At 39.3% G+C, this 144,179-nt stretch overlaps 2 protein-coding genes across 4 annotated transcripts; one reads left to right on the top strand and one right to left on the bottom strand.

Annotated features, from left to right (window-relative positions):
- Nucleotides 1-25,141: 25,141 nt before the first annotated feature.
- Nucleotides 25,142-121,917, bottom strand: LOC124777032 (nonsense-mediated mRNA decay factor SMG8). 3 transcript variants are annotated; one of them, XM_047252291.1, is made up of 18 exons: nucleotides 121,656-121,917; nucleotides 113,874-114,036; nucleotides 107,576-107,698; nucleotides 107,345-107,496; nucleotides 99,919-100,203; nucleotides 90,741-90,931; nucleotides 81,924-82,030; nucleotides 81,038-81,277; nucleotides 80,562-80,794; nucleotides 73,879-74,094; nucleotides 73,562-73,683; nucleotides 65,066-65,227; nucleotides 59,249-59,480; nucleotides 31,595-31,713; nucleotides 29,135-29,315; nucleotides 28,860-29,039; nucleotides 25,245-25,439; nucleotides 25,142-25,196 (listed from the first exon to the last, which is right to left on the bottom strand). In XM_047252291.1, the coding sequence occupies exons 1-17, from the start codon at nucleotides 121,697-121,699 to the stop codon at nucleotides 25,319-25,321; spliced, it is 2,871 nt and encodes a 956-aa protein (XP_047108247.1). In that variant the 5' UTR covers nucleotides 121,700-121,917; the 3' UTR covers nucleotides 25,142-25,196; nucleotides 25,245-25,318. The 3 variants fall into 3 exon arrangements, with proteins under 3 accessions (XP_047108247.1, XP_047108249.1, XP_047108248.1); XM_047252293.1 differs by having other exon boundaries at nucleotides 65,066-65,212; XM_047252292.1 differs by having other exon boundaries at nucleotides 73,879-74,091.
- Nucleotides 121,918-122,017: 100 nt separating this feature from the next.
- LOC124775248 (protein CutA homolog) lies at nucleotides 122,018-122,428 on the top strand. The gene has a single exon (XM_047250086.1). It carries the CDS (start codon nucleotides 122,018-122,020, stop codon nucleotides 122,426-122,428), a length of 411 nt encoding a protein of 136 aa, XP_047106042.1.
- The last annotated feature ends 21,751 nt before the right edge of the window (nucleotides 122,429-144,179 follow it).

Raw genomic sequence — 144,179 nt, 5'->3', positions numbered from 1 at the left:
GCCATCAGGGGCATCTCTGGGATTACCAAAAATAACGTATCATGTAGGTCATACTTCAAAGAATTACAGATAATGACAGTCCCTTCTCTTTTTATATACAGCTGCCTTTTGTACATAAAAGAAAACTTTAACAGTTACAACCTTAGGCAGTCATAACACTTGTCAAACATTTAAGATAGACATACCAACAACTCGACTCAAGAAAACACAAGACAGTTATGAATACATGGGAATAAGGCTTTTCAATACATTACCTGTGCAAGCACATTGTGTCTCTCTTAATATGTTTAAAAGTAAGACTAAAAAATGGCTGAAAGACAAAGCTTTTTACAGTGTTAAAGAATTTGAAAACTCTTCAAAAATAGACCTGACGAACGAAACAACTTGCAACTCTGTTTGCACCTCTTCCTAAGCTTTTTTCGTCTCTGTAGTTCCACATTTAACTGTTAAACATGTGGAGAAATCCTTATGTATGAAATGTATTCTTTTATTATGCACATTCTTTAAAATGCACACTTTAGTTATGTGGGATATCTTTATGTATCAAATGTACTCCTTTATTATGTATGTTCTTTTAAAATGTGTACTTTAGCTTTGTGTGATACCTCACAATAGTTATATTTCTTAATATGTAAATTGTACATTACTCATGACGACATCGATTGCAATACCTCACAATAGTTATATTTCTTAATATGTAAATTGTACATTACTCATGACGACATCGATTGCATGTAAATGCTTAAAGATGGATAAATAAATAAAAATCTGGTTTTTGTTTCTTCCAAATAGGTCTCCAAATATTCTTTCGTGTTTTGGTAAATAGTTTCGGCGATAGTTAAGCCTGTTCGGAGCGTAGCAACAGTTGGAATATTAGACAGATCTTTTACTTTGAGTTCATTTATATACAATTGCAGTTTGGCTTCAAATGCAAATATTTTGTTAGTCATTTGCTGTGCTGGTACTGAGAATGGTTGAAAGCAAGAGGAAACTACAGCCGTAATTTTTCTCGAGGGCATACAGCTTTACTGTATGATTAAATGATGATGGCGCCCTCTTGGGTAAAACATTCCAGAGGTAAAATAGTCCCCCATTCGGATCTGTGGGCAGGGACTACTCAAGAGGACGTAGTTATCAGGAGAAAGAAAACTGGCGTTCTACAGAATGGAGTGTGGAATGTCAGATCCCTTAATCAGGCAGGTAGGTTAGAAAATTTAAAAAGAGAAATGGATAGGTTAAAGTTAGATGTAGTGGGAATTAGTGAAGTTTGGTGGTAGGAGGAGCAAACTTTTCGCCAGGTGAATACAGGGCTATACATAAAAAATCAAATAGGGGTAATGCAGGAGTAGGTTTAATAATGAATAAAAAAATAGGAGGGCGGTAAGCTACTACAAACAGCATAGTCAATGCATTATTGTGGACAAGATAGACATGGAGCCCGTGCCTACTACAGTAGTACAAGTTTATATGCCAACTAGCTCTGCAGATGATGAAGAAATTGAATAAATGTATGATGAGATAAAAGAAATTATTCAGATAGTGAACGGAGACGAAAACTTAATAGTCATGGGCGACTGGAATTCAATAGTAGGAAAAGGGAGAGAAGGAAACTTAGTAGCTGAATATGGATTGGGGCTAAGAAATGAAAGAGGATGCTGGCTGGTAGAATTTTGCACAGAGCATAACTTACCTTATTTACTCGAATCTAAGCCGCAATTTTTTCCTGTTTTTGTAATCCAAAAAACCGCCTGCTGCTTAGAATCGAGTGCAAAGCAAGCAGAAGTTCTGAAAAATATTGGTAGGTGCCGCTATAACTAACTTCTGCCGTCGAATATATGTAGCGCTACACAGGCATGCTTTGCAGGCACAAAGATAAATACTGGCGCCAAAACCTCTGCGTCAGTAAGTAAATTTTAAAAAAAAAGTGGAAGACGAGCTTTCTTCTCCGCCCCGAGTTTCGACCACTGCAATTTGCATACATTATCCAAGGAAGTAAATACAAATTCCGTATTGTTCATCTTCGAATTTAGCAGCATTTCAATGTACTACGAAAATCCGACTGGCAAGACTGGGATGTTTGTCAATATGGCCAACTCTACGTTCTGAATTTTTTCCTACCTGTTAGAAGAGATTGTTGCTAAAAGAAACTTTTATGAATTGTGAATCACATGCAGTATTCTCTTGACCATAAAAGTAATATGAATATAAACATTTTGCCATGTATTGTTTCGTGTTTGCTGCTATCTCATTTATATCCTGTCTGCCTAATAAACTGCGAAACTAGAGTGAGACAACAGCAAACGCGGAAGAATATACATATCATGTCATGTTTATATTCGTATTATTCTTATGCCTAATTGTGATAGTCAGAAATGAAGCACGACAATTGACTAGATTTTTAAATCTAAGATGACTCTAATTTCTGTGCAGAATGTAATGTACTAAAGAGGCGCCTGCAAAGATTTTCAAACGGAGAAAAATTTTTGCTAAACTCTCGTTCAGAACATCGTCTATCATACGCGGTCCATTATTTGGTTCTTGTTGATCATTATCAAAGAAAGCAGCAGTGTAAGTAACAACAAATAGCAGTCTCTTGCCATTGTTTCGCTAATGAGACGATTCCTCTGGCCGTAGAGCGCACTAAAGCAAGCCATACGGCGAGCGGCGACAGGCCTTAAACACTCATTATCAGAATGTGACAAACAATGCATTTTCAGCTTAGAGTGACGTAAACACCTATAACAAAGAGAACGGCACTTATCAAATCAAAGAAAAATAAGCAATCAATTCAAACCATACGAAGCACGTGAAAAAGGAAGGGTACCTGCATAAATACGGACGGAGCGCCTGACGCATAGCAATGGCTACCTGGTAAAGCTTAACTGCTAAGCTTACGAATGGAACCAAAGTACTGTAGCTGTATCGTCATTCATTCGACCTAAATTGTGTCTCATATTACAATGGACCAACTTTGTTTCGATTTGGGGGTGCGGCCTAAAACTTTTCTCTCCCCTCGAATTTCAAGTCTCAAATTTAAGGTGCGGCTTAGTTTCGGGAAATTTTTTTTTCCTTGATTTCGAGTCTCATTTTTCAGTTGCGGCTTAGATTCAAGTAAATACGGTACTCATAGCTAACACTTGGCTCAAGAATCCTGAAAGAAGGTTGTATACCTGGAAGAAGCCTGGAGATCTAGAAGGTATCAGATAGATTATAAATGGTAAGACAGAGATTTAGGAACCAGGCTTTAAATTGTAAGACATTTCCAGCGGCAGATGTGGAATCTGACCACAATCTATGTGTTATGTACAGTAGAGTAAAACTGAAGAAACTGCAAAAAGGTGGGAATTTAAGGAGATGGGACCTGGATAAACTGACTAAACCAGAGGTGTACAGAGTTTCAGGGAGAGCATAGGGGAACAATCGATAGGAATGGGGGAAAGAACTACAGCAGAAGAAGAATGGGTAGCTTTGAGGGACGAAGTAGTGAAGCCAGCAGAGGATGAAGTAGGTAAAAAGATGAGGGCTAGTAGAAATCCTTGGGTAACAGAAGAAATATTGAATTTAATTGATGAAAGGAGAAAATATAAAAATGTACTAAATGAAGCAGGCAAATAGGAATACAAAGTCACAAAAATGAGATCGACAGGAAGTGCAAACCGGCTAAGCAGGGATAGCTAGAGGACAAATGTAAGGATGTAGAGGATTATTTCACTGGGGGTAAGATAGATACTGCCTACATGAAGATTAAAGAGACCTTTGGAGAAAAGTGAACGATTTGTATGAATATCAAGAGCTGTGATGGAAAACCAGTTCTAAGCAAAGAAAGGAAAGCAGAAAGTTGGAAGGAGTATATAGAGGGTCTAAACAAGGGCGATGTACTTGAGGACAGTATTATGGAAATGGAACGGGAAGAGGATGTAGATCTAGATGAAATGAGAGATTGATACTGCGTGAAGAATTTGACAGTGCACTGAAAGACCTGAGTCGAAACAAGGCCGCGGGAATAGACAACATTCCATTAGAACTACTGACAGCCTTAGGAGAACCAGTCCTGACAAAACTCTACCATCTGCTGAGCAAGATGTATGACACAGGTGAAATACCCTCAGACTTCAAGAAGAATATAATAATTAAAATCGCAAATAATGTAGGTGTTGACAGATGTGAAAATTACTGAACTATCAGTTTAATAAGTCACAGCTGCAAAATACTAACGCGAATTCTTTACAGACGAATGGAAAAACTGGTAGAAGCCGACCTCAGGGAAGATCAGTTTGGATTCCGCAGAAATGTTGGAACACGTGAGGCAATACTGACCTTACGACTTACCTTAGCAGATAGATTAAGGAAAGGCAAACCTACATTTCTAGCATTTGTAGACTTGGAGAAAGCTTTTGACAATGTTGACTGGAATACTCTCTTTCAAATTCTGAAGGTGGCAGGGGTAAAATACAGGGAGCAAAAGGCTGTTTAAAATTTGTACAGAAACCAGATGGCAGTTATAAGAGTCGAGGGGCATGAAAGGAAAGCAGTGGTTGGGAAGGGAGTGAGACAGGGTTGTAGCCTCTCCCCGATGTTATTCCATCTGTATATTGAGCAAGCAATAAAGGAAACAAAAGACAAATTCCGAGTAGGTATTAAAATCCATGGAGAAGAAATAAAATCGTTGAGGTTCGCCGATGACATTGTAATTCTGTCAGAGACATCAAAGGACTTGGAAGAGCAGTTGAACAGAATGGACAGTGTCTTGAAAGGAAGATATAAGATGAACATCAACAAAAGCAAAACGAGGATAATGGAATGTAGTCGAGTTAACTCGGGTGATGCTGAGGGAATTAGATTAGGAAATGAGACACTTAAAGTAGTAAAGGAGTTTTGCTATTTGGGGGGCAAAATAACTGATGATGGTCGAAGTAGAGAGGATATAAAATGTAGACTGGCAATGGCAAGGAAAGCATTTCTGTAGAAGAGAAATTTGTTAACATCGAGTATAGATTTAAGTGTCAGGAAGTTGTTTCTGAGAGTATTTGTATGGAGTATAGCCACGTATGAAGTGAAACATGAATGATAAATAGTTTGGACAAGAAGAGAATAGAAGCTTTCAAAATGTGGTGCTACAGAAGAATGCTGAAGATTAGATGGGAAGATCACATAACTAATGAGGAGGTACTGAATAGAATTGGGGAGAAGAGGAGTTTGTGGCACAACTTGACTAGAAGAAGGAATCGGTTGGTAGGACATTTCTGAGGCATCAAGGGATCTCCAATTTAGTATTGGAGGGCAGTGTGGAGGGTAAAAATCGTAGAGGGAGACCAAGAGGTGAATACGCTTAGCAGATTCAGAAGGATGTAGGTTGCAGTAGATACTGGGAGATGAAGTAGTTTGCACAGGATAGAGTAGCATAGAGAGCTGCATCAAACCAGTCTTAGGACTGAAGACCACAAAAACAACAACAATAATTATATCACCAAATATGAGCACAAATACACTCAATACCCAATGAACGCTCAGGGGAAACGAAACTTAGTTCACAACTGACACACTGACAAGACAAAGCTAACAATGAGGCAAATGAGCAGTCTTCAGTACGCAGCGCATTTGGTGCATGTCTCATATTGTTGGCTAGCATGCCGCTCATGCCTTTAGTGCTGCGGAACACCGGAAGTGGCGCGTTAAATGAAAGTGGTGGATGGTTTTCAGTTACCTAATTACTTCCCCAACTTATTCACAATTCTACGCAGTTTCCGTAAACAAAACACCACTATGCCAGACAAATACCGAAAACATGATCTGAGCGGCATGCCGTCCGCAGGCCACAGTTTGACGACCACTGTCCTAGAGGGTGGTACTGCTCTTCATACGTTCATACTTCATGTCCTAGTGACCTCTCCTGCCACAGTAATTGGTAATGTTGTGTCCGATTCACTTTTCTTGCTGACTCACCTTGTAGTGGATGTGATACATTGTTGTACACAATGGTTCTGTATTCAAATCGAGATCTTGAAGGAATGGTGTTTACGTGAGGAAAGGCAAATGGCAACGGGCGGCGAGAAGCAAGGTCGTATCAGGAGACCTATCCTCATTGACAATAACCACAGCTTTCAATGTTTGCAACAGTGTTTCACTATTTGTCTGAGATAGGGTCATTTCAGTAAGCAGAATATCATGAAGGACACACCCGAAATGTTCAGACACCAGACTTGGAGGAAAATATGATTAACACTGTGGAAGGTGACCACTGTGTCAGTACCAGGCAGTTGGTCTGCCAGTGGAACTCTCTCCATGAGAATTGTTACTACCCGTATCACTTACAGTTTGTACTAGGCTTACTAGCAACAGACTTTCCACATCAGGAGCAGTTTGTCACTGGTTTCTTCACCAGGCACCAACAATTCTGGGATTTGTCTCATCCATCCTATTCACAGATGAGGCCACCTTTATGCGGAATAGTACCTTCAACTTTCATAACAGTCATCTGTGGGATAGCATGCAGAACCACCTTGGTATGGTGACAGTGAAGCATCAGCATCTGTGCAGCCAGAATGTGTGGGCTGAGATAATTGGTGGCCGTATTTTGGGACCAGTCTTCCTTTTATGTCACCTAACATGCCAGAACTATTGGTGTTTCTTGCAAGTGACTTTGCCTCTCCTGCTGGAAGAAGTGACATTGATGATTCGAAGGGTTATGTGGTTTCTACATGAAGCTGCTCCAGCCCACTTAACCGTTACTGTCCAAACACATCTCAATCGTGTCTTCCCTGGTCAATGGATCAGACGAGAGGGTCCAGTTGCATGTCCTCCTTGTTCACTGGATCTCAACACGTGATTTTTGGATATGGGGGCCATCTCAAAAGTGTCATGTATCCAAAGCCCATTCCAGTTATGGCGACACTGGAGGAGCATATCCATGCTGCCTTTGACACATGCAGCCTCGCTGATGTGAACATGTGAGACAGAACATGCTACGGCATGTACACGCATGCGTTGAGGCCTATGTAAACCATTTTGAACACTTGCAGTAACTGTGGCTGCATGGTTCAGCACATATTAGACTGCAGTCTCTGTAAAATATATGAATGAATAAATGATCTCTAACATGGAAACCATGCATTTCTGCACATAAGTTCATTAGACCTTTTTTTGTTCCGTATCCTCTCATCAAACAATACCTAGAGTTTGTACACAATGGAAAAAATGACCCTGTATATGTGCTGATTAACCTTCTGGAATCTGATTAAATTGTAGTACCGGTAATGTAGTTGCAGTGGTGCCAGTGTGGCTGCAAACAGGCCGCATCATGATTTTATTTATTTATTTATTTATTTTTGTGCTAGGAATGCAATATTTTGTTAATATTTGGTTATAGGAAAGTATAATGATGATTGAAGAATAATCTAATGTAGACAAGATTATATATTGAACAAACATTAATATATTACCTTAAGATTTGAACCAGGTGCAAAAATAATTCAACAATGGGTTTAGTATACAAATTAAGAAAGTACCTCATAAAGAAATAACTGAGATAATGCATATATCTCAGACACTCTAAAGAAAACTTGAAAGGAACATCATTAATCATAAGTAAAAACTGGAATTGATGCTCTTAAATTAAAAATTTGGTATCTAGAGAAAAGTTTCTCATTCACCTTGAACTTAGTTTTTTTGTAAATGACAAAACATAATCTTAGGTGGTCGTTTTCTTTTAAAAAGCACAAAACTGCAAGACATCATCCCGTAGAATACACCCCATTGCATATTCTCTTCTCTGTCTTCAGCTGTTTCATCTCCTTGGCATCTGCTGCAAATCACTGATAGTGTGGTATGTTTTTTACAAGCTTTGTGGAGCATTTCTCGCAAGCAAGGCTTGTTCTGTTATTTTTATGGGACCCATATAAGTAACAAATTCTCCTACAAAGAGCTGAGATGGCATTGGGAAGCCCCACTGAGGGTTCATTGTACTTAGAATTAGGAAAAGTTGTATATCCTTCGGAAGCCTCCAGTTTGGTGCTCATTTTCTCAGGATTGGTTCCATCAACATTTGAGCAGATTCACTGAGATAAAGTCTTCTTCTGTAATTATTTTCTCTGGGAACATTGGTTTTGGTATTAATTTTCAGAGAGCAGAGACCATCCATCCAATTTAAATGACTCTTTAGTGGAAACCAGAAAGAGGAGGAAGCCCACCTAAGGTAAGTGGTTCTCCAGGAATGAATAAAAGCAATAGCAAGAGCAAATAAAATAAAATCAACCCTCCTCCTTTTAATATACTGTATCACAATGTTCAGTCCTTAATAAACAAGTTACAAGGATTTGAAGTAATATTGGGATCTGACCTAAATGTTGATGTCATCTGTATAACTGAACACTGGCTAGAAAAGCAGCAAATAAGTACTGCAAATATTCCTGGTTTCCTCAAGACAATCCATTCTGCAGATCTTTTCACAAACAAGGAGGAACAATCATATTTGTAAGGCAGGATTTAAGGTATAGAGCAATCCAAAAACAACCTGTAAGAAAAGGTTCTTGAAATAGCAATCAGTGAACTTTCTGTCATGTCACTCTATACAGATCCATCAACAGAAATTTTGAAAGACTTCTTATGTAACCTAGAAATGCTCTTTATTCTAGAACCATCCAAAAATAAGATCATATAGGGTGACTTCAACACTGATTTTTGTAACAATCAAATCATAGAGATAAACTACTGTACATGACAAAGAGTTTCAATCTAATCCCTCTGTAAATACACCAACAAGAATCTCTTTAAACAATGAACCTGCCCTTTTAGAGCAAATGTTCATCCAAGAAACCTACTACCCATATAACACTGTAGTAATAAATATGGGCTACAGTGATCTTGAAGTTCTGAAGGCCACCTATGAAAATAAGTGAGCATAGAGCCCTCAGTGACAGTGAGATTATGCACTTCTGCTACTTACTACGCCGAGAAACACAGGATGAAGTGAACAGCGAGCCTGATACAAATAAAAAGTTCAATAACTTTCATGGTATATATAAGCATTATTTTGATTTAGTCTTTCCAGTTAAGAAGTATAGATAAAAACAATCTGGTGATAATAGCTAGGTTACAACTGGCATAAAAACCTCCAGTGTGATGAAAAGATTCCTGCACTCATATAAAAAATAGAACCATGTATCATTAGAAATAAAAAATTGTATAAAAATGTGCAATATCTACCACAAAGTTATTATATATGCAAAAAAAGTGTGTGTGACAGAGAAAGAAAGAAACGTGCAAGGGTCATTACAGAAGTCATGGCAATTTTTTTTTTTTTTTTTTTTGTCTTACAAATGGTAACAAATTAAAAAGTTCTGAAATATGCAAGCAGAAAGTTAGTTCATATGTACATGTTACATGTAGGGAGACGGATGAACACACACACCACCATAATAAAGATATAGCATTAGAAGAAAGATGTAAAATTGTTCGTTGTCGCAAACTTGTATTACTGTCAGTTGCAACAACACAGGGCATGAAGAGAGACCTGTGAAATCTTAAGAGTGCCTCAGAATAGTCTCCCAATGCCCTGAAAGACACCCTATATGTTTGGCCTCACCATGAGTGTATCATTGCATCTCATGCATTACTATTATGATAATGTCTTCATGTGTTCGAAAGCGTGCTCCACGCAATGGCTCTTTCAGGTTTGCTCACATCACGTTACTGCGGATTCTTGGGGAGACTCCTGGAATGTGAGTAGTTTGTGATGTACTACTGTGTACTGCTGCAACTGACAATAAAACACATTTGCAACAACAAACTATTTTTTTATTTTTTTTCAAGCTAAAACTTTATGGCGATGTGTGTGTTCACCCACCTCCCTACATGTAATGTTTGCATATGAACTAAACTTTCATTTGGATATTTCAGGATTTTTTATTTTGTTACAGCCTTGGGAGAGCCAGTCCTGAAAAAACTCTACCATCTGGTGAGCAAGATGTATGAGATAGGTGAAATACCCTCAGACTTCAAGAAGAATATAATAATTCCAATCCCAAAGAATGTAGGTGTTGACAGATGTGAAAAATACCGAACTATCAGTTTAATAAGTCACAGCTGCAAAATACTAATGCGAATTCTTTACAGACGAATGGTAAAACTGGTAGAAGCCGACCTTGGTGAAGATCAGTTTGGATTCCGTAGAAATATTGGAACACGTGAGGCAATACTGACCTTACGACTTATCTTAGCAGATAGATTAAGGAAAGGCAAACCTACATTTCTAGCATTTGTAGACTTGGAGAAAGCTTTTGACAATGTTGACTGGAATACTCTCTTTCAAATTCTGAAGGTAGCAGCGGTAAAATACAGGGAGCAAAAGGCTGTTTAAAATTTGTACAGAAACCAGATGGCAGTTATAAGAGTTGAGGGGCATGAAGGGGAAGCAGTGGTTAGGAAGGGAGTGAGACAGGGTTGTAGCCTCTCCCTGATGTTATTCCATCTGTATATCAAGCAAGCAATAAAGGAAACAAAAGACAAATTCAGAATAGGTGTTAAAATCCATGGAGAAGAAATAAAATCGTTGAGGTTCGCCGATGACATTGTAATTCTGTCAGAGACAGCAAAGGACTTGGAAGAGCAGTTGAACAGAATGGACAGTGTCTTGAAAGGAAGATATAAGATGAACATCAACAAAAGCAAAACGAAGATAATGGAATGTAGTCGAGTTAACTCAGGTGATGCTGAGGGAATTAGATTAGGAAATGAGACACTTAAAGTAGTAAAGGAGTTTTGCTATTTGGGGGGCAAAATAACTGATGACGGTCGAAGTAGAGAGGATATAAAATGTAGACTGGCAATGGCAAGGAAAGCATTTCTGTAGAAGAGAAATTTGTTAACATCGAGTATAGATTTAAGTGTCAGGAAGTTGTTTCTGAGAGTATTTGTATGGAGTATAGCCACGTATGAAGTGAAACATGAATGATAAATAGTTTGGACAAGAAGAGAATAGAAGCTTTCAAAATGTGGTGCTACAGAAGAATGCTGAAGATTAGATGGGAAGATCACATAACTAATGAGGAGGTACTGAATAGAATTGGGGAGAAGAGGAGTTTGTGGCACAACTTGACTAGAAGAAGGAATCGGTTGGTAGGACATTTCTGAGGCATCAAGGGATCTCCAATTTAGTATTGGAGGGCAGTGTGGAGGGTAAAAATCGTAGAGGGAGACCAAGAGGTGAATACGCTTAGCAGATTCAGAAGGATGTAGGTTGCAGTAGATACTGGGAGATGAAGTAGTTTGCACAGGATAGAGTAGCATGGAGAGCCGCATCAAACCAGTCTGAGGACTGAAGACCACAACAACAACAACAGCCATTTTTGAGACAAAAAATAGTTGCCATGACTTTTGCAGTGACCCTCATATATCCAAATCAAAAACCAAGACACGGGTCACATTGAACATTATCAGGTCTGAAACAAATGCCATGCCAGTTGTAAAAGTATTAACCTAAATCTGGAAAGTGGACAAGTATCTGAATACACACTGCTTTGAGAATGGAAGATCTCCAAAAGCATCAATGTTTCTCAAACAGGTCACAAAAGATGTGATCATATTGACAATGAGCTCACAAATGCAACTTTCATATGGTATTGATGATATTCTACAGTGCATTACAAAACAAACAGGGAAGTATATTGTTGATACTCTGACATTTGTTATTAATCACTACTTTTCAACCAGCACATTTTCCAATCTTCTGAAGGTCACTAAGGTCACACTGTTGGACAAAAAGGGAGTCACAGACAATATTACTATTATAGGCCTGTATCACAGCTTAGTGGCTTCTCAAAGGCCTTCAAGAAACTCTTTTACAATAGACTACTAAAAGTTACAAACAAATACAAATTACTATTGAACCATCAGCATGGCTCCCAGAAATCTAGATCCACAGCTGCAGCTGTCTATAAGTATGTAAATGAAATGCTGAGAGCCACAGACCAAAAGGAAATAGCTATTGGAATATTTCTGGACTTACCTAAGCATTCGACATTATAGATCATGCTCTCATACCACATAAAACAGAAAGTAAGGGTATTAGACGTAACCCAAATGAATTTTATTCTTAAACATGACATACAAACTGGTAACATCACAAGAACAACAACATACTCATTAGGGAAAACTTTCATCAAATATGGTGTGACAGAAGCATCTATATTACGTCCAATCCTCTTCCTTCTGTATATAGATGATCTGAATGACTCTGTTCATCCAAAAGAGAAAACACTGTTTGCAGATAACATTAGCATTTTGATAACAGGATCAAATAAAAATGGCCTTTAGTAATCAGCAGATAGGAAACTGATGCAACTGTCAGTGAGGTTTAATAGAAATAAGCTCATTATAAACACTGAAAAAATCATAGCCATGAACTTTCATATATCCCATAAAAAGGAACAGAATAACCACCACTTGAAAATAAACAATGAAAGATTAAAACCAATTATTTGAAATTTTTGGAAATACATCTTCAGGATGATCTCAAATGGAATATTCAGTCTCTGAAAGGCAAACTATCATCTATTTGGTGTATGCTGTGGATATTGAACTCGAGCTGCAACAGGGAAACAGTAGTGCAGGTATATCATGCACATTTCCAATCAACATTCAGAAATGGAATCATATTCTGGAGGAATTCACCATGTAGCCAAACTATATTCAAAACACAAAAATGAGCTATTAGAATCATCTGCAACCAAAAGAGACAAGATTCATGTCATTCTCTTTTCCACACATGTGAAGCAATGTCTTCGTAAGAGAATATAAATTCCCAGTGTGTATAAGAAACCAGCTCTGTACATAACCATGAAACAAAAAATTTCAATAATATTCATACTCTCATGTCAGAACATCTGCCTACCAGAAAAGTGTCTTACAGAGTGTAACACCATTGTATAAGAACCTTCTGGCAAGCTTGTTCAAATAAAGACCTAAACCTATTTCTGATGAACCACAATTTTTACTCTGTTAGTGAATTTCTCAGCTAATGACATGTAACACAGTGTCCCACTTCGATGCAAAAATACTTATCACAGCAAATTCCTCTATCTGAAAAACATAAAATATCAAACATGTATAGTAAACTGTATTTATGTGATCATATGTCTGACCATAATGTTTATAGGAATCATTTGTCAGATGTCAACTACATATGTAGTAAACATTACTAAGACTGAATGTGTAATTTCTATTGTCTTTATGTATACATGTTTTCAGACATCAGTTATATATGTGGTAAATGTTACTTATATTGAATGTGAAATTGTGTATAATTTCTGTGTTGTCCTTATGTGAAAAATTTGTAATGATTATCTCTGCATTATATTTTGACTTGTCCTGTATCTACACAACATGTCACAAGACTAAATAAAAATAAATAAATTTTGTATGAGCTAATTCTGGCAATACTGAGTTCCCTGAATAAAACCACCATAGGACATCATCTTGTTTTCCTAGCTGTGGTCAGTGTAGAACACACCTGATCCACTGAGTCCACACATCCTTTTGTTCTGTTATAATGAAGTACTGTATTAGAGGCTTACATGATTCTGGGTCAATTTCAGCAGTATCGTTCCAAGTCGACAAGAGAATTACAGCTTTTTTTCCTTTCAGTTACAAAAGTTATCAAGGACATGTCATACTGAAAACCAACTAGTGACAATTCTTCTTTATGAGTAGGATCATTTACAAATTCTGGAGGTATCTCTTTTCTATTTGTTTTAAGTGTTCCTAGTATTTTAGTATTTTCTGTAGTCATGTTATGGTTAGACATTTTTATTGGTTCAATCAATCATGTCACTATGTCTATGAGCTTATTCACATAGGAACCCTCAGACTGAAACTTCCTGGCAGATTAAAACTGTGTGCCAGACTGAGACTCAAACTCGGTACTTTTGCCTTTCGCGGGCAAGTGCTCTACCAACTGAGCTACCCAAGCATGACTCACTCCCTGTCCTCACAGCTTTAATTCTGCCAGTACCTTGTCTCCTACCTTCCAAACTTTACAGAAGCTCTCTTGCGAATCTTGCAGAATTAGTACTCTTGAAAGAAAGGATATTGCGGAGACACGGCTTAGCCACAGCCTGGGGGATGTTTCCAGAATGAGATTTTCACTCTGGAGTGGAGTGTGTGCTGATATGAAACTTCCTGGCAGATTAGAACTGTGTGCCGGACCGAGACTTGAACTCAGGACCTTTGCCTTTCACAGGCAAGTGCTCTACCAACTGAGCTATCCAAGCACGACTCACGCCCCGTCCTCAGTTGGTAGAGCACTTGCCCAGCGAAAGGCAAAGGTCCCGAGTTCGAGTCCCAGCCCGGCACACAGTTTTAATCTGCCAAGAAGTTTCATATCAGCGCACACTCCGCTGCAGAGTGAAAATCTCATTCTGGAAACATCCCCCAGGCTGTGGCTAAGCCATGTTTCCGCAATATCCTATCTTTCAGGAGTGCTAGTTCTGCAAGGTTCGCAGGAGAGCTTCTGTAAAGTTTGGAAGGTAGGAGACGAGGTACTGGCAGATGTAAAGCTGTGAGGACAGGGTGTGAGTCGTGCTTGGGTAGCTCAGTTGGTAGAGCACTTGCCCGCAAAAGGCAAAGGTCCTGAGTTCGAGCCTCGGCCCGGCACAGAGTTTTAATCTGCCAGGAAGTTTCATATAAGCGCACACTCCGCTGCAGAGTGAAAATCTCATTCTGGAGTTTAAACTATCATGCTGAGAACTGAAACAGGTTCAGATCATTGGTAAACTAAAGTCAAAATAAGAATCGGATGGTAGTGTTCTACAAAGGATTGGAAAAAAAGTAGAGCAGGTATGTTAAGAACAAATATACAAGTAAGATGAAAGTCAATCAACGTACTGGTGCCATGAAGGGCCTTGAACATGCCTATATACAAAATGGGAGCACTGGTGTATATATAATATATATATAAACTGTAATAAAGCCTACAACAGCTGAAGCACAAGTATTAATTAAACCTTAGAAAACCACATAGAATGACTGACGACAGCATTTAAATGGACATTATCCATGGACCAAGGTTAGGCAAAAGACATATAAAAGATAACATCATTGCTAGGTAAAGGGAGCTAAACAAAGGAAGATAAACTGTTCAAATTTTCTTATTCTTAACAATAAATATGACCTCAGTGTGGCATTTACCATGAATAATGTCATTAAGCATCTTCTTATATTTAACAAGACAAATATCTCACATCTGGGAAGCATAAAAATCAGTGCAATGTGTGCCTGAGCTTTTATATAGGACTAACAGGGAGGGCTTTTAAAACTCACTTACTCAACAAAGGTGATGAGAATTTTTATACAGCAACTTTTACTGAACATTTTAAAACTGAAAAATGGACTACCCCCTCTATATGGAAATTTTACATATAGTCAACAAAGGGTTCAAAATGAACCTTCTAGAAGATGTTGAAAGTAATAAACATTCCCACTTTCACGCCAAGAATTTGCTGAGTGATCAGCTCACACTGAAAAACTGTTTTGTGATTGTATAGATCTTCTGTTAAATGATTTACAGTGACCTTGTAACAACAACAACTGTACACACAATAATTTTTTCTTCTGATTTTCGATAAATTAGTGTAAGCGATGTTCTGATTTCTTTTTTCTTTTCATGTCATTATGTTAAAGAAACTGTAAACAATTTTCGATGTGAATATTAATGTTAATGTCAAATTTCAAGCAATATTATAACAAAATGGAAACGTAAGAAATGTTGAAACTTTTGTAAGATGTTAAAGTTGTACTTGTGCGTCTGGTCCATACGTAGGCAATGTATTAGGATATGTCGAATGCAAAACCTTTGGTGAATACCCCGTCTGTAGGGGAGCGGAAAAAGGTGGATGGCAGGCGAGCGCGGGAAAATGCACACGGGCGCTGGACGGAATAACGGGCTCAGTAGTAGTAGTCGGAGTTCGGCTTTGATCTGAGCAACATGTTCTGGATCGAGGAGGCTCTCCTGGAAAATGTGATTTCATTGAGCCTCGGATGTGCCGTTCCCGATGACTATACAGCATGGCTATATTCCATAGGCACTAAATGGAAAAGTATTGCGACGCTAAGAAGAAGTAAAGTGCCGATACATCAAGAGCCATAGCTGTGATTGTATGTGTGCTCTGCGCCTCGCCATCTTGTCGCCCGCCAACCGCCGCATTGATACGAACAGGTTGAAACTTTTAGTACTGTATTCGTGTGGACCAGTGTTACTTTTGTTCCTGACTGTTCAATAACAACTTAACTTTTACCAGAACTGTCCTATCATTTACTTATCCTCATCACTGACCTAGACAGGATCCTTTCCACATGTTGTGCAATCCGAGTGTCCCGAGATGAAGATTTAAAGTTTATGTTAATAATACTTACCTGCAGACCTATCTATGTCAGAATGATGTTTAAAGAACTTTGTTGTTAATGAATAATATATGTCTGACAAAGTTGGAAGATAATGTTGAAAGTGGTTTAGTAATGAAGTTTAATTAATTTGAGACAAAAATAATGGTAGTTAAATGAGCAAGAAATAAGACAAAAAGAGTAGTAAATCATATATTGGAAATCTTGAGTGCTTAATGATTTAAATAACCAAAATTTCAGTACAGTGATAATAACAGTTTCAGCCCCCCCCCCCCCCCCAACCTTTTCTTTTCTATTCATTTAAATTCTGAAGTGTAATGAACTGATTTGACCAGCAAAGTTAAAGTCAATACAAAATCAAAATTTATTAATGTTTTACCTTTTTCAAAAGTGACATTGTATGTGTGTATCGAAATGTGCCCAATTTTAATCAGATCAATAGACAGTACGAAGTTTGTAGTAAACATTATAGTGTATTGTTGTGTATTTTTGGCTTGTCCATATTAGTACAGAAAGTGAAATTATTAGTTCAATAGATTTTTCTGGTTCCAAAATTTACCATATTATTCAGTGTTATTACGTGTTGTTTAGTATGAACGTACATCAACTTGTACTGGGAAGAAACTCAGTTAATGTCTAATTAGGCTGGCGACCATATTATTAACAATTTGGTAGCATCTGCGGTGTTATTTCTTGTCCGTCCTAATGTGTAGTTGCATTTCAGACTTGCTTGACGTATTATTGTTGTTACTGAGTGGGTGAAAGTCTGATTTTGCCTCCATTCAGGTACACGCGGTCAACATATGTACCAAAATCCTTTCTTATAAGGTGAAGCCCGTCAACTTACCATAGTACAGGCTTTAATAAGTATCGTGTGCCAGTAGCGTAGTGTTACAACCTACTTCATGTTCAACTATTGTTTTATCGGATTACACATTCGAAGCTGGCTTGCTCACAGATTTTAAAGTAATTTTATTTTATCATTTCTATCCAATAAGTATTAATGTCTTTTATGAAGCACAGATTTTTTTTTTTTTTTTTACTTTCTGACATTGTTTTCTTGTTACAGCCATGAACTACTACTTATATTTAATGTGTAGCTGTCGCATGCTGACTTGTTAAAACACCTACCAAGATGTATTAGCTCTCACGCAGTAGCTTTTACTCAGCGTCTAGATAAGCTACAGGCATGTTTCCACATCCCAAGTCAACTTCTAGACATGTGCTGAGGTTGGTGGCATCTCTGCTATTGAAGCTCGATTGCAGCTCCCTTACTTGTATTTCCTGCTAACACACATCTAGTGTGCCCAGTGGCCAGCCTCGTCTCCAGGATACTGAACTATTCAATGTGTCATTGCTGTTCCAGTGGCCCAAGGCATCACCATAAACTGATAATAAAATTTGAACAGTTTACCTTCCTTTGTTTAGCTCCCTTCACATAGTAATGATGTTATATTTTTGTATGTCTGTTTGCTTAACTTTTGGTCCTTGGTTTATTGTCTTTCTAAATGAATTTGTTAATAATTTTATGTGACTGAATAGGGTTTAATGTATACTTGTGTCAACTGTTGCAGGCTCTATTACAGTTTATATGTACATTAGTGCTCCAACTTTGTATACAGCCATGTCCAGTGCCATTCATGTCACCAGTATTTTAGTTGACTTTTGTTGCACATATTATGTACAAATTGTTTTGACAGCTCACTGTTTCACTGTTTGCCTCTCACTATGCGTATCATACATTCTAGTGATGTCACACTGTTTTATTGATTCTGTAGCAAAGGTAAATTGTGTCTCTCAGGTTTAGCTATTTTATATTTGTTTTAACAAGCCTATTTTACTTCTGCTGTTCAATCTTTGTACATTTCTTTTTAACATACTTGCTTTACGTGTATATATTTTTAGCCAATCATTTATAGGGTACTACCGTCTGATTCTTATTTTGACATCAGCTTACCAATGATTTGAGCCTATTTCACTTCTTCTAAAGATGAGAGTTTAAGTTGTTGAGACTCATAAAGTGAATCAAATAAAAATTGTCTTGTGCAGCTGATGACTGGCTTTTTAGCTTTGTTGAAATATTCTGTAGCTGCTGAACCTACAGCTATGAACAAAATCATGAATTTATTGTTCCTGTAAGCTTGGATAACTTTGGCATGGACACAGTCTGTCAAAGGGCTCAATGATTGTCACATTAGAGATACTAGATACAGAAGATATCAACAGGTCATATGATGACCAGAGCCACAAGCAAACTGTTAATGCAGCAGCATTACATGAAGAAGTGGGTCCCTTGCGAGATAGTGATTGGCGGGCAATGGAAGCTTTCCTACTATGTTTTACACACAACACTGGTTACCCACTACTGTATAACTACAGCTAATAATGCACCAGTTTACATAAAGCTATACTACATAGCAAAGCGTCATCAACGCGTATAATGCACCAGTTTACAGAAAGCCATACTGCATAGCGAAGCATCATCAACCCATTATGGAGGAGTTTGGAGATCAATAATTAGCAGAAGGTATAATAGAGTACAATGATAACCCGTGGGGTGCAGATATTGTTATCATTCCAAAAAAGTCATCACTGGTACTAAGAAGTATAGATCCTGTTATGATTACTGCTACCTGAATGTAAAGAACATGATGGGTGCATATCCAATCCCCAATTTTATGGAAACTTTACATAATCTAGGAGAGGGACATTGTTTTTCAACAACAGATCTAAGAAGCGGGTTATACCACAGAGCTAGTCCCAGAAGATAGACCAAAACCCGGCTTCACAGTCCATTGGGACATTACCAGTATAAAAGGATGAAGTTCGGCCTGAAAAGCACACCAACCACATTCTAGAAGTTATTGGATGGGATCTTACATGGTTTAAAACCAAAAACTGATGCTTAACAGACTAGTGCCAGTTTGTGCAAATCCAGGTAAACTAAATAAAAGCTTCTAGTTTTTCTCACTGACATACGACACTACCACTTTTTTTTTTTTTTTTTACCTAGTTTACTAAACACACAAATCTTTCTACTTATTTCAGTTGCCTTTTTACTTGGGTAATCATTGTTGCTACAATTGTCTCTTGGTCACTGATACCTGTGTCAATGATAACATCCTCAAAGAGATCAGGGCTATTTGTTGCCATTACTTCTAATATATTTCATCGTGAGTGGGGTTCAGAACCATCTGTTCTAACAAGGGAAACTCCTCTTCACACCTCTTCATATTTAGTGTAAAATGGCTCAATGGATAGCCCATCAAAAGGCGAACACAGATCAAGCATGAAAACAGGATGAATGTGTACTAAACTGTGAAAAAAGAAGCAAAATCAAAACAGTGAACGGTTCAAGCTGAAGATGTGCAAAACTGAGTGAATCTGAATAGCCACAGCATAGTGGTTATGTGGTCATGGTGTTCGACTGCAAAGGAGGAGATCCATGTTCAAATCTCCCTCGTGCCTAATTTTTTTAAAACTTTTTTCACAAAATTATGAACTGTCCATCTGGTCATTGATGTGTCTGTTCACTGTATTCAAATTTGTGTTTGTGTCATGGTGTAACGCACATTTTGCAAAAGCATGGTTAAGGAAGGGACCTCCGAATGTATGTACTTCTTATTTGTTCTAGACAAATACCACATGTTATTACTCTTGTATTATGTAATGGAAGATTTGACTCTTCAATTCCTTTGTGTAACATAGTTCACACCTGTATATTTGTTGTTTTCATTTCAGTGAGAGGTCTACGCAACATCTCACCTGCTCTCACTATTTACTTGCAACAGTAATATATTCTTACCATATGACTCATATTCTACAACCAATGTATAGTACGACAATTGCCAAGGCTACTGAAGAAGAACAGACATGTCAATGACTGGAGAGAAAGAGAGTGTGTGTGTGTGTTTGGGGTGGGGATGGCACAGTGGAGAGTTGAACACAGATCTCCCACTCTGCAGTCCAGCACCGTGACCACACAACCATGACGTCATGATTCTTGCAACTCGCTCAATGTTGCACACCTTGAGCTTCAATCATTCACTGTCTATTTTGCTTCTTTTTTCACAGTTCAGTACACCTTCTTCCTGTTTTCATGCTTCAGTTTTTGACAGACTATCCACTGGGCCATTTTACCACTAAATGTGAGGGGGGGGGGGGGGGGGGTGCAATGGGGAGTTTCCTTTGTAAGTAGTTTCCATCACAGAGGATATTAATTACGTTTCACAGGATGTCTTGGCACACCCACCACTAACAAAACTGTAAATTTTCCAGTTGATTGTTAGGTGAATAAAGTCCCCATCAATGATTACTGTATGACTGGGAAGCTTATGTACAAGCAAACTGAGGTTCTCTCTCACATTTTAGATTACATCAGGAGATGAGTCTGGTGGTTCATAGATTGAACTCCGGTCAATTACTATGAAAAGTGGTCTTTCTAACCATAAATCACAGATCCAGTCATACAACTGAGATGATACTTTACAAACATGTAATTTTATTAGAAGCTGCTTGGGAGGAACAATGTCAAAAGCCTTCTGTAAATCTAGAAATATAGAATCAAGTTGAGATCCCTTATCAATAGCACTCATTACTTCATGTGAATAAAGACCCAGCCGAGTATTTCAAGAATAATAACTGTGAACACAGTTATATACCAGTTACAATTTAATTTTTGGACAGCCTTTTACATAGGCATTACCTCACACCAGCTATCCATCTAAATGATTGATCAGTGCCAAACTGTGGCCAAGAACAGAGTTGACCAACTGGTAGCAGAACATCCCTCTGAGCACAATAGGCTTGACTTAAATAACTGCTTCATAATGACTGAAACCTCCTGGCAGATTAAAACTATGTGCCAGACCTACTCGAACTCGAGACCTTTGCCTTTCGCAGGCAAGTGCTCTACCATCTGAGCTACCCACGCACGACTCATGCCCTGTCCTCACAGCTTCACTTCTGCCAGTACCTTGTCTCCTACCTTCCAAACTTCACAGAAGTTCTCTTGCTTGGGTAGCTCAGATGGCTGAGCACTTGCCCACGAAAGGCAAAAAGGTCCCAAGTTTGAGTCTCAGTTCGGAACACAGTCTTAATCTGCCAGGAAGTTTCATTTCAGTGCACACTCTGCTGCAGAGTGAAAATCTCATTCCACAATCATTCTGATCTGAGCTGCCAGAGTTGGTGGTCATGTGTGTGTGAAGTGTGCCTGCTTGTGTGACTGAATGGTGTGTGTTTCACTTTCTGATGAAGTCTGTGGCCGAAATATTATGTGTAAGTGCCTTTTAATTGTGACCATCTGCAACGTACAAGTGATCAGTTCAAGACATGCAATCAGCCTAATGAACTTAGATGGAAAACCAACTTGTGTTCTTTGACTCTAAGTGGGCTTTTAATGGGCTGTGCATAAATAATCCACATAGTTGCCCAATACTCAGATATTTTTTATCATTGTTTCGAAGTCTTTATAAAGCTTTTTAGATTTATTTAAACATTAAGTATACCAAACACAAACTTGAATTTTAGAAAGTTTTATTTTCCTCTTTGTCCAGAGTCAAACCATTAGTACCTTCATGTAAGTGAAGATGTGTCACAATGTGCACATATACACACAAGAGGAAAATTAGTACCTTCATGTAAGTGAAGATGTGTCACAATGTGCACATATACACACAAGAGGAAAAGCATAATTTTTATAAAATAATGGAAAATCTGGGATACAATAAAAACAATATGGAATAGAATAGACCAATAACTCCCACCTCCAATTCTTTACGGAATCAGTCTGTCATGTATAAAACAGCTAGTTTCAAATGCATCTCAATGTTTATGGTGTCATACCTTCTGAACGGTGTGCCATACAATGACAAAATTTTGCAGCTACATTCAGTGATATACCTGGATACTGTTTGCAAAATGTGTTGCCAATAGCATTAATATTAAAGTAGTAATAAACTGAAACATCATGCCTGATGCTGAAGTGAAAATGTAGTATGTGGTAAACTTTTTTTCCTTCCATTATTCCACGGAGGGGAGAGGGGGTTGTATTAGCAATAAAAAGTTTTTAAAAAGTTTGAAATTATGTGCAAAGTTTGCTGTAAGTCAGTAATTGCTCCCATTATCAAATACTGGATAAATACAGTATGCGTAAGTTGTGCACCATGATTTATGGTGCCTGAAGACACTTACATACTTTCTAACTTTTATACTTGACTTAACAGTGATAAATCTTTAATGTAAGATAGTAGCTCTTAATGAGAAGATTATAACAATATTTTAAATGTGACCAACAATTATATGACATAACAAAAATCTAATTTTTATTGCCCCTGGAAGCCATTAGCTACGCAATTTGCAACTGGCCTGGATGACCGTTATACTATTTAGTAATACAGATTGTTACTCACCACATGGAGAAGGCTCTGAACAGCAGACTGGCGCACTGAAAGAGGACTGTTAGATATTACAAGCAACTCGATAGAGTTCAAAGACCTTCTCAGATGCCGACAAATGCACACACAACCCAATTCAGACCTCAGTGCATGGAGACAACAGTAGCATGTTTGTGTGTGTGTGTGTGTGTGTGTGTGTGTGTGTGATTAACTGCTGCAGCACAGCCTCATCCAACAGGAATCATCAACCCTTCAAGGACCTTTTTAAGGGACTGAAGGTATGATAATTGCTTGGGGAGAGGGCAGGACTAATCACATCATCAACTACTCACTTGATGTTGTCTGTAATGGATGAGGCTGGCCTCCCAGACTGACCAGCACCTTCTGTTGAATCACGACCAGCACTTCAACTTCATGCACCATTCCACAATGGCAGTTTTTATCAGACATGCTGTCCCACACACATTCTTCTTTGTCTGATGGATGTCTACTGGTGTTTGTCCTCGGAAACCAAGAAAAGAACAACAGCATGTTGGCACTGTTTGGACGCATTTGGTAAAAATGTGCCACAGTCCACGTTCCCACATTTAGCACACATATGTCAGAAAGACATGACTTCCACACTAATTCCTTGTCTACATGATGGTGCTTTTATATCCACAACAGAGGCACATTATGTTGCATATAAGCTGCGGCAACACCCTCAAACAGAAACTTTCTAGTTGCACCTTATATGTAAGAACTTCAGAAGGTAAGTTACACATCTTGCCTCATTAAGACCATTGCGTGACAGTAGTGGCACACTGTCAGAGGAGAATAAATGTTCCAGATTTTCCGCAGACACAATTCTGATGTGGTATGGATAACAGACGTGTCACAGTGTGGAAGAAAAATAGCACAGAAATTTGAAACATACTTCAAAGTTGAAGTATGCGGGACAGTATGATTCTTGCAGCTAAAATGTCTAAATTGCACACAGATACACCGTGAAATTCTTGTGATCAAATACTACGTCAGGTCCAGTCATAGTGAAATGGTGCCAACAATTTGACCAGGGCCAGACAGATGTGAGTGAAGCTGATGCGAAAGGTCAGATCTTGTGCTATGCGATTTCCATCTTTTTGGCAAGCTGGAAGAACATCTGGGGTGAAAGAGATTTTCCTATGATGACAGTGTCCACACAGTGCTTCTTGAACTGCTCTGTGACCTAGGAATAAATTTCTATTTTCAACGAACTGAACAACTGCTAGAACATTCCGACCTTGTTTGCAGACTTGGTGACTATGCTGAAATATAGTGTGATGCATTTGTGTCAGTTTGAAATGTAGTGCAGGATTCAGTAAAGAGGTACTTTTCCTAGCTTAATAATGTGTAATGTGCTTTTTAAAGTCCCCTCATCTTCAACAGTCTTCTTTCACTAACCCAGTCTGCTGCTCAAAGCCTCCTCTATGTAGTGAGTAGGAATCTGTCCTATTTCATATTGTTAATACTTTTCATAATTTTGGTTTCCATCTGCTCTGACTATAAACACAATACTTATGTGCAATACACTTTGAATCTCAGCTGTTAGTAAATTATTACTTATAATCCTTGCTTCAGCTGTTCCTATTGATAAATTTATAGTCTTCTTCTGGCTGAAATACTGACATCATCCAAAACAAGTTTACATCCTGTATTTTCTAACCACATCCACATACATCACTATATGTGTACTGGCTATACAGGATGTGGTAAAATTTGCTCTGCAAGGACAACAGTGTACATATGAAAATTAAAATCAAACAATGGAAAATTGTGGATGGAACGTAACAATATTGTGAAAAGGGAAGTTGCGACTCACCATATAGTGGAGATCCTGAGTCGCAAATAGGCCCAACAAAAAGACTGTCACAAATATACTTTTTGGCCAGTACAGCCTTCATCGAAATTAGACAACATACACACATACACGCAAATGCAACTCACACACACCTGAGTTTATAATTTTGGTTTCCATCTGCTCTGACTATAAACACAGTAATAATGCGCAATATACTTTGAATCTCAACTGTTAGTCAATTCTTACTCATAATCCTTGCTTCAGTTGTTCCTGTTGATAAATTGATGGTCTTCTTCTGACCAAAATACTGACATCATCATGAACATTTGTGTGTGTGTGAGTTGTGTTTGTGTGAGTGTTGTCTAATTTGATATTTGTGACAGTCTTTTTGTTGGGCCTATTTGCGACTCAGCATCTCCGCTGTATGGTGAGTAACAACTTTCCTTTTCACAATATTGTTATGAAAATTAAAACTTATTTAACTGTGAAGGGTGCACTGAAATAAAGAGCAAATACATTTCACCATTCATTTTTGACAAAATACTGTATATTTTTATTTTGTATGTTCAGTCTGTTGAAAAGTGATCACAATTTCCAACGCGCGCGCGCGCGCGCGCCCACACACACACACACACACACACACACACACACACACACACACACACACACACACACAGTGATCTCAACAATGATCACAATACTAGCTGTAGAATCATTTTTCTTCAGGGGTGACTTCTGTGATTCCATAAACATCAGTGAGGAGGCGCCCATAGTTAAGTGGAACTGGTTCCTTTGGTGCAAGGTATGGCCCCTGGTCACCAACATACACATATCTGGCAGTAGTCAAGAAGCAATACATTATTAACAACAGCAGTCTGCAGAAAACATGGTAGTGTTTAATGCAAAGTTTTACAGTCTTAGAGCTTTGGGTCTAAACTGCAAAATATAAAACACTTTGGTTAAAAATATTAAAAATGAATGTTAGCCAATCCACATTAATTTCCATTTTCACATTATGAAGAAATTTCAGGCACATAAATAAAGATTTTATTGCTTTGGAATACACAATGGTAAAGTTAGTTATTTGTTATTATCCAGGCAATGACATCTACATCTCAATAACTAAACTAATTTACAGGGTAATGGAAAGCCCTGGTGGAACATAAATAATTTTAGAAGTACTGCTGAAAACTCAATGAATAGTAGAGGTGCTGAGTCGTCGTCAAGAAGCACTTATAAAAGACTGAAAACTTCGCTTGCTTCCAGATGAACCTCATTCAGAGTAACACAAATGCGCACACATACATGTGTGAAACACACACACACACACACACACACACACACACACAAAGGCTACAATGTCCCAGCATTAGAGCTGCAAAAATGTAGCCATACAGGTGTGTGTTGGTGGGTGTACATTAATACTCTGAAAAAAAAATTCCTCTAAAAGCTAGCAGAGTTCTCAGTCTTTTTTTATGTGCTAAACCATTTATGTTAATATTTCCAGTTTTAAATTAATCAAATTTCGCTGCAGCTATTCAGTTAGATATAGCTGCTGTTTCAAGAGTGTGCACTTCTGTCAAATTCCGCTGCAGCTATTCAGTTAGATATAGCTGCTGTTTCAAGAGTGTGCACTTCTGTCAAATTGCCTATTGAAGTAATTTGGTATAAATGATGGATAACATCACACATTGTACTGGACATTGATGACAGTTGGGCAACACGTGCATTATCATTGGATTAGATCATGACCAGATCTTGAGTGCTCATTGCAGGTGACACTCCCTTACCGAAGTACATACTGGGCTCTGCATCTATGGCCCAATCAAGAATGTACCTCAAGTACCCAAATTAGGTGAGACCCACCACTGCCACAATCAATCTTCAATTTATTTTATAGGCTTCCTCTTTCAGTGATATTATACATCATCATCAGGCCCTTCAATGATGCATTTCCTGTTGTATTCAATGGCTGCCATTGTCTTCATAAGATGTATTTTGTCACGAATAAAGGTTCAGGTTTGTCTAATTACCTGGTACAACATGTCAAACATAGGTTCATCCATCCTTGTTCAATGTTCAATGTACAGACTGAGTAACAATGGTAAGTTACAACCCTGTCTCACTCCCTTCTCAACCTCTGCTTCTCTTTCATGCCCCTCAACTCTTATAATGGTTTATGACAAGTTGTAAATGGCCTTTCGCTCCCTGTATTTTATGCCTGCTACCTTCAGAATTTTAAAGAGAGTATTCCAGTCAACACTGTTAAAAGCTTTCTCTACGTCTACAAATGTTATGAATGTAAGTTTGGCTGTCCTTAACTTATCTTCTAAGACAAATTGTAGGGTCCATACTGCCTCGTGTGTTCGTACCTTTCTCCGGAATCCAAACTGATCTTCCCCAAGGGCAGCTACTACCAGTTTTTCCATTCTTTTGTAAATAATTTGTGTTAGTACTTTGCAACCATAACTTATTAAACTGACTGTTCAGTATTTTTCACACCTGTTGGAAACTGCTTTATTTGGAATTGGAATTATTACATTCTTCTTGTAGTGTGTCTCATACACCTTGCACACCATATGGAAGAGTTTTGTCATGGCTGGCTCTCCCAAGGTTATTAGTAGTTCTGACAGAATGTTGTCTACCCAGGGTTCTTGTTTCGAATAGGTCTTTCAGTGCTCTGTCAAATTCTTTTTGCAGTATTGTACCCCCCCTCTCATTTTCATCTATGTCTTCTTCCACGTTACTGTAAGTTTATCTCCCTTGTATATACCTTCTATATACTTCTTCCACCTCTCAGCTTTTCCTTCGTTCCTTAAGATTGGTTTTCCATATGAGCTTTTGATATTCATACAGCTGCTTCTCTTTTCTCCAAACACCTCTTTAATTTTCCTGTAGGCAGTATTATCTTTCCCCTAGTGAAATATGCTTCTACATACTTTCATCTGGCCTCCAGCCATCCTGCTTAGCCATTTTGCACTTCCTGTCAATCTTATTTTTAGGCATTTGTATTCCCTTTTGCTGCTTCATTCGCTGCATTTTTCATATTTTCTCCTTTCATCGATTAAATTCAATATCTCTTATGTTATCCAGTGATTTCTACTATCTCTGCATTTCACGAAATATTTGTCTATCATTTATAAGCCTAACTGAAAATGATTTTGTGTTTCAGCTGTCATTGTTTTTAATGAAAACTGATTGTTAAATGATTTAATACATTTTATGCATATTTTCCCAGGCAGAGCAAGCATTTTTCTCTGTAAATTCAGTCTGTTTCCAGTCTGGCATCCAATATTTTAAGGTTTGTGTCATATTAAAATTGATATTTATTTCATCACAAATGAAACAAAATGAAAATGTATCACCATTGCACCTCTCTCTATCATCTTGACTTTCCAAGACTGCTTGTAAAAGGTGTTACCAACATGCATTTCGAAATAAAGGTTTGGGCACACCCTTGTAAAATTTTACCCAGTAACTTAGAATACTGAACTGGATTTTTCACCCTTATTTTTTACCACTTTAGGTGACTGTTGTAGTGAGGTTATTGTGACAGTCCATTTTAAGTGATGGTTGGCAATTAGTCATAACAGTCTGTTGACAATGGCATTCTTGTTGGATTTCTGTGAAATAAGAGTTTCTTTTTTCAAATTCTTACATCCTCCACCATCTCTTCTGAATTACACACTTGAAAACACCGTTATGAGATGAAAGAGAGGTTCCCCACTGCACATTACATATATAAAATAGCATGATTATAATTAAATAGTTTTCTTTAAATACTTAAAGGAATCAGACATAATATTTCCTTGCTCCACGTTAGATATCTTATTACAAAAATGTCCTCCGTTTGTGACAGGATAAAAAATGAAACTAGAAAAACCAACAAATAACTAAAATGTGTATACAGAAAAGTATCTCCTGATAGAAACTACAGTCAAGACAGGAAAGATGTACCATGTAACAGGTAACTGCAGGTGCAGACAAAAACATGTGATGACAAAAATCCTAGCTTCCAGAACCAAATATTCTCACCTAGACCTGCTGCCACCCTTTGGCCACTTGACTTCCCATGCAATACCTGAAAACTGCAGTTTCTGTCAACTTTTTCTCTATTTTTGGCAGACAAAGCAGCCTATATATTCTACTAATAGTGTCCACACCTGATGTCTCTGCCAGTTAAAAACTACTTCCTTTAAAATACTGCATCATTAACAGAAATATGACCACATGAGATATTTATTAAAGGATACGGTAATCGGAGAACCCAATATGCACTTTGCGAAAGCCTCAGTGGTTGATCACAACCAGTTACAAATATAGGACATGGAGGTGGTGCTGGCTGGACACGTGGATTCAGAGTGACATGTACTGGTGCCTTTGGTGTCACTACATGCACTCGCATCAGTTGTGCTACTAAAGGTTTCGTTGTTCTGAAATAAACACACAGTATGTTGAAAGCTGATTATAATGACATCACACACTAAAGGGCATATATCAACGTGTAAACAAAACATTTTTAACATACCTGCATGGACAAGGAAAATACAGTGGCATATCACTGCCTGTCACTTTGTTGCCATTATCTTTGACTAGACCAGAACCTGTAGTCTTTAAAACTTTATCTGGAGCTGCACACATAAAACGGTGACCCCTTGGGCATTCGTACTCCACTCCCACAAAGATTTTTACAACAAATTCAGAAAGATCTGCAAATTCATAATATATTATAAATCCATATCTAGTTTTAAGATTTTAAAAATATGATGGGAAGCAATAAATAAGTCCTGTTGATTATGTCACACTATTGCTATTTTTCACTACATGAAGCCAGAGAGAAACAGACAATGATAATGTTCTATATACGAGCAAAAGTGAGCGCGGTTTCTCAGAAATACCGAAGAAGTTATTCTGAGAACATAACTTTTCAATTTGAATGGAAATGAACTGGAAATTAACAGTTCTTATTAATTTGGAGACAAGACTCCTGCCCTTCTATGACCTTCTGCAGAGTGTGCAAGAATATCACATAATTTTCAGTGTGTGAAGGTCTGCAGCTGTGGTAAATTTTTTTAATGATTTTCTGATACCTTCAGCTGCCATTCTCTTTATTTTATGTATGATTGTACAATTTTGGCATAGACCATTTTCAGGTATCTAAAACAGAAGCATTATATGGCTCTGAGCACTATGGGACTTAACATCTGTGGTCATCAGTCCAAAGCATTATACATTGGATACATTAGTGTCACTTGTGATTTTACCATAGGAACATATCAAATCGCTAGATATACTAGGCACTTTATAACTTACTTTATGGACAGTGCCTTAGTGGTATATTATGCCATATACATTCTTGCTCACTTAACTGCATGTAATTGTCACAACATAAATTAGAGAAGGTTGTTTAAGTATGTTAAACCACTGACCTTATACATGAGAGCTTTGCAACAAAGCCTCAAAAGTAACGTACTTCTAAAATAGCAAAATACCTTTTCTAATTTATTTTATGTAAATTACCTGCAGTCATAGGAGCAAGGACATACACAGCTTAATATACCATTAAAGAATTGTCCGTAAAATAAGTTATAGCGTGCATAGTATACCTAAGAGATATGAGTTGTTCCTATGTTAATATACAAGTGACACTAATATATCTAGTGTATAATGCTTCTGTCTTAGGTACTTGAAAATGGCCGAAAGCTGAAACTGTACAATTGTACATAAAGAGGAAGGCTGCTGGAGACATCATGGAACTGAGGAATCATGAAAGCATTAAAAAATCACATAATGTAACTGCATGCAACTTATAATGGTGACATTGTGTGGTTTTTCACAGTTTGTACAATTTATTGTTCATTTACACACAAAGCAGAAAATGAGGAAAATGAGAAAAAATGCAAAGTTATAACACGTTACTGTGTCAAAAACAAATACAATAATTCTTAATGAGAAGAAAGGGGGGAGGGGTAGGGTCAAGGGGGGGGGGGGGGTCTACTGAGGAAAAATTAGAACAACACGTGCTATTCCAACAAAAGGGATTATGACTGCAGAAACATAAAGCAAAATAATACAGACCAGTGTTATTTTATTCCTTGAGGAAATACTACTGAGTGGTGCATAAATATGCTTCTGTATCTATAAACACTGTAAACATTCATCATTACTAAGTATACACTGTGTGAGTGTGATTTGGCCCTCAGTACTTTGTACCATCGCCATGCTTCCATTTTACGAAAATGGTCTTATTCTATGCTACTAAAAATGATGACTCATGTCTCATGAAGTACTCTGATTGATGATGCCCTATTGGGTGAAACATGTCATTTTTTTAACCAATCAAGACCATTACGCAACTGTTTTTTATGTTAAGATGCAGTACAGTCACCAAGGATCCATGCTCCTTTTTCTGCTCTCCGTTTTTAATACTTTGTGCTCTACAGTCTACGAGACTATGGTTACTTATCAGCAATGTCTGCACAGGTGGCTGTTGGAAGGGCATGACATTCACCTTATTCCTTCTAATGTAATACAAATTTGAAAAACCTGTATTTCCCCTGGCCTTCCCAGGGTACCATAAGGACAAAAATATGTAAGTATCACTTCAACTGATGTATAAACTCTATGGTGTACATTCTGTACTACCACCATCAAGTATGGAAGTAATCCCAATTTACTTTGTCTTTCATTTGCACTATACGCTACATAGAATTTATGTTCAGATCACCTATTACAAGAAAAAATTATATTCTAACTAGACAATATTTTAGAAAGGCTAAAATAATTTTTCCTTGGGGCCATTCTAATAAAATAAAAGATTAATCAGGGTTTTGAAGCCAACAGTTTGATGAGGTGCTCCTGAAATTAAGCCCACAGATAACACTGAGGCACATGCAGTACAACTGAAGCAGTTCACTTTTTTTTAACTATAATGAAATGTCTTAACAACATAATCCAAACTAGTGAAGGTAGGAAAAATTAAAATCACCTTTGTTTCCTCCTTTTGATTTGCGTCCACGTAGAAGGTTGCTGGACATATGAGGACTGGAACATGGATGCTTCCCTCTGTATGAGTCACCAACAGCTGGCCAACCACTGTTGCGATCTCTGAAGGAAAAAATTGGAACAGAATTCCTCTGATACTGCTATATTGCTACTTAAAACTACTAAATGTGTAAAATTTCTTTTGCTTTTTTAATGCCTCAGACACAAACTTTTTCTTACTTACACTTTTATAATTTACACTGATGCAAAATCTATGCTTCAAGACAACTAGATATATGAGGATAGATCACTACTCACCAAATTAAAAGGTGTCAACAACAGGAAGGCAGACGGTACTAACAAAATTATTATTTTTTTTTTTTATAAGCAGTAACAGTAGTAGTAGTAGTAGTAGTAGTAGGATCATTACTTGCTAAATTTTTAGACAAAAAACACAACACACACACACACACACACACACGCAGAACTGTTTTCATCCAGTAATGCAGCTCAACTTTGACAAACAGAATGATACTCTTTAAAAGAGTTGTATTTCACACAGTTTAAAGTTAGTAAGTTTTTTCCATATAATTGTTAATATTTCCACTGATATATTTTACTTGTGTTATCTTTCAAATTTGTGCACCAGAAAACAAGAAAACAGACATTTGTTACATTTTCTTTACTACAGTTATGTCATGTTTGACTATCAAGGAAAAAAAAAAAAAGGTTTGAGACTATTTCAGTACAAAATTCTTGATGCTTTTTTCATGGCAATTTGTTGCCATATTGTCTGTTAGCTTCTGTCTTGAGTTCTTCAGCTGATATTTAACAATTTCCCTGATGTTTCATCAGCAATGGAGGGTGAACTGTTGTAATGCCAGCCACTTCTGCTGGCAAAATGTCAGGAAAATCATGAAACAAATGTCATCCATGTAGACAGAAGTCAACAAACAATACTATTTTAGTCATTTGCATGTCACTATGATTAATGCAGCTCACCTCAAAATGCTGAATGGATATTGCTTAACTATTCCAGATAATTCAGTATTATCACTAGAGATTGAATGTTTTATAAATCTGCCGTGCTAACTGCTAAGATCACTTTCCCTCTTCCCTCACATATTCCTTATGGCATCTTCACATTTGGTAGTCTATCTTTTTAAATATTTTAACGTCATTCTAAAGCACCAAATTCAAATGCTTTCAGTTCCTTTCCCAAATTTCCATTTTTCATGTTTATTCCATACAGTGCATGGCTGAAGATGTAGATTTCTAGAAACTTGTTTCTCAGTTCTAAATCAGTATTTGAAATCAGCAGAATTCTGTTGCTGGAAAAATCTTGGTATCTTCCTTTCTTCAACCATCTTATATAATTTTGCCCTCTACCTATCAGAATGCAACTAAAAATATAAATTACTATAATCCATCACAATCATGATAATAATTTGTATTTTCAATTGATGTTCATTATGGTCATGGTCAAGCCCACTCTACCAATTAAAGTATGTAAGAATTGTTTTCTTTCTTCTACCACTCTCTCTTCTCTAGTTTAATAAGTCTACATGCTTTATTCTATTCATCGTCACTTTAGTATTCTCTTTGTTTAGCCTTAACTCAAATTTTGCGCTAAGTAATATGTCCCCCTCAATCAACAGATGCCTTACTTTCAACCAAAAGAGCCATCATATGGAAACCTTAGCACTGGAGCTATTCCTCCTGCATTTTGATTCCTCTTGTGAAATACTTGGTTCACACACTTATGAGCTTATTTTACACACAAGTTACAAAGCAGTGGCAATTACTATAAGCCTAACTTAATCCACTTCTTATTATGTCAACTGTCAGATATGGTATACAGCCCTATACAAAGACAGCGCCACATGCAGTGCCAGTTTCCAGTGTGGTGCCATGTAGTTATGGTCAGCCATCAGAGAGGACACACCTAACAGGGACCATATTACGCCTCCGCCGTAAATAATACAAATACTCTGACACATCCACCATAGTTATGCTCTGATGCCACAGAGGGCACTGATAGCTGGGACTACATCCTGCCTCACCTGATGTCAGACAAATACTGAGCACACGAACATCCATCCACCAATCATGGATAAAAGTGAACATACAACTCCATTTGGCCAGCTGTCGCAGTTGCCATCAGTTGCCAGCAGCCACTGGACAGTTACCAGTTGCCTTCAGTGCTATTGCATCACCACTTGCTGCAGTCATCGCAAAGTGTTGAAACATCTGCCGAGTATCACAGTATGCATTATTAACAGAGCCTGAACTTAGTTACTGTCATTGACATAATAGCTGGACTGGAACTACTCTTAGTCAGTAAGTTCATTGAGTTAAGTTTAGACCAGACATTGTTGTACCAATATTATTTTTGTTGTCGTTTATTTTTTTCCCTGTCACAACATTAACTGCAATGTGTAAGCACACCACCTCAATACAGCAATTACTTCAGAGAGAGAGAGAGAGAGAGAGAGAGAGAGAGAGAGAGAGAGAGAGATATTGGAGAGTGGGGAGGGGAGATGGTGAGACAGTTGAAAATGTGCTGCACTTTGTATGTTGAGAGAGGAGCTCTGACAGCTGGCATCGTAGTTGCCAGTATTCAATGTGGACGGGCAGCGAGCCAGTAGCAGGCGTCCAGCACTAGGCAACAATGGGGCATTGCCACGGTGACATAAACAAAAGCTCATGATCTGACTGGCCGTCATGGATGTGCGAAGCATGTGCACTAGGGCTGCGTCAACTATCAGAGCACCGAGCGAGGTGGCGCAGTGGTTAGACACTGGACTCGCATTCGGGAGGACGACGGTTCAATCCCACGTCCGGCCATCCTGATTTAGGTTTTCCGTGATTTCCCTAAATCATTCCAGGCAAATGCCGGGATGGTTCCTCTGAAAGGGCACGGCCGACTTCCTTCCCCATCCTTCCCTAATCCGATGAGACCGATGACCACGCTGTCTGGTCTCCTTCCCCAAACAACCAACCAACCAACTATCAGAGCTCTTCTCTCACCGTATGTACTGTGAAAGAATTATGTCCAAGAGATGCAGTGTTTACTGTCTGATTCAACATATGTAAAGTCAAAGCTGACCCCACAAAAAGTGTTGAGAGAAAGACTAACAGCATCGTGAAGAAAAGTTTATTGTCACAGGAGGCTATCGGGAGCCTTAATTCTTACTGTGCTGGCCCCCCTCAGGTTATGTGCCCTTGAAGATCCATGAGGAAGGAGTTCCTCTTAGACCAATTTTGAATAACATTGGTTCTCCAACACACTATGTAGCAATACACCTTGCTACTCTCTTGCCCCCAATAGTAGGTCAGTATGAGCATCACATTAAGAACTTGGTGGATTTCTTATGTCGATTAGAGGGAATGTATTTGAATGATTCTGACATTTCGGTAAGTTTCAATTTGGTCTCCTTCTTCACCCATGTTCCTCTGTCTGATTCATTACTTTTAATTGAAGTCAGGTTTGGTGTTGAATTTATGAACCTATTTCGACATGTGTTGACTTCCACTTACTTTTTACTCAATGACCAGTGCTATATGTAGAGAGATGGAGTTGCAATGAGAAGCCCATTGTCACCTATTATTGACAATTCATTTAGGGAAGACTTCAAGTAACGTGCCTTGGAGTCAGTGGCTTTCAAACCTGCATGTTTCTTCAGATAAGTAGATGATACTTTTATTTTTTGATCTCATGGCAATGAGCATTTGAATGAGTTTTTAGAACATCTGAATTCAATCCATCCGAATAACTGTTTCAGGATGGTGGTGGAAAAGAATGACTCACCCCTTCCTTGATGTGTTGGTCTGGAGAAAGGCTGATCGTATGTTGGGAAATGCCATTTATAGAAAGCCTGCACATGCTGACTTGTTATCTGTAGGCTGAACTTACCACCATCTGGGTCAGCATGAAGGGGTAATTCATACTTGGTTCATAGGGCTCACGTCATATCAGAACCTGAGAGTTTTTCAGTTGAGTTAGCCCACCTTGAGGTCACCTTTTATCAGAATGGTTATATTGAAAGAGAGATAAGACATGTGTTGCACTGTCAGTCAAACATGCACCACGTATGTAATGATAATACCAAGGTGGCACCAAAGTTTATGGCCTTTTTGTATTAAGCAGAGAGCATTTCCAACAGGAATGTTCATATTTTGTGGAAATATTATGTGAAATGTATTTTTCGACCACCGTCTTAAGATTAGGGTACTTTTAGGTTCCATAAAGGATTATCTTGGTTTGCATGCAGTGGGTGTCTACCATATTCCCTGAGGTTGTAGCATATCATACCTTGGTCACATTATCAGGACAGTGTACTGAGCATAAAAATCATACATGTGTACAACAGCTGAGCAACTCTGCTATTGCAGAACACTATCTTGGCACCAGTCATCGTACAGAATATAACAACATGGAGATTCTGGTATGCACTTCCAGCGATGGGGATAGTGTTATTAAGAAAGCAGTTAAAATGAAATTAGCAAGTGACCTTATAGGTAGAGATGAAAGTTTTTGCCAAAATTCTTCATGGAATCCTGGTTCTCCCCATTAATTTTCACTATGAGTAGCTTCTGATGCTGGTCATCTTTATTGTGTAATGATGTGCTAGTGTTTACAGTGAGTGTGTGAATATATATATATATATATATATATATATATATATATATATATATACACAAAATTCCAGCTTTCGCAACCAATGGTTGCTTCATCAGGAAAGAGAGAAGGAGAGGGAAAGACGAAAGGATGTGGGTTTTAAGGGAGAGGGTAAGGAGTCATTCCAATCCCGGGAGCGGAAAGACTTACCTTAGGGGGAAAAAAGGACAGGTATACACTCGAACACACACACATATCCATCCACACATATACAGACACAAGCAGACATACTTAAAGACAAAGAGTTTGGGCAGAGATGTCAGTCGAGGCGGAAGTGCAGAGGCAAAGATGATGTTGAATGACAGGTGAGGTATGAGTGGCGGCAACTTGAAATTAGCGGAGATTGAGCCCTGGTGGGTAACGGGAAGAGAGGATATATAGAAGAGCAAGTTCCCATCTCCGGAGTTCGGATAGGTTGGTGTTGGTGGGAAGTATCCAGATAACCCGGACGGTGTAACACTGTGCCAAGATGTGCTGGCCATGCACCAAGGCATGTTTAGCCACAGGGTGATCCTCATTACCAACAAACACTGTCTGCCTGTGTCCATTCATGCGAATGGACAGTTTGTTGCTGGTCATTCCCACAGAGAATGCATCACGGTGTAGGCAGGTCAGTTGGTAAATCACGTGGGTGCTTTCACATGTGGCTCTGCCTTTGATCGTGTACACCTTCCAGGTTACAGGACTGGAGTAGGTGGTGGTGGGAGGGTGCATGGGACACGTTTTACACCGGGGGCGGTTACAAGGATAGGAGCCAGAGGGTAGGGAAGGTGGTTTGGGGATTTCATAGGGATGAACTAACAGGTTACGAAGGTTAGGTGGACGGCGGAAAGACACTCTTGGTGGAGTGGGGAGGATTTCATGAAGGATGGATCTCATTTCAGGGCAGGATTTGAGGAAGTCGTATCCCTGCTGGAGAGCCACATTCAGAGTCTGGTCTAGTCCCGGAAAGTATCCTGTCACAAGTGGGGCACTTTTGTGGTTCTTCTGTGGGGGATTCTGGGTTTGAGGGGGTGAGGAAGTGGCTCTGGTTATTTGCTTCTGTACCAGGTCGGGAGGGTAGTTGCGGGATGCGAAAGCTGTTGTCAGGTTGTTGGTGTAATGGTTCAGGGATTCCGGATTGGAGGAGATTTGTTTGCCACGAAGACCTAGGCTGTAGGGAAGGGACCGTTTGATGTGGAATGGGTGGCAGCTGTCATAATGGAGGTACTGTTGCTTGTTGTTGGGTTTGATGTGGACGGATGTGTGAAGCTGGCCATTGGACAGGTGGAGGTCAACGTCAAGGAAAGTGGCATGGGATTTGGAGTAGGGCCAGGTGAATCTGATGGAACCAAAGGAGTTGAAGTTGGAGAGGAAATTCTGGAGTTCTTCTTCACTGTGAGTCCAGATCATGAAGATGTCATCAATAAATCTGTACCAAACTTTGGGTTGGCAGGCCTGGGTAACCAAGAAGGCTTCCTCTGAGCGACCCATGAATAGGTTGGCGTACGAGGGTGCCATCCTGGTACCCATGGCTGTTCCCTTTAATTGTTGGTATGTCTGGCCTTCAAAAGTGAAGAAGTTGTGGGTCAGGATGAAGCTGGCTGAGGTGATGAGGAAAGAGGTTTTGGGTAGGGTGGCAGGTGATCGGCATGAAAGGAAATGCTCCATCGCAGCGAGGCCCTGGACGTGTGGAATATTTGTGTATAAGGAAGTGGCATCAATGGTTACAAGGATGGTTTCCGGGGGTAACACATTGGGTAAGGATTCCAGGCGTTCGAGAAAGTGGTTGGTGTCTTTGATGAAGGATGGGAGACTGCATGTAATGGGTTGAAGGTGTTGATCTACGTAGGCAGAGATACGTTCTGTGGGGGCTTGGTAACCAGCTACAATGTGGCGGCCGGGATGATTGGGTTTGTGGATTTTAGGAAGAAGGTAGAAGGTAGGGGTGCGGGGTGTCGGTGGGGTCAGGAGGTTGATGGAGTCAGGTGAAAGGTTTTGCAGGGGGCCTAAGGTTCTGAGGATTCCTTGAAGCTCCGCCTGGACATCGGGAATGGGGTTACCTTGGCAAACTTTGTATGTGGTGTTGTCTGGAAGCTGACGCAGTCCCTCGGCCACATACTCCCGACGACCAAGTACCACGGTCGTGGAACCCTTGTCCGCCGGAAGAATGACGATGGATCGGTCAGCCTTCAGATCACGGATAGCTTGGGCTTCAGCAGTGGTGATGTTGGGAGTAGGATTAAGGTTTTTAAAGAAGGATTGAGATGCAAGGCTGGAAGTCAGAAATTCCTGGAAGGTTTGGAGAGGGTGATTCTGAGGAAGAGGAGGTAGGTCCCGCTGTGACAGAGGACGGGACTGTTCCAGGCAGGGTTCAATTTGGATGGTGTCTTGGGGAGTTGGATCATTAGGAGTAGGATTAGGATCATTTTTCTTCGTGGCAAAGTGATATTTCCAGCAGAGAGTACGAGTGTAGGACAGTAAATCTTTGACCCACATCACTGATTATTTTTAGCCGCTTCCCATAGGTTTTAATGTCATTATTTCTTCGTCAGACAATTGTTAGCTTCTTTGTCATAATCTGCCACCACAAAACCACTCCTTTTAATATATTACACGCAGTTTTTTCGAAATTTTCCCGTATTTCTCCGTCCTCTAACGTGTTTTGGCGGCAGCACAACCACCTAACCTTTGTGCACATCGTTGTCTACCAACCCAAGTCCAACATAGCCCAGCTGTAACCAACACCTTTTCGCCTTTTTTCACACCAGATCTCCAGTTACTTTCCAGTCCACCTTTATCCCTCCCCATATATTTTCATTTTCATTTTCATTTCCTCATGTTACACTTTCCACCTTCTAATACCATGTCACCCTCACAACACCCCCACAACGACCCCATTAAGTTTTATTTACATTCCCTCCGCAAACATGCCTTCGCCCTAGCCAGATTACGCTTCCATATTCTATTTTCTCAGGCTTGTCTGACATTTGGCATTACCCCCAAAGGCCTCACACTTAAAGTTCCCATCTCTGGCTGCAACCCCTCTTTCCATCAGTCCCTATACCAGTTCCAACTGAACAATCCATTGCCCTCACCCACCTAATCCTTCACCTACACATCAACTCAGCCAATGAACACACCCGTCAACTTCTATCCTTAATAAAAGTCCTTAATCTTTCCTCTCCCATATCCACACCGGCTGTTCAGAGCATCCTCCTACTGGCCAACCGTAAATTAGAACAGCATGCCACCCTCCACCTCAAAAAACTATCCAATCTCCTGGTTTCCCACCTCCGGAAAGGCAACTCACTCACCCTTCACAACCTTTCCAGCAAACCTCAACCTCCTCTCATTGCACACAAACCCAGTCTCTCCCATCTACTCAATCTCCCACTTCCAGCTCCACTCCCTCCAAAACCTCCAAATTCCAATCTGGAACTGCAACACCCTAATTCAGTAGTTAACCTTTCCTCCAAACCTCTCTCCCAATCCGAAACCTCTGTCCTATCCAAAGGCCTCACCTTCAGCCCCACTCCCAGATTCAACCAAACAGCCCTCGTCAAAGATTTACTGTCCTACACTCATACTCTCTGCTGGAAATATCACTTTGCCACGAAGAAAAATGATCCTAATCCTACTCCTAATGATCCAACTCCCCAAGACACCATCCAAATTGAACCCTGCCTGGAACAGTTCCGACCTCTGTCGCAGCGGGACCCACCTCCTCTTCCTCAGAATCACCCTCTCCAAACCTTCCAGGAATTTCTGACTTCCAGCCTTGCATCTCAGTCCTTCTTAAAAAACTTTAATCCTACTCCTAACATCACCACTGCTGAAGCCCAAGCTATCCGTGATCTGAAGGCTGACCGATCCATCGTCATTCTTCCGGCGGACAAGGGTTCCACGACCGTGGTACTTGATCGTCGGGAGTATGTGGCTGAGGGACTGCGTCAGCTTTCAGACAACACCACATACAAAGTTTGCCAAGGTAACCCCATTCCCGATGTCCAGGCGGAGCTTCAAGGAATCCTCAGAACCTTAGGCCCCCTGCAAAACCTTTCACCTGACTCCATCAACCTCCTGACCCCACCGACACCCCGCACCCCTACCTTCTACCTTCTTCCTAAAATCCACAAACCCAATCATCCCGGCCGCCACATTGTAGCTGGTTACCAAGCCCCCACAGAACGTATCTCTGCCTACGTAGATCAACACCTTCAACCCATTACATGCAGTCTCCCATCCTTCATCAAAGACACCAACCACTTTCTCGAACGCCTGGAATCCTTACCCAATGTGTTACCCCCGGAAACCATCCTTGTAACCATTGATGCCACTTCCTTATACACAAATATTCCGCACGTCCAGGGCCTCGCTGCAATGGAGCATTTCCTTTCACGCCGATCACCTGCCACCCTACCCAAAACCTCTTTCCTCATCACCTCAGCCAGCTTCATCCTGACCCACAACTTCTTCACTTTTGAAGGCCAGACATACCAACAATTAAAGGGAACAGCCATGGGTACCAGGATGGCCCCCTCGTACGCCAACCTATTCATGGGTCGCTTAGAGGAAGCCTTCTTGGTTACCCAGGCCTGCCAACCCAAAGTTTGGTACAGATTTATTGATGACATCTTCATGATCTGGACTCACAGTGAAGAAGAACTCCAGAATTTCCTCTCCAACTTCAACTCCTTATGACAGCTGCCACCCATTCCACATCAAACGGTCCCTTCCCTACAGACTAGGTCTTCGTGGCAAACGAATCTGCTCCAGTCCGGAATCTCTGAACCATAACACCAACAACAACTTTCGCATCCCGCAACTACCCTCCCGACCTGGTACAGAAGCAAATAACCAGAGCCACTTCCTCATCCCCTCAGACCCAGAATCCCCCACAGAAGAACCACAAAAGTGCCCCACTTGTGACAGGATACTTTCCGGGACTAGACCAGACTCTGAATGTGGCTCTCCAGCAGGGATACGACTTCCTCAAATCCTGCCCTGAAATGAGATCCATCCTTCATGAAATCCTCCCCACTCCACCAAGAGTGTCTTTCCGCCGTCCACCTAACCTTCGTAACCTGTTAGTTCATCCCTATGAAATCCCCAAACCACCTTCCCTACCCTCTGGCTCCTATCCTTGTAACCGCCCCCGGTGTAAAACGTGTCCCATGCACCCTCCCACCACCACCTACTCCAGTCCTGTAACCCGGAAGGTGTACACGATCAAAGGCAGAGCCACATGTGAAAGCACCCACGTGATTTACCAACTGACCTACCTACACTGTGATGCATTCTATGTGGGAATGACCAGCAACAAACTGTCCATTCGCATGAATGGACACAGGCAGACAGTGTTTGTTGGTAATGAGGATCACCCTGTGGCTAAACATGCCTTGGTGCATGGCCAGCACATCTTGGCACAGTGTTACACCGTCCGGGTTATCTGGATACTTCCCACCAACACCAACCTATCCGAACTCCGGAGATGGGAACTTGCTCTTCTATATATCCTCTCTTCCCGTTACCCACCAGGGCTCAATCTCCGCTAATTTCAAGTTGCCGCCACTCATACCTCACCTGTCATTCAACATCATCTTTGCCTCTGCACTTCCGCCTCGACTGACATCTCTGCCCAAACTCTTTGTCTTTAAGTATGTCTGCTTGTGTCTGTATATGTGTGGATGGATATGTGTGTGTGTTCGAGTGTATACCCGTCCTTTTTCCCCCTAAGGTAAGTCTTTCCGCTCCCGGGATTGGAATGACTCCTTACCCTCTCCCTTAAAACCCACTTCCTTTCGTCTTTCCCTCTCCTTCCCTCTTTCCTGATGAGGCAACAGTTTGTTGCGAAAGCTTGAATTTTGTGTGTATGTATGTGTTTGTTTGTGTGTCTATCAACCTGCCAGCGCTTTTGATTGGTAAGTCACATCATCTTTGTTTTTAGATATATTTTTCCCACGTGGAATGTTTCCCTCTATTATTGAATTTTATGTGTATGTTTGCGTTTGTTTGAGTGTCTATCAACCTGCCAGCGCTTTCGTTTGGTAGGTCACATCATCTTTGTAATGATTTAAGCTTGGAAACAATAAATAGTTATAGGATTCCTTGCAAATGCGGCCTTACTTGTTGTTGTTGTTGTGGTCTTCAGTCCTGAGACTGGATTGATGCAGCTCTTCATACTACTCTATCCTGTGCAAGCTTCTACATCTCCCAGTACTTACTGCAACCTACATCCTACTGAATCTCCTTAGTGTATTCATCTCTTGGTCTCCCTCTACGATTTTTACCCTCCATACTGCCCTCCAATACTAAATCGGTGATCCCTTCATGTCTCAGAACATGTCGTACCAACCGGTCCCTTCTTCTTGTCAAGTTGTGCCACAAACTCCTCCCCAATTCTATTCAATACCTCCTCATTAGTTATATCATCTACCCACCTAATCTTCAGCATTCTTCTGTAGCACCACATTTCGAAAGCTTCTATTCTCTTCTTGTCCAAACTATTTATCATTCATGTTTCACTTCATACATGGCTACACTCCATACAAATACTCTCAGAAACGACTTCCTGACACTTAAATCTACACTCGATGTTAACAAATTTCTCTTCTTCAGAGACACTTTCCTTGCCATTGCCATTCTACATTTTATATCCTCTCTGCTTCGGCTGTCATCAGTTTTTTGCTCCCCAAATAACAAAACTCCTTTACTCCGTTAAGTGTCTCAATTCCTAATCTAATTCCCTCAGCATCACCTGACTCAATTCGACTACATTCCATTATCCTCGTTTTGCTTTTGTTGATGATCATCTTATATCCTCCTTTCAAGACACTGTCCATTCCATTCAACTGATCTTCCAAGTCCTTTGCTGTCTCTGACAGAATTAAAATGTCATCGGCGAACCTCAAAGTTTTTATTTCTTCTCAATGGATTTTAATACCCACTCCGAATTTTTCTTTTGTTTCCTTTACTGCTTGCTCAGTATACAGATTGAATAGCATCGGGGAGAGGCTACAACCCTGTCTCACTCCCTTCCCAACCACTGCTTCCCTTTCATGCCCCTCGACTCTTTATAAATGCCATCTGGTTTCTGTACAAATTGTAAATAGCCTTTCGCTCCTTGTATTTTACCCCTGCCACCATCAGAATTTGAAGGAGAGTATTCCAGTCAACATTGTCAAAAGCTTTCTCTAAGTCTACAAATGCTAGAAACGTAGGTTTGCCTTTCCTTAATCTTTCTTCTAAGATAAGTCGTAAGGTCAGTATTGCCTCACGTGCTCCAACATTTCTGCGGAATCCAAACTGATCTTCCCTGAGGTCGGCTTCTACCAGTTTTTCCATTCGTCTGTAAAGAATTTGCGTTAGTATTTTGCAGCTGTGGCTTATTAAACTGATTGTTCGGTAATTTTCACATCTGTCAACACCTGCTTTCTTTGGGATTGGAATTATTATATTCTTCTTGAAGTCTGAGGGTATTTCGCCTGTCTCATACATCTTGCTCACCAGATGGTAGAGTTTTGTCAGGACTGGCTCTCCCGAGGCTGTCAGTAGTTCTAATGGAATGTTGTCTACTCCTGGGGCCTTGTTTCAACTCAGGTTTTTCAGTGCTCTGTCAAACTCTTCACGCAGTATTGTATCTCCCATTTCATCTTCACCTACATCCTCTTCCATTTCCATAATATTGTCCTCAAGTACATAGCCCTTGTATAGACCCTCTATATACTACTTCCACCTTTCTGCTTCCCTTCTTTGCTTAGAATTGGGTTTCCATCTGAGCTCTTGATATTCAAGCAAGTGGCTCTCTTTTCTCCAAAGGTCTCTTTAATTTTCCTGTAGGCAGTATAGCCGGCCTCGGTGGCCGTGCGGTTCTAGGCGCTGCAGTCCGGAACCGCGGGACTGCTACGGTCGCAGGTTCGAATCCTGCCTCGGGCATGGATGTGTGTGATGTCCTTAGGTTAGTTAGGTTTAAGTAGTTCTAAGTTCTAGGGGACTGATGACCTAAGATGTTAAGTCCCATAGTGCTCAGAGCCATTTGAACCATTCTGTAGGCAGTATCTATCTTACCCCTAGTGAGATAAGCCTCTACATCCTTACATTTGTCCTCTAGCCATCCCTGCTTAGCCATTTGCACTTCCTGTCGATCTCATTTTTGAGATGTTTGTATTCCTTTTTGCCTGCTTCATTTACTGCATTTTTATATTTTCTCCTTTCATCAATGAAATTCAATATTTCTTCTGTTACCCAAGGATTTCTACTAGCCCTCGTCTTTTTACCTACTTGATCCTCTGCTGCCTTCACTACTTCATCCCTCAGAGCTACCCATTCTTCTTCTACTGTATTTCATTCCCCCATTCCTGTCAATTGCCCACTTCTCAAGTTTTAATCTATGGTTCATAACCAATAGATTGTGGTCAGAATCCACATCGACCCCTGGAAATGTCTTACAATTTAAAACTTGGTTCCTAAATGTCTGTCTTACCATTATATAATCTATCTGATACCTTCTAGTATCTTCAGGATTCTTCGATGTATACAACCTTCTTTTATGATTCTTGAACCTAGTGTCAGCCATGATTAAGTTATGCTCTGTGCAAAATTCTACCAGACGGCTTCGTCTTTCATTTCTTACCCCCAATCCATATTCACCTACTATTTTTGCGGCCTTACTTAAATAATGCAAATAATGTGTTAACTATTAAGGACGACTATTTTATATAGACACCTTTTGTAGACAAGCATATCCTTAAGTGTCAATCCATAAACCTATTTACAGCATAAAATGGATTGCCATAACGATGTGGTGTTTTGAACCTCATGCCTCAAAAACACAATCATGAAATTTGTCAGCCCTGAAATTCAGTTGCCATCAATACAATCATCATAAAAACTAATTTCACTACATTAAGTTAGTATATACATCTCTTAATAGTATGGAGACAATGTCAGTTTCAGCATGAAGACTATCTACATTTTGTGTTAGATGCTGTGAAGGAACTGGTTGGGCTGGAGTTGTGGTTCCCTATGTTTGTTGTTGTTGTGGTCTTCAGTCCTGAGACTGGATTGATGCAGCTCTTCATGCTACTCTATCCTGTGCAATCTTCATCTCCCAGTACTTACTGCAACCTACGTCCTTCTGAATCTGCTTCGTGTATTCATCTCTTGGTCTCCATCTACGATTTTTACCCTCCACACTGCCATCCAATGCTAAATTTGTGATCCCTTGATGCCTCAGAACATGTCCTACCAACTGGTCCCTTCTTCTTGTCAAGTTGTGCCACAAACTCCTCTTCTCCCCCATTCTATTCAACACCTCCTCATTAGTTATGTGACCTACCCATCTAATCTTCAGCATTCTTCTGTAGCACCACATTTTGAAAGCTTCTATTCTCTTCTTGTCCAAACTATTCATCGTCTATGTTTCACTTCCATACATGGCTACACTCCATACAAATACTCTCAAAAACGACTTCCTGACACTTAAATCTATACTCGATGTTAACAAATTTCTCTTCTTCAGAAACCCTTTCCTTGCCATTGCCAGTCTACATTTTATATCCTCTCTACTTCGACCATCATCAGTTTTTTACTCCCCAAATAGCAAAACTCCTTTACTACGTTAAAAGTGTCTCATTTCCTAATCTAATTCCCTCAGCATCATCCGACTTAATTCAACTACATTCCATTATCCTCGTTTTGCTTTTGTTAATGTTCATCTTATATCCTCCTTTCACGACACTGTCCATTCCATTCAACTGCTCTTAAAAGTCCTTTGCTGTCTCTGACAGAATTACAATGTCATCGGCGAACCTCAAAGTTTTTATTTCTTCTCCATGGATTTTAATACCCACTCACTCCCTTCCCAACCGCTGGTTCCCTTTCATGTCCCTCGACTCTTTATAAATGCCATCTGGTTTCTGTACAAATTGTAAATAGACTTTGGCTCCCTGTATTTTACCCCTGCCACCATCAGAATTTGGAGAGTATTCCAGTCAACATTGTCAAAAGCTTTCTCTAAGTCTACAAATGCTAGAAACGTAAGTTTGCCTTTCCTTAATCTTTCTTCTAAGATAAGTCGTAAGGTCAGTATTGCCTCACGTGTTCCAACATTTCTACGGAATCCAAACTGATCTTCCCTGACGTCGGCTTCTACCAGTTTTTCCATTCGTCTGTAAAGAATTCGCGTTAGTATTTTGCAGCTGTGGCTTATTAAACTGATTGTTCGGTAATTTTCACACCTGTCAACACCCGTTTTCTTTGGGATTGGAATTATTATATTCTTCTTGAAGTCTGAGGGTATTTCGCCTGTCTCATACATCTTGCTCACCAGATGGTAGAGTTTTGTCAGGACTGGCTCTCCTGAGGCCGTCAGTAGTTCTAATGGAATGTTGTCTACTCTCAGGGCCTTGTTTCAACTCAGGTTTTTCAGTGCTCTGTCAAACTCTTCACGCAGTATTGTATCTCCCATTTCATCTTCATATACATTCTCTTCCATTTCCAGAATATTGTCCTCAAGTATGTCGCCCTTGTATAGACCCTCTATACACTCCTTCCACCTTTCTGCTTTCCCTTCTTTGCTTAGAACTGGGTTTCCATCTGAGCTCTTGATATTCATACAAGTGGTTCTCTTTTCTCCAAAGGTCTCTTTAATTTTCCTGTAGGCAGTATCTATCTTACCCCTAGCGAGATAAGCCTCTACATTCTTACATTTGTCTTCTAGCCATCCCTGCTTAGCCATTTTGCACTTCCTGTCGATCTAATTTTTTAGACGTTTGTATTCCTTTTTGCCTGCTTCATTTACTGCATTTTTATATTTTCTCCTTTCATCAATTAAATTCAATATTTCTTCTGTTACCCAAGGATTTCTACTATCCCTCGTCTTTTTACCTACTTGATCCTCTGCTGCTATCACTACTTCATCCCTCAGAGCTACCCATTCTTCTTCTACTGTATTTCTTTCCCCCATTTGTGACAATTGTTCCCTTATGCTCTCCCTGAAACTCTGTACAACCTCTGGTTTAATCAGTTTGTCCAGATCCCATCTCCTTAAATTCCCACCTTTTTGCAGTGTCATCAGTTTTAATCTACAGCTCATAACCAATATATTGTGGTCAGAGTCCACATCTGCCCATGGAAATGTGTTACAATTTTATACCTGATTCCTAAGTCTCTGTCTTACCATTATATAATCTATCTGATACCTTCTAGTATATCCAGGATTCTACCACGTGTACAACCTTCCTTTACGATTCTTGAACCAAGTGTTAGCTATGATTAAGTTATGCACTGTGCAAAATTCTACCAGATGGCTTCCTCTTTCATTTCTTTCCCCCAATCCATATTCATCTACTATGTTTCCTTCTCTCCCTTTTCCTACTCTTGAATTCCAGTCACCCATGACTATTAAATTTTCGTCTCCCTTCACTACCTGAATAATTTCTTTTATCTCATCACACATTTCATCAATTTCTTCATCATCTGCGGAGCTAGTTGGCATATAAACTTGTACTATTGTAGTAAGTGTGGGCTTCATGTCTACCTTGGCCACAATAATGCGTTCACTATGCTGTTTGTAGTAGCTTACCCGCACTCCTATTTTTTTTATTCATTATTAAACCTACTCCTGCATTACCCCTATTTGATTTTGTATTTATAACCCTGTATTTAACTGACCAAAACTCTTGTTCCTCCTGCCACCGAACTTCACTAATTCCCACTATATCTAACTTCAACCTATCCATTTCACTTTTTAAATTTTCTAGCCTACCTGCCCGATTAAGGGACCTGACATTCCACGCTCCGATCCGCAGAACGCCAGTTTTCTTTCTCCTGATAACGACGTCCTCTTGAGTAGTCCCCGCCCGGGGATCCGAATGGGGGACTATTTTACCTCCGGAATATTTTACCCAAGAGGACGCCATCATCATTTAACTATACAGTAAAGCTGCATGCCCTCGGGAAAAATTACGGCTGTAGTTTCCCCTTGCTTTTAGCTGTTCGCAGTACCACCACAGCAAGGCTGTTTTGGTTAGTGTTACAAGGCCAGATCAGTCAATCATCCAGACTGTTGCCCCTGGGGGGGAGGGGGGGGGGGGGGGTTCCTAGGTAATTAATATTATGTAACTAACATAAAATGTATATCAAAAGGATAGGCAAATGAGAAATGGAGATGGCATATTTGTCACAGCAGACAAACTCAAATCCATCAAGATAGAAACTGAAGCTGTATGTACGACTTTTTGGGCAAGACTCAGTATCAGGGGTGGGCATAGAATGATAACAATTGGACCCTTCTATCACCCAGCAAACTCATCTCTTGATGTAACCAAAAACTTCAGAGAAATCTCAGTTCACTTGAATAAAAAATTCTTGGGTTTCCAACTGTGTCAAATAATTAAAATTACGCAGGCTTTCGGCCAAGCATTCCTTGGCCACTGTCAAGGGATATGACTACCAGTGGGCTGCTGGTACACCCCTTACATACACTACTTGAAGGACTGTAACGTCACTGGTGCCTGCAGCATTGCCATACGTGGGCAAATGTTGATGCATCATTCAAAACACCTGCTTCAACCGTGTGATCACAGCATCCCACATCATGCTGCACCATCTCTATTTAGGGTTTTATTGGTGGTTTTTATTTCAATGCCTTCTTTAGTTACACAATCCCAGAAGCCACCTGTGTAAGCCATGATGGATGTTTCGTCAAACTTTATCCGGTGTCCATTTTCTAACACGTACTCAGCTAAAGCAGGTTTCTCAGGATAGCATAGGCGATAAAACCGCTCATGCTTCTTCCTGCATTGTTCCAGTGCTTACTGTTTGTCCAATATAAGACTGGCCACATTCACAAAGTATCTTGTAGACCCAAGGCATTCTGAGACCTGTTGTGTCTTTAACTTGTCTTAGTAACTGACTGGTTTTGGTCGGAGGCCTGAAGATTGATTTGACCTTGTGTTGTTTCAGCAGTCAGCTTATCTTACCTGACACAGAGCCACTGATAGGTAATACAGCAAGTTTCTTCTCCTGGTCCTTGTCAGTGGCCTTATGAGTCTTGCTTGAAATCACTTCATTTATTTGATTGACATTATAGCCACTGTTCCTGAAGACCTTGTGTAGGTGGCTCAGTTCATGTGGCAGGTCATCAGCATCTGATATCATTCTTGCACAATGCACCAACGTTTGTAATGCAGTGTGGTTCTGTGCCAGGTGATGAAGGCTGATGGTAAACAAGTAAAGATCAGTGTGGGTGGGCTTTCTGTAGACACTGTGGCCAAGGCATCTATTTCGTTTGCGGCAAGTGAGAACGTAGAGAAGACGGTGGTGCACTGCGTTTCCTTGATGCTCTGAGTATTACATTTATCCCTATGTAGGCAGGCATCAACAAAATATTTTCATATTCAGAGGAAAAAAGGTAGTGACTGAAACTTCATAAGAAGGTCCTGTGGCAATGACAACATCTTTATTTTAATGATTGCCACCCAACTCGCATATCACACCTGTGACAGTCTCTCCCCTATTTTGTGATAACACAAAATGAGCTTCCCTTCTTTGCACTTTTTTGATGTCCTCTGTCAATCCTATCTGATGTGCAGCAATACCCCACAAGAGGAAGGACAAGCACAGTGTAGGCAGTCTCTTCAGTAGACGTGTTGCATCTTTTAAGTGTTCTGCCAATAAAACACAGTCTTTGGTTTGCTTTCCTTACAACATTATCTTTGTGATGGTTCCAATGTAAGTTATCAGTAACTGTAATCCCTAAGTATTTAGTTGAATTCACAGCCTTTAGATTTGAGTGATTTATCATATAACTGAAATTTTGCAGATTTCTTTTAGTACTCATTTGGATGACTTTTCATTATTCAGAGTCAACTGCAGCTTTTCACACTTTACATATATCTTGTCTAAATTATACTGCAGTTGGTTTTGATCAGTAGATGATTTTTAAAAGATTGTAAATGACAGCATCATCTGCAAACAATCTGTGAGGGCTACTTGGATTTCATCCTTAATCATTTATATAGATTAGGAACAGCAGACAGCCTCCAACACTTCCTTGGAGAACACCAGATATCACTTCTGTCTTACTCAATGACTTTTCATCAGTTTCTATGAACTGTGAACATTATGGCAGAAAATTGTGAATCCAGTTGGACAACTAGGGTGATATTCCATGGGCGTGCAATTTAATTAGCAGTCAGTTGTGGTGAATGGTGTCCAGAAATATGGAATCAACTTGAGATCCCCTGTTAATCACACTCATTACTTTGTGTGTGTGAAGAGCTAGTTGTGTTTCACAAGAATGATATTTGGTGAATCTATGGTGACCTTTTCTCAATAAATAATTTTCTTTGAGATTATTTGTAATGTTTTGTATGTATTTGTACATTTTAGTACCAGTAAACATTTCAGTACTAAAACGTTGAAAATGCTTTCCTTGGATTATGTGGTAAGTTTACAGTGTTCATTTTCCACTATTTGGCACATGTTTTCCGCATTCGACTTATGAAATTCATAACCTAACATTAAACCTTTTCGTGACAGGAATATGCATTTCACCTCGTTCAGGAGAAGAAATAAAACATGTATTAAAACAAAGTACACCTGACAATGGACCCACAGGGTCCGAAATGCATCGTGTAGTTAATAAAACACGAAAAAGTTGTGACTGAAGGCGTTGTTTAATTCATACCTCTAATGTTGTGAATGCAGTCACATTTTAAGCTGCAAAATATAGATAAAATTAAACTGTCCATTTTGTTCAACTGCTCTTCCAATTCCTTTGTTGTCCCTGACAGAATTATAATGTCATCAGCAAACCTCAAAGTTTTTATTTCTTCTCTCTGGACTTTAATTCCTATTCCAAATTTTTCTTTCCTTTCCTTTACTGCTTGGTCAATATACAGATTGAATAACATCAGGGATAGGCTACAACCCTGTCTCACTCCCTTCTCAACCACTACTACCTTTTCGTGCCCCTCGACTCTTACAACTGCCATCTTGTTTCTGTACAAATCGTAAATAGCCTTCTGCTCACTGCATTTTAGCCCTGCCACCTTTAGAATGTGAAACAAAGCATTCCAGTCAACATTGTCAAAAGCTTTCTCTAAGTCTACAAATGCTATAAACATAGGTTTGCTGTTCCTTAAACCATCTTCTATGAGGAGGCATAGGGTCAGTATTGCTTCCTGTTTTTCTACACTTCTCCTGAATCCAAACTGATCTTCCTGGAGGTTGGCTTCTACCAGTTTTTCCATTCTTCTGTAAAGAATTTGTGATAGTATTTTGTAACCATGATTTATTAAACAGATAATTTGGTAATTTTCACATCTATTAGCACTTGCTTTCTTTGGAATTGGAATTCTTATATTCTTCTTGAAGTCTGAAGGTATTTAACCTGCCTCATACATCTTGCTCATCAGACGGAAGAGTTTTGTCATAGTTGGCTCTTCCAAGACTATCATTAGCTCTAATGGAATGTTGTCTACTCCCAGGGCTTTGATTTTACTTAAGTCTTTCAGTGTTTTGTCAAACTCTTCATGCAGTATCATACTCCCTTCTCATCATGATCTACATACTCTTCCATTTCCATAATACTGCCCTGAAGTACATATCCCTTGTATAGACCCTCTATATACTCTGCCCACCTTTCTGCTTTCCCTGCTTTGCTTAGGACTGGTTTTTTATCTGAGCTCTTGGTATTCATACTGGTGGTTCTGTTCTCTCTAAAGGTCTCTTTAATTTTCCTGTAGGCACCATCTGTCTTACCCTTAGTGATATATGCTTTCACATCCTTACATTTGTCCTACATCCATTCCTGTTTAGCCGTTTTGCATTTCCTGTTGATTTCATTTTTTAGATGTATATATTCCCTTTTGCCTGCTTCATTCATTGCATTTTTATATTTTTTCCCTTCATCGATTAAATTCAATACATCTTGTGTTACCCAAGGATTTCTGCTAGCCCTCGTCTTTTTACCTAGTTGATCCTCTGCGTCCATCACTATTTCATCTCTCAAAGCTATCCATTCTTTTTCTATTGTATTCCTTCCTCCTGTTTTTATCAATAATTCCCTAATGCTCCCTCTGAAACTCTCTACAACCTCTGGTTCGAAAATCTGTCTAACCATTATATAATCAATCTGAAACTTCCAGTGTCTCCAGGTCTCTTCCATGTACACAAACTCCTTTCACAATTCTTAAACCAAGTGTTAGCTATGATTAAATTATGCTCCATGTAAAATTCTACCAGTCAGCTTCCTCTTTCATTCCTTCCCACCAGTCCATATACACCTACTACTTTTCCTTCTCTTCCTTCTCCTACTATCTAATTTCAGTCCCCCATGACTATTAAATTTTCATCTCACTTAACTATCTGAATAATTTGTTTTATCTCAACATACATTTCCTCAATCTCCAACTTGTCCACAGAGCTAGTTGACATATAAACTTGTACTACTGTGATGTATATGGGCTTCGTGTCTACCTTGGCTACAATAATGCATTCACTATGCTGTTCATAGTACCTTATCTGCATTCCTATTTTTTTATTCATTATTAAACCTACTCCTGCTTTACCCCTACTTGATTTTGTATTTACAACCCTGCATTCACCTGACCAGGAGCCCTGTTCCTCCTGCCAACAAACTTCACTAATTCCCACTATATCTAACTTTAGCCTGATTAAGGGATCTGAAATTCCAAGCTCTGTTCTGCAGAATGCCAGTTTTGTTTCTCCTGATAACGATGATCTCCTGGGTAGTCCCTACCCGGAGATCCAAATGGGGGACTATTTTACCTCTGGAATATTTTACCCAAGAGGATGCCATCATCACTTAACCATACAGTAGAGCTGAATTCCCTCGGGAAAAATTATGGCTACAGCTTCCCTTGCTTACAGCTGTTCACTGTACCAGCACAGCAAGGCTGTTTTGGTTGATGTTACAAGGTCAGATCAGTCAATCAGCCAGATTATTGCCCCTTCAACCATTGAAAAGGCTACTGCCCCCATTCAGGAACCACACATTTGTCCACCTCTCAACAGATACCCCTCCATTGTGGTTGCACCTACAGTACGGCTATCGGTATTGCTTAGGCATGCAAGCCTCCCCAATAATGGAAAGATCCATGGTTCATGGTTCAGACCCTATCACAAAAGAAAAACTATTCAGTTGAACCAAAAACTGGGGGGATGAAAAAGACAAATTCCAAGCATGTGAAGGTTGGCTTTACTGGTGGAAAAATTGTCACAGAGTTAGCCAAGTAGCTACTTCATTTGAAAAACTTACCATTGCGGGTGTGGAGTTTGTTCACAAATTTTAATAAAACAGTCTCAAAAAATTAACTGGTAGCTGATCAATTATACAACATTGACAAGACTGGGCTAAACTAAAAAATACTCCCTCAAAAAACTCTTGCCTGAAAGAATGAAACAGTCACAGACATGAAACTAGCAAAGGACAGGCTGACCACTGCAACATACAGCAACACAAGTGTTGACCATAAATTGCTGTTGTTTGAAATTGGCAAATCTAAGAAACTATAAGCCTTCAAAAACATAAACAAATCAGCACTTCTCATTAATTACCAAGCTAAAAAAAGTGCTTAGAAGAAATGTAATTCGTTTAAAGAGTGTTTTTTTGGTGGATTTGGTCCAGCTTTTAAAAACACTTGAAACAAAGAAACCTACTATCCCATGCAACTGTAATGCTAGACAATGCCCCTAGCCACCACACTAAGTCTGATTTTCAACAAGGTTACAAAAAAGCTACATTACTGCCCCCCTTCCCTGACCCCCCCCCCCCCTCCTGCCCCCAAAGTGACTCCAATAATGCAACTAATGGAACAGACTTTTACTGAGTGGTTAAAATGACATTGCAGGAGGAATTACGTCAGCCCTTTATTGGAGAAAACACAAGAGGGCTGAGATCTTTTTGGAGCAATGAAAAGCCTTGACATAAAAGACAGAATTCACACAGTTGCTCATGCTTGGGAAGAACTCAAAAAAACCACTCTACAAAAAGCATGGAAGAAAGTTTGTAATATCCTAAACCAAAAGTAAGAACTTCCAGAACTAATGAGTCAGACACTGCTGGTTTAGTCACTGATTTTCAAACTCTTCAGAATTATATCCAGTATGCTGATGTGGAGGAAAGGCTGGAAAGGGTGGCAACATTGGTGCTGTTTGAACAATCTGAAGATGATCAGATCATCGATTTTGTTTTGCAACAGAAAAATGTTGGAGACAATCCACTCTGCAGCAGAGGATGCATTTGAAACTGACCTCAAATATTTGGAACAACAGCCAACCACTACAGCTATGGACTTATTGTGGGTAAAAAAAGTGGCATGATGCAGCCCCCCCCCCCCCCCAAAAACCCCCCCCCCCCCCCCCCCCCACACACACACACACACACACACACACACACACTTTTTAAAATAGATTTTCAGTGTCTAAAATTTTCTGTTTACATTTCTCTTTATTAGGGATGTAATTTTTTACTTTGATTTATTACATAATTTCGAGCTCTACTTTCATTCTCCTCTGAATATCCGACCTTTTTAGCATTCCAACTACCACCTGTTCCCAAAAGCGACCATTAATCTTGGTTCTACTGCAGTTTATTTGTTGAATACTATGGAAATGCAGTCAATCTACATGGAAGATTGGTTGTAAATGACATACAGTCCGCCCCAGAATGTGGCTCATGTGTGTGGGACCTGTACCAAACAGAACTAACAGTGATATTGAACATACAAAGAGGAAAGCAGCAATAATAGTCACAGGTTTGTTTAAGCCATGGGAGAATGTCGTAGAGATGCTGAAGAAACTGAACTGGCATGCTTGAAGGTAGACAAAATCTATCACGAGATGGCTACTTAAAGTTTCAATAACCAGCTTTAAATTATGACTCTAGGGATCTACTACCGTCCCCTACAAAACACTCCCATAGGAGCGGTGATGACAAGGTTAGATTAATTACGCCACACACAAAGGCATTTCATTCTTCCCATGTTCCACACGTGAATGGAATGTGAAAAAAGCCCTAATAACTGGTACAATGGGACATATCATCTGCCATGCACTTCATAGTGTTTTGCAGAGTGTAGATGTATGTGCACAAAATGAAATCTTAATTTACACATAGATCCCTTGCAGTGTTCAGACATTCACACAACTTTTCTGTTGGTTTAAACACTGTATCAATACACAGATAGATACCCATGCAGAAATTCCAATCACCATCTAAAGCAGACAAGAGGAGTTATCAAAAGATCTGTTCCATTTTCTGCTCCCAGGAATAACTAAAATGTTTTCACTTTTTCATTCTATATCTAATACAGAATGGAATCTATATCTAATTTAGATGGAAATAAAAGAAAGGTTCACGAATGGGATTACAATTCAAGGCGAAGGGATATCAATGATAAGATTTGCTGATGACATTGCTGTCCTCATTGAAAATGAAGAATAATTACAGGAACCACTGAATGGAATGGACAGTGTAATGAGTACAGAATATGGATTGAGAGTAAATTGAAGAAAGATGAAACTAATGAGAAGTAGCAGAAACAAGATCAGAGAGAAACTTTACATCAGAATTGCAGGTCGCAGAGTAGACGAAGATAAGAAATTTTGCCTCCTACGCAAGGATGGATGGAACAAGGAGACATAAAAAGCAGACTAGCACTGGCAAGAGGTGCATTCTTGGCCAAGAGAAGTCTACTAATATCAAACACAGCCCTTAATTTGAAGAAGAAATTTCTAAGAAGGTGCATCATTGTATGGCAATGAAAATTCAAAATTTCATTTAACCTTATATTTCAACTGTTTAATCCTGATTACAATAATGCAGCTTGTTTTGCTAGAGTCCAGAGCAATTAAAACTTACAGCTAATTGAAGTTATGACATCATCATACAATTAAAAACATTTTGAGCTAATTGGTAGCATAGGAGGACTGTTACCATACATCCAAAAGCAGACAATCCCAACTTTCTGAGAACATAGCTTAAATTATCAGATATAACTTAACTTGCATTATAACATACATTAACAGTCTAGATCCTCAAAATTTCAATTGCCTACTTCATTTTAATGCACACAAGATTCAGAACTTCGATGACATATTTTTGTTGCTATATTTTTTCTGAATCAGACAACTCCTTTCACTAATGAATTCTGTCATTAACTAAGATTTTGAATAATTTGGGATCATAAAAGATTTATTTCAAATGGAAGCCATACTCATAAATAGGTGGTTTCAGGTGACAAAAGAATAATAATGTTCTATATACTTTTACAATTTACGAAGTTAATCTGATACATTTGTTCATAAACCAAATAATAATGAATTCTTAGAGTCCATACAGAAGAGTAAAATCTAACCTAACTGATTTTCAAAGCATTAAGTAGTTTCAGAAATCACATCATACTCTTACATCTGTCTTTAAATAGCAAACCTTTCCCAAAAATAGTCAATCTGCGACTGGTGAGTAGCTGGGTGTCACATCCATGATGGATCACATTACAATCTGGCAAGCAATGATGTAAGATCTCTCTATTAAGTTCGTGAGAGTCTGCAGCCAGGAAATAACTGGAAAACATTTCTGTACCTTAGAGTCTGTGGCCAGCCAGCACACAGACATCAAATCAAGTTTGTGATAGGTAATCACATGAGTGATATCTATGTACAAAAGGTCCACCACCAGTATTCTTATTTGCCACAAATATGTCAATTAATGTAAAGAGTCTACAGCCATGAAAGTTCTTTTATCTGTAGCATCTTGTGGGAAATAATAGACTTGTAACTTCAAAGTGCTAACATTCCACAAACACTATTTACTGGGCAGTGTTATTATTTCTGGTAGACACACTGCAAACTATATTGTTTGCACCATTAATTTCATATTCCTGTCACTTTATATTACACTGCTGTGAAATTCAACAAGTACCTTGGATCTGATTAATGAGTGGGAGAGTTCTCTTCCAGAGGTGTGTGTGAAGGAAGAGATGTGTGTCTCTTTACCTGTATAAACTGTTATTTGTAAAACCATACCTGGCCACCAACAATGTTATGGTGCAGATAAAGTGGAATGAACCACTTTTAAAATTCATCTATCATGTGCTGTACATCATTTGGCACTATCCTTCAGTTTCCAGAATACCTTTTCAGTACATCAAGACACGAGACTTCAAGATACGAAAAACTGAGTGCATCGTCAACTACAGGCAAGGGGAGTGTCGCAACCAGGTGAAAGATGAGCCTGTTCATTTAAGAAATGCCTTCAGAAGAAATGCCTACTCTGAGAAAGAGATAAATAAAGCACTACATCCTATAAGGTCTCTACTGAAAAGGAACCAATTAAAGAGAAAATTTTCCTTCCATTGGTAAAAACTGTAACTGACCGCATCAGCAGAGTACTCCAAAAACACAGATTTGATGCAATGTTTAAATGAACAAGAAAGGTGTGCGAATATTTGAACATTGCAATGGATCTATGTCTCCTGCTTGCCACAGCAGAAGTATATAAAATCCCTTCGACTTACAGTCAGGTGTACATAGAAAATACAAAAAGAAGCATTAGAACCTGCTTAACGAACAGAAAAGTAATTCTTGCTTGGACCATATGGGTATATCAGTAGTATCAGATCATGCATTGGGATGAGGGAACCACCAAATTTGTTTCTCTGATACTGTGATTTTAGCAAGCTCTAATCAGTACTGCACTATGATGTACACAGAGGTCATATATTGTAAATTCGAAAACCCAAAAACGGCTTTAACAAAAAAAGAATGATTGAAATTTGAAAATTTGTGGGCATTGTTGCAAAATAAAACAAACAGCAGTAACTCCTGCCCATTACAAGCTCAATAACTTATGTCGGCATGACTAAGTGATCTTAGGCAGCAGTCTGATGACATCACAATCCAACCATTGCATGGATACATATAAAACGTTCAGCTTGCTCAGTTTGTCTGAGACTGTAACTACTTTCCAAGTCATTAAAGATTGTGATAATGTCTCTAGCACTGGAAGTTGAAATGTAAGGCAAAGAATCATGCCTTGAACCACAGTCTAATGGCCATCACATAAAAATCAGCAATAAAAGCATTTCTTCAAAGATAGCACACAACATAGGTATTATCTCATATTATCCATCTTGCAATGGACACAAAAACTGATGATAAAATTTCTTCTAACAGTAATTTCCATAGAAAGTAGTAATATATTATATGAGCTTTCTGTATACTGGGTCAACCAGAACTCTATCAACAAACATTCTGAGCTTGTACAGGGTTACTTTGTGAGCCTTTTGGTGTAAGAAACCCAAAGCATCTGGCGGCTCTTTACAGAATAGTAATGTAGTTTGTTACCACTGTTACCATTGTTTCTGACAAGAAACCTTCACAACAGTGAAAAAGCATGTAATATGTAATCACCACAATACACAACACAAAAATCAGGATTTGGTTTCACATAGCTATGTATAGCTGATGTGACTGGTGTTGCTGTTGTGACAGCTCAGTATAATGTCACCATATTGCTCTTCCAATGCATTCAGTGAACCCATACGCTTCATAGGAAACATGTCCATAGTACTGCTGTGTATCACTGCTAATGCACAGTTAACACTGATGGAAAACAAAACCCTAGACAGAAAAAGTAGTACTGAACGCAAACTTGGGTACAATGAGGTAAAGGGGGCATTAATACTGTCAACAGCAGGTGCCGCCAGTGAATGGAAACAAGACACACAGTGCATATCATCGACATTTGCACTGTCGTGGGCTATTTTCAGTGCAATGCAGTTATTTAGCTAAGTGGGTCAAGGAACCAAACAAAATGAAATAATTCTATAACAAGCTGCCAGAAACCATGGGTCCCTTACAGCAAAATACTCAGAAGATATCCCTGAACAACCTCTGAAAGTTTTTTTGGTGGAATTCCAGTTCACCCTGTATATAATCAATAATCCATATTGGTGGCAATACCTATGATGCTCCAGGCGCACAGTAACATCCCATGGAAGTAGATACGCAGAACCTCCGAGAAGCCCAGCTTGCTGTTGATCTTGCAGACCTAGGTTGTGAGAGTACAAGCTGCTTGGTCCCAAGCATGTCAGGGCCCAAGATGGGAACTGTGGCAACAAACCAGCTGGTGACTCAGTATGTAACATGCCCGGCAGGTATTCTGTTGTTGAAGGCTGCCGTACCAGAGATTTATCTGCAGACATGAATCATTGTATCAATGCATCAGCTTAATTTATGATCACAGTTTTCATTGTTTCACACCAGTGTATCACATATCAAATTTGGAAGGTAAGAAGAAAGAGTGAAAACCATGATGACCCACTTCTTCATTGACAGCTACAAAGGAACAAAACATTACATACACAAAACAAAAAATAAATTGACAGAAAAATAAGACTGTCTCAAAAAAAAATTTTTTTTTTGTAAATAAACTGGACCCTTTGTTTTCTTTAGAGCAAAGAATAGAATACTACAAGACATTTTTAACAACTTCTGTCAGAGTAAAACCTCGTAATATAAGTATGTTACTTCAGTATTTAAAATTGTTAAGGGTGATGTGAGAGATTTTCAGTGAAGAGAATTTTTTTATTGTTAAATTAAATCATCTTATAGATAGTTTAAAAATTTGTGTGGATAACTAGACACACCTGTGAAATATTTACAGAAAAGCACTTTTATTTGCCATCAACTGTATAATTAGATTTATTCTTGAATGGTTTTGATTATTTCAACTGTCATAAACTGGAAGAAAAATGATAACGCCCGTTGGTTTAAAAATGGATATTTCCCAAAGAAGAAACTTTAATATACACTTTGGTACACATATGTGCCTTCTAAGAGAAATATGCATTTTTAAACCAGCAGATGTTATAATTTTGAGAAATATGTGTTTCTAAACCCACAGATGTTATAATTTTTCTTCCAGTTGATGATGGATGAAGTAAACAAAATTAGTCAAGAATAAATGTAACATACACAGTTTATAGCAAATAAAAATGCTTTTCTACATTATAAACAATTATTTGGCTAACTGAATATATTTTTGAGAGATTGTGTTTAAAGATGTAGTGTTATTTCGCATATCAAGAAAATGTAAGTTCATTTTTAGCTTACGGTAGTGGCCAATCCAAAGCCATATTTCTACCATATCATTTATCATAAAAAAACTCTAACAGCATTGTTAAAATGTAAGAACATTTATTCCACTCTGTACAAATATGCACCAATGTTATCTTAGCACTGTGCTCATATGCTGAAATACAAACAACTTCAGCTTCCATATCAACATACTTGGACTCCCACTTAAGAACTAAAGATCTCTATTCCAAAGCGAAAACACTGCCCTGTTTAATTCTCATTCTTGACGAACCTAACCAGAACTCATTTCAAGGTACTCGATATATACTTGGATGCACATTGCTACCTATGAATTTTTTCCTGCTTTCCAGCCAAACATGTAATCACTCCTTCATTTACCAGTTATTACTTATCTAATGAACCATCTCCAGCCATTAGTGACATTTTCCATACACTGCTGTGTATCCCTGTATAATGGTTCTCTAGGTTCTAGGTCTGGAGTACAGTAATTTTGCTGATACTTCCTAGTTTCTGGTTAAATTTGTGCATTCCAAATTATATGCTCTCAATTTTGTACATTTAGAAATTCTTGTAAAACCTGCAACTTTTTAGAGTTGGCATTCAACTGTTTAAACTTTAGCATGCATTATTCAGTGATAATATTATGGAGTGATAAGCTAATACTTATATGAAAGAGCAGGCCTAATAATGAACAATAACATGAAAATGCAGGCAAAGTACTACGAACAGCAAGTGAATGGGTTACCACATCTAAGGCAAACACAAAGCAATGTCCCATGACAGTAGCAACAGTATGCAAGTCTACTTGTGTCATGGAAGAAGAAGATGTTAGAAAAAATATATACATAGAGATAAAACAAAGTATTCTTCAAATTGAAAGGGATAAAAATTTAATACTGGGGGACTGGAATTTCATAGATACAACATAAGAGAAGGAAAATTAGTAGAAAATGTGGACTTGGGGGAGGGGGAAACAAAATAGGAAGCTGTTCAGCGGAATCTTGAATGGAAAACTATATAATCACTGCAAGCCATGAAGGCTAAACTGTATTTATAGCCCTTGTAGACATTTAAAAAAACTAGGGAAAATATTGAGTGGAATACATTCTTTGTTATCAGGGATAAAATATAGGGAATGAAAGCTTACCTACAATGTATACAGGAATCAGACTGAATTTCTAAGAGTGGAGGGACACAAAAGGAAGCAATAACTGAGAAGAAAGTGAGAAAGGGCTTTAGCTCAAACACCTTTTTATTCAGTTGAGTAAGCAGTAAAAAAAAACTTAAGCGGTACACGAAAAACAAATTCAGAGAGAAGAAATAAAAGCTTTAAGGATTGCCCTGAGATTGTAATTCTATCAAAGGCAGTAAAAAACTTGGATGATTATTTAAACAGAATGGATAGAACCTTGAAAAGACATTATCATGAGAACTATAAATAAAAATGAATCATGGCTAATACAGCATAATCAAATTACGTCAGGTGATGCTGAGCAAATAAGTTTAGCAACTGAGACACTAAAAACAGCAGAGGAGTTTTGTTACGCAAGCAATAAATTAACCGATGCAAGTATGAGTAATAAATGAATAAAAAACCAGATTGGCAACAGCAACAAAATATGTTCTGAAAAAGAGAAATACTTTAACACTGAATATAAATTTAAGTGTTAGGAAGTATTTTTCTGGACATTGTTTTAATAAATTTAAATGCCTTTTACTTGCTTTAATCTATATTTAGTTATGTATGAGGCTTGTTTTGCTTTTTACTTTAAGGTGTCTTCAGTGTATTTAATAGTTCTTCATTGGCCTGGCTGAAATCCTTGTTTTCGCTCAACTGGTCAGAGGTTAGAGGTCACACCACAACTTCACTTATAAAACAGCAACACATTTTCATGTCACAACCTTTTGTTTTGTAATTTTTATATTTCATAAGCTAATTGCTATGAAACACCACTACTGATATGGTGATAACTGTGCAACTCTTTTACGACAGAAGCTGCTCACAGTTCTTTTAACAAAAATCTTCTGCTCTTGCTAGATCAGTAGTGGTATTCCATAGAAATTTTCTGAAGAAATATTAAAATTACAAAACAAAAATATTTTGACATGAAAATGTGTCAATGTTTTATAAGTGAAGTGACAGTGTGATATCTACCTTTGACCAGATGAGAAGAAACACAGATTTCAGCTGGATAAACTGTAGCGCACCTAGGGCTGGACCACTGTATATTCAGCCACCACACTCACAGATATGCTTTGTGAGCAGGGTATGGCCCCTGCTTCACCATGGGAGGTTGTTTGTCAACAGAAGATTTGATGGGCTGTTTATCACCAACCCTCCTGCAGGCTGCCATAACATCTGGGGGCACAAGTCACACTTATATAGGACACTCAGGTCGCAGGAATCTATTTGTGTCTGTGTGGTCACATGTTGCGTGCCTATTATTCCTCTGCTGATGGATACTTAGGTCGCCACTCAGCCCCTTGACAGTGAGTTCCACTCGGTTCCATACCGACCGTCAGCCACCCCGAGTCTATGCTTTCGACCACAATGCCTGCTGCTGCTGCTACCAATCAGACAGTGCGATTTCATGCATTTACCAAGGTCATCAGCCACTGAACCTTTTATCAGTTGCGGCTGAAGATCGAATCTGCATCTTGACAGTCCATGAGCACACAGCCACATAGTACATGCCAGTCATCATCCTCACAAGGGAACCTCCCCATCGCACCCCCCTCAGATTTAGTTATAAGTTGGCACAGTGGATAGGCCTTGAAAAACTGAACACAGATCGATCGAGAAAACAGGAAGAAGTTGTGTGGAACTATGAAAAAATAAGCAAAATATACAAACTGGGTCGTCCATGTGTAATATAGGCAATATTAAGGGCAGTGTGAGATGAGGAGCGCCGTGGTCCTGTGGTTTGCGTGAACAGCTGCGGAACGAGAGGTCTTTAGTTCAAATCTTCCCTCGACCGAAAATTTTAACTTTTTATTTTCCGTTTATGTGACAAACTCTTATGCTTTCATCACTTTTTTTGGAGTGATTATTACATCCACAAGCAAACCTAAATCGGGCAAGGTAGAAGAATCTTTTTACCCATTCGCCAAGTGTACTAGTTAGGTGGGTCGACAACATATTCCTGTCATGTGACGCATATGCTGTCACCAGTGTCATATAGAATATATCAGACGTGTTTTCCTGTGGAGGAATCGGTTGACCTAGGACCTTGCGATCAAATGTTTTCGGTTCCCATTGGAGAGGCACGTCCTTTCGTCAACTAATCGGACGGTTTTGCGGTGCGGTCGCAAAACACAGACACTAAACTTATTACAGTGAACAGAGACGTCAATGAACGAACGGACAGATCATAACTTTGCGAAAATAAAGAAAGCAAAATTTTCAGTCGAGGGCAAATTTGAACTAAAGATTTTTCGTTCCGCAGCTGTTCACACTAACCACGGGACCACGGCGCTCCTCATCTCACATTGCCCTTAATATTGCCTATCTTACGCATGGACGACCCAGTTTGTACATTTTGCTTATTTTTTCATAGTTCCACACAACTTCTTCCTGTTTTCTCGATTGATCTGTGTTCAGTTTTTCAAGGCCTATCCACTGTGCCAACTTATAACTAAATCTGAGGGGGATGCAATGGGGATGTTCCCTTGTCAGCATCTCCTGGCTGATCACCATAACTGACAATTACAGACTTCGTCACTGTAGGCACCCACTACACATCTTCAAGCTGGACTTTTCAGTTGTGCTTGAGTGTGGATTGTTGTCCTCTAAAGCTGTCCTGAGTTGAGTCCATGATTAATAAACAAAGAGTAGTTGTTTCAACATATAAATTCCATCACTGCCTGTTACACCACTTGACCAAGGTTACACCACAAATGAAGAATCATTCACTCCACTGAAGATACCTTAATTTAAAAGGTGAAACATATCTGAAATATAAATAAATACAGATTGTAGCAAAAAGTGCATTTATATTCATAAAATAAATATTTACATACCTGCTGTGGAAGATAGTCACACAAACAAACTTGTCATTCTTTTGGAATGTAGCCATACATGGAAGAGAAATGCGGATGCTAAATGGTACAGACAAGAAGAGAATTGAAGCTTTTGAAATATCCTTTCACCACAGAAGAATGCTGAAATTACATGGATAGATCAAGTAACTAATGAAAAGTTACAGACCTAAACTGGAGAAAAAAAGCTTTATGGAATGAGGGGAGGAGGGCAGAGAGTCTTTAGTTGAAAACTGAATATAGTAAGCAGGTTCAAATGGGAAAAAACAGTAGTTACGTAGATATGAAAAGATTTGCACAAGATAGACCAGTATGGAGAGCTGCACCAAAGCAGTCTTCAGACAGGTGGCAGCAACACCAAGACCAAGAACAAGAACAACTACAACATCAACAACAACACATGCAGCAGCAAGAAAAATTGTAGTTTTCATGCATGAAATCGACAAATGGAGGTTGCATATCCAAACATAAAAACTGGAACTGGAATACTTTTACACAACGAATTGGTGTTTCTGGGCAAATAGAAAAATAAATGTCTTCTTATCACTTTTCGGATGCATCTTTTAGGCCAACTAGAATTTTCTCAGCTGATGAACATGCATGTTTTCTTTAGTTTAGATATGAATACAGCAAATAAATTACCTTTATTAGGATCATTATCAGCATCTGAGACTTGTATTACAATCTCGTGTCCATCACTAGGGCTCTGCTCACGTGGTGGATTTGGATGAGGACTAAGACGGCTGCTGACAATCTCTTCCTGGATCAAATCACTGCCTGCGGACTGACCTGATACAAATCCGGCTGCATGCACAATCAAATTGCCTATACTGGAACAGCTTCTCTAACACTTAGCACACCCAAAATGTGAAAAACAAATTTAATGATTCGAGTGGAAACACAATCGTATCTTATTCTAATCCACTTGATTATTGGTTATAGTTTATTTTTATAAGTTACAGACTGAAATTACATCACTGATGAATCTTGAAAAGACCACTGACATAAAGAGTAAGTTTCCATTCAAACTAAATTAACATTACCTCTCAAATAACAAATCAAAAGACACTAAACAATGCAATGCATCATAAACCTATCCAAAGTGTTAAATTCTAAATCCTTGAGAATTACATATTAGAAGACAATTATCTTAATTATAATCTCCTTCAACTCCGTTTCCCAAATGTGTGCATATCATTCTGCCATATATCAGTTTCTTCTTCAATCCCCTCTCTATTTCTTTCTTCAAAGACTCCATGCATCATTTTCTGTATCGAAATGTTGCCCTTGCCCCTTTAATATCTGCACACAGGCATTTTATAGCTGTTCTAGCATTTTTCACTTTGATTATGTCACCAATTAACAAAAGGCTACAGAATCAACAAGTATTTTATGGTTAAAGCAATTAATAATAAGAAGAAATTACCTCCAGTCACTGTTGACTGACTGATTTTTCAATATCCAATGAATTTCACGCAAAAAACTGCGTTCTCATAAACAAAATTCCCTTTTTTAGTATTATACCTGCTTATGCATTTCATTTTCTTTCAGTCAGCGAATACTTCCAACGTCCAACAATAAAAAAACCTCAGTACTTACACTTACACTTTTTGTACATAGAGGATTTGACTGATGAAAATGACCATTACACAATGGCTCCAAACAGTGACACAGAAAACAGATTAACCACTAACAGAAAATAATCAACATCAAAACTGATAACAATATTCACATAATGAGGAGGAACTGTAAGATTTTTTGAGTGTAAGACCTATTTCATTCCTGGAGTACACAGTAATCCATTTAATTTCCTTGGACCACTTTTTTTCCTCCTGTATTTCTTAATTTAAAGCAACATTTAAGAATGTACGTGCAAAAGGCTAGAAACAGATCTTCTTTGAGATTATCATTTGATTCTTCACTATGATGAATAGAAATGTGAAATGCTTATGTGATTTTCTTTTTCTCATGCCACCCTGACTCAAGTCCCAATCTGGATTCTACTGTAAATCATTAGTAAATCACCTTTGCTTTAAAGACTACTCAAATTCTTTCAGGTTAATGGTCTCCAAGAATTCACTTTCTTTCTTATGAGGCTGTTGCAGGCCTCTTTTACTTCACCTGGTTGAAATGCATGTCAACTACTTTTCTTATGACAAATGAGGAAACACACAGGACCATTACCATCTTTCCTCTTCTCTTCATGTAGAATCAGTTGAAAAACTGTCCCTCTAATATTTATAAATACTTTGACACAATATATTAACAAGGTGATACCTAATAGGTCTCTGCTCTTCTGATTGTTTCCATTCTTTGAGACAAGAAAAGCATTTGGCAGACTTGTTAACTGAGAGTACTTTGAAAAGGTGTGGTTTACACACAAAATAAATAACCTGAATGTGTGGTTGACATACAAAATAAATAACCTTAGAGACATTTGTGCAGTCCATCCTCCAATAGTGCTCAATTGCTCTGGATCCATATAATGTCAGAATGAGTGATGTAATTGAAAATGTTTGGAGAAAAATTGTCTAATTTGTGACTTATTTATATTATGAGCACTAAAGTATTATAGAGAAGCTCAACAGACTTATACGGGATACTTTATAAGAAAGGATTCTAAAAACGCTATTATTCAAATGCTATGAATATGTTTTTACAGAAAATACCATTGTAATACCACCCCCATTGTTCATTAAAGAGGTCCATCCAAAAACTTCCAGAACTTTCAAAAATTCACCCACAAAATTTTTCTATGCTTACCTTTTACTGGTTTTGCATGGTATCCTAGGAAATATTCTCCTCCACAATTGATACACTTCTCCCAATGCTGTTTCCACTTCCAGAAGCAGTCTCAATACGGCTCTTGATGGATTGCACGAAGTGCCATCTGCAAATTTTCTTTTATCTCATCTATCGTAGCCAATCTTCTTCCTTTCAATGGGGTTCTCATCTTTGGAAAAAAAAAAAGTCTGCAGGGGCCATGTCTGGAGAGTATGGAGGATGAGGCAGCACAGTGCTTTTGTTTTTTGTGCAATAGTCATGCACCACCATGGATGGAGGTGCGGGTGGGTTATTGTGTTGCGCGAGAGCTATGAATTGTCATGTCACATTTCATGCCGTTTCCTTCTCACATTTTCTAGCAGGTGTCGGCGTCGCAACATGACCTGATAATACCATCAATTAACAGTTTGTCCCTGAGGCATGAATTCACGATGAACTAATGCCACAAAGTCAAAGAAAACTATCAGCACAGCTTTGACATTTGACCTGACCTTATGAGTTTTTTTTTGTCTTTGAGAACCTTTCCTGATCCACTGTGAAGACTAAACCTTCATCTAAACATCATAACTGTAGATGCATGTCTCATCACTGAGTATGATTCTCTTAAGGAACATCTCATTCTCATTTGCATGATTCAAAAGCTCTTCACAGATTGTGAGGTGAAGGTCTTTCTGGTCCTGACTCATGAGCCATGGGACAAACTTCGCAGCAACACAATGCACTCCAAAATATTGTATCAAGATTTCATGACATGATCCAACTGAAATGTTACATTCTTCTGCAATCTCTCGGACAGTCACTCTTCAATTGGTATGCTCAATTTCGTTGACATTCCTGACATGAGTGTCATTGGTAGACATCGAAGGGCATCCTAAACGAGGGTCATCTTTCGATGAGGTTTTGGGATTGCAGCTGGATCATATTGTTTTACCTCAATATTTTGGCTGGCAACCGTCCAGTGGAAGACACTCACCTGGAGAGGGCTGGACAATAGCCAGCTGAAATATTGTGGCAAGAAGTCAACATGGTCTGGCTGCAATCCCAAAACTTCATAGAATATTCAGTATGTTGGGAAAACTTCAAGAATCATGAGGGTCATCTTTTACTTCTGTCTGGTCATTTTTAAACCATGTGAACCATTTGTAACACTGAGTACAGCTTAAGCATTCATCACCATAGGCTTCTTGCATCATTTGGTGTGTCTCTGTAAAGGTTTTCTTGAGTTTCACGCAAAATTTAATGCAGATACTTTGCTCCTCTAACTCTGCCATCTCGAAATTCACAAACTGTGTGACACAATGTTCTACTCAATATGGCACTGAACAATATCTAACAGACAAACAATGATAAAGCTTCTGGTAGTTATACATTAAACACAGGCTTGTGCAGGGATGCCAACCTCATTTCACTCCAACATACCATTCGCGGGAAATTCCGAATGTTCCGGATTTTTTGAACAGACCTCGTACAAAGCATGTGAGAACACCATTCATAAAATTAAGGAGATTCTTGCACATACAGAAAAGTAGAGGGTCTCTTCCTAAGTGCACTGCACCTGCATCTGCAAATCGGACAGAAAACAGACAACTACTAGTACTAAAACATACACTCCCCATCCATACATAGGTGGGTACATAATTCAATATGTTCAGTCACCTGGAACCTACTTTGATTCCTGATACAAAGAATAATCCCAGTAAACACTCCAATTGCTTTAATGATGACTGATGTTTTTCGTTTCCTATACTCTGTAGTTTCCTCTGTACCTCCAACAACGCATTTCTGACATTATTCATGACCTGTGTCAATGTTACTGGTAGTTCTGCAGTTGATGTTGCAAGTATTCCCAAATAGCTAATGGCTGAAATTGTTTCCTATTTCTTTACTGATTTCTTCCTAGGTTCTCATCAATTTTCTACTGTTTATCAGAAATTCAGGGGTGTTTCCATATTCAGTCATTCCATCTGTTATTTCGTTATTATTTAATTATTTACAACAGTTATTTTTTATACTTTAGTTTGATAGCATAGCACCCCAACATTTACTCTATATTGCCATAACTTTAACATATGTCCTTATTCTTCACTTCTTGTAGCAACAATGGTTTTGCAGATCTAGTCTTTTTAACATTTCATACATTCTTCTTCCCTTAAAAATTTGAAAACACCTTATTTCATAGTGGAACTTTTTTGTCTATGTAAAGATACATCTTTTGATTTAATTTATTATGGTTTTTTCCCCTCCTGACAATACAAAAATTTCTCAGAATTATTCAACACTATACTTAACAATAAGTTTGAGACAGAGCTGCTGGCGAGGAGGCAAAATGTGTAGTACTGCCAAAACATACATAGAAAAGTAAATGCGACACACTACCTAGCTTTCAGAACTAATAATGCCTTCCATGCAGAGAAGAGGGAGATATCTGGGGAAGGTTAAAAATGAAGGACAGGTCATCCAGGTTGCAGGATGAGGGGGACTCACCTATGGAAGGAATCATTAGTTCCAAAATCTGAATAACAATAACACTAAGAATATTAATAACTTTTACTTTTACATGTGTCTGTCAGCAGTAACACACATTTCACCTCCTACTGGCAAGCAATTCTAAATCAAATTTATTAATTTCCTCCATTGAATTTTCCTTTATATGTTGAACACTGTATTTTCCATTCTGTGGCAGTAAGTAGTTCTTTTTTCCATAATATGTATAATAAAGTGATCTCTTTTATTATTTAATTTTTACATGAAAGCTTATTCCATTTTTGCAGACACTTGACTGATTACCAGACACCTCTAACAACAACCAACCATTTTCTTTAAACACCCTATTTTAATACAAGGAAGGAAAAGATGATGTTCCCCAAATGAATTTATCACTTTGAGGCCATGTGTGCATTGTTGTGGAACTTCCTGACAGAACAAAACTGTGTGGCACACCAAGACTCAAAACTAAAACCATGTCTTTTGTGTGCAACGCCTGTACTAACTGAGTAATCCAAGCTTAAAACTGTGAAGGCAAGTTGTTGGAGAGTCATTCAGTAAGAGCAATGGCCACATAAATCAAGGGTTTGGCTTTTTAAGTTGACAGAGACTCAGTTTTCTTCTGTCAGAAAGTGCCACAGCAATATACAGGGTGAGTCACCTAACGTTACCGCTGGATATATTTCGTAAACCACATCAAATACTGATGAACCGATTCCACAGACCGAACGTGAGGAGAGGGGCTAGCGTAATTGTTTAATATAAACCACACAAAAATGCACGGCAGTATGTTTTTTAACACAAACCTACGTTTTTTTAAATGGAACCACGTTAGTTTTGTTAGCACATCTGAACATATAAACAAATACGTAATCAGTGCCGTTTGTTGCATTGTAAAATGTTAATTACATCCGGAGATATTGTAACCTAAAGTTGATGCTTGAAACCTCCAACGTTCAGTTGCGTGTTGTAACAAACACGGGCCACGGTCGGCGAGCAGCATCTGCAGGGACATGTTTACAATGACGACCGTGTTTACGAGTGTGGCTGTAGTGCACTGTTGTGGTTAGGTCTAGCTGTCGCAGTGTCCGCATGTAGCGCTTGCTGCTATTGTTATTCTGCATTCGTCTCCGCACGCAGACCAACTGTAGTACACCGTGTTACCAGACGTCTGTGATAGTGTAGTGTTGTAGGAACTGTGACCATGGTGTATTCGAACTCTGAAAAGCCAGAGATGATACTCATCTATGGCGAGTGTCGACGAAATGCAGCTGAAGCCTGCAGGGTGTATGCAGAACGGTACCTGGACAGAGAGCATCCAACGTGCCGCACATTGCAAAACATCTACCGCAAACTGTATGCAACAGGTATGGTCGTAGCACGCAAACGGGTCCGTAACAGGCCCGTCACAGGAGAAGTGGGTGCAGTTGGTGTGTTAGCTGCTGTTACCATGAACCCACACATGAGTACATGGGACATTGCGAGAGCCAGTGGACTGAGTCAAAGTAGTGTCATGCGCACAATGCATCGTCACCGCTTTCACCCGTTTCATGTGTCGCTACATCAGCAATTAAATGGTGATGACTTTAATCATCGAGTGCAATTCAGTCAATGGGCATTAACAGACAATGTGTTGCAGTTCTACCTGTTTACCCATGAAGTGGGTTTCACAAACCACGGGGCAGTGAATCTACGGAACATGCATTACTGGTCCGTGGACAATCCTTGCTGGGTCAGACAGGTAGAGCGACAGCGACTGTGGACTGTAAATGTATGGTGCGGAATCATTGGCGACCACCTCATTGGTCCTCACTTCATTGCAGGGGCCCAAACAGCTGCAACATACATCGCATTTCTACAGAATGATCTACCAACGTTGCTCGAAAATGTCCCACTAGAAACGCATCAACGTATGTGGTATCAGCATGATGGTGCACCTGCACATTCCACAATTAACACTAGGCTGACCCTTGACAGGATGTTCAACGGGCGTTTCATAGGACGTGGAGGACGCATAAATTGGCCAGCCCGTTCTCCTGATCTTATACCTCTGGACTACTTTCTGTGGGGTACGTTAAAGGAGAATGTGTACCGTGATGTGCCTACAACCCCAGAGGATATGAAACAACGTATTGTGGCAGCCTGCGGCGACATTACACCAGATGTACTGCGGCGTGTATGACATTCATTACGCCAGAGATTGCAGTTGTGTGCAGAAAATGATGGCCACTACATTGAACATCTATTGGCTTGACATGTCGGGACACACTCTATTCCACTCCTTAATTGAAAACGGAAACCACGTGTGTACGTGTACCTCACCCCTCATGGTAATGTACATGTGCGTCAGTGAAAAAGACCAATAAAAAGATGTTAGCATGTGGACGTAATGTGCTGTTCCAGTCTCTTCTGTAACTAAGGTCCATCACCGTTCCCTTTGAATCCCTACGTAATTCGGTGCTCTCCGATACACACGATCGAACAGTGGAGGAGTGGTACTCAAGCCTCAACTTTAGGTTACAATATCTCCGGATGTAATTAACATTTTACAATGCAACAAATGGCACTGATTACGTATTTGTTTATATGTTCAGATGTGCTAACACAACTAATGGGGTTCCATTTAAAAAAACGTCGGTTTGTGTTAAAAAACATACTTCTGTGCATTTTTTTATGGTTTGTATGAACCAATTACACTAGCCCCTCTCCTCACGTTTGGTCTGTGGAATCGATTCGTCAGTATTTGATGTGGTTTACGAAATATATCCAGCGGTAATGTTAGGTGACTCACCCTGTATACTCTGTCCTGTATTGCAGATTGTGGAAACCACCCTTACACTGTGAAAAAGCATTTTTATCCATGCCTTTTTTTAAAAAAAAAAACCAGGAATGCTAGTGTAGCAAGGTGGCAGGAGAGATACTATGAAGTTTGGAAAGTACAAATAAGGTACTGACAGAATTGAAGTTATGAAGATAGGTCATAGTCAAAGATAGGCCAGAGTCCATGTTCTGGGCACAATCGCAGACACACTTTTTATCTGCCAGGAAGCCTCATGGAAACAAAAATTAAAACACAAGCAGCATTTACTTGTGGACAAGAAAATATGCAGAAATTTCTTTGATTCATTCTCGTAATAATTTGCCTCTAAGCCAGATTTCATTATCTTTTACTTCTCTGAACATTATTCTTCCATCAAAATTGTGATTGTCCCCATCATCTCTGTCTTCACACACACACACACACACACACACACACACACACACACACACACACACACACACACACACACAAAAAAAAAAAAGAAAGAAAATGAGATGTGCTTGCCCCCCTTGTGTGTGTGTGTGTGTGTGTGTGTGTGTGTGTGTGTTTCTTTATTGACAAAGGATATAGCTGAAAGCTACATGTAAGTAGCAATCTATCCCATCCCATTGTTTAATCATGTATGCCAGTCATTTGTTTCCCTTTGTCCAAACAATCTCATCTATTCTTTCTCTGTTTTATGATGTAACCTTCTCACTTTGATTTTCTTCCTTTCACTTTCATTTCCTACTTTGTTTCCTCATTTTCTTTTTCTGCAAAACTCATAACCTCATACACTTTCACTCCCACAAGAAACAAATTAACTTATCTTCTCAGTGTATCCATGTCTGAATTATCAAAACTGTCAGAAAAAAAAGCAAGTTAAAATGTTCAATACACAACAGAGACGTCATTTAGATTACAGGCAATTATAATGTCATTTCTAACATCATAATAATATCTTGTTGTAATATGAGTTTTAGTAGCTAAGAGGAATACTACAGCAGCCAAATTTTATGATAATATGAGTAATTGTTCCCTTCTGATTTGGATTTCTTAAATTAGCTTACCTAAGCTGAAAACTTGGGTATTTCCTTGGGGTGTATTAACCGTAAGTTCCTTGCCCTCCACACATTTTGCTGAACTATCTTTCCTTTTGCTGTTAGCACCATTTGAGAACAGTTGTGCAGCCCTGATGACATAAAGATAAATAAATAACTAAATAAATAAATAAACCAAATAAAAGAACATCAAACACTTTCTTACAATATCGTTTAACAAATGTGAGGCATTATTACAAAATTCAATTCTGAAATATGCATTGTGTATCTTTCAAATAGGATGCACACATAACAATGCCAACAAAAAATTACAATATTAAGTTCACCTGTAATTTTGAGTGCTTGGCTGAAATACTGGAAAACGAAAACTCTCTAGTTTGTTGCACCCACACTCTTCTCCCAGCAACCTGTAGAAGTCATAGTTGGCAGTTCGTACAGTGAAAGGATCTTCTCTTGGTCCTTGCTTACGGCCACAATTGCAGGCAGACACATAACGTACTCCACTTGAGTGTTCCATCAGAGGTAACTGTGATGGATCTCTTCTGGAGATAAGAAACACTATTTTAAGAACCTTAACATTTATCATGATCATTCACTTTCTTAAGTGTATCAAATACATATCATTTTGAGAATATCTGCAATGTATTTGTCCTCTTCATTTAGTTTTAAAATAAACATTAAATTCACATGGGAGAAAAATTTGTGTGAATATTATACACATGAGTTTATGAACAAAAATCATGAACTATTAATAAACGCTTGTTGTACAATTTTCTTAATTTTTTTTTTGAATCAAACAGAAAAACTAGCTTACATCTAACAAATGAAAAAGTGTAAGTTGTATAATAAAAATTTATGGAAATTTATTTGCAGAACAGTTAGCCCATCAAAAATGATTCACAAAAGAAGGTAAAATATAGCAGTTTCCTCAATGACAAGAGAAGGTCACTGATGAATACTGCAAACTGAAGGTGCTGCCAGTGTGATGATACCTATGTTCCAAGAACAATGTCTGCATTATGTTTTAAGATTTGGAAAACTATTGGTCTTACAGACCTATTGTGGCACCTTCGTATCCCTACAGCAACAGTCTCTAGTAACAACTTCAGTTCACTAGAGTGACTGTCAGATACAGGAAAATCCCACAAACATTCCAAGCTTTGATAGTCAGTAGGACAAGAACATCATGAATTGCTGTCATCATTCCTGCATCATTGTTAAGTCATTGCAGGTGTTAGTAGAGGCCTTCAACAGCAATTAAACAGTTAAGCAATCTAAGTTGGCCACAGTCTAATGTGATGGATGCAAATGACACTTTGATGCCATTTCATATTGTCTTCCAAGTAACTGGCCTCTTCTGTCTATCTAGATCTATAAAAGCCCAGGAAGTATAACTACAGCAGTTTACATTACCATTCAGCTTAGCCTGCATTTTATCATACCATCTAATTCAGGTTCATTATCCTCAAACTATGACTTCAAATTATTCCATCTTGTCTGACGCCAAGGAAGAATCAAACGGATTATCAGAGATGCTCTGTGTGTGTGTGTGTGTGTGTGTGTGTGTGTGTGTGTGTGTGCACTACTGCTAAGACCAAAATTGCCATATAACACTACTGCACCACATGACTGGCCTGGTGAGACCACGTGATCGATAGCATAGTGTCATATTTTTAAAAAATGCAATGTCTGAAGGACAAAAGAACAGCAGCCAGAATGAATAAGTTATCTAGACAGCTATCGGAGTGCAAAGGGCATGGCACATGAAGGCCGTTGGTTTGAGAGTGGGCTAGAAATGTTACATAGACTCTCAAGGTATGATGTGAGCACACATGGAGAGCTGCTAGGCATGGCAGTGCATTGACAGTGACCATGGTCACACAAGGCCCCGCTGGGCGGGGTCCAGAAGTGCCAATGTGGAAGAGGCGATGCAGCCTGCCGCACAGACGAAAGGCAGAGTGGCGTAGCCTGGGAGGGAGTTCAGTACAGACAGTGGTCCAGGAGGGATGTCTATGTAGGTCAGGCCTGGGGCCTAGACTTGTAGTATTCACTTTGGCTGTGCTCATGCTCATACTTAGGCACGTACATTCCTCCATGGGATTTTGCAATCAGTAGTAGTGTACTTTCACTCAAGTCATTATCCAATTCTTGCTCAAACATACAATTAAAGATTGTAGTTATTTGAGTCTTGTCTTTGTCCATTTATTTCCTAAGTGAGTTCCATAACTCTTTCAAACTTGCAGTTAGCTATCTTGACATTAACTGATGGGTGGACCTTCTCCAGTCTCCAATGACCTTGAGTATCTAGATCGCTCACTGGATGTGACAACACCACAAAGGTGTGTCAGCACCAGCAACTGGTCTCATTTGTGCAGGATCATAATTTTAATAAAATTTTCTTTGAGCACCATGCCTTGAAGCCAGCAAATTTGCTTGAATGTCATCATCTTCACAAACACTACGAATTTAAATCAAAATTTTGTACACCACCACCTGGACATGTTTCAGGATGAACCCATAATCAACTGTCAGACTACCTGCAGAATCATAACAGGTTGCTTGAAATCTACTCCATTTGAATGGCTTTGCCACCTCACAGGAATAGCATCACTTCCTGTTACAAGATAAATAGCTGCATATGGGGAAAGAATGACAGTGGAGTATGATAAACTCTTCGTCTGTATAGGCATGATCAACAGCCACAAGACTAAACTCAGGGAGTAGTTTCCTTAAAACATCAAATGTACTCAGAACCACAGCTGAAAAAGCTAGGCTGCAACTATGGGGTAGCTAGGCTGCAACTATGGAGGGCTATGACCTGTCTTCCCACTGGCTGGAAGAGTTTCTGAGACTTTACATTCTGGTTACAATGAGAAATGGATGACTTGGAAGTCCCTGTATAGACTAAGATCTGGAGATGGCATAGCAGAGGTAATGTTGCAGGATGGGGTTCCACTGATAAAGATGATATTCAGTGTGACTGATGAGAAAACCAGGCTATTCATCATATACTTCAATGCTAACTGTGTCCAGCCGTCTAGACAGAAGATGAACTTCATCAAGGAACAGAAAATCCATTATAAAAGGTCAAGTTTTGGGCAAAAGTAATACAGACATAACCGTGTATAATATGTAACATTTACAAGTACTTCTTGTGTGTCATGAAAGAAAAATTTCTGTAATTCTTACTGCAGGAGATGTTAACTAAAATCAGGTGCAGACATACTGCACTTACATGCCAGTCAGCACACTTCAGTATAGAGTAACATATAAACGTTGATAATTTTCCACATTTGCATGTTTGACTGTTATTAGGTATTGGTAAACATTTATTTTAACATTGTACTGTGCACTCTATGTGCAGCAACTGCAATTTCTGACTTTGGACTTTTAGGGAATTACCTGGACTATCTGTTTACTTATACATTTTTTATTGTTGTGGTGTTCAGTCCTAAGACTGACTTGGTGCACCTCTCCTCCAAGCTACTATATCCTGTGCTAGTTTCTTCATCTCTGTAAAACTACTGCAACCTACATCCATTTGAACACGCTTATTATAGTCAAGCCTTGGTCTCCCCATTCAATTTTTTCTATGAACATTTCCTTCCATTGCCAAACTGATGATTCCTTGGTGTCTCAGAAGTGTCGTGTCCATGTATCCATCTTTTAGTCAAATTGTATGATAAATTTCCTTCCTACCTAATGTGAGTCAGTACTTCTTCATTAGTTATCCAACTTCCCGCCTAATCTTCAGCACCAAATTTCAAAAGCTTCTATTCTATTCTCTTCTTGGTTGTACACTTAATCATCCACATTTCCTCTTTACTCAAGGCTACACTTCAAAAAAAACACTTTCAGAAAAAAACTACCTAATTCAGTTCTCAACCTTCAGATTCGCCTTTAACTTACAAAGGGAAGGCCTGAGATACCGTCACCCAATTCATCTCATATTTGGCACATTCCGTACAACATAAACTGAAAGACTGTAAGATATTTTGGCTCAATACCATATTTACTCGAATCTAAGCCGCACTCGAATCTAAGCTGCACCTGAAAAATGAGACTCGAAATCAAGGAAAAAAAAAATTTATCGAATTTAAGCCGCACCTGAAATATGAGACTCGAAATTCAAGGGGCGAGAAAAGTTTTAGGCCGCACCTCCAAATCGAAGCAAAGTTGGTCCAGTGTAATATGAGAGACAATTTAGGTCGAATGAATGACGATACAGCTACAGTAGTTTGGTTCGAGTTGTGAGCTTAGCAGTTAAGCTATACCAGGTAGCCATTGCTGTGCGTCAGGCGCTCCGTCCGTATTTGTACAGGTACCCTTCCTGTTTCACGTGCTTCATCTGGTTTGAATTGATTGCTTATTTTTCTTTGATCTGCCGTTCTCTTTGTTATAGGTGTTTACGTCACTCTAAGCTGAAAATGCATTACTGTACTGTGCCATGCGTTGTTTGTTGGATTCTGATAATGAGTGTTTACGACCTGTCGCCGCTCGCCGCATGGCTTGCTTTTGTGCGCGCTGCCGCCGCTTACAATTTTTTTTTAAAAAAGAGAGGAATCTTCTCATTAGCGGAACACTGGCAAAAGATTGCTATTTGTTGTTACTTACACTGCTGCTTTCTTTGATAATGATCAACAAGAACCAAATAATAGACTGGCGTATGATAGAAGATGTTCTGTACGAGAGTTAAGCGAAAATTTTTCTCCATTTGAAAATCTTTGCAGGCGCCTCTTTAGTACATTACATTCTGCACAGAACTTAGAGTCATCTTAGATTTAAAAATCTAGTCAATTGTCGTGCTTCATTTCTGACTGTATCACTATTAGGCATATGAATAATACGAATATAAACATGACATGATATGTATATTCTTTCGCGTTTGCTGTTGTCTCACTCTAGTTTTGCAGTTTATTAGGCAGACAGGATATATTCGTATTATTATTATGGTGAAGAGAATACTGCATGTGATTCACAATTCATAAAAGTTCCTATTAGCAACCATCTTTTCTCACAGGTAGGAAAAAATTCAGAACGTAGAGTTGGCCATATTGACAAACAGTCTTGCCAGTCGGATTTTCGTAGTACATTGAAATGCTGCTACATTCGAAAATGAACAATATGGAATTGATATTTACTTCTTCGGAAAATGTATGAAAATGCAGTGGTCGAAACTCGGGGCAGAGAAAATTGCTGGTCTTCCACCCTTCTTTTAAATTTATTTACTGACACAGAGGTTTTGGCGCCAGTATTTATCTTTGTGCCCGCAAAGCATACCTGTGTAGCACTACATACATATAAGTTAGTTGCGGCGGCACTACCAACATTTTTCAGAACTTCCGCTTACTTTGCACTCGATTCTAAGCCGCAGGCGGTTTTTTGGATTACAAAAACCCGAAAAAAAGTGCGGCTTAGATTCAAGTAAATACGGTAACCCCGATATTTTGGCTCAATACACCCCTGTTTTTAAGGAAACCACCGTTAAAGTTCACGATGAGCAATCAACTCAATATTTATGGAATCAATGGATAATTGGAAACAGAGCATTTTTATGGGTCTACAAATGCACATTTTCCTAGAAAATGTGGAAAAAACTTTGACAACTGTCATTTATGTTCCGAAAAGGTAAATTCTGATCTTCGAAAGCACTGGGAGCATAATGACCGTGCAATCAGCTGGAGAGCAGAGAACCTGTGTTCAATTCATAAATGCATTCCATAGTTTCTTTTCATTTGTATTTTTTTCTGTAACAAAATTGGTAGGAATAGGAGTGTTAATCTGATAGCTCTACAATAGATGTACAATACTGTACATCCTCAAACTTCAGAACGTGTCCAAGATGGATAATATGTGTGACAGTCTCATGCATTGTTGTTAATTATTGGAATGACTTTGTATATTAATAATTGCTTCACAACCTGTTTATTCCCTTACAGAGTCCAACATTCGCAATAAGTCACAATTCTGATAGTCATTATTTTCGAAAAAAATTGAAATCTAGTTAAGATTCTTCTGTTACCAGATATTGAAAAGTTTTCTCAGTTGATGGTGAAGATAACATGAGTTACATGGATACTGTGAGCAGAAGACAGTGGATCAAGTAGTACAGGAAATACAAAAACAATAAAGAGGCACAATGAGAGCCTCCATCATGACAGACATTGCTTTTATTGGGGACAAGCTGCAAGCTGATTGTACTATTGATAAAGTGTTTTAGTCATGTGTAGTAGCAAAGATGTGGTAATCTATGTGCAAATGAAAGTGGTGTACATTAACTAATGAGGGGAGGGCCTCAGACAGAGCCAACTGATTTGGGTCATATTTGACAGTAACTTGTGTAAAATCTAAAATGAAAGACGCTTAAGATATTTTGGGTCAATACCTCAGTTTTTGAGAAAACAGGCCCTGAAATTCATGATGCGCAGTTGTCTTAAAATTAAAATGGACAGGATCAATAGACAATTGAAAACTAATCATTTTTCATCATTATTTTTGCTGTACATATATTATGCAATTAATGCTTTTCTCATAAGTGCAGAATGCAACTGGAATATTATTTCATATGATATATATGAACAAAACTCACAAAAATAAGATATTTTCCTCATCAACGTAAGCAAGGAGCTACACAGCAGAAGTTATTCAATGTAATCCTTCTGTAATATGTATTTGAAATTCTCAATGCAATATACAATTAAAAATTTTCAACATTCTTTACAATGAAGCTGCTGTGATGCTAAGAGAATGTATCCCAACTCACTAAGTTCTACTCCCAGAAGTGAAGTCTACTTACTGAAAGTTTGAGTTTCATATATCATCCTTATACACTTGCTTTAGTAAAACAATGTGAAGAATAAAATCATTCATATTTTCACTGATAAATAAGTGAAGAACAATGGATAAACTAAGGAATAGTAAAAACAGATACCACCTTTCTATTCATATAAGCCTGCCTTGTAGCCAGGGATATGATACAGTTATAATTTTTGTGCTGAAAATCTCTTACGTGTCAGTTACTTCTGAATCTGCTGCTTCTGTGTTAAGTTCTCCACCACCTGCACCTTCCCCACCACCTCTGTGTAGTGGGTTTGTGCAAGGATGGCCTGTCAGGCTTAAAACTTCACACATTTGCCGTCCAGATCTCCAGTGACGTTCACACTCTCTTTCTAACTGGGTTGTGTATTCTTCCACTAGGGGGCCACGTGCTTGGGCCATAAACAATGAGAGAGCATGGCCAAGCTGAACCACAAGAGAAAGAAAAATCATGTGAAGGTAATAAAACACCAAAATATTAATAATCAAACAAATTGTGAGTTTCACATTTGAATAAATAGCTCATGATAAACCGTAAAGTGCAACATTACGAAATAATGCTTGTGCACTACACTGAACAATAAATAATGTAAGTTTCAAAAATATAGCTAGAAGTAAAAGAGCAACTAGAAAAGTAACAACTGCTATTTCATTTCTGAATATTCTCACCCGTTCTTCATGGTAGTCACGAGTATAATGAGGTGGCAGATTCTCCTGGTATGCTGCTATAGCCAATGGTAGAACTTTGCCACAACGCCCCTCACTGAAACGTACATCAGTGTCAAGCATTGTGCGCAATGTTGTGAATACTTGTTGTCTTGAAGACTTATCAGGTACAGCATCTGACCCAGGCAAAAACAATGCTATCAATTTGTTTGCTAGTTCAAACCATACACTTGCAGTTGCTACCTGAAAACAATGGAATAATTAGACTCACTAGAAGCAAATATACACAAACTTATTATTCCACTTTATAATGGAGCTATTGATACCAGTTTCTCTTGTCAAAAAAAGACTACAAAAATTTTGTTACTAACAGAATCTTTTAGTTATTTTCTTTCTGGAAAATTAAGAAAAATTAAATCCAACTAAATTTTATGTTGATTGTATTTGTATTTCAAAAGAATCCACTGTTATGATGTCACATTTATCTATTAAACAGCATAATTCAGAAATAATGAATGAGACTGGGAATGAAATGGCATCATATTGGCGTATTTTAAACAACAATGGACACAAAATTTCAAACAGTCTAGGAACATTCTTCAACAGACTATAATTCAGATGTGAAGTTATGTAACGGTTGTTAAGTTGAGTAGTTTACAGTTTTTTGTCTTATATCCACTAAAATGTTAGAAATTAAAAAATTTCGGTGTAAGACTAGGAAAACCACTCATATATTTATTTGGTATAGTGATGTGTGATGTATACCACACAACATTTTTATACAGTATTAAAATAAAACCGTGTATGTACTTAGCTGTTATGATAAATCTGTTTACTAGATATGTGTGTAACATTCTGCTGTAACACAAGAAAGACACCAAGCTCTTACCTCAAAGTAACTTGGTAATGCATGTTTTCCAACATTGTCATCAAAACCTTTTCCAAGGGCAAGGTCAATATGCTGATGCAGGAAGCTTTTAAAGGAGTGACGTGAACCTACAATACAGAAACAAATGTTGCAAAAAACTCAGTTGCAGTGTATGCACATATGCATATGTGCATTCAATTTCTCAATTAGAGGAAGAAAAATGAAACAATACCAATAGTAAATAGATGAATAATTTAAGCATTAAATACAGCATGGTGTTTAGTTAACACATAAGTATAGCACTGCTTAGTAATAACAATCTTCTGGTTGCATAAATACAATGTTAATGATGATAATCACAACTGCAAGCTACAAGCATGATAAATTAAAACTGAAGTTTGTCAGTCATGATGGAAATATTAGTGTTTGAAATAAGGAGTCATGTTTTCTCTGTTTATGTAACATGATAATGGAATCATGTCTTCCTAAAACATGTTAAAAAAAATAAATAAATTATAAATTTGAACAACTCTTGCATCCTAATCTCCATACTGATAGTAGAGGAAATATTGGCAGCAGCCTTAATGAGTATGCCATTTCGGTATGTATTTGGTATTTCGAGAGGTTGAGGAGGAGGAGGAGGGGGGGGGGGGGGGATATTGTAAAATTGTATATTTGAAAAAACTTAATGTGTTATGACTACAGTGTCAATGGTCACAATGTAATCAGGCAAATCATATCAATACATGAGCATAACAACTGGTTGGGAGATGAAATTGAATTATCACATATGCTCCATTGTCAGTACAGAAAGTGATCAAATTTTATTCAAGGGCAGGATTGTCGGTAAATGCAATCAGTATTCAAAGGAGACTGTCCACAAAACAATCTTAAGACTCAGCTTAATATACTGTTCAAATTTGTGGGACCCACACCAAATAGAATTAACAAACAATACTGAATGATACATGGAAGGATAGCATGAATGGTCACAGGTTGTTCTGACTGAGACAGCATCATGGAAATGCTCAAAAACCTAAACTGGTAGATGCTTGAAGATAAACAGCAACTATCATGCAAATGACTATTTACATAATGTCAAGAACCAGTAATAAGTGGAGAATTTAGGAATACTGTACAGCCTCTTATGGATTGCTCCCACAAGCACAAAATCAAGCTTCATCAAATTACCGTGTGTGTAGAGTCATTCTTTCTAAACTCCATTCGTGGTTGGAATGGGAAGAAACCTTAATATGTGGTACAACGGGAAGTACTCTCAGCCATTGCCTTCATGGTTGTAGACATTGATCTTTATTATTTCTCCATTTTGTTTCTTTACCTCCTTTACATCCATAAGCCAACAAATTATATCTAAACTTCTGACAAAAAAAATGCCTTGGCAGTACCAGGCCATTTTTGCACAGAAATCCTGGAAAGTTCACCTCAGATGACCGCACATCCAAAACACAGCTAGCTATAATATATATTCTACTGTACTGTGTATTTCTTATTTCTCCACAAAAGGCAACATTAGAACACACTGCATATTGGTAATCAATTATCTTCTCAAAGGATGAACATGCTGAACCAGAGGTTGGTGCTAAAGTAAAGCAATAATATTAACACTAACTGTCCTTTTTGTATTGTTTGAACCATCATCCATATTTCCCTCAATTTTCATTTTTCAAATTTTCATTTCAGTATATGACTTAAATTCACTGCCACAATTGCTTAAATGCATCTAGTCTAATCTTGTCATCATGATCTATTTGGGATTGTAATGTATGGGTTTGTAGTATGTTTTTAGATTGCCTGGTTCCTGGAACTTTGTAATTAGGCTTTCCTATGATAGATAATAAGTGTCTATCTTCAAAACTCTGCCAATTCAGAATTTTCAGCATTTCCAACCTGTGGCCAATCATGTTGCCCTTCTCTGCATATGTTCAATATCCCCCGTTAGTACTCTTGGGTACGAATCCTAAACACTTAAGCGATATTTTAGGATGGGTTGTACACAATGTACTTTGTAAACTGCCTGCATTTTCCCAGCACCCTGCCAATGAACTGAAGTCTACCATTTTCAGCTATTGTACTAAGGTGACAAAAGTCATAGGATAGCGAGATACACATATACAGATGGCGGTATTATCGTGTACACAAGGTATGATGGGCAGTGGGTTGGTGGAGCAGGCATTTGTACTCAGGTGATTTATTTTAAAAGGTTTCCAACACGATTATGGCCATATGACAGGATTTAACAGGCTTTGAACATGGAATGGTAGTTAGTCTGGCCTCAGCAGCCAAAAACAGCAGTCATGTGTGTTACAGTTGCAATTGTGTGAATGTGCATGCATGTGTTGTCTACTTCAGAACAAGGCTTTTTTGCCAAAAGCTTACTTGTTTGGCAGTGATCTCGTGTGTCTGTCTGCGACTGAACATTTTCACTATATGGTGAGATCAATCTATCCTTTTCGTAATATTGTTTTGAATGGTAGTTGGACTTGGACACATGGGGCATTCCATTTTGGAAACCATTAGAGAATTCAATATTCTGAGATCTACAGTGTCAAGAGTCCGCTGAGAATACCAAATTTCAGGCATTACCACTCACCACGGATAACGCTGTGGTCAGTGGCCTTCGTTTCATAATCAAATGCAGCTGCGTTTGAGCATAGTTGTCACTGCTAACACACAAGCAACACTGCATGCAATAATACAGAAATCACTGTGGGACATACGCTGGACATATCTGTTAGGACAGTGCTGTGAAATTTGATGTTAATGGGCTATGACAACAGACTGATGCGAGTGCCTTTCCTAACAGCGCACTATTGCCAGCAGTGCTTCTCCTGAGCTTGTGGCCATATCAGTTGGATCCTAGACAACTGGAAAACCATGGCCTGGTCCAGATTTCAGTTAGTAACAGCTGACGATATGGTTCAAGTGTGGTGCAGAGCCCACAAGGCCATGGACCCAAGTTGTCAACAAGGCACTGTGCAAGCTGCTGGTGGCTCCACAATGGTGTGGGCTGTGCTTACACTGAATGGACTGGATCCTCTTGTCCAACTGAACTGATCATTGACTGCAAATGGTTATGTTCAACTACTTGGAGACCATTTGCAGCCATTTATGGACTTCAATTTTTATGGATGAAAATGCGTCATGTCACTGGGCCACAATTGTTCATGATTGATTTGAATAACATTCTGGACAATTAAAATGAGTGATTTGGTCACCCAGACTGTCCAACATGAACCCCAGTGAACATTCATGGGATATAATCGAGAGGTCAGTTCATGCGCAAAATCCTACAATGACAACACTTTTGCAATTATGGACAGCTGTAGAGGCAGCATGACTCGTTATTTCTGCAGGGGCCTTCCAAAAAATTGTTGAGTCTATGCTACACTGAGCTGCTGCACTGCACAGGGCAAAAGGAGGTCTGACACAATGTTAGGAGATATCCCACGACTTTTGTCACCTCAGTGTAGTGAGCATATGTTATTTTCCATTTCACATTCTCACAAATTTTTACACCTAGGTTACACCAACTGCAAATCACTTACATGAAGTGAACAATTTTATATTCCTGAACATCTGAAGCAAATCCCCAGTTTTTGCACAACTTTTAAATTGTATAAATATTTAACATGATATCTGTGCAGTTTTTTTATCAGTAGTACATCACTGTAGGTAACTGCATCATCTATGAAAAACCTGAGGTTACCATTAATATTACCTCCTGAGTGATACATACATAACATGACAAGCATGGGTCACAATACATTTTGCTGGTGGCACACTTGAAGTACTTCTGTTGATGGCTCTCCATCCAAGATGTATCCTCACCACCAAGAAATACTTAGTCCAGTCACAAATTTCGTTTGCTACTCCTTATGGGCTTACATTTGTTAAAATGCTGGTGTGATACTGAGACAGGTGCTTTTTGTAAATAAAAAAATAGGGTATCCACCAAATTGCCTTGTTTCATGGCTATTGGGATGTCGTGTGAAAAGCATGAGGTGAGTTCTACATGTCCTGAGTTCTAGAAATCCACGGTAGTTGGTATGGAGGAGGTCATTCTGTTCAAAGAAGCTAATTAAATTTTTTTAAGAGTTTAAGTTAAGTAAATGGATGATAGCCACTTGATCTGTTCTGTTTTAGCAACTGGATTATCTTTGACAGTCCTGTTGTACAAAATGACAATGAAGAATCAAAAAAAATTTGTTCTGCCCAAAAAGAATAATTAGTTTCTCTACTTTAATGTTATATACTGTTTTTCTTTCTATAAATATTAATGTGTGCAATATACCGTTTATTCTATTCCAACAATGGTTATGGACCCAGGTGTGCTAGCAAAAAATAGCAAACTGCATTAGTGTCAATTAGCCAATGTAAAACTCATATAGTGGCAAAGATGAAATATTAGCCAATACCAAACGAGTATTTTTCTGCTAGGCATTTTGACAACATAAATTTATGCCAAGATGTGTTCATGAGTTTCATGGGAAATATAATGTGTTCTTTTAACAACATGATTTGTGAAATATACGAAGGTAACAGAGAACAGACACAGCAGTGAGAAACCGAGTGGAGTGCATCATGCTTACTGGGTTGTACTAAATGAAAATAAATCTAACAGATTCTGATTTGTGTCTATAACTGAGTATGGTGAGACTGAATCTGGTGAAGATGCATCAGTTGCCAATAAAAAGGCAAATATATCATGTCAAGGTAAGGTCTAGCAAAAATGCAATGAACAGAAAATGCACAATGTAGTTTGGCAAATCCAAAAACAGTGTAGAAAGATCTTTAAAAATTATTTTCCCCAAATGATAGCAAATTCTGCAGTGATGCAAATAAGATCGAAATAAAATTTTCTGTAAAAGAAGAATTGCAAATCTATGAAACATTACCTAGGACTGATAAACAAAATTGTAGAAGATCTCATGAACATTAGTGATGAAATTGAAGATGGAGATCTAGCAACAATTGTTCTACATGGAATTCCAGATGAATGAGATACAGTAATTACAGCTTTGAGTGATTTGTTAGATTATGATTAGAAGCACGCTACTATTAAAAGACAGCCACTCACTGAAGATATAGATGTCTTGAATGTAATGAAGATAAACATTCTGCAATGTCCTTGAAAGCTAATACCAGTAATCAAAGATACAAAAATGCTATTTACACAACAACAGGACAAAGAATAGGAATAAACAAAGAAAGAAGCAACACAATAAGGTAATTTTACTTTTTACAACAGTCACAAAGTCGATCACCTATCCAGAAACTGCCCTGAAATGGAAGAATTTAAATGAGAGCAAAAGAAGTAACAAGGTGGTGTCAGTAAGAGGGCTTCCTGTGACAAAGTTACTTTGATTAGTGACAACTGCACAGTGTATTCCAGGACAACTTATCTCACATTTCCAAATGGAAAATTATTTCCTAGTTGTTGATAAAAATATTTTATTTGAAAACATAACTTTAGCTGATGGCAGAAAAAGAGAAGCCAAGGGTAAAGGTACAATAAGGGTGAAGATAATTAAAAATTAGAAGATAATTAAAAATTAAGGTTTGACTACAGTATTTGTAGATAAAAATACACTACTTGTTCCTGAGATCGACCATGCAATCTTATCAATGAATCAGCTCACTGAAAATGACAGAAACGTCATTTCTGATAAGAAAGTTTGCAAAATACACTCCTGGAAATGGAAAAAAGAACACATTGACACCGGTGTGTCAGACCCACCATACTTGCTCCGGACACTGCGAGAGGGCTGTACAAGCAATGATCACACGCACGGCACAGCGGACACACCAGGAACCGTGGTGTTGGCCGTCGAATGGCGCTAGCTGCGCAGCATTTGTGCACCGACGCCGTCAGTGTCAGCCAGTTTGCCGTGGCATACGGAGCTCCATCGCAGTCTTTAACACTGGTAGCATGCCGCGACAGCGTGGACGTGAACCGTATGTGCAGTTGACGGACTTTGAGCGAGGGCGTATAGTGGGCATGCGGGAGGCCGGGTGGACGTACCGCCGAATTGCTCAACACGTGGGGCGTGAGGTCTCCACAGTACATCGATGTTGTCGCCAGTGGTCGGCGGAAGGTGCACGTGCCCATCGACCTGGGACTGGACCGCAGCGATGCACGGATGCACGCCAAGACCGTAGGATCCTACGCAGTGCCGTAGGGGACCGCACCGCCACTTCCCAGCAAATTAGGGACACTGTTGCTCCTGGGGTATCTGCGAGGACCATTCGCAACCGTCTCCATGAAGCTGGGCTACGGTCCCGCACACCGTTAGGCCGTCTTCCGCTCACGCCCCAACATCGTGCAGCCCGCCTCCAGTGGTGTCGCGACAGGGGTGAATGGAGGGACGAATGGAGACGTGTCGTCTTCAGCGATGAGAGTCGCTTCTGCCTTGGTGCCAATGATGGTCGTATGCGTGTTCGGCGCCGTGCAGGTGAGCGCCACAATCAGGACTGCATACGACCGAGGCACACAGGGCCAACACCCGGCATCATGGTGTGGGGAGCGATCTCCTACACTGGCCGTACACCACTGGTGATCGTCGAGGGGACACTGAATAGTGCACGGTACATCCAAACCGTCATCGAACCCATCGTTCTACCATTCCTAGACCGGCAAGGGAACTTGCTGTTCCAACAGGACAATGCACATCCGCATGTATCCCGTGCCACCCAACGTGCTCTAGAAGGTGTAAGTCAACTACCCTGGCCAGCAAGATCTCCGGATCTGTCCCCCATTGAGCATGTTTGGGACTGGATGAAGCGTCGTCTCACGCGGTCTGCACGTCTAGCACGAACGCTGGTCCAACTGAGGTGCCAGGTGGAAATGGCATGGCAAGCCGTTCCACAGGACTACATCCAGCATCTCTACGATCGTCTCCATGGGAGAATAGCAGCCTGCATTGCTGCGAAAGGTGGATATACACTGTACTAGTGCCGACATTGTGCATGCTCTGTTGCCTGTGTGTATGTGTCTGTGGTTCTGTCAGTGTGATCATGTGATGTATCTGACCCCAGGAATGTGTCAATAAAGTTTCCCCTTCCTGGGACAATGAATTCACGGTGTTCTTATTTCAATTTCCAGGAGTGTATATGATGAATTTGGAAGACTACTCAGTAATACTCAACAGGAAGGTTGTTTTACCATATCCAGTTTTGTTTTAGGAATCCTTGACTGTTCCAGTTTTGAGTTGACTGCAGCTGATTTTACCATCTGATTTTAGGATGTCCAACATTTATTTTTTCTTGAGGTGTATGTTTGTACACTAATTTAGGTATTCACTCATCTGACATTCACTTAATGTGTTCACGTCTTTTCCTTCTGTATTCCTCTATTTTCTGACCTGTGCCTATGGTGCCCAGTTCATTCTTAATTCCACTAATCTTTATACACTCTATGAGTTTGTAACCAGCTAGTGGTCTTAGGAGTCTCAAGATGCAAAGCTGTGTGTAGATGATAGAAGATCAATAAGATACTGAGAAATAATAAATTTAACACCAAATCGCTAGACTTGTAGCACGTCAAATTGTACACATCAGTAAGAGTGCAGTCAACAACATGATACGACAAGAAGCCGCCCTGAGATTAAACTGCAAAAAAGGCAAAATACTGTGATGATGGTGGGTAAATTGACATACAAATCCTTTCCAAAAACTGTACCACACAATTCAAAGGAATAAAAAGCCATATTAGAACTTGTTCGTAGTGACTTCATGGGACCTACTGCTGTTCCAAGGTTGGGAGCCAATGGATATTTAATACCATCATGGATGATGCAAGCAGATACAAAAAACAGTAAATACTTGAATACTTAAAGAGAATCTGCACTGATGATGGCCTAGAATTCTATTCAAGCCCATGGTTGCAGTTCTTGGAATATGAAGGTCTTCAGCAAGAAGTAACTATGACTTGTACATGCCAGCAACATGTTGTAGATGAATGCCTGAATAGAACATTAATAGATATGGGTAAGTTCACAGTTGCTAGGGAGCAACTTTCCATGAGTTTTTTAAGCTGAACTGATGTTCACTGTGGCATACATAAGAAATCATATTACAAACAGCCACAACAATTAAAAGTAACCTTATGAAGCGCAGACAGGTAGAAAGCCTAGTGTATGACATATACGTGTGATAGGATGCAAAGTTTTAATTCACATACCCAAAGATGTCATACAGATTTATCGACAAGGGGAGGAAAATGCTTTATTATTGGATAGTATTTCGATAGCCATAGATACAGAATCTGAATGCCAGAAATGAAACAGGAAGTGGAATCTAGGAACTATATTCAAAGAATTTTTTAATGACTAATGATCAACTGAAAATAGAGAACAGAATGAGTTTATTAAATTGTACAATGAAGGAGCAAGACCTAATTATAAGATCCAAAACAAATCAATATGCTTGATGTAGCATATGGATTTGCCACTGGGTGGGCAGTAGTGGCATACCAGATTACCACAAAGAGGCTGGGTACGGGGCTGGCTTTGCAGATCCATACATAAGCAGGGCTGCTTTAAAACCTTATGAAACTGGAGTATACAAGCTTTGTACACTCTCCAGGACCTGTCATTAGTATTAGTAGTGTCTTACAGGTCCTTGATTTTAAGCCAGTTTACTATCAAACACAAGGCTCCAGAACCTCATTGATGCCATCACAACCAAAACAACATCCGTAAACTTATTTCCTTCACTATGCACTCTGCTGCAATTACTCATGAAACAAACAAACTGAAACAAAATCTACATATCTCTTTGAATAGAAGATAGTATTCTCAAAAACAGCTTTATACAGACCTGCAGCCTCATCTTGCTTGCTGACAGTAACATTTTTCATTCCCTCAGATAAACGGTCAACAGATACTGGATTCTGGCAGAAGTTGATAAGGGATTTTATCATATGGCTCATGAAGTCCTTTGTAGGGTCCGGTTTCGTCCGCACATACACAAATTCTTGATTTGCCGGTATAGCAAAAAGTGAATTGGTGCTGGAATTACAATTACCACTTAATAGAGATGTAATGCTGCTGAAAATTCATAGTAGATCTTAACATGAGAGATGTTGGCTAATTTAATGCTGTGGACTAATTCTAAGATATAAATAACATCTGCCATTAGTAATGACTCACAAACATAGTCAAACTAAGTTAATTATAGTCAACTACTACTGTCAGGTAACAATAATCTGTAGGTGGTTAACAAAGTTTTCTTTTGATAGAAACTGTATATTTTTCTTTTTGGGAAGAGCTAAAACAAATAAATATTGTACACAACCCTATTCCAACTAAAGAATGGTCATAAAAATTCCATGTTAACAATGAAATAATATGATAAGATTTTAGGTGAACTTAAAAACAGAACTATTATAAACTGCAAACCTCCTACATCAGATCTTGGACACTAAATATTTCCCACATTTATACATATATCTATGCTGCAAAAGCAATCGTCTAGTTTATGAGAGTCTTTGACTTCTAAAATCCAGAGTCTTGATTTCTGCTTTCTCTTTAGAGCACCAGAATGTAAGCACACACCATAGAATTAGAAATACGAGGGTTGTAACTTCAATAGTGGCAACTCTAAGCTGGTCATAGACTGTGTTCCAAAAATGAACAGCACAGAGACAGAAGTGATGACACTTTCTGCTGGACCTGACCATCATTTTGCAGGACAATGCTCAAGCATGTACAGTGCAAGCTGTTACTGATTTGTTTGACTGATGGGGCTGCTTAAGTGCTATACCACCTACTGCACTCCCCTGACTTAAGCCCTTGTGAGTTCAGCTCTATTTCTAAACTGAAGGAAACACTTCACGGCATTTGCTTCAGAACTACTACAAATTCATCAGGCAATACACCGCGCCACTTGAACTGTCAACACAACTGGGACTGCTAAGGGTATCTTACGACTTCCACTTCGCTGGCAATGGGTTATACACAATGCTGCGGACTACTTTGAAGGTCAGTAAAACTCTGAAACATGTATCTATTTTGTACGAGCTGTAAATAAATAGTTGCCACTATTAAAGTTACAACCCTCGTATTAACCATTTCTTCCTTCTTATTGTTGAGTTCTGTTAATAACTATCACATATTCTATCAGTTGCACAATGATGTATCAAATGAATGACTCTCCTTTCATTTTTGAAAATTATCTTTGTTCCCTGATGTTGATACTAAAATAAGCATTTCAGTATAATATTATTTTTGGTGATGGGCTTTCTAAAAATGTTTGTCATGTTAGACTGTCTACAGGAGAGGTAGTAAACCTAATGTCTGTGGACACCCATGAGGATCTGTATGGTGTTTGCAATTACACCTAGAAATAACAACACATTGTTCTTAAGCTCATATTTACTGACAAATTTTTGAACAAATATATTAACATGATTGATTTCTACTTAGATCAGCTAACTGTTAGTGCTGCTTGTAATGCTCGACGAAGGGAAGTTTTCAAACATTCAAGTCAGTATTTGGAGGGTTTTGTTTGTATACCAGTTCTTCCAATAGCACTCTCCAGATAAAATGTTGGAGTATGAAACAAAAGCTGTGTTGGGTTTTTTGAGTCCTAAGGGTTGCAGCTAATCCTGTGAGATATGGATTCTGAGAGGAAAACTCTCTGTATGATGGAGCCCTGTAATTTCGATAGGCCTGGGACTGGATACAACCTCATAGGTTCACCCCAGTTTGTTGGAATGGACATACACATGCATTTTTTGGAAATCAATAGATTTTCTGCAAGAGGGAAGGGAAGGTCAGTTGGCTGGTTTAAGAGCTTTAAAAGGCAAGATGGTGAGAAAACCAAAATTCATACATTTTTACCAGTTTTGAAAGTGGGTTGTAATCATGGAGATGTTTGACTGTTTTCTGAAGCACCAGCCAAGGGCTTGTGGTTTAGCAATTTTGTAATTGGCTGATGTAAAGTACAATTAGTATTTCAAGTAAAATAATCCATGATCAATATACAGAAGCATTTCCTTTTTTAACAGCTGCTAACTCATTCTCCTTGTCCCCTTCAACCAGGAATTAGAGTCCAGAGGTTATAGTGGCAGAGCTCGCAAATGGAACCATGTTATCAGTTTAAAAAGTACAGCAAAAGTGCTGTGGACAAATTTTATCCTTGGGCAGTGCTAATGATCACTGCTGCTGAGACCTGGAACCAATGTAAAAAGTGTCATAATGCTGAGATGTTGCAAATAAGGGCACATAATGTAATCCATTAGATAATCATGAATACAAACATGAACTTTGACAATATCAGAATTTAACACACCATCATTTGGAATTAGGTTACGAAATGTGCTAAAGCACTTCAAAAACCTTTGCTTGCTGAAATTAATAGTAGACTGTACTGGACATCACACTCCTTTTAGACATCTGGTGAAAATGTTGTCATTTTATAAATTCAATGTGACTGTGGTGCTAACAAAAGGGGGGAAATGGCTGTGTATTGTAATGTCACAAACTCAACTATGACATACTTTTTCCGCAGTAGCCAACCAAATGTACGTACTATGAGTTTTAACAAGAGTTATAAAGTTTTAAAATAGTCATATGTTTCTTTTGTAACAACAACAACTCATGTTGTTTCTTTTTCATCACCAGGACAATATATCATTCCTCCAAAGACTGAGCCGTGTTGAGTGCCTGCTCACAAGCTACAAATGTGCCAAAAACCATTGCTGTTTGAGGAAGCATGTGAATATTATCTTCAGAAATTGTACTTGTTATAAAAACTTGAATCATTAGTTTCCAGTGATAAGGTTATACATAATTGATTGTTCTTGGAGGTAGAGAAGTTATGCACTTATTACTGTGATCAAGAAGAGTTACAATCAGACTTACTTGAAGGATAATATAAAGTATATGTTGACCACAACTTGGTGATACTTACATCTGTGCAGTTAGAGGATATCTGAGAGAAACAGACAGATTCACCAACATTACTACGGATATTTGCAAGTGAGGAAAGAATTTTATTATGGAGACTTCATAGCAGTTTTTATATATATACATTCTTCACCAATCTGAGGCACATATTTGAGTTAACTGACTGTAGCATATGTTGAAGAATATATTGTGTAAATTGAAGGTGGAGAGGCAGGAAGAAAGGAAAGGAAAGGAAAGGAACTACTGATGTCAGCTACATCGAGACTTTATGCAGAATCAGAAGTGATGAGTGGAAATGTGTGCCGGACCAGGATTCGAACCCGGGACCTCCCAGTTACTAGGCAGTTGTGTTAACCACTGCGTCACCTGGACATGGTGTGTATCTCAACTGCATGGACTATCCGGGTACGCCTTCCAGCCTTAATTGTGCATCTGCACTGAAGGTGGTGGATTCCTTGTTCATTGATGCAAATCAAATATATGAATGTGTGATGTCTGTTCTTTCAGACATGTCTCCCTTCTCCACCTTCAATTTACACAACATGTATCACAGCTGTGGATTCTGCAAGGTGTCTGTTCCTCTGGACATGACCAAAAGAAAAGACACCACACATCCATACAATTTAAGAACTTAAGCAATGGCAAAAGAACCTCTCTATCATGTTGGTAAAAGAACACACCTGCAACAACATTTTTTAAAAAATTAATTTAGAAGCAAACTTGGATAGATGCACAGTGAGAGTATATATAATAAAATTATTGAGTTTCCTTGAAGGATGGAGATGATTTTTATAAGGGTTACAAAAACACAATAATTAAATAATGTGTACCACCACAGAATGTATCTCTGTGTGATTAAATTTTCTGCTCTGATGAAAGAGAGTTCACGAGTTCACAAGTCTGTACACAAAGTCATTTCTGCTACTCAGAATCTCACATTAAAGGTGACTGGCGTCTGTTCATTAAATCATTGTTCCCATTATCATAACAATGTAGTTGTATTTAATGGTGCAGACATGTAACTCTGTGCAATTGGCCTCTAACTTTTCTTTAAAAATAGTGGACTAGCATTCACTGTCTTTCACATACAAATGTCATTAGTGCCCCTGTAATTACTGGTGAAGTGCTGACAGAAAATTGCCAGTTTTTTGCACGTGATTTCAAACAGAATAGCGATTCAAACAGGCTCAATTGCTTTTGTTTTCATTAAACGATTCTAACTCCTTTTGAAGTCTATAATTTCTACATAAAATATTTTTTTGCACCTTCAAGATGATCAAAGGAAGGGTTTGTAAACTATTTTGTGAGAGACTTCTGAAATTGGAATTATGAATGTTGGGTCTTGTTTTGTCATTCATATATCATTTCATTATTGCAATAAGTTGTTGTTTCTGAGTCATTATCTAAAATTATAGAGGGCGAAAATTTCTGACCTTGACATTCAATTAATGAGAATTTTCTCTCAAAAATTTTGATGGCTTCTTTAAGAGACATCCTGACAATGACTTTGATTTAGTTCAAGGCTTATTTTTCAGTAAGGCTCTAGTTTCTGAAGTCAACTGTTTAAAGGACATAACTTTCCACTCATAAGTGTAAATGTTTCAAGTAACTGTCATTCAGCGTCCATGTGGGAAAAATGACAAAAGAAGCGGGTCAGTAGGGAGATGCGTAATCCTTTAGGTTGGTGCATAAGTTCATAACATTTTTGTTTTGCATGTTGGTATTCTGGTTGCTATGGGCTCATCTAATCAACTGTCATTTGTCATTTGTAGTTCACTGTTGCTATTTGAGTTTACATATTGTCATTTACAGGTAGTGAGTGGAGCTGTGGATGGTAGAAAATGGAGTGCCAAGTGGAGAAATAAGAATATTTCAGACATATTCCTTTGTTTGAGTTCAACAGTTGGGTGACAGCAGTAGTGGCAATCAGAAAATTTTGCACCGCATGTTGGGATAATGCCATTGGAGGGATAATGCCCTTGGACAGAGCACAGCAAGAGAAGGATTTTCACGTTTCAAGAAGGACTGTTTTGACATTAGTGACTGTCCATGTTCAGGAAGAGCATCGGGGTTTGATGAAGATCGTTTGAACGCATTAATCCACAATGATCCACATCAGTGTGCTTGAGAACTGCCAAGTGTGATGAACTGTGATCATTCCACCATCATGCGACATTTGCATGCAAAGAGAAAGGTTCAAAAGTCAGGTGTATGGATACCACATGCTCTAAGCCAAAATCATTAAAACCAGTGGGTGGACATACACTCCTGGAAATGGAAAAAAGAACACATTGACACCGGTGTGTCAGACCCACCATACTTGCTCTGGACACTGCGAGAGGGCTGTACAAGCAATGATCACACGCACGGCACAGCGGACACACCAGGAACCGCGGTGTTGGCCGTCGAATGGTGCTAGCTGCGCAGCATTTGTGCACCGCCGCCGTCAGTGTCAGCCAGTTTGCCGTGGCATACGGAGCTCCATCGCAGTCTTTAACACTGGCAGCATGCCGCGACAGCGTGGACGTGAACCGTATGTGCAGTTGACGGACTTTGAGCGAGGGCGTATAGTGGGCATGCGGGAGGCCGGGTGGACGTACCGCCGAATTGCTCAACACGTGGGGCGTGAGGTCTCCACAGTACATCGATGTTGTCGCCAGTGGTCGGCGGAAGGTGCACGTGCCCGTCGACCTGGGACCGGACCGCAGCGACGCACGGATGCACGCCAAGACCGTAGGATCCTACGCAGTGCCGTAGGGGACCGCACCGCCACTTCCCAGCAAATTAGGGACACTGTTGCTCCTGGGGTATTGGCGAGGACCATTCGCAACCGTCTCCATGAAGGTGGGCTACGGTCCCGCACACCGTTAGGCCGTCTTCCGCTCACGCCCCAACATCGTGCAGCCCGCCTCCAGTGGTGTCGCGACAGGCGTGAATGGAGGGACGAATGGAGACGTGTCGTCTTCAGCGATGAGAGTCGCTTCTGCCTTGGTGCCAATGATGGTCGTATGCGTGTTTGGCGCCGTGCAGGTGAGCGCCACAATCAGGACTGCATACGACCGAGGCACACAGGGCCAACACCCGGCATCATGGTGTGGGGAGCGATCTCCTACACTGGCCGTACACCACTGGTGATCGTCGAGGGGACACTGAGTAGTGCACGGTACATCCAAACCGTCATCGAACCCATCGTTCTACCATTCCTAGACCGGCAAGGGAACTTGCTGTTCCAACAGGACAATGCACGTCCGCATGTATCCCGTGCCACCCAACGTGCTCTAGAAGGTGTAAGTCAACTACCCTGGCCAGCAAGATCTCCGGATCTGTCCCCCATTGAGCATGTTTGGGACTGGATGAAGCGTCGTCTCACGCGGTCTGCACGTCCAGCACGAACGCTGGTCCAACTGAGGCGCCAGGTGGAAATGGCATGGCAAGCCGTTCCACAGGACTACATCCAGCATCTCTACGATCGTCTCCATGGGAGAATAGCAGCCTGCATTGCTGCGAAAGGTGGATATACACTGTACTAGTGCCGACATTGTGCATGCTCTGTTGCCTGTGTCTATGTGCCCGTGGTTCTGTCAGTGTGATCATGTGATGTATCTGACCCCAGAAATGTGTCAATAAAGTTTCCCCTTCCTGGGACAATGAATTCACGGTGTTCTTATTTCAATTTCCAGGAGTGTATGTGCATCTCTGCTTGCTCATCTTCAATTGACTCATGAACAACACTGACCATTCCTATCCTGTATCATTAATGGGGATGACAAATTGTGTCTTTATGCTAATATAAAGAAAATAAAGGAATGGTTGAGTCCCAACAAAGTAGCAACTCCCTGTATACAGACCTGCACTTATCCACAAAAGATAATGTTGTGTACCTGGTGGAACAGCGATGCATGGTAAATAATGAACTGTTTCCTGAGTTGTAACCACTGCTGCTGACATTTATTGCCAATGACTGAGATATCTTGCAAACATAGTCCAAGAACAGTGACCAGGAAGACTGCTTGAAGTGATGCTACTCCATGATAATGCCAGCCTACATTCTGCTAGACTCACAAAAAGCACTATACCTAGTGCCTCAGATTTTCACCTTTTTCACTTTCTAGTGAACAACCTCCAAGGGACTTCCTTTCCAGATGAAAATGCATTCTGACCATGGCTCAATGAGTTCTTTGCTTCGAAACATCATGATTTCTACAGATGAAGAATTGAAAAGTTAAACCTGTTTCAACACATGACTATTATATTTTAAAGGTATAGTGTGTTATTCTACAGAACAACCTTTAACAAATAACACAACTTTCCTAACTTCGAAATTGAACACTAGAGTGTACAACCACAAGCAAACCACCTGGTATGAAGCACTTCTTGTCACACGCTATATTTTAAATACATAGCTCAAATAAACATGATGTCACACACCACAACAGCATTATGTTACAGATCAAAGCAGATGCCCAGTACCAATCAGTTTCATTTCTCTGTACAAGACAATACATCAATATATGACTTTAAATCAAATATAAACAGGATTTTTGTTCCTGAGCATATATGACTGAGGACAGGGCCTGCACTTCTAGTATGCTTGGGAGGGTGTCATTAGGAATGTGGAGAGTTGGCCACTCCACACTCCCAACCAATTTGTCAGAACTGCTCTTGATGGTGGTCCAAAAGGTGATCCTTCTATTGCACAACTCATAATTATAAATTTTCTTGCTCATAAATGAGCTCAAGCTACTGAAATTTGTCATTATGGATGAAAACATTTGCATGGTGAAAAACATTCTTGAAGATGATTGATGGGTGAATGTATCTGAAGCTCCAGAACAGCCTGGAATATGTTATGGAGGCTGTCAAGTGGTCATCACAAACAACCTAAAGTACCATAAAGTATGGGCCAGACGAGTCTCTCACCTTTTGACTGTAGATCAGAAGTTGAGACAACTGGAGATCTGTGAGACACTTACATCAAGATCTGCGAAAGAAGGTGATGCATTTTTGAGTCTGATCATCACCTGCAATAAAACATGGATCCACCACCACAGTCCCAAGTTGAAAAAGTGGGTTTGGAGTGCCAGAGGAAGGAGAAGGCAGCCCCAGTGTCAGTTGACAAGGTTCTTCAACCACTTTCTTCAATGTGTAAGGCATTTTGCTCAATGGTTCTTTGCATGAGTGATGCACAAACAATATAGCTTACTACAGAGAGATATTGAATGAGATAAAGGCTACATATTGCCCCAAAAAATGAGATCAACAGATTTGAGAGGCCATCCTCCTCCACGATAATGCCAGGCCCCATACTGAATATCTATCGGTCTCAGAACCTAAAGAACTGCACTGGACTCAACTTGATCATTGTCCCTATGGCCTGGACATTTTGCTCTCAATTTTCATTTGTGTTGACCATTTACAGAAGTTTTAGGAGGGCAACATTCTACAGATGTCAACTTTGATTCCATATAGACCTATTGCGCACAGCTAACGAACATTATTATAAGAAAGAATAGAAACACAGTAATCAGTCACAAAGCCACTGGTATTCTTGCACATTCAATCTTGCCATCTTCAGTACAATTGAGCGAGTTACAATCAAATGAACTCCCAGCAGTACTTGTCACCATATGTGTACCAGTAAAGTCATAAGGTGACATGTACTGCTGGAAGTTTGTTGGATCATAACTCACTCAAAGGCAGTGAGGATGGTTGTCTATAGCTGAAATCTGGATTTTAAAAAAGGTATTGAGACTGACTGCTGTGCTCCTATCCTTCCTTATAGTTTGAAGATGACAAGGGTGTGGAGGGACTTATGTGTAACTGGTTCTTGACACAACCAGCTTCAGTCTAATATGCTGGGATTAAAATACCTCCCTTCTCACTGGGAGAATTTACTACTAAAGCAGGAAACTATTTAGAAAAAATACATTACATATGTCTTTTATTTTTCAATAATTTTTTTATATAAAATCCTATTTACATTTGATTTACCCTCACATTATGAATGTTTTCATTTCAGAATATGTGAAACAGTAGTGCTGTAGTCACTTGGTGTCATATTAATGAGCAGCTGTGATGTGACCTACCTCACATTTGTGATGACACGGCTCTTCCTCAGAATATGGTAGATCTGGTCTTCAAGAGCATGTTCCAGCTTCTTTATACTGAGTTTCGCACTCTTGCTTTGTTCTCCAGCTCCTGCACTGGGCCCCATTCCTGCACCAGCTGTTCCATCCACTTTGAAAATAGATGGGCAAGAGTTGAAAAGAAATAACACACGTGGGGAGCATGGCCGTGCATTGTTAATCCACTCCTTAGGCACACCAGTCACTGATCGTAATATTTCACTCACTGTGCCTTGCATTTTCTGTCTGAGTAAAAAGACATTGTGTAAATTGAACTCCTTGTAAGTCTTACACACAGAAATAAACAATATATGAACTAAATACAAAACCAAATCAGCTGCACGAGAGTTAATATATTCAGACCACAGAATAATTAGTAACCTTTGTAAAACTGTGTAGAAGTAATAAATATCTTTTGAGAATGACAGTTTTACATCCTCCCCATCCCCCTCCAGCCCCTGCTGGAAATTGGTTAGATATTTGTCCATGTTCCATGGATCATAATTACGACCCCTCTTGCTATGATACGGAACAAATCAGTTTCACAGTCATAGTTCGTCTCCTCAGTGGAAAATATGGCAACATGCTGATTGTTTATAGGATTTCTTAAGTATTTTTCCACATACATACATTGTTTTATACCTAACTATGTTCAATAAATCATTATATCCATCTCCTGTGTGTGTGTGTGTGTGTGTGTGTGTGTGTGTGTGTGTGTGTGTACACGCAAGTATGCAAGCACATGCTTACGCACACACATGCACCCCCCCCCCCCCCCCCCCCCACACACACACACACACACACACACACACACACAAATTCTTATATGGAGTAGAAAACCAGAATTATTGTTTTAAGACAAGGGTGTTGTCTTTATTTACGAGATTTACACCTCCTGAGAGTACATCATATGCCCAATTATCCATGTGGAACTATCTGGCTTACAGATTATTCATGCACTTTAAAAAAAAAAAAAAAAAAAAGGCAGCACAAGCATCATGAACGCAGGGACTGACAGTGAAGGTTGCCAGATGCTAGGGGTAGCAGCGGATGCTAAGACAGACCAGCAATGGAAGACAACTGTGTCGAGCCATGCCTGAGCACATGCAGGCATCAGCAGCTGATGCTGCTGCTACTACCCATCCATTAGACATTGTCTAAACTACACGTTTAAAAAAATATCTCAGCTATTCATATTTTTCGATTATGCACATATCTTCTCTCCCACATTACCCTGCATAATCAGGAGTATACTGTATATCCTGATCATTCAATCTGTCTCTTTGCAAATTCAATGAAGTTTTGACTGCATATTTATTTTTATATTATGAAGAACATAGTCAATTAGAACATCTGTATTTAATTATACAATAAATGTTGTAGGAAAGCTCTTGTAGAATGTTAACATTTTTGGATTAAAGAGACCACTCACCAATAAGCAGACACATTCAGTAGTCAATAGGCACACGCAAAAGAAAGAAAACTTGCTACTTTTCAGAGTTATCCTTAAACGAGCTATAATAAAATAAATACTTCTTCAGGGACCCACATCTACTGAGTATGTGACTGGCGACCACAGGGTCCCAAGCTCAGCCTGGTATGGCTCCCACTTACTTATACCAGGCTCCTCTCTTTTTATCTTTTCTATCTGGACGTCCTCAGCCTCCACTTGTTCTTTCCTGACCCCGATGCCCTTAGGTCTCAAAGGCTAGGGTGTCTTTCATGTTCCTACCTCTACTTCTCAGACTGGATGGTTAATGACTTGGAAGATGGAAGGGCATAATCTGTAATGCCTCAACAATGGAAAGGGCAGATGAACTATCTTTTCACCAAAATAGAAGTTCTACATGGCAACTACAGCAGAGATGGAGATCACTGGTATCGTGCAGTTGCAAGATAACTAAAATTTCAAAAAGAAGGTAGCATCTGTTCTCCAGTGGAGTGGCTGCAAAAGGCATCCATTCTACACGTCAGGAGTGGCTTCATGCTGGCGGCAGCTTCTAAAATGCTTGGCAACAGGTTTTGTGACAAGCTGGCTGTAAAACCACTATCACATCTTTATGGAAATGCTGGCCCAAGGATTTGGTACCATGGTTAGGGTGTCCCTCAAAAGCAACACCTGTTGGCAGGGCCCAGTTAGCATGGTAAGTACGTGAGGGTTACCGTCACATGGGCAGTGACAGCTAGACAAGAGAGGCCACACATTCTCTCTCACATCACTGAATGTTGTGACAATGACTGGCCAATGCAACAAACTAGCTAAGGCACTGGAAAAGAGGCATATCGATATTTGTGCAGTTCAAGAAACAAAGTGGAGTGGGCAAAATTCATATGAGACTGGTTGTGGTTACAAACTGATATACAACGAACACACAGAACAACCAAGACGTTAGCATTTTCATATCAGCAAAATTCAGTGGTTCTGTCTCTGAGTTGTGGTGTTATGATGATCACCTTATGAAAATTGTCTACATTGCAGACAGATGAAAAGTCCACTTCTTCAGTGCCTATGTCCCAAAACCGGCCTGAATGCAGAAACCGAAGATGTCTTTGGGACAGTACTTTATGAGAAGCTGGCTGAAGTCCTAGCACAAGACTACCTCATCATTGCTGAAGACCTGAATGGATATGTCAGGCAAAGGAAAGAAGATGATGATGATGATGCCCATGCTGAACATGGATATGGAGAGAAGAATGATGGTGGACAGCAAATCCTTGATTGTCCAGAAACTCATGACCTGGTCACCATGAACACTTGGTTCAAAAAACACGAAACTCACCTAATCAAGTACTACAGTGGATCAAATGCAAGTCAGACTGACTATGCCGGTGTAAGATGTCAGTATCTCAAAGTTGTTCCATATGAAACTGTTGCAATGTAACACTGCCAGTCATCCGTAAGCTTGGAATAAAACCACCAAGACCTGGGTACTCTGCCAGAAATGGACCATTAAGAATCACATGGTGGCACTTCAGGGAGAAAGAGGCTGACATTATGACAGAAATTACAGTGCCACCAATTACCACAGCAGAAGATAGCTGGACTAAATTGAAGATTTCTGTTCATCAAGCTGCATGCTTTATTCTCAGAAAAACGAAACCGGGATGATGAAGGGATCACAAAGACATGTGGCCTTGGAATAATGATGTTAAGGATGCAATACACAAGAAGAAAAAGTTGTACCATGAGTTTCTAGCAGACAAAACACTATCCTGTTGGAATACTTTCAAATAAACCCATAGAGAGGTGAAGATCACTGCAATCGCAAAAGCAAATGAGTACTCAGATCTCTACACAAAACTAGATACACACAAAGGAGAATGCCACATTTATTTACTTTAGTGGCATCAAAAATGAAACGGGTGAGCTCTTGGTCAACAGGAAGAAAGCAAACGAATGCTGGCGGGACTACTTTGAGAGAATTTATACCAAGGAATTTCCCCATCCACCAACACCAACCATGTCACCTGTTGAAGGACCAATTAAGGAAATTACCGTAACATTGCTGAAGTTGAGGCTGTTGCAAAGGAGATGAACAGAGGGAAAGCCACTGGCCTCGATAACTTCGCAGGATAGTTATGGTGTTCTTAACAGTCAAATGTGGCACGCTGACTAATGGATCTTTTCAACCATATTGTCAAAGAAGCTAGGATAACAATAGACTGGCTGCAGAGCATCTTCATAAGGAAAGGAAGTCCTGCTGAGTGTTCTAATTACCACCCAATCAGATTACTGAGCCACGCAGTGAAGATCTTTGAACATATTTTTGACAAAAGGACATGTGAAATAGCTCAAATCAGTAGGAACCAAGCTGGAATTGTGAAAAATTGTGGCGCAACTGACACAATGCATGCTACATGGGTGCTTATTGAAAAATATCACAAAAAGAACAAGGTATTGCACCTTGTATTTCGAGATCTTGAGAAGGCTTTCGATAAGGTACCACATCATCTAATTTGATTAGCACTTTGAGACCACAGTGTTTCGAAGTACCTTGCTGACTGGGCACGGGTATGTCCAAGTGGCAGCAGGGGCATCAAACAACTTTTGCATCACAGTACGAGTCCACCAAGGCTTGGTCTTATCACCATTCTAGTGATGGATACTGTCACTTCAGACCTACACATGTCACTCCCATGAACACTTCTCTGTGCTGAAGATGTCATGTTAGCTGCAGAGAATAAGTTTTATCTCCAACACCAAACACAAGAGTGGAATGACCAACTCGTGCGATATAGTCTGCAACTCAACACAAAGAAAACTGATTACATGACATCAGATCGATGAGAAATTCGGCACTGATGGAGAAAACCTATCAAGAGAAGAAAAATTTAAGTATCTCGGTTCTACAATCTCCAGCAATGGCCACCTTACAGATGATATCAGCACAAGTTCACCGGCAGTCTGGATAAAGCAGTGAACGACATCAGGCATCACCTGTGATCATTGGGTTAAGGATCATCTGAAGTCGAAGATCTACTGGACTCTCACCCATCCTGTTGCTCTCAGTAGCACCATGTGTTGGTCAGCTGCAAAAGAGGTAGAACGACGATTGGGGGTCATGGAGACTATGATGATCATATGGACAGGTGGCATCACTCAGCTGGATCACTTCCCAAGTGACACTATCAAGGAACATTTTGGGGTTACACCAATCCAGAAGAAGATGTGAGAAAGCAATCAGCAGTTGTTTGGATGTGCTGCATGCAAAGCATGATACCGTTGAAAAGGCAGCATACACAGTGGAAGTCAGGGGTAAGAGACCCGAGGGATGACCTAGACAATGATGGGCCAACACCCTGCATAATGACCTGAGGGCTGTAAATTTTCATCCCGATATAGGCCACAATCAAACAAAATGGAGACAGCGAGTCCACTCAGCACACCCTATTGCCAGGTGGGACAAATGTTAAAGAAGAAGAAGAAGAAGAAGAGCTAGAACACACACACACACACACACACACACACACACACACAGTGCCCCTACATGTTGCAGCTGAATTAAAGGTGTCAATGCTATTTTTTGGCAGGCTGACTGGTAGTGTGGGTAGGGGGAGACAGAGATGGAGGGGAATGGGGAATGGGAGCATGAGGGTTAAGGGGAGAGGTGGGAGGAGGGGGAGGGGAATGGGGAGAAGAGGGGGAGGGGAGGAGAGGGGACAGCAAGGGAGAAGAGAGGAAGAGGGAGAACAGGGGAAGAGGGGTGAGGGTGAGGGAGAGGGAAGATGGGGAGGGGAGAGGGGAGGGGACAGGGGAGAGGGAGATGGAGGGGGAGGAGGGGAGAGGGATAGGGTGTGGGTGGCCAGTGGCTTGGAGAGAAGTACCTGATTTGCTGACCAGGAATGCAGGAGGGAGGGTGACAGGTATAGGAAATGAAATGTGTGTGTGGCTAGGGCCTCCCTTTGAGTACACCATTACTCTAGTGCAAGTCTTTTTAGTTGGCACCACTTCGGCCACTTGTGTGTCAATGAGGATAAAATGATAATGAAGACAATGCAACACCCAGTCCCCCTGCAGAAAAAAATCTCCGACCCTGCCACACCCACTCCCCTCTGTGGCATTTTGTCGCATGGACCACTTAGCTATGGAGATGTATAGTAGGTATCTGGGCTGGTAAGATTGTTGTGGGCAGTGGGAAATGGCACACACTGAAGGGTGATGAGGGGAAGTGAAATGGGAGGTGGTGACAGGATGGATGAAGGGGAAGTCACTGGGTGAAGGATGCAGGTTACCTGAGATAGAGGCCAGGACAGTTATGGGAACAGAGTGTGTGATGTAAAGATAACTCCCAACTTCATAGTTCAGAGAAGCTGGTGGGGGAGAGAAGGATCCATATGGCTCTGGTTGTGAAGGAGACACTGTCATTGAGCATGCTGTGCCCAGCTGCATGTTGTGCCCCCAGATGGTCAACTTTGTTCTTGAGAATGGTTTGGCAGTGGCCATTCATCTTGGCGGACAGCTGGTTGTTAGTCGTACTAACATAAAAAGCTGTGCAGTGTTTGCAGCAAAATTGGTATAGGCCATGGTTGCTTTCACAGGTGGCCCAGCCTCTAAAGGGGTCAGATAAGTCTGTGACGGGATCCCCCCCCCCCCCAAAAAACACCACCACCACCACCTTCTCTGAGCTACGGAGATGGGAGTTATCCTTACAAGACACATTCCATTCCAGTTATTATTCTGGCCTAAATCTCAGGTAAAGTACTGTCCGCACACCCTCTACTCAACAGTTTACCTTTCTTCCATCCTGTCATCCCCTCCCAACTCACGTTACCATGTTTCCTTCAGCATATGCCGCTTCCCACCAGTTGCTACAGTCCTCCCAATCCATATACCTGACACCCCTCCCTCCTGCTTTTCTGACCAGCAAACCAGCCACTACCCTCCGAGCTGCTAGCCACCCACCTCCAGTCCCTCTCCCTGCCTCCCTCTCCCTCGCTACCCACCCCACTGACACTACCATCACCCCAAACAGTCTAACTGATAAAAAATAGCTTTGACACTTTTAGTTCATCTAGTGCCGTGTGTGTGTGTGTGTGTGTGTGTGTGTGTGTGTGTGTGTGTGTGTGTGTGTGTGTGTGTGTGTGTTTTATTCTAGCTCATCAAAGGATAACTCCAAAAGTTAACAAGTTTTCCTTCTTTGGTGTGTGCCTATTGACAACTCAACACTTCTGCTTTAACCATACTACAAAATTTAAATTCTTCCTCATAGTTTTAACAACATGCTCATAAACTACAACAACACTGCCTCTGTGAATACTTCTGTCCTTTTCAAGAAATGCAGTGGTATGACACTATCCAAATTGTGCTCAGAGTGAAGATATTAATTGGAAACTTCATTAAAAAAAAAAAAAAAAAAAAAAAAAAAAAAAAAAAAAAAAACACCACTGATGCCGCAAATAGACGTTCACCATTGCACCTTCTCAGACAGTAGCCATGGTGGTCCCAAACTCTGGTATTTTAGAAAGTGACAAGTTAGCAGGATTATTCTTGTAAAATGCTAGCCATCACAACACAGTGATTACACAAGAGTGACCTTTTGTGACCTGAAAAATGGAGGCCACATTCATATCCAAAGGTTGAAAAGTACAATGTCTATATTTCAGCTTGTAAATGAAGCATAGCACAAATTGTATAAGTCATTCTCATTAGGAGAGTCCAAAGCCGTATCAGGTGAGGAATAATTAAAATATAATAAATGTTTAGCAAAGGCAGGGACACACTAACAAGAATACATTTTAAAAATTAAATAGTGATAACCAGACGTGGCATTAAAAATAGCTTTAACATTAGATTAAGGAAAAGCTACCACCCAAATTAATGACAGTTTCTATGCTTCTAATATCATGATAGCAATTTTGAGAAATGGTTCAAGTCTCGAATACTTACCTCACAACATCCAAAGCACGAAACAAATGGACATAGCTGATGTCAAATGCGTGAGTTGGGTGATAAACCACAAGAATATGAGACACAGCAAAAAGAAAAAGCAACGCTCTAGCATAATGATATTTCAGTTCAGCCCACACTGAAAGATAACCCTGTTAAAAAAAGAAATAGTTGTTAGGTGCACTTATTACCCAACCATACACACGAAAGAGCTGTGTATTAATTACATACCTTTTGTTCCATATCTCTTGAGAAAGTATCATACATTTTAACCAAAGAATGAACATCAAAGACTCCTCGTAAGTGAAGATATACAACTCTCTGATTTGTGTCATAATAGCCCTCAATATCACACTGTAATATTTTTAAAAAACATAATGTTCACAGAATATAAATAATAATGATAAAAATAAATACAAAGATTGATAAGTTATTACTGACAGTAAAAAATTGCAGTGACAAAACTATGACATTTACTGTACAGGTGACGTTTTTATAGCCTTTCTGAGCAGTGTGTGTTTATTAAGAATCTATATTATGAAAAGGACAGATTGCTACTCACCATATAGTGGAGATATTGAGTCACCGATAGGCACAATAAAAATACTGCTAAACACGTACATTTTTGGCCATAAGCCCTTCTTCTAAAGTACACAGCTTACACACAACATAGATGCAAGCACAACTCACACACATATGACCACTGCCTCTGGCTGCCAAGGCCAGATTGTGAGTAACTGTGCATGATGGGAGAAGCAACATGGGTGCTGGGGGTAAGGAGGAGGCTGAGTTGGGTAGGGGGAAGGATAGCATGGTACCAGTGTGGGACGGTTAAGTGTTGCTTGTGGGGGCATACGGGGATGATGTATAGAGAGGAGAGGTTAGGGCAGCTCGGTGTGGTCAGGACGTTAGATGGCTGCCAGAGAGGGGGCGTGGTGGGGGGGGGGGGGGGGGGAGGTGCTGGAAAAGATGACAAATAAAATGACTGTGGACTGCGGGTGCATTGATGGAATAGAATGATTTGTAATGCTGGAATGGGAAAAGGGAAGGGAATGATGCGTGAAGGATAATGACTAACAAAGGATGAGGACAGGGGGCTTACAGGATTGTAGGATATACTGCAGGGAGATTTCCCGCCTGTAAAGTTCAGAAAAGCTGGTGTTGGTATGAAGGATCCAGATGGCACAGGCTGTGAAGCAGTCCATGAAGTGAAGAATGTTGAGTTGGACAGCATGCTCAGAAGCTGGGTTGTCCAGCTGTTTCTTGGGCACAGTTTGTTGCTAATCAGTCATATGGACAGACAGTTTGTGCCTTCTAATGCCCATGTAAAATGCACCACAGTGGTTGCGGCTTAGCTTGTAGACCACATGGCTTTTTTCACAGGTAGCTGTGCCTTTGATTCTTGTAACCAGAATGGAGTGGATGATGGTGGGAGGATGTATGGAGCAATTCTTGCATCTAGGTCTATTACAGGCTTATGAGCCTTCAGGCAAAGGTTTGGGAGCACAGTTAACAGGGATGGACGGGGATATTCTTTGGTTTCAGTGGGGGCAGAATACCACTGTGAGAGAGGTGGGAAGGGTAGTGGGTGGGACATTCCTCATTTCAGGACACGGTAAGAGGTAGTCAAAACCCTGGCAGAGAATGTGATTCAGTTGCTACTGTCCTCAGTGGTACTGAGTCAAGAGATGGATGCTCTTCTGCAGTTGGACAGTGGGACTTTGGGAGGTGGTGGGGGACTGGAGAGATAAGGCACGGATCTGTTCTGTGCAAGTTTGGTAGGGTAATTTCAGTCTGTGGAGGCTTCAGTGACACCAGTGAGACTCTTGGTACACTTTGAGAGGGACTGTTCATCACTACAGTTGCAATGGCCACTTGTGGCCAGGCTGTATGGATGGGACTTCTTGGTATGAAATAGGTCAAGGCAGTTGAAATGGAGGTGTTGTTGGTAATTGATAGGTTTGATATGGATTGAGGTACTGATGTGGAGGTGGAGGTCAACAACTAGGAAGGTGGTCTGTTGGGTTGAGGGGACCAGCTGAAGCAAAAGCAGGAGAAGGTGCTAAAAGTTTTGGAGGAATAAAACACAGTCGAGAACCTTTCCTCCAAAAGCTGTAGTCTCACTGAAGTATCAATTCTTTACAAGGGCCCTACCTTTTGCCCCACTCCCAAATTCAATTGTGCTGGACTTGTTAACGACCTTCTCTCAGCCATTGCTGTGAAAACACTTTTTCGCCATCAACTCTACCAATCAGTTTCAACCCAAAACCAATGTTGACTCTGCCTGACTTAGTTCACTCCTCTGTCCAACCATGATCTGCCTCCACCCTAAAATCTCCCGCTGTTAACTTCCCAGTATTTCTTAACCATGAACCTTGCCTCACCATCATTCCCCAAATCCCTCATCATGAAAACTAAACTTACATCCACAGGAAGAACCACGGTTCACCACTTAAAACTGATTCTGACCTTATAATTCTACTTGCTGGCAAAGGTTCTACCACTATGGTTCTGAACCACAAGTATTACCTGGCAGAAGGACTACACCAGCTGTCAGATTTGTCCTGCCACACTGTATCCCTATTCCAGAAATCCAGCAGGATCTCCACTCTCTTCAAATCCTTAGGTCTATCCAAGAATCTCTCCCCAGAGTATACCTCTCTCCTCACCTCTACCACTCCCCACACTCCTACATGCATCCTAATGTTCATAAATCCAACCACCAGGTCATCCACAGTGGCCAGTTTCTGAGCCCCCACTGAGAGTGTCTCTGCCCTCGTAGACCAACACCTTCAGCCTATTACACGCAACCTACCCTGCTATATAAAAGACACCAGCTGTTTCCTCCACCAACTCTTCAATGTTCCTCGTCCTTTATCACACAGTGCCCTGCTCATCACTAATGACTCCACCCCCCTTTACACTGGCCTTGTCGCTACTGAACACTACCTGGACAACCCAGCTGCTGAGCTTGCCGTCCAACACAACATTCTTCACTTCAAGGACTGCTTCACAGCCTGTGCCACCAGGATCCTTCCTACCAACACCAGATTTTCTGAACTTTGCAGGCAGGAAATCTCCCTGAAGTATATCCTACATTCCTGTAAGCCCCATGGCCTCAACCTTTGTTAGTCACTGTCCTTCACTCACCACTCCCTTCCCTTTTCCCATTCCAGCACTACACATCCTTCTATTCTACCACTGCACCCCCCCCCCCCCCCACACACACACACACACACATACACACACAAAATAGAAACATTCCACATGGGAAAAATATATTAAAAAAAGGTGCTGTGACTTACCAAACTGGAAAGCACTGGTAGATAGACACAATAATAAACACACAAACACACACAAAAATATCAAGCTTTCGCAACCCACAGTTGCTTCATCAGGAAAGAGGGAAGGAGAGGGAAAGACGAAAGGATGTGGGTTTTAAGAAAGAGGGTAAGGAGTCATTCCAATCCCGGGAGCGGAAAGACTTACATTAGGGGGAAAAAGGGACAGGTATACACTCGTGTACACATACACATATCTATCTGCACATATACAGACACAAGCCGACATGTAAAGGCAAAGAGTTTGGGCAGAGATGTCAGTCAAGGCGGAAGTACAGAGGCAAAGATGTTGTTGAGTGACAAGTGATGTACGAGGGGCGGCAACTTGAAATTAGCGGAATGGATGAAATAATTGGTGGCAAAGAAGTGTTTCCACTGAAGGGATCAGGAGAACGAGAGTAGGTGTTTGACAAGTCAAACATGGTTAAATGTGAGTGTAGGGCTGAAAGTGAGGCCTTTGGATAGGACTGAAATTCTGTGGGGCAGAAGATTTAGGTGGAAATCTTAACAACAGTGTTCCAGGATTGTTTCAGCTCTGGATGCGGTGGAGTGTTAGTAGGAAGTTTTGGAGGATGTGGCACATCAAAAAGTCAGCCAGGTAGTGTCTTGGTGTTATGAGGGATTGACGATGAGGAACACTGGGGGTAGGAGAGGGGTTGGATAGTAATGGTCTGAGACCACAGTGGGATGTCAGCAGGTTGGATAACTTTTGGAGGTGGTGTCTTGAATGCTCTTCCATGTGCTGGAGAGCAAGGGATTCTATTTCAGAGATGTGACGTATGTAGTAGGTATTGCACAGTAGCAATAATATCTTGTGGTGGGAGCGGAGGTGTTTCTGGGATGCCTGTGACATGGAGATGTGATTTTGCAGTACCAGCTTTGTGAGAGGCAGGGACTGACAGAATCTGAAAAGGTGAGGGTCATTGTGAAAGGAGGGGTGGGATCCAGAGGAATTTTTATTGTTAGGAAGGAACAGGAAATATGCACTAATACATGAAAATAGGCAAAAATATGTGCAAACAAATATGTAAAAAAATGTAAAAAAATGTGGGAAAAAAGGACAGAATGGATGAGATATGGGAATACGCATGCATTGGGATATGGGAAGAGAGGCAGGGGGGGGGGGGGGGGGAGAGGTGATTGGTTAGATAAGAAGTCTGGGGCAAATATGAGGGCTATTCATAGAAAGTAGGGAACGTTTTGGCATAAAAAAAAGCTAAGTACAAGAAATACATTTTATTATATACATCTGAAAGTGTGTTGACATACTACTTTTCCACATAGTCACCAAACACATTGAGGCACTTATCATAGTGGTGGACAAGATTTGAAATACCTTCGTCATAAAATTCTGCCACCTGAGATTTCAGCCAGTGAGTCACGCCCACCTGGAGTTCCATGTCATCATCAAAGTGCTGCATTGCAAGCCAGTTCTTCATCTTGGGAAACAAGTGGAAGTCACTTGGTACAAGATCGGGGCTGTAGGGCTAATGAGGGAAAATTTCCCATTTGAATGAATTAAGGGGTTCTTTAGTGCGGTTTGCCATGTGAGGTTGGGCATTGTCGAGCAAAAACAAAATTTTGGACATCAACTTTCCTTGGCACTTATTTTGAACTGCTCTTCTAAGGCTGTGCAAAGTTTGACAGTACTGGGCAGAATTTATGGTTGCTCCATGTTCAAGATAATATATTAAGAAGCACACCTTGCCTATCCCAATACAGTGTTGCTATCAACTTCTTGATGACAAGGTTTGCAAACATTTTCTTGGTTTTTGAGGGGAACTTGTGTGCCCCCACACCATGGACTGTAATTTTGTCTTGCAATCGACATGTTTCACCCAAGTCTCGTCACCGGTTATGATTCAATCCAGTAATGAATCACCATGTTTGTGGCAGGCCTCCAGAAATGGCAACGTTGCCCCCATTCATTGTTCTTTATGGTGCCCTGTAAGCATTTTGGGCACCCATTGTGCACAAAATGTGTGGTAGCCTAGCTTTTCAGTGACAATTTCAAACAACAAAGTCCATGAAACTTGTGGAAAAGAAAGAGAAAGATCCATTATTGTGAAGCGATGTTTTTCCCGAATCGTTTCATCAGCTGTAGCGACAAGATCATCAGTCACAATGCTCGGGCGTCCACTCTTCTCTTCATCATGAACATTGGTTCAGCCATTTTTAAACCAAATGCACCATTTATGGATGGAAAATTCACTCATTACATTGTTTCCATACACTTCACACAGTTTGTGATAAATTTCTATAGGTTTTGGGTTTTTTGCCAACAGAAACTGTATCACAGACTGCACCTCACAACTGGCAGGATTTTTGATTGCAGCGCACATTTCAAATTCGAATATCGAAAAAACCAGACGTGCAGAGACTTTCCCGCTGTCATGGATGGATGCCGACTGGGCTGCCGAGCACGCACATACCAAAATATACAGGATGGGCGTGTGCCTAGCAGCGTCAGACGGAAACGTTCCCTACTTTCTGAATAGCCCCACTGTGACAGTTCCAATTTTGTTTTAATCCCATACCCCAGTGTATTTTTCATAATGAATAACCAGAATTGAAACCTGCCAAAAGAATTCCACTTCTGCAGCTCGATATTCTGAGAAATTTGAAAACAATTTGCAGCACATAGTGTACCGTCCCTTAGTTCCTATCTCCAATTAGAGTGCTTACATTTTCATCTCAAATTTCTTTTGTATGTTAAGACATAATCCATTTTTATCATCCGCCACAACAGCAATGGACACGACAGGTTGGCTACACTATATGACGTGGAAGTTACAACCTTTAAACTAAAGGCTTTTTAATATTTCACTGTGCTTGATGAACCTGAGTGATTTATAGGGCAAAATTTAGTACATGATCAGAAACAATACTCTATTGGGATCAGGAGTACTACTATTATATTTTATGCTAGGAAAACAGGTAAATATTGTGGAGGAAAATTATCATATAATCACTGCGGTCTACAAAACTATATCAAACTGTCTGCATGATGATCATAAAATATACTGTGATGATGCCTGAAATCACTCTCTGGGTTTACATGTTTGTAATTACAGCAATAACAAGAGTCATAACCACACTAACACTTGTATCTCAAGAGAATAACTATTGCTTTTTATTTTAAGCATTATAACATTATGAGCATTATAACATTACATGTGAACACTTACCAAATTATTCTTGTCAACATCAGGATCCTCAAGCAATGACTTGTGAAAAATTTGTTTACCTAATATCTCATCAATTAGACCTGCTTTGCAGCCACGAGCAGAGATTGGGGATTTACCAAAAAATGACACTACAGCAACTTTCTTATCATTCAGTAGTATTTGTCTGAAATAAACACATTGCATCGGTGTAAATAAGAAACAGTCTTTTCTGTCAAATGTTTAGTTTCTAATATAAGGTGCTATATAAACATGCACGCATAACTCTTGGTTGTACAGTATGTCATATGGCAGCTCATCTCTATCAGATGTAGATTTATCTTCTCCAGATGGTGCTATCACTATTTATGGCATCCCCAACCTCGACAATGACATATTAATATCATTCCCTTTCTGACTGGTAGTCTGAGATGCCATTGATAAGGAATGAGTGATAATGGAACTTAAAGTAATGAAGCCACACAATCATTTTCATTTTCTTACACACACACACACACACACACACACACACACACACACACACACACACACACACTTAAGACAACCATGTAGGGCTATATCAGGATGAGTTCTGTCAGGAGGGAGAAGAAATAAAATCTTTGAGGTTTCATGATGACATTGTAATTCTGTCGGAGACGCAAAGGACCTGGAAGAGCAGTTGAACAGAATGTACAGTGTCTTCAAAGAAGGATATAAGATGAACATCAACAAAAACAAAACAAGGATAATGGAATGTGGTCACATTAAATCAGGTGATGCTGAGGGAATTAGATTAGGAAATGAGACACTTAAAGTAGTAGACGAATTTTGATATTTGGGGAGCAAAATAACTGATGATGGTCGAAGTACAGAGGATATAAAATGTAGAATGGCAATGGCAAAAAAAGTGTTTCTAAAGAAGAGAAATTTGTTAGCAGCAAGTATAGATTTAAGTGTCAGGAAGTCCTTTCTGAAAGATTTTGTATGGATTATAGCCATGTATGGAAGTGAAACATAGATATAAATAGTTTAGACAAGAAGAGAATAGAAGCTTTCAAAATGTGGTGCTACAGAAGAATGCTGAAGATTATATGGGTAGATCACGTACCTAATGAGGAAGTACTGAACAGAATTGGGGAGAAGAGGAATTTGTGGCATAGACTAGATCCAACATCATACCACACTGGCTAACAGCATTGTCTGCTGTATTCCTTGGGCATGACACAGCAAGTCAGCAGCATTTCTACATTACACACAATTCCATGATTCACTGTAAACTCTTAGAATCCACGCTTCCACAGTCACTTGCACCAACACAGAATAGATTCTTGAAAAACCATTTTGCTCAGTGGTCACTGACCTCAATTCTCTCCATCTGAAGAGTATCTCATCTAGTTGGGATGGCATCATGCTACCATGTGGTTGTATGCCTTGTGATGTCTTTCTTGGCCTCCCTGGGTACTGCAGCTGTAGTATGGTCCAAGATGCAATAGGTTGACTGCTTTGTGATCCTGCACCCTTAACACCTAATGGCTATTACCTGCTGCATCTTCGTAGAACATTCAGTCCAACAACATGTGCTCTGGAGTGCCTACACTGCCACAGGTGCAACTATCATTAATTTTTTGCAGGCATGTAGCACACAGACCATGACCAGACAGGTAATGTATCAGTTTACTCAACAGCTGAAGAAATGTCATTTTCAATCTCTCCCTGATGTTAGGAAGAAATTTATATGTCCTCCTGCCTGTGCCTAAAGAGTCCTATTCATTTTGTCACAGTTCCAATTATTATTTGTACTTCCATTTCATTGCCTTTCTTTAACCCTCAACGTGCTCCGCTTTTCCTAATTTACAAGTCCAGTGGGCATAATCCTAGAATTACTAACAATGCGTTATTCAGTGTAGTGCAGTAGGTGTCCACTAATCTTAGTAGCACTCCTTGTTGAACTCTTCTGACTAATAAAGCTGGCTTCAGAAGCTGCAAACTATGATCCCAAATGCTTACGCCATATCCTATGACTGATGCTATGGATTGACAGTATGTTCTGATTATTTTCAAGGGAAGTTGGAATTGCCATTTGTGATGATTAAGATTTTGTTCATCATGTATGTATCTTTTCTGTTTACTTTGCCTATATGATGTGCAAAATTATGACATCCTTCCAGGAAAACCGATAGATATCTTGTTACTGTACTTCTTCTAACAGTTACTATGTTTAATTTTACAATCTGTATAGGTTAATTGTTACCTTTTCAAATGTAATAAAAGTCTTATTAAATCCAAATATGTTAAGCTTTATTTTAAAGCATCTTATGTGGTCTGGCTTTTTTGTCATTTATTGCATTCTTCTGGTTCTTCCACATTTCTCTGTAGGATTTCAGCACACAGCACTTTACTGCGCTAAATATATCTACATTTCTGTGTTGAGAAGAACCACTTTCATCTGATCATTTCATGTGTTTTGGAAATGAGATATGATAGTGGTTCTTCTCAACACAGAAACGTAAATATATTTAATGCAGTAAAAGTGCTGTGTGCTAAAACCCAACACACACTTGTGGACGAACCAGAAGAATGATGTAAACAACAACAAAAGCTGGACCACACAAGATGGTTTAGTATAAAGCAAAATACATTTGGTCTTAATAAGACTTTCATAACAGTTGAAAAGATAATAATTAACCTATACAGACTGTAAAATTAAACACAGTAAACATGGTAATTAACATACACAACATGTACATCTGCACCTGCAGAAAAAAAGAGACCAAAATAACAAAGAAGATAACATGTTCAATTTTAGCTTAGGGTTTCTTGCTAGATTCCCTTTCCGCAGTAGGTAAATGATTTTGTGAGATGCTAGTGACCATCCTTCAAGTTCATGGAGTGCTGCATTACATCTGTCTTCTGTAGTTCTAATAATAATAATAATAATAATAATAATTTGGAAGGAAAAACTGAAAACATCCAAAATATTGAAACTAATACTGGAGGAGCAGAGGAGGATGTCTACAGAAGGCCTTCATCCAAGTGCGTTCCTTATGGAAAAGCAACAAGATTTCTGTGTGAACAAAACTTCCAATAATTGAACAGCAACATAAAATCAGTGTTGCCGTATGGGTGTGAAACCTGGAAGGTGACCTAATAAGTCACTAAGTAAATACAGACTTTTACAAATCAGGATTATGAGAAATTCTGAGAGTATTTTGGCTGAAAATAATATTCTATGAAGAGCTTTGGCACAACCAGCGCAAAAATCAGATAGCAATATAGAGACAAGCCCTGATTGGAATCTTCAGGGCCATCACAGAAGGGGAAGACAAGGATAATGTAGAGAAGGATAATGCAGAGAGAGGCAACAGAAGCATGAAGAATGTGGTGAGAGGTGAAGGCAATGGCACCAAACCTGAGTCCATGAGCAATGCTTCGTTAGAGCCCTTTGTTCCAACAAATGGAACGAAATGATGTAAATCATGGCAGAAAATTGCAACATTTTGGAAATAAAGAAGTAATGATGAAATGTATCAGAACATAGAAAAAAACCAGAGACAATAACGAATAGAAAATTATTATTTTTGAACATATTTACAGAATGGATGATAATCAACTGACTAAGCAGATCTTAAAATATCTTAGAGAAAAGAAATGAACAACCACCTGGATTTATGAGGTTATAAAAGATTGGAAAGGAATAACTCAAAAGAAAAATTTTGGTAAGAGAGATTTTTGGGGAAACTTTTAAAACTGGAAGGATTCCAAGGCAAGAGGGAAAAGAAAACTAGCACAAAGTGGTTTGAAGACAACAAAAAGAAACATAGTGACATAATGAAGGAATACTGGAAGAAAAGGAAAGAACAACAAAGGAAACTGAAACATGGTCCTTAGAAGGCCTTAATCCAAGAATAAGAAGACGAAGAAAATTACAATACAATTATATATAATAATGAATACATAAAATTTAAGAAATGTCACTCTTTCTAATATTTCACTAAGCTATGTTGTGTTCTTACCAAATGTGAGTAACACTGCCTAACAAATAGGTGTGGTAGCAATAAGAAAGGAAGCAATGTGACCAAGAACTTATCTACTCAGAAGAAGAACGAGAAAAAATAGGCTAAGAGTAGCAGATGAGAATGAAGGAGGAAAACAGACATAGAAATGTGTCAGGAAAATAGTAAGTAGGAAAACACTTAAGAAGAGTAGTTTGTTTCACAGTAGTATACCTGAAATGGAAAAGTAGATCAAGAGATATTTAGTGCTATGCAAATGTTGAGCCAAGATGTTGGACACATCCAATTTAGTATTGCAGTTATGAGATGATAAGGGGTATTTGATATGCGATGACAGGTGTTTAAGATGCCAGTGATTAAGAAGCCAATTAAGTACACGGAACACATGAAAATCACAGTATCCATCCAGTCACATCCAGCCTGGCTGATCACAGAAAGGATTGATGTGATCGAACAACCAAATGTTGTACACATATCTTACAGAAGCACTCGCAGCTGGTTTGAGTCTTCTGGAGTTTTCACTGTGTCTTGTTGAACTATGTTACATCAGTTAAGATCTGGCAGAACTTAAGACTGGACTAAATTTTATGTAATTTGGGGGTGCAAATATTTTTATAAATTTTTGGATTGTGTGTATACAGGAGTGAGATTTCCTGCATGCCGCAGCAAGTATATTCTTCCCTATTAAGACATTCTCCAAGATTACATTAAGCTCTTTTAACAGTTTTTGATAAGGTAATTAAATACCATACCAGAGGAACAGTTTCATGAAAATGCCCACTAATCAAGTTTTGGCACAATATGAGAATGATTTGTGACTTCTTAGGGTTTAATTTATGGTCCAGATTGTGATATTAAACAAAGACTGTGATTCCTACTTGTTGCAACAGCAACAACTTTTTAGGGCTGGCATTTAGACATAACTGGATGTCACCAACATATAAGTGGTACCAGACGTTGAAAAATACACTATAGTTGTAATGTTCTTTTATTATCACACAACCAGTTTCAGGCTCTTATACGACCATCTTCAGGGGCCATAACTTGGTGCTGTGACCCCAGAGTGCAGCAGTGGACATGTAGGAGGCGCAGTGTGCTACCTACGAGCAGAGGGCACGGACTCCACCCCAGCGCTCAGGGGTCAGAGCACCAAGTTACGACACCTGAAGATGGGGCGTATAAGAATCCAAACCGGTCATGTGATAATAAAAGAACTTTACAATCGTAGCAGTATTTCCAACCTCTTGTATAATGCTCAGTTGCAGATGTTCCTCCAACAGGATCGTTTTGTATATAAGTGGTAGTTACAAAAATGGAGCACAGATGAAATATCATTGATATACAGCACGAAATGCAATAGACCCGGGTCTACACCCCAGGACTCTCCAGAGAGTACATGTTTCTATGATGACTTCTCCAGCCTACAAGTGACTCATCAAAACACAGTATTGACTGTTTGAGAAATTAAGCTGTTTCATTTTCATAAGATAATACATAAACACTGAAAAGAATTGGAGAAGTACCCAAGAGATATGGTTGGATTGTCGATGTTAATTTTGTACATGTACACACCATCAGCAGGTAGGTACAGGATAAGAGTTACAATTCTCTGTGACAAGTAGAACAGCCATTAGAATGTGTTAGTGTTATGAGTGATATATGTTATATACTGGAACACACACACACACACACACACACACACACACACACACACACACACACACACACACACACAAAAATAAGCCACCATATTGCATTAGTCATTACTTAAAATGTGTTGGTGCATGTCATGAATGTAAATATATGACACAGGACTTTAAAAGCAAACATCCAAATACTAAATGCATACATTTAGTACTTTATACACTTTTCGTACAGTTACAAATAATGGTCCATAACCTATATTACTTGTATAAGTGTGACTGCAGAAAAAATGACGTCTCAAAACAAAAAAGACATATGCATATGGTTGTTTGTGTTTAGTGCTGTTATCAGATCTGGTGAGATATATCAGGATCATGAGCAGCATCAGATGTTGAGTGATTACTGCCCGGACACACATAGGCCATGACCTCATGTGAGATACCATTTTCAGCACCTAACACAGACTGAAAGAGGCCGCAATAGTGAATCTCCATTCGGTCAGCTAGTCAAATCTTGCAATACCCAGATTTGTCAGGCATTTTGATCTGGCCAATGTAGCACTGCATGAGAACATATCTTTGCACTCCCTGTGGCCTGGAAGATTCAGTGGGGAAGAGTGCCATAAAGCCATTGTATCCTCTCCTGTGCAACCAGGCCCCATAACTGTACATTAGTCATCAAGGACCCAATCGAACACATCTGACCACAACAAGGGAGGATCGCCATATTGTGCACCAAGCACATTGTAACACCCTCACATCTGTGTCTACTATCCAAAAATAAATAATGCCTCCCTACAACATTCTGTGTAATCACACACTATTGGTCAGAGACAAGTGGCAGCCAGACTAGAGAATTAATATCCTAAGCATAGACTGATGTAAACACTATATCACAAACAGCTGTGGTTGAATGGCATCACACTGTATTTAGTATGAGTCGCAGCTCTACACTACACAGGATGACCATCGTCAGCGATTATGGTGGTGACCTGGAAAAAGATCCCATTCTTTCAATGTTTGGAGAGGCACAGAGGTGTTACTCCTGGTGTAACAGTTTGGGGAGCCATTTGATATGACTTCTGATCATGGCTGGTTGTGATTGGGGGGAACATTGAAGGCAGAACGATACTTCACGGACATCCTCCATCCCTATGTATTACTTCTCGTAAGAAATTACTGTAGTTCCATTTTTCAACAGGACACTGCTCATCCAAAAATGGCATGTGTCTCTATGAAATGTCTGCATGATGTTGTAGTACTCACATGCCAGCAAGATTCCCAGATCTATCTTTGATAGAACAGAAGTGGGACTAGCTCGGGCATCAACTCCATCCCATCCAAGACATCAAAAACCACTTACAACAGTTGTGGGCCTGGTTGCCTCACGAGAGGATACAATGGCTGCATGACACTCTTCCGCACCGAATCAGTGCCTGCATACAAGATAGAGCAGGTTCAAAGTCATATTGGTAGGCCTCATAGTGCCAAGCTGTTTGTAAATTTGACTCAGTGTTGTTATCACTGAAGTGACATTGTATACCCTTACCACGCATGAAGTTTTATTTCGTTTCAGCTTTCCCTTCTGGGCAACTGCACCTTTTTGGTCACATAGTGTGTATCAAAATCGACAGTATCAAAAACCTTGCTGATATCAAGCAGTGTTAAAATGGTCAGTTCACACTTGTCATTGCATGTTTGATATCAAATTTCGCTCTGATTAATTCAGTTGCTATGCTATGGTGTTTTTGAAATGACAACGGCTGAATGAACAGTTAAGGTCTTGAATCTCATTCAAAAATGTATTAAATCTAAGTCTGAACGAAAATGTAATCACAAATTACAATGTTAATCGTTAATTCATTACAAATTTAAATCTGTTAACTGAAGCATACGCACAAAGGTGATTACGTCGTTTCTACTTCCATTCCTAAGCACTGTTATCATATCTACATAACACATGTTCTTGCTTATAGTCCACAAACAATAAACATTATATTTTCTTTACTCTACATCATTTTGGCATAACTAGCTCAATTCTTCAAAACCATTGTATTTAAACAGGAACATAAAATGTCATGTCTGGTAACTTGTTTAGAACGAAATTTGTTTCAATATGTTATGAAATAAATTCGGAGTCCTGTACTTACTCTTCAGGGGGCGTATATGGTAAATAAAACTTTGCAGTCCCCATTTTTCACAGCTTAATGTTCGTTACACAGAACCTATTTGTTTCTTCTAAACCCTGTCTAAACTTATCAGTACGAATTAGAACGATTCATAATGGAAATCAATGTTGTGCAACGTCTTCACTTATACATATGCTTTTTTACAGAATAACGTAACACTTGCAAACTTTTAGACAATTGTCTTGCTATGCCACACGCTTCTGCTACACATGTAAACATAAACATACAGTATACACACACATCTTTGCCTTGTTGATAGTGAAAGACTTTGAAGTTTCAAGGATCTTATACTAGGCAAAGGTACTGTATATCAGAGTTCAGAGATGTGGTCGAGATCGAAAGAGTTGTTTGGTGTTGTGAGTGTTGTGTTATTTTTGCCGGGAATTAGAGGTATGGCTGGAACGAACGCTTCTAGTGCATATTCTGCCGTTTTTGTTACAACACCAAATGAAGAGGTAGCGAAGAAACTGGCTCACGGACTTGTCAACAAAAGAATGGCAGCATGTGTGAACATTATTCCTAAAATAACCTCTGTGTACTTATGGGAGGGTAAAGTGAATGAAGACAGTGAAGTATTAATGATGATCAAAACGAAAACATCAAGAGTGGAAGACCTAACAAGCTTCGTTAAGGAGAACCATCCGTATGACGTGTGTGAAGTAATAGCGTTACCCATTGAAAAGGGTAACGCTCCCTACTTGGACTGGATAAATGACACTGTGACCGAAAAATAAATGTAATGTCATGTCACCTAAATCATTGGTATTCTTCCTCGTTCTGGCAGTTGTGTTGATCTACTGAAACAGTGGGAAGTGTTGTTGCATTTCATATTGTAACCAATTCTTGATTCGTTGTTACAGTACAGAACAAGTCACATTTTCTTGTATTCCTTATAGTGTTTTGCATATTCTTATTAATAACTATTGTAGCTACGTTTGCTGAAAGTGAAATATATTTAATAAGTGACCTCATGAATGGTTAATGTTTAGACTGCTAAACTCGAGTATTGCCATCACTGTTGTAGGTTCGTAATTGTGTTTGACACCATTTTAAACCTGTGAGACATTATTTGAGTGTATACTGTCATGTAGTAGTCACCCTCCACATAAAGACCTGTCATCGGATTAACAGACACAAATGAAAGCGCTAATTGTTATTGTAAGACATTTAAAGAATGGGTTGAAAATTCTGCATGTGTATACAAAGGAAACAAATTCTAAGGTTCGAGTGGACCTTCCCACTGATGATGAGAATTGTCAGATTTTTAACAAAATAGTGACACATAACAAAGGTTATTTACCATGGGTGCTGATCACCTAGGGGTGGTGTCGACCTCATTGTTAACAAGTTAACGGAAACTTTTTAAAATCTCACCTCCCAAAAGTAAGATAATGTTATGGGGAAATAAAATGCAGATATCACACGACTCATCTTTAGTTGACGAGTCGTGCACATTCACAGCTCTCGTAAAGATAAATGTTTAATTGAGTAATGACAATTAGGCAAAGTTACAATATAATTAAGTAAATTGATACCTATTGTAAGCTATCAATTGAAGGTTTCACATTTCACAGGCGGGAATTTTGGATTAGGATTTGTTTACGTTGTGATATACTTTGTTACGTTATTGTTTTAATAAAGCAAAGTTTATGTTGTTAGTGTATTCTTATACACTATCCATTTGGTTCTCTAGTAAATAGCCGAAACAAAAATTTCCGAAATGAGTGAAAAGTTTATATAGTGTAGGCTCAGTTCTTTGTTTACTTTTGTTTCGTCACGTAAACAATACAGGTTAAATCGTTTTTGTTTCTCCAGAAGTTCTGAATTAGTATCCGAACTTTGGGCCTAAACTTTCTAAGAAATTTGATATATTAATTTAGTAGTCTAGGAAGTTATTCTTGTTTTAACTTAGACTAAAGCTAAAAGTTGTTCGCCACGAGTGAGAAGTGTATGACTTGCCGTAGGATTGATAGTTTTGGGGTGTGGTTTGAAGGTTGTTGCAGTTTCTTTCATGTGGGTGACTGTAGTGACCTGGGCATTGGGGAAATAAACAAGGCTCACTGGTTGTGTAGGATTTTGTAGAGATAGGAAGATAGTGGAACAGGAGGAGAAGATTGCTGCCCTTCAGGCAGAACTAGATAAAGCAAAACAATATCTGGGAAGGTGAAGGGGGGAGAAGGGAAAAGAGAGGTGGGAAGTGACAACAGGTCAAAGAAGAAATAGGAATAGGATGTTCACGGACAGTGTGGTTGTGAATGTGGAAAACACGTTTGATATGTTGTCACTGTTGGAAACTGATGAGCCACAAATAGGTGTAGGAGTAGACAGGACACAACAAACTTCCAAAAAGTGTTTGAGAAGTATGAAGTCAGAAAATGCTGTGGAGAAGAAGGCAGTTTTGTTTGTGTAGTTCACATGGTAGAGGTGTTGGCCAACTATTGCAGGATGAACTAGGGTCAGGTTACCAGGTCACAAATTTTTTTTAAACCTAGTGAATGCCTGGGTCTGGTGATAGAGAATGTAGGTTCACTGTGTAAAGACTTCGCAAAGGAAGACACTGTGGTAATAGTCAGAGGGATGGGCAACAGCATCGATAGGAATCCCAATTATTCAATTGAGAGTGACCTGGTAAAGATAGCTTCAACTACGAGACTTGGACTTGTGTCTGTTCTTAGGTGCCATGGCCGGACTCATTTAAACTATTCTATTAGGAGAGTTTATTTAGAGGTGGAACGGCTGCTTGGCTCAGATATGGGGTCTCATATCAGTGTGGTTCCTGTTGACTCTATCAGCAGGTGGGACTATACTAGGCATGACCTTTACCTCAACAGGAAAGGAAAGGGAAAACTGTCTGGGCTAATAGCAAATAACTTTGGGGGGGGGGGGGGGGGGGGCACTGTCACAATTGTGACTTTTTTTTTTTAAGAGTATGGAGGGCAGAAACAAAAGATGTTCAGAGACGGGCTGAAAATGACATTCACATTGATAAAACAGGCAGCCAGAAAAGCAAATTTTAATGCACACTATTCATGCAAACAGCCTTTGACTGAAAGTAGAGAAACGCAAGAATTGGCAGGAACATTAGGTTCATCCAGTTGTAATTCAGCCAGTGCACAAAATCAGTATCATTATTGCATGAGAATTACAGAGGACTATGGGGTAAGCTTAAAAGTTGCTTATTTGTGTTGAAGAATTAAGAGTTGAGCAAACCAGTTGATATAATCCACCTCTCTGAACATCATGTGACCACTGGGTATAGATATGTTAAATGTTACAGCATTCAAGTTAGATTCTTACGTCGGTAGAGAAAATATGGAGAAAGGAGGAGTTGTCACATTTGTCAGAAACTGTTTTGATTTAAATAATATTGGTATTAATAAATTTTTCTCAGAGCAGCACTTAGAAGCTTGTGCAACAGAAGTAGTCTTTCATAAGAAGGTTCTTTATAATAGTAGGTATATACAGATCACCTTCAGGAAATTTTAACTGCTTCATAAAAAATCTGGAAGCTCTGCTGTCCCATTTAGCCTAATGGTAAAAGACAAGGAAATAGTGGTTGTTGGTGATTTTAACGTGGATGTATTGAAAAGCTCTGTCAGTGAACAATTATTGCAGTCAGTAACACAATCATTCAATTTAGTTCCTACTGTGAACTTTGCTACTAAGATATGTAAATGCTCTGAGACTGCTATTGATAATATGTTTGTAGACAGATCTACGGAAAAAGTCATATCACAAAACCAATAGAAAACGGGCAATCTGATCATGACATGCAGCATCTCGTGTAAAATGTTGAAACTTGCCACGCTGAAGAAAATATTAAATCTGGGAAATACGGAAGCGTCCGATCCCGCCCGTCTGCCTTAACCCATGACGTCACAAATATGGCGGAAACAAAAACAAACACACACACTTTCCACAAGAAGCCTAATGACACTAACGGGACAAGCGCGGGAAATGGGGTGTTTTGGGTGGGGGGCAAACTAAATATAAACAAATTTAGACGCCTTGCGTAGCTACAACGTGTAAGTGAAGACAGCCATGCATGAATACCCACCCACCTCCCCAGGGGTCGTAACCCCTGCAACCCATAAAAGATAAAGAAGCTTCAGTAGCTGATTAGTGTTTTTTGTCTTTTTTTAAAAAAAAGTCTCACGGGATAGAACGAACAGATCAGAAAGATAAATATAATAAACTAAAACAGAAATTGGAGGAAATAGATAATTAAAATAAGTAATAAGTGTTTTTAAATTTAAAAAAAAAAAAAAAATCTCACGAGATAGAACGAACAGATCAGAAAAGTAAATAAAATAAGATAAAACAGAACTGGAGACAGCCACACTCAAACCAAACTCAGTGCCGTCATGACGTCACACACGACAACACCCTTACGTCACGGGTCAAAGCCGACGCGTGGGATCGGACGCTTCTGTCGACCCTAAATCTGAGTACAGGAGAGTAATAAATAAGTCAAAAATTTAAAAAGTCAGAAAAAAAAAAGCTCAAAGACATGAACTGGATAGATGTTTACAATACTTCTGACTCAAATGGAAAATACAAAGCATTCATTAATAAAGTTACCTCCACTTTTGAAAATTGTTTTCCGCTAAAGGTAACTCAAATCACACAGAAATCAAAAAATAAACTGTGGATTACACAAGTAATAAAGAAGTAATGTGGGACAAAAAGGGACACTGTACCTACTATCTGGGAACACCTCTTATGTTAGAATTGTAATGCATTGCAAAGAATACAGAAAAATATAGAAGCAAGTAATCCACCAAACTGAAGCAGCTCTAGGGCCTATTATGAGAAAGAGATAATTACATCAGGCAACTAAATAAAAACTGTGTGGGATATAGTGAAGACAGAGTTGTGGCCGAAAAAGAAAAGGAACAGATAGCTCTAAAAGTATTGAGACTTTGGTAACAAGTGCATGTAGTGTTGCAAACCTCATAAACAAGTACTTCATTTCTGTTACTGACAGCTTGCCCACCAGGGTTATCATGTTTGGTTAACAATGCAATGGAGTGTCTGAGACCAAGCTTTAAAAATAACTTAAGTAAAATGGAAATGACTCTCACGTCTCCCAAAGACGTAGCATCCATCATAAAATCTTTAAAATCTAAGTATTCCAATGGGTATGATAACATATCAATGAAGTTAATCAAAGAGTACTCATGAGTGTTGAGTTCTATCTTAAGTTATTTGTGTAATCAATCTATTATCAGCTGAGCATATCCAGACTGGCTAAAATATGCTGAAGTTAAGCCTCTTTACAAGAAGGGGGATAAACAGATACCATCAAACTATTGAACAATTTCACTTTTGCCAGCTTTCTCAAAAATATTTGAAAAGGTTCTCCTTAAGCAACTGACCACAAATAATATACTGTCCAAGTCACAGTTTGGATTTCTTAAGGGTTCCGATATAGAGAAAGCTATTTAAACTTACAGTGAGAATGTCCTTAATTCATTAGATAATAAATTAGAGACTGCTGGCATTTTCTGTGACTTGTCAAAAGCCTTTGAGTGTGTGAACTACAGCATTTTCTTAAGTAAATTAGAATATTAAGGTGTCTCCTGCAATGCTGTGAAATGGTTTGAGTCTTATCAATATTACAGGAAACAAAGGGTGTCATTGTAAAATACCTGTGCAGTAAGCAGTCTGTCTTCATCTGACTGAGAATTAATTACATGTGGTGTTCCTCAAGGTTCCATCTTGGGTCCATTGCTTTTTCTTGCGTATATTAATGACCTCTCATCTGTTACATAGCCAGATGCCAATTTTGTTTTGTTTGCAGATGATACAAACATTGCAACAAGTGGCAAGTCAAGAACAGATTTGGAAAGAGCTGCTAATCAGAGTTTCACTGACATTAACATATGAAGACATGTAGACTGAAGAGGTTGACACTGTTAAATTTCTGGGATCAGTTGGGAAGGGCATACCACAGAATTGCTAAAGTGCCTAACAAGTCTGTATTTGCAGTGAGTACTTTGCTTACTTTCATTGTATTATGTCATATGGGATCATATTGTGGGGCAACTAATCAAACTGAGCAAAAGTTTTTAGGGTGCAAAAAATTGTGATAAGAATAATTTGTGATGTAAATTCAAGGACATCACGTAGAAACCTGTTCAAGGAACACTGTATTCTAACCGCTGCTTCTCGTTATATTTATTCCTTAATGAAATTTGTTGCGGTAATTCATCTCTATTTCCAACCAATAGCTCAATACATAGTATCAATACTGGGAATAAAAACAATCTACATAAAGACCTAAAATCATTTACCTTGGTCCAAAAAGGGGTCCAATATTCAGGAACACACATTTTCAGTAAATTGCCAGCAACCATTAAAAACTTAGATTCAGGTGAAGCACAGTTTAAACAGAATTTGAAAGACTTTTTGATAGGCAACTCCTTCTACTCTACAGAGACTGTTTAGCCAGCTTAAATAAAAATGTCTTTTAGATCTCAGTTTTGACAACACTTGGTCACAACAGTCAAGATTTTGTATATGATAATTTTATTAATAGTGCATAATGATGTTTCATTCTGACAGAGTGTTAATTCTGTAAATATTAGCTGTTCCAATTTACTGCACTGTAATCACGTACTTCGACAATCTTGTGACAAATGATCACAGTGGTAAGTATTATATTCTAATGTTTTATGTTATACTTTCTGACATGTTCCACACCCACGAGAATCATCTCATTTTTTGGGTCTATGAAACAAAAACTTAATCTAATCTAATCTAATAGAACATTCACTTACAGGCTACTCTTCTAGGGTTGCCATCTGTGGCAAGCAAAACTTCTGGACTCTTCAAATGTAAGATAGTGCTTAATATATTAAATGTGTAATGCTTACTAGTGTTCATCAGTTTTTGTTTACCCACCAAAACTATATTGAAAGTACTGTACATGACACTAAATATTTAAAAGTTCAGTGTTTACCGTGTACATTGGCTAAAATCAGTGGGGCTGGAACTTGCAGCCATATTTGTCTGATTTAGTGGCCTGTAGAAGTTTTTTTTTCTCATCAAGAACATGCTGACAGAACTCAGAGCAGCTTATATAGGGTGGAGAAAAATTGTGTTACTAAATTTTAACCCTGGATAGCTGATGCCAGTAGGAACCAAAATTACTTATGTTGTGTGGGTCAACAACGCACCATTTTTAAACTATGGAAACTTGGTGCCATGCGCTCTGATTGGTCTTGGGATTGGCTTGTTACCGTTCATTGGTTGACAGGAAGCCCTATGGTTGTCAGTTCACACATACAAATGTATCACGTTGGGGTAGTGACAGGGCAATCCCATGGCTAATCGGAGTGCATGGCACAGAGTTTCTGTATTTAAAAATGGTGCGTTGTTGACCTACACAACTTTAGTAATTTTGGTTCCTGCTGGCATCAGTCTATCCAGGGTTAAAATTTCGTGACACAATTTTTCTCCACTCTGTATAGTTTTATAAGAGGATTACCTTCCACAGATTTCACCTTACATTTCTCTCACCAGTCCACAAGTTTTTCATCAGTGAAAACACTCAATCTACATGTGTGAGCTTGTATGACTAGAAAACTCAAATTTCACAATCTTGTAATAATTTTGGGTCTACAGTTTTGCTAAAGAAATAAACCCATATTTGCTCTGTTTGTAAATCTGAGGTTTTAAAAGTTTCAGTGAAACTTCTTAACACGGCAAATTCACTGTACAATTTGTCATTGTTTATTTTTATGCTGTGGTCATTTTCATCCACTCCTTTCACTTAAGTCCATATTAAAGAGTTGGTTTCCTCACCTCCTTGAGAGAGAAAATATGATTGAATAGCTTCCAGGTGTCTTAGTACGGACAAGAAAAAACACTGTACTGGAATATTGGAATATAGTGTAAAATTGTTGAGTTTTTTTTTCCCCCCAGGAGATTGAACTTGTAAACTTCTGTACTAGACTGTTGATGTCAAATTTAATCATTTTGCGTGCAATCTTGGCCATATTATGAATAGCCTGACAGTCACAATTAACTTCAATTATATTAATTACCATTTAAAATTTTGGAAACTGAGTTGTCATGTCCATAGTTCACTGCTGCATTGCTTGCACCAAGGCTTGGCATATTATAAACTACCACACAGCATTCATCTAAAATAAACTAAGTTTTCCTTTTAAAAAAAAAATGTTTCATTAGTATTGTCATAGCAGCATAGTAATTTTGCTTTCACCCCAAATACCTCAGAACAATGTTTTATAACATACATTTTATTCACCTACAGCGAAGTTTTGGACTTTGAGTCTGAAAATTGTGTTCCTAGTTTGAAACCAAAATCAGTAGAAACATAACTATGGTTGTGCTTAACTCCATGATATACAAGTGACAGTTTGGCTGCTGAAACTTCATGGTCAATAGAAGGATGTTTTACACTAAAAGTAATTGGCAGTTTCTTTACTTTTGGAATTTGTTGCAAGAGCAAATATCTGTTTCTCTTTTTATGAATGCTTTTGCGTTGCCCAAAACCCTCACTTTTTATTGAGAAGGTAGCAGGTCACACTGTCTATTTTGCTGTCTCTTCATTACCACTTTAGCCAACCAGCATTGGAGCTGTTTATCTTCTAACAAGTCATTACAAAATGAGCACATTCTTTTCACTTTTTTCTTTCAGGTTTCATTCTGACTACACTCACCACTACCGTCATGTGTGTTTTCATGTAATCTACTGAGCAGTTTAAATGTGAATTGGGTTTTGGAAAACCCTAAAATCACTCCAATGGCAATAGTGTTTTGCTCTTACTGAACACTGAAAGTATAAACTGTCAATACTCTTTCACTTGGTCACTCCATAAATACAACTGCCTTTTCAGTACTAACTATAATGAAAATGACAGCAAAACAATTGACACTTTGGCTTTGGCTAACAAGAAGAAGATGATAAACTTAAGATTATGAATGGATGAGATCTGTACAAAATCGGAAAGGGTGGGAACCTGGAATGTCCCAGTTGGTCAGTAGGAAACAAGGGTAGGGCCAAACTGAAATTTGAACACCAGTAATTTATCTGTTTATTTATTCCAGGATCATCTAACAATGATATTGGCATAATCCATATCACTTCAGGAGGGGGGGGGGGGGGGGGGGGGTACCTTCATAGTCTCAGATGTTATTGAATGTAGCATTTCTTAAAATTCAGGAGTAAGTAAGAAACATATATTTTTTTGTTTTCTCCAAAAAAATTCCTGCCCCGAGATACAGGCCTCCAAAGATGACACTGGGAACACCATTTTGAAGATGCAAATTTTCGAAAGCTTTTTAAAATGCTGTATCTCTGTAACAGTTTTAGATATTTTGTTTGAGTTTTTCTTATTTGAAAGATAATTACTTTATGACTACAATGGTGCCCTCTGTTTGGACATATCCATCACAGCTCTTTTACTGACACCTTTTGAATTTTTTAAATAATTTACAGAATTTTTTTTTTTTTTTTTTTTTTTTTTTTCAAAAATGCCAATACAGAAAAGTTAGATTTTTTTCTGTTGATTAGTACCATGTAGTACTATATTCTCTGTAAAGGAGAGCTTACACTTTAAGTTGGACGGGTTTTATTTTAAAAAACCTTTTTTTTTTAAATTTCAAGGGTCATGTATGTCTTCACTGAAGTTGTTTCTTACTAATTTCTTTGTTACAATGTTTATTTCTATTGTCATTTTTGCAGCTATTTCTTATCACATTCTTTGTTGCAGTTATTTCTTTTCACTTTCATTGTTGCAGATGTTTGTTACACTTTGTTGTAGTTCCTTGTCATTTCTTTGTTGTGATTGTTCATTGCAGGTTTCTGTATTGTAGTTGTTCAGTGCTAATTTGTTTCCTGAAGAGGCTTCTAATAAAACTGAGACCATCCAGTGAGGTCTGTGTTTTCATGAGGAATTTCCAGTAGACACAGTTGCTGTGTGTTTGTGAAAAGGACTCTTTGAAATGTCTTCTGACTGGGGACACAGGAGAGTGGTGTGTTGACAATTTGCATATCCATAAAAGAGTGATATATAGACAAACAAAAACACAGACTTTGTTCAGGTTGGGAATAAGTGTTCTCATTTGAAGACTCTGTTTCAATGTGAATATGTTTCCAGTGACAACTTTTTGTTTTTTTGAGAGAATAACAACAATGATAGTATCTGAACAAGGTGAAGCCTCCCATGGTGCAGATGATACAGATTTTGCACCAGTAGAGGAAGAATTAAATACCCTGAATCAGTCAACTACAGAGGCAGGTGTTAGTCCTGTTAAGAAACCGTGGTCAGTGAAGTCGAGTCATAAGTTCTATGCATAAAGAACATGCAGAGAAATTACTAAAGCTATGGATGAATACACTACAGCAAAACTGACCACACTCTTCAAAGTAGAAATTCCATCTCCAGAAGAAAATGAACCAAAGAACTCTTGCCAGGAATTTTTCACAAATATCAATTTAGATGCTGAATTTAATTGATGAAAGGAGAAAATACAAAAATGCAGTAGGTAAAGCAGGCAGAAAGGAACACAAACATCTCAAAAATGAGATCGACAGGAAGTGCAAAATGGCTAAGCAGGGATGGCTAGAGGACAAATGTAAGGATGTAGAGGCTTATCTCACGAGGGGTAAGATAGATATTGCATACAGGAAAATTAAAGAGACCTTTGGAGAAAAGAGAACCACTTGCATGAATATCAAGAGCTCAGATGGAAACCCAGTTCTAAGCAAAGCAGGGAAAGCAGAAAGGTGGAAGGAGAATATAGAGGGCCTATACAGGGGCGATGTTCTTCAGGACAATATTATGGAAATGGAAGAGGATGTAGATGAAGATAAAATGGGAGATATAATACTGCGTGAAGAGTTTGACAGAGCACTGAAAGACCTAAGTCGAAACAAGGCCCCAGATGTAGACAACATTCCATTAGAACTACAGCCTTGGGAGAGCCAGTCCTGACAAAACTCTACCATCTGGTGAGCAAGATGTATGAGATAGGCGAAATTCCCTCAGACTTCAAGAAGAATATAATAATTCCAATCCCAAAGAAAGCAGGTGTTGACAGATGTGAAAATTACCGAACTATCAGTTTAATAAGTCACAGCTGCAAAATACTAACGCGAATTCTTTACAGATGAATGAAAAAACTGGTAGAAGCCGACCTCGGGGAAGATCAGTTTGGATTCCGTAGAAATATTGGAACACGTGAGGCAATACTGACCCTACGACTTATCTTAGAAGAAAGATTAAGGAAAGGCAAACCTATGTTTCTAGCATTTGTAGACTTAGAGAAAGCTTTTGACAATGTTGACTGGAATACACTCTTTCAAATTCTGAAGGTGGCAAAGGTAAAATACAGGGAGCGAAAGGCTATTTACAATTTGTACAGAAACCAGATGGCAGTTATAAGAGTCGAGGGACATGAAAGGGAAGCAGTGGTTGGGAAGGGAGTGAGACAGGGTTGTAGCCTCTCCCCGATGCTATTCAATCTGTATACTGAGCAAGCAGTAAAGGAAACAAAAGAAAAGTTCGGAATAGGTATTAAAATCCATGGAGAAGAAATAAAAACTTTGAGGTTCGCCAATGACATTGTAATTCTGTCAGAGACAGCAAAGGACTTGGAAGAGCAGTTGAACGGAATGGACAGTGTCTTGAAAGGAGGGTATAAGATGAACATCAACAAAAGCAAAACGAGGATAGTGGAATGTAGTCGAATTAAGTCGGGTGATGCTGAGGGAATTAGATTAGGAAATGAGACACATAAAGTAGTAGACAAATTTTGCTATTTGGGGAGCAAAATAACTGATGATGGTCGAAGTAGAGAGGATATAAAATGTAGACTGGCAATGGTAAAGAAAGCGTTTCTGAAGAAGAGAAATTTGTTAACATCGAGTATAGATTTAAGTGTCAGGAAGTTGTTTCTGAAAGTATTTGTATCGAGTGTAGCCATGTATGGAAGTGAAACGTGGACGATAAATAGTTTGGACAAGAAGAGAATAGAAGCTTTTGAAATGTGGTGCTACAGAAGAATGCTGAAGATTAGATCGGTAGATCACATAACTAATGAGGAGGTATTGAATAGGATTGGGGAGAAGAGAACATCGTGCAGCCCGCCTCCAGTGGTGTCACGACAGACGTGAATGGAGGGACGAATGGAGACGTGTCGTCTTCAGCGATGAGAGTCGCTTCTGCCTTGGTGCCAATGATGGTCGTATGCGTGTTTGGTGCCGTGCAGGTGAGCGCCACAATCAGGACTGCATACGACCGAGGCACACAGGGCCAACACCCGGCATCATGGTGTGGGGAGCGATCTCCTACACTGGCCGTACACCACTGGTGATCGTCGAGGGGACACTGAATAGTGCACGGTACATCCAAACCGTCATCGAACCCATCGATCTACCATTCCTAGACCGGCAAGGGAACTTGCTGTTCCAACAGGACAATGCACGTCCGCATGTATCCCGTGCCACCCAACGTGCTCTAGAAGGTGTAAGTCAACTACCCTGGCCAGCAAGATCTCCGGATCTGTCCCCCATTGAGCGTGTTTGGGACTGGATGAAGCGTCGTCTCACGCGGTCTGCACGAACGCTGGACCAACTGAGGCGCCAGGTGGAAATGGCATGGCAAGCCGTTCCACAGGACTACATCCAGCATCTCTACGATCGTCTCCATGGGAGAATAGCAGCCTGCATTGCTGCGAAAGGTGGATATACACTGTACTAGTGCCGACATTGTGCATGCTCTGTTGCCTGTGTCTTTGTGCCTGTGGTTCTGTCAGTGTGATCATGTGATGTATATGACCCCAGGAATGTGTCAATAAAGTTTCCCCTTCCTGGGACAATGAATTCACGGTGTTCTTATTTCAATTTCCAGGAGTGTAGTTAAGAGTAGAAGAGATTAGAAGCTTTCGAAATGGGGTGCTACAGAAGAATGCTGAAGATTAGATGGGTAGATCACATAACTAATGAGGAGGTATTGAATAGAATTGGGGAGAAGAAGAGTTTGTGGCACAACTTGACTAGAAGACGGGATCGGATGGTAGGACATGTTCTGAGGCATCAAGGGATCACCAGTTTAGTACTGGAGGGCAGCGTGGAGGGTAAAAATCGTAGAGGGAGACCAAGAGATGAATACACTAAGCAGATTCAGAAGGATGTAGGCTGCAGTAGGTACTGGGAGATGAACAAGAGGATAGAGTAGCATGGAGAGCTGCATCAAACCAGTCTCAGGACTGAAGACCACAACAACAACAACAACAACAACAAAATGGTTCAAATGGCTCTGAGCACTATGGGACTCAACTGCTGTGGTCATAAGTCCCCTAGAGCTTAGAACTACTTAAACCTAACTAACCTAAGGACATCACACACATCCATGCCCGAGGCAGGATTCGAACCTGCGACCGTAGCGGTCGTGCGGTTCCAGACTGTAGCGCCTTTAACCGCTCGGCCACTCCGGCCGGCCAACAACAACAACAACAACAACACCAATTTAGCTGTTGAATATTGTGCATCCTACAGTGAAAAGTGCAAGTTTTAACTATTATTGCAGAAACATTTTCAAAGAAAACAAATATTTAACCACATTCCATCAGTATTAAAGTACATGGTAGACAAATCAAGAAATATAAGTCTATAAAAGGAGTCTTTGGAAGACCAGATCCCTATTATGGTCATCCTGCAGAAGGAGCTCAAGTTCAAATAGTGCAGTGATTTTATCTGGAAGGTAAATGGGACTGTTCTTGCCAGAGTGCTAACAAAAACGACACTATAATTGTTAACAGTTGAAGGTCAAAAAGTTGTGAAAGTGAAGAGGTACATGTCTCTCAGTATTAAAGAAACTTTCACAATTTATAAGAGCAACTATACAACTTTAAACATTGGAAGATCAAAATTTTATGCACTTTGACAAAAGTGGGTAGTTCCATATCTGCCTAGAGATGTCTGTGTATTGTGCAAATTTTGAACTTCGTGTGGTAACTGAAGAATGTTCTGGAGCACATGACATATGACACCTTGCTTGGGCGTGTGAAGTCATTAGTAGTCTGTGACGTAAAGTAAGAGACTTGTTTGTTTCTAGAATGTGGTGACTGCCCTGGAAACGGAGGACTGTGTTTACAGTCACTTGGCCTGGAAGACATAGCAGGTAACTCTGCAGAAATTACATATGTGACGAGAGGAAATTAAGAAAACTCTTGCCTTTGACAGTTTCATTGATAACTTGGTAAATGATGAGTGAAAGCAGTAACACTCCAGCATCTGAAGAAATTGCAACAACAACACATTGCAGAAGCGAAAGGATTTGTACATGCTGAAAAACTATGTTTAGACAAGAAGCACAAGGGTCTCACTGGAAAAATGACCAGGTTTCAGTTTTTACAGGAGTGACATATTTTCAAAACAAGACCACAAGTGTTGCAGTTATAAGTGATGACACAGGACATGACCGAGCACTTGCTTTGCTAGCGATGTGCAAAATTCTTCAACTGCAAATGGGCAGAGAAGATCATCATTATTTCTGATGGTGCTCCTAGTCATTTTAAAAATCGTTACCAGCTGTTTGAAATGAGTAAGTCGCTTGTGCCAACTGACTAGATATAACGTGCTACTGGTCATGGGAAAGGGCCTTGTGATGATTTAGGAGGCCTGCTGAAGCACCATGCTACAAAACATAATCTTTCCAGACCAAATAAATACAGCTGTGATTCAGAATGCTGAGGATTTTATGAGAGTCATGAAATCTTACACATCCACAAACCTCATTCTTTTGTCCAAAGGAGAAATTGAAGAATTCCATGAGCAGAAAAAAAGACAAATGGTCCAAACAAACTACTCCTGTGAAAGGAATTCAGAAGACACATTTTTGGACTCAAAGTGTTGGATGAACTCATATTGCACACACTTTAAAGAGCAAGAAAGAAGAAATTCCGTTTGTTCAGCTAACACCTCATAAAAAGCAGGATATTATTCAGATTCACAATCTGAGAAGGGGGATGTTTGTGGCGTGTGTGTATGACTGTGACTAGTGGATAAGAGAGATTATGGACACCAGTTATGAGTTAGACGAAATTGTAGTGAACTTTATGCTACCACATGGACCAGCTGCTGGATATAGGTTTCCAGCTGAACGACAGCAACAACACCATCAGTGCTCACTTCCTGTTCACAATGTTTTGAAGACTGGAAATGCTCCAGTTCCTATTGGTTCAACAGGAAGGCATCACTCTGTATCAGAGGAAGATATTGAAGCAGTGGAACACATTGTTAGTTCATTGACTGGCTAATTTCAGTACAAAATAAGTTGTATAAACTGAAACCTGTTAAGTCTTTGGACCTTTCACATACATTTTGGAACCACTAAAATGCTTGAAAAACGAGACTCTTACTCATCTTTAAAAACTAAAGTTATGCTAAATAAGGCTAGGTTTTGATTTTTATGAGCCTGTTATGTGATAATAAAACAGGTTTTATGTATGGCAAGAATTTCAGTTGTTTATAAAACATGTTCAACATAAAAGTGGAAGCTCTCCTTTTCAGGGAATGTAGAACTGTATGGTACTAATCAAAAGAAGAAAAAAAATCAAAATTTTATGGATTGGCATTTTTGAAAAAAAATTTTTTTTCCATAAATTATAAGAAAAGTTCAGAATGCAATAGTAAAAGAACTTTGATAGATAAGTCCAAATGAAGGATTTCTTTGTAATCATAAAGCAATTATCCTTCAAATAAAAAAAAACAACAAAATACCTAGAACTGTTCCATTTTCCTAAAATTCACGTCTTCAAAATGGTGTGTGCAGTGTCATCTTTGGAGGGCTGTATCTTGGAGCAGAATTGTTTTTGGAATAAACAAAAAAATATAGGTTCCTTAATTAGTCCTTCATTTTAACATATTCTAAATTCAAGAAAATCCGAGACTTTGAAGATAAGATTTTTTCCTAGCTTGCCTGAATTGATATGGACTATGCCTGTAGGATTTGTCATCATAATACAGTTAAAATAAGTAGGTCAGTTACGCACACACGGAATATATAAGCATGTGTTTAGAAAGATAAGTGGTTGACCAAGGCCTTGCTAGAGGAACTATCCCAGCATTTGCCAAAAATGATTTAAGAAAACCAAAATCTGGATGGCCATACAGAACAAACTCCTGAATATGAAGTCAGTGTCTTAACAGCTGCTCTGCATGAATCGGTTGGTCCAAATTTTACAGTGTTCTTTTCAGTACACACAATTTGCACACGAGAACTTATAATATCAAAAATAATTTTACACTGCTTCTTTTGAACATTCGGTTACAAGTACAGGTAGCGAACCCTACTATGTATCTGTAAAAGATCTTGGTCTCAGATCAATACAGCCAAAGAATACAGTAAAATCTTGTATGAAAAAGAACAACAAACTGGAAATCTACAGAAGTTCTTTCTCAAAACACAGGCCTTTTGTTGGAAATTGTGAAACTGAGAATTGAAGGAAGTTCAGGCTTTTACAGAAAACAATGTAGCTGCCAAAGTTTCCTAGTTATATACATTGTATAAACTTAATTTTGGCTTGACATCTCCAAAATAATTCACTTCTGCTGCAATGTCCAGAGAAATCTAGTACATCGTAATAAATTTTAGAAAGTGCTCTCAAACTTTAAAACATTCTTTCCCATAAAAAGGAGGGCCAAAGTGAGCAGGATACTTGTAAGACAATAATTTTTAATACCAAAACCAGGCAGGATGTGTAGCCAAGTAAATATATCGTAGAGCAGAATGAGTGAATTCTTTGTTGGATTCCGACTGATGAGGGTAGACTGATACAACTGTATCATAGATGACACTATAAAACATTCAAGGGTGATATCAATGCATATGTCTGATGATCCTAATGCACAGAAAAGCTTGAAGAGGTCTTTATCCAGTTGATGGCAATGAAAATGGCTCATAACAAACTGGGAGAGCCGGGAAAAACCCAGAAATCTTTTCATCCAGGAGAAAACCGGGAAAAACCCAGGAATTTTTTAGGATTTTGGGAATTTTTATTGTTTTAGAATTCAGTTAAATTTTTGTAACTTTGACTGGTAAGAACCAATACTCTACCAAAGGATATTACTGTATCTCGCTACTGAAGAATAATACTGGAGCAATAAAACATGAATGAGAGAAAAAAAAAACTAATATAAAACTTAAATTGCAAAGGAAATGCGCCATATACAACAACAAAACTCAGTGCTCATACAATCGTCTGCCAACAGCAAATTGTGTCAAAGGCTTTAGGAAGACTAAGCAATGCTTCATAACAACTAATTGCCTCCGATGAGCGTGACGTCACAGCTGAAGTTGCGTTTGAGTAGTTGCGAGCAAGCTCATGCGCATGGGCTGTAGTGTCGCATATGAGTAGTATCTTCTCATGCTTCTGGCTATAGAAGTGCGGCAGTTAGCTGTATAAGCAATAGCAGCAACCAGCCAGATGCTACCCGGAAAAATTTTACTGGTGTATCAAAGCTGCCAGATTCACTCATGGGCAACAGGCCCAGATCTAGGGGGCGGGGGGCAAACCGGGATATCTTCACTGGGCGGCAATTTCAGGGAAGGGGTGCCAAATTCATATTCTTGAGGAAAAAGACCTTGTTTCACAAAATGCTTAGCATCCAGCGCACATCGGTCTATCGATTATTCATATGATTTTGAAATGCATCACTGTTAGTTTTTGAACATTTCTGAACAAATTCTAAGTTGATTCCTGAAGGAATTGTAAGCTGATGTTTGAATGCGTGCATAGTGTATGTGATGTCTTTGCCAGGGGAATCCCTGTGGCATCTACCAATAAACCTTCCTGCAGACAAAAGAGCACGGAGCTATACAAGCTGAGCAGAATAAAGCCGAATGAGTGAAAGCCAATGTGGTTGACTGGGTTTGAGAGTCATCAGCACTGTTATAATTACTTGCAAAATCCATAGATTTGGACTACCAGAGTGGAAATAAATGACTAACAGGAATAACAGGTAAGAAATGTTATGTATTATCTTCTCGGTATATCTAAGAAAATGAAATTTTGACAGAAAATATTTGGCCAGACAGCTACACTAGTAAAGGCCAGGTGTACAGTCCCCAGCTAGCAGTCACTAAAGTTCTATTCTGGGAGTAGCTTGGAAAACACTTTGTACAAACACGTAATAATGCCTAACCAAAGAATATACGCGGGGTAACTAAACTGGTGATTGTGGCAGGGTTAGTGAAGGTAACCGGAGAATAAGTTTTGACACTGGCGGGAATACTTACAGAATTAGTGATGAGAAAATTGTTCATTAGAAAGAGGATGGAGAAGAAACTGGGACATCACACAAATTAAGGAAGAATAAGATGATTCCAAATTTATATAAAAATTTCGTACTACTATTCCATCTCATGCTTCAGAAACTAGAGCGTGTGAATGAAATGTGAAACTATTTCCTAATATAAAACTTTTTGCTTGTAGTAGGCCTAATTGGCATTTGATATTGGTACTTCGTGAATTATGTCGTGGTATAAAACTGACCATTTGTCTCGTTTATTTGGTGTGTGTTACAATTTCTGCAATATGCGGCAGGCCTGTTTCGTTTTATTTAGCAGACAGTGAGAAAATACATGTAATCAGATTGAGAAACCACATCAGTCTTGGATACTATTTGCTTTAACAGCTTTTTCAGTATTAGTCAATGACATTTCATCTTTTCATGTAGCAAAACGTTTGATGAACTTTGTTGGGCTAATAGATCCTTTCCCAGAAAGGAAAGAATGCCATGTAAAGCTATAGCAAGATTAGAGAGAAAAAAATGCTACGACTTGAGGATTGAAGAAATGTATACTGCCTTGCTTGTCTTTACTGGTTTTATGTATCCCATATTTAATTTGAGGTTACACAAAACAGCAAGTTATTAGCTCTTAAGAAAGATGTGCACTACAGAATGAACATATTTTTGAAAAGTCGATTTTTTAAAATTTTTGACGTCCTACCTCAAAAGCTCAAGGGAGGAGGAAAAGGGGGTGGGGGTGTCACTATCTAGTATTGCCCCGGTTCGGAAATATCGCAGTCCGGGACTGATGCACAGAGCAGTCTGAGTTGTAGTGCGGAGGTGGGTAGTCTCCACGTGACCCGTGTTTACATTTAGTAATTTTGCTGTTTCCTCTTCGTTTATTGTTGTCACGTCAAATGAAAACAAAACGGATTTCTATGGCCGGGAGTTATCACGTGAATTAAAATACATTCACGTAATTACGGAAGGCTAAAATAAGTTATTAGTTTCAGATTTTATTTTATTTCCACCTTTCTGACAGTCGAGCATTAATCGCCTTGCAGAACACTGAAGTTATTTTTGTCGGTTTGCTAAAGAAATTTGGCTTTTATTAATCTTTTCCATTGAGGCAGTCCATTTATTTGAAACAAAGTGTTTAATTCCACACAATTGGCTAGTTTCAACTGTTTGTTGCATTTCAACTGCACGTTTTCATCTTCTAGCACTTATTGCATTATGCCATAATAAAGAACCAAACATGAGATACTACAGTACTGGTACCCCAAGAAAATTTACATCCGATTCTGGACATACGAATGTGCACTTTAAGCTGAATTATGCATTTTTGTATGGTTTACGAAATTTCAATGTTCTTGTAGTATCCTCTGATGTCTTGTTTCTTTTGTGACATAATGTAAGATCTTCTAATGTTTTACACATATGAACATACGGGCTTCCTGCGTCATCGTAGCTGCGCAAGTGCGGTGACACCTATTATCTGGTGCTATCTGGCAACTGCTGAAACAAACCTATTTCTAACAGGTCGCAGGAAAATATTGCGAATGGTGGTTTGAAAAGCATTACTTTCAAAGTAAATTTCCTTTTATGCAAGATGAACTATGTGCGAGAATGTATGATGAATTTCTTAAATCACAAAGCGTTTGACTCTCATTTAAAAATCAACTCTTTGAGGATGACCATTTAGAATAATTTTGAGCCCAGAAAATAAGACATTTATGGTCATCATTAAAAATTTTACTGGCACATTTGTGTGATGTATCTTTAAGTGTAACAAACGGAAAAAAGATCAACATTATATGTGAAAGCTTAGCTTCTCTTGCAACTTATTAATCTTAGAGCCAATATTATATGTGAAACTTTTCTTGTAGCAACACTATGTATATTAATTTAAAGCATTAACTTTCCCTATTTGTGTGTTCTCGCTATTTAACAGTGACGTTGCTATTGGCTGACTACATCATGTGTCCTATGCTCTGAATAGCCACTGTCTTAGGCTGGCGAGATCACGTGACATGAGCTATGACTGGCTTACAAAAGTGCATCGCAATCTCTATTTCAATGCTTCGGAGAGTAACATGCGGTGTTTGATGGAATTCCAATTTATACTTTCATAATACGAAAATCACTGTGTACATGTTGCTGCACATGAGACATCTTTCCAAAATGTGTTTTTTTTCCCTGAATTTCGTTTTCTTAAGTGCCAGGAAATGCCACACCGGTGTATAAAACCATAACCATTTAAAGTTACTAAAGTTAATAGATCCATCAAGAAGGGTAGGAGAGTATTTTTGCTAGAAATAGCAGATAATCAGTTGTGTGCTTCCCAATTAGAAAATGAATAGACATCATTTAGTTCCACTATGATGGACATAGAGGAATTATGGGCAAAACATGCCATGGAGAAGTATGTGACAGGTAAGTGTAGTAAAGACTGAAAAGATCCACAACTGTTTAGTAACAAAATACAGAATTTGCTGAGGAGGCAGAGACTGTTGCACTCTCAGTTCAAAAAAGAATGGATAGATGGCACCAAGCAAAAGTTAGTAGAAATTCATGTGTCTATAAAAATGCTGATGTGTAAAGCATACAACCTTAGCAAAGGCTGTAGCTGAGAAAATTCTGGTCCTGTGTAAAATTGCTAAATGGGTTGAAGGCTTCTATCCAGTCACTTGTTGATCAGTCTGGTGAGGCAATAGAAGACAGAAAAAAGGAAAGTCAGAGCTTTAAGTCATGGGTTTAAGAAATATTTCATGCAGGTGGATTGTACAAACGTACAGACTCTTGTATCAATGACATAGTAATAGGCATCCCTGGCACAGAGAAGCAACTGAAAGAGTTGAAAATAAATGTCTCCAGTTCTGGATGGAATCCCAGTTCGGTTTTACAGAGAGTACTCCATTGCATGGGTGCTTAGCTTGCACTTATAGCAAAACTCTTGCCTTGTGCAAAGTCCCAAGTGACTGTAAAAAAGCTCAGCTGATTTCTGCAAATATGAAGGATAAAAGAACAGACCAGCAAAACTACAGATCCATGTACTTAACAAATGTTTGCAGATTTCTTGATCATATTTTCAGTTCAAACACAATAAATTTCCTTGAGAAGGAAGAGCTTTTTTCTGCAAATCAGCACAGATTTAGAAAGTATCACTCATGCAAAACTCAGCTTGCCTTTTTCTCACATGATACCCTGAAAAACACAGATGAAGGGCAACAGGCAGGCTCCATATTCCTAGATTTATGGAAAGCACTTGACATGGTGCCCCACTGCAGACTGTTAATAAAGGTACAAAGATATGGGATAGGTTACTGGATATGTGAGTGACTCAAAGACTTCTTGAGTAATAGAACTCTGCATGTTATCCTTGACAGCAAGTGTTCTTCAGAGACAAGGGTAGCATCAGGAGTGCCTCTCTTATTCTCTACACATAAATGGTCTGATGGACATGGCGAACAGCAATATGCAGCTGTTTGGTGATGGTGCTTTGGTGTACGGGAAGGTGTCATTGTTGAGTGACTGTAGGAGGATACAAGATGACAGAGACAAAATTTGTAGTTGATGTGGTGAACTGCGGCTTGCTCTAAATGTAGAAACATGTAAATTCATAAAGAAGAACACAAAAAACAATCCCATAACGTTCAAATACTGCATTAAGTAGTGTACTGCTTGATACAGTTATGCCGATTAAATATCTGTATGTAATGTTGCAAATTGGTATGAAATAGAATGAGCACACAAGGACAGTTGGAGGGAACGTCAGTGGTTGACTTTGGTTATTGGGAGAATTTTAGGAAAGTGTGGTTCGTCTGTAAAGAAGACCATGTATTGAACACTGGTGCGAACCATTCTTGAGTACCGCTGGAATGTTTAGGATCCCCACCACGTAGGATTAAAGGAAGACATTAAGTCAATTCAGAAGCTGTCTGCTAGATTGGTTATAGGAAGGTTCAATAAGCATGCAAGTATTATGGAGATGTTTTGTGAACTCGAGTGGGACGCACTGGAGGAACAACATTCTTCGTGCAGAACACTACTGAGAAAATTTAGAGAACTGGCATTTGAAACTGACTGCAGAACAATTCTATTGCTGTCAATGTGTAAGGACGACAAAGATAGAAATTAGGCTTCACACAGAGGCATATAGACACTCATTTTCCCTCTTTCTATTTGTGAGTGGAACAGAAAAGGAAGTGACTAGT

Source organism: Schistocerca piceifrons, chromosome 2, assembly GCF_021461385.2.
Source record: "Schistocerca piceifrons isolate TAMUIC-IGC-003096 chromosome 2, iqSchPice1.1, whole genome shotgun sequence".
Taxonomy (NCBI): domain Eukaryota; kingdom Metazoa; phylum Arthropoda; class Insecta; order Orthoptera; family Acrididae; genus Schistocerca; species Schistocerca piceifrons.
The sequence above is the reverse complement of the archived record's forward strand: the minus strand, read 5'-3'. Positions and strand labels throughout refer to the sequence as shown.

Coding starts and splice junctions, on each gene's coding strand:
- LOC124777032 (XM_047252291.1), bottom strand. CDS start 121,699: ATGGGGACTGCAAAGTTTTATTTACCATATACGCCCCCTGAAGA. Junction 107,497..107,575: donor CAAGAGATATGGAACAAAAG/GTATGTAATTAA, acceptor TTTTTTTAACAG/GGTTATCTTTCAGTGTGGGC. Junction 100,204..107,344: donor CGTGCTTTGGATGTTGTGAG/GTAAGTATTCGA, acceptor CTTTTTACTCAG/ACAGAAAATGCAAGGCACAG.
- LOC124775248 (XM_047250086.1), top strand. CDS start 122,018: ATGTGGTCGAGATCGAAAGAGTTGTTTGGTGTTGTGAGTGTTGTGTTA.